We start from the raw sequence: 144,179 nt of genomic DNA, 5'->3' as shown, positions 1-144,179 counted from the left end.
GTATTAGTTTTTGAAATATTTAGAAAAACCTCTTTAAGTTGTATGGCAGAGTTGGCTCAATTACAATGTCCAAATCAACCTTATTATAATAGCAGCCGTCGTTGGCAGAAAAGAAACAACTTGTGAAAGTTTGGTGTCGATGGCATTATTCGTTTTTGAGTTATCGTGCGATCGGGCGGGCGGACGGACATGGCTAACTCAACGCGGAGTTTTTCGCTGAGCAAGAATATATATACCACACCGGAGACGACTCCTTCAAGCGGTTACGAACTCCATACCAAAGTGAATATACCCTTCACGAAGGTTAAATTAATAAGCAATTTTTTATACTTCATGTTTACAGAACTTCAACAATCTTGAAGATAGAAAGCTGATATTTCATGTGTACATAGATCTTTACTAGAAATTTATTTCCGTAGAAGAAAATCGATCTCTTCCCTTCTAAAGTTATAGCCCGCAAAATCCAAAAAAATGTTATTTTTAAATACTTATTCCAGCGAAACCATTAGCATTTTCCAAATTTTGCAAAAGCAGAACAACAGTGCCGGGTTTTTTACGGCGGTATACCGTATTTAAATACAGGAAGTATCACGTTATAGTTAGGGGTACCACCGTACCAGTTTACGTTTGAAACCATCACATTTGGTACAATAGTATCAAATTTTCCATCACTGATGTAAAGGAAATAGATTATTAATATAAAGGAAAGGTGAGAGTGAACAGAAATATTTCTGTTACTTTTTTTATGGTAGGTTTTTTTCGTAAACTTAAGTAGCCGAAAGGGTTCTACGTTAATTATGTGCATTTATATCATGTAAGAATAGAAAAAAAATGTGGTGAGCACATAACCGACCGCAATGTATATTGTCTAGTGAAGTAAAAGTGTTACAAAATATTACAAAAATGCCTGTTATATACTTCTTTCCAAGTTTTAGAGTATTAATGAGCCTATAGTTAACGTAGTTAGAAAAATGTAAATTTTGCTCTTAATGGAATTTCGATTTGTGCTACCCGAATTCCCTAAAATGCGCGCCAGCTAGTTTTAGTAACAACCGGAACTCAAATATCAAATTTCAAGAAATTCATTCAATTCGTTCCATAAATATGGAAAAAAATTTAAAATCGGCCTTCAGATCAGTTTTCGAGCCTATGTAATATATATGTAATTTCAAGTAAATCGGCTGAATATTTTCTGTAAAATGATCAAAAATGTAAAACAGTCCCGTTAAAAAGTCTAGTTCCCGAGGGTTGATATGTCCCAAAAGTTGATTAATCTGTGCCATAGTCGAAATAAACTTACATATAAAATTTCATCAAATCCGCGGACACACAGAGACCGACAGACCGGCAGGTTGCCAAAAATAGTTTATTTACACTTCCCTACTAAGGAGAAGTGCGTTCCCACCGAAAACTCGATATGTAAAATTTATTGCCATCACATCACCTACCTGTACACAATGCGGTCGGTAAAAAATTGGGAGAGCATTTTAGAAAAGTGTAAATTTTGATAGTTCGTATTAATTTCGCTTTGTGCCACCCGAATTCAAGAAATTCCATCAATTATTTCCGTAGAAATGGTATAAGATTTAAAATCGTTCATTGTAAGTTTCAGGGAAAATGGTTAATTATTTCTCTTTATATACGCAAAAATGTAAAATTGGCCCGCAAAAAGATCCAGTTCCCGAAGTCTGATATATCCCAAAAGTTGATCAATCCGTGCCACAGCCAAATAAAATTTCATCAAAATCGGTTCAGTCGAACTTGAAATACACACGTACTTGAGACACAGACCAATATCTCTCTTTAAGTAGTTTATTTACGCTTCCCTACTATGGAAAAGTGCGTCACCACCGAAAAGTTGACGTCCAAAATTAGGTGCCATCACATAATCTGCCTTATTCTATACAATGCCGTCTGTAGAATCAGTAGAATTAAAAATCTTAATCAATTTTATTCGCACAAACAATTTTCGACACCCCTTTCATATAAAGTCCATTTAAATTTGGAATTTATTTTTGAATTACTCTCTCAGCTTGTTGGTCTTATATATATATATGGCATTAATGTTATTATTGTACGTTTTCTGAATCATAATAACGCCTCTGAAACAGCGATGGAAATACAATAAGTATTGGAGTACAAAATTCAGTTTCCTAATCGTACCAAAGCAGAGCTAAGAGTGCCAGTTCATTTTATAACGACTATCATACGTATCCAAACATTTATATTTCAGTCATAAAAACGGTAATATTAACAAGTAGAAACGTTTCAGTCGGTATAAACCGACCAAATTATAATCAGCACCTAGACAATCTGAGTTTAAAAATTTGTTATTCTATTACTAGCTTTCATTGTTGTATACCATTTACCCGAAGCTGTGAAACCATCCTATAAAAACTTCACGGATATGTCTGACATAGAATTGAACACACAACTGCCAAGTTTCATGATTCTAACTTAATTATTTTTTTGAATATTTTAAAATAGCTTTAAATACGAACCTGTCCCACATCCCACCAAAACTTCAAGGATATATCTGACCTGAAATAGGACAAATATTTAAAATTAGCTTTTGTAGTTGTATGGCAGCTACCCGAATGAGTACAACCATTCCATTAAAATTTTTAGAACATATGTTAAGTGTAATTGGAAACATCTTTGCAAATTTTGGTACTAATATTTGTATTAGTTTTTGAAATATTTAAAAAAACCTCTTTAAGTTGTATGGCAGAGTTGGCTCAATTACAATGTCCAAATCAACCTTATTATAATAGCAGCCGTCGTTGGCAGAAAAGAAACAACTTGTGAAAGTTTGGTGTCGATTGCATTATTCGTTTTTGAGTTATCGTGCGATCGGACGGACGGACGGACATGTCTAAATCAACGCAGAATTTTACGCTGAGCAAGAATATATATATATGTCCATACCGCATATGTCCTTCAAGTAGTTACAAACTCCATACCAAAGTTAATATACCCTTCACGAAGTGCAGGGTATAATAAAAAAAATCTGATGTGGTCAGCACATAACCGACCGCATTGTGTATTGTGTAGTTAAATGAAAGCTAACATTAGTAAGCTTATAGTTAACATACCTAGAAAATTTGGCTCTTAGTAGAGTTTCGCTTTGTGCTACTCGAATTCCCTGAAATGCTCGCCAGTTAGTTTCGGTAACAACCAGAACTCAAATATAAAATTTCAAGAAATTTCATCAATTGGTTCCGTAGATATGGTGAAAAATGTAAAATCGGCCCGCAGATCAGTTTTCAAGCCCTGATCTTTCCAAAAACTTTACATGTTCATTGTTTTAATACGAGGAATTTAAATATTAAATTTCAATGAAATCGGTTGATTATTTCTCTTTATATACAAAAAAATGTATATTTACGTTCCGTAGTAAACGTCTAGTTGCCGATGCCTGATTTCTTCCAAAACATAGGAATTTTCGAGGACGTTCGAGTTGAGCTAATATATAAAATTTCAAGTAAATCGGTTGAATATTTTCTTCAAAATGTTCAAAAATGTAAACAGGCCCGCTAAAAAGTGCAGTTCCCGAGGCCTGATATATACCAAAAGTTGATCAATCCGTGCCATGGTGGATATAAACTTACATATAAAATTTCATCAAAATCGGTTCAGCCGAACTTGAGATACACGCGTGCACACACAGACCGACAGACCGACAAGTTGCTAAAAATAGTTTATTTACACTTCCCTACTATGGAGAAGTACGTTCCCACCGAAAACTCGATATGCAAAATTTGTTGCCATCACATAACCTACCTATTGTTTACACAATACGGTCGGTAAAAAGTCAAAAAATAAACTACATCTGTTTTATTTATTCAAAAATTATAAGTTGATGGAAAACCAAGCCATTTTACAAATACTTTACCACCTTTATCTTTTTCAATTTTTTCAACTAAGTAAATATCATTATGTTTTGATTTCAGCAACTCATGTTTATAGAAACCACCTTCAATGGGTTGTGCTTCATAATCTTCTAATAAGTATGTGATGGGGTTTGTTATCTGAACGTTATCTTAAATATCTCTGTAATCCAATTTGTTTTGTAACCTTTCTCGAAAACATGTTTGTACTTGCTGTTTATGCGATGGTTGTAAAATTTTAATATGATTATATGCTCTTGACAACAGCTCTTTAGCTTTATTTTTGTTTACATCCAGGTTTTCTTTGAATGGTTCGATGTTTTGTATTATTGTATTGGTTGACTAATTTCCTAATTATATCTATCCATTTGTAATTTCCATTGAAGCTGCACTTTTTGAACACTTTTTCTTTTAAAGTTCGATTAAAACGTTCCCCGATTGAGGCTTTCAATGAGCTAAATGATGAGTAATGATTTCTTTCATATTTCATCATTAAATTTTTAAAAATCTTGTTGAAGAACTCCTTTCCATCATTTGTTTGAAGGTTTTTTCTTTGACGCTTGGAATGTTTAAAAATTGAATGTATTGCTTGCATGACACTATTTGAAATTTTATTATTTATTGGGATAGCCCATGCATATTTTGAGAAGGTATCAATCACATTTCATAGAAATTTGTATAAATAATTTTCTCTAGCATAATCCCCCATTTGAATTAAATCACCTTGCCACGGATCATCAATACCTTTATTGATTACTTTTCGTGTTGGAAAATTTCTTCTCGCAGGATTATGCAATTCCTCAACAGCCTTTCTCTTACTCATTTTTTCGATAAACAAGATATTGAAAGATAATTTGTTATACCCTGCACTTCGTGAAGGGTATATTAACTTTGGTATGAAGTTTGTAACTACTTGAAGGAGTCATCTGCGGTATGGACATATATATATATTCTTGCTCAGCGTAAAATTCTGCGTCGATTTAGACATGTCCGTCTGTCCGTCCGTCCGTCCGTCCGTCCGATCGCACGATAACTTAAAAACGAATATTGCAATCGACACCAAACTTTCACAAGTTTTTTCTTTTGTGCTAAGGACGAGCCCTATTGTTATTGGACTAATTCGGACAACGGGTTCGGGTAATTGCCATACAACTCAAAGAGTTTATTTAAAATATTTCAAAAACTAATAAAGCTATAAATATAAAATTTTGTATACATGTGTCCAATTATATTCTACACATGCTCTTAAAATTATAATGGGATAGCTGCACCGGTTCGGGTGGCTGCCATACAACTCCAACAGCAAATTTTTTATATTCGGAAAAATAATAAAGTCAGATTCATGAAACTTGGCAGTCATGTGTCCAATTATAGGTCAAATATATTTCTGAAGTTTTAGAGGAATTGCTTGACAGGTTCTTGTACCTGCAATACAACTCCAGAAGCTAATTTTAAATATTTGGAAAAATAATAAAGTCAGATTCATGAGCTTTGGCAGTTGTGTGTCCAATTATAGGTCAGACATATTTCTGAACTTTCGATGGAATTGCTTGACAGGTTCGGGTACTTGCCATACAACTCCAAAAGCCTATTTTAAATATTTGGAAAAATGATAGAGTCAGATTCATGAAACTTGGCAGTTGTGTGTTGAGTTATAGGTCAGATATATTGCTGAAGTTTTGGTTGAATTGCTATACAGCTACGAGTAGCTCCCATACAAGTCCAAGAGTTTAAATATTTGGAAAAATAAGGTCAGATTCATGAAACTTGACAGTTGTGTGTCCAGTTATAAATCAGCCATATCCGTGAAATTTCTATAGAATGGTTTCACAGGTTTGAGTAATTGCTATACAACAACGAAAGGTGCAGGGTATAATTCAATCGGTTTATACCGACTGAAACGTTTTTACTTGTTAAATTTTACAATCATTATAAAAAATGCGTCGTTTCCAGTTGTCCCCTTTATAGAAGCAAACATAGTAAAAATATTACAAAAAAACTTGTATAAGTTTTAAAGTTTCTGATGTGGTAGTTAAGGTAAATCAGTGAGTTAGCGTCACTAAAAATGTGAAAATAATTCCTAATTAAACTATAATCACACACATAGCATATAAGTTTAATTAATATAGTATACATATGAAAAATATATAGTCATATATGTGATTATATAATAAGTATGTATTGTGGGAGACATATCATACATAATCAGACATTTTCATAATATTCTGTAGCACTTTCACTTAACTAACTTCACTTAACTTTCCGTCTGTCCGTCCGTCCGTCCGTCCGATCGCACGATAACTCAAAAACGAATAATGCAATCGACACCAAACTTTCACAAGTTGTTTCTTTTGTGCCAAGGACGAAACCTATTGTAATTGGACTAATTCGAACAACAGGTTCGGGTAGCTGCCATACAACTCAAAGAGAATAGTTTGAATATTTCAAAAACTAATAAAGGTATAAATATGAAATTTTGTATACATGTGTCCAATTACATCCTACTTATTCTCTAAAAATTTTAATGGGATGCTTGCACCAGTTTGGGTGGCAGCCATACAACTCCAAAAGCAAATTTTTTTATTCAGAAGAATAATAAAGTCAGATTCATGAAACTTTGCAGTTGTGCGTCTAATTATAGCACAAATATATTTCCAAAGTTTTGATGGAATTGTCCGACAGGTTTGAGTAGCTCCTATACAAGTCCAAAAGTTACTTTTAAATATTTGGAAAAATAATAAAGTCAGATTCATGAAACTTGGCAGTTTTGTGTCCAATTATAGGTGAGAAATATTTCTAAAGTTTTGGTGGAATTGCTTGACAGGTTCGAGTAGCTCCTACACAAGTCCAAAAGCTAATTTTAAACATTTGGAAAAATAATAAAGTCAGATTCATGAAACTTGGCAGTTGTGTGTCCAATTATTGGTCAGATATATTTCCAAACTTTTTAAATATTTGGAAAAATAATAAAGTCAGATTCATGAAACTTGGCAGTTGTGTGTTTACGTATAGGTGAGATATATTTCCAGAGTTTTGCTAGAATTGCTTGACAGGTTCGAGTAGCTTCTATACAAGTTCAAAAGCTAATTTTAAATATTTGGAAAAGTAATAAGGTCAGATTCATGAAACTTGGCGGTCGTATGTCCAATTATACGTCAGACATATCCGTGAAGTTTCTACAGCATGGTTTCATTGGTTCGCGTAATTGCTTTACAACATTGAAAGGTGGAGGGTATAATTCAATCGGTTTATACCGACTGAAACGGTTATATTTGTTTAATTTTTCAAAATAGCTAAATTTAAATTAGCAATACTTATATTTATTATTGGTGTTATTAACTAAAATGAAGATTTATAATTTATATTAACTAAATTTTTTCTTTTGTTTTTAAAAGAAGGTTTTAAAAGGTTATTTTAAAAGAAAAATTCAAAAGTTATTTAAAAAGAAAAATTGCTTAATAAATTGTTAAGATTTGGTGTACTTTTGCAAAGTTTTTATTGTACGCATATTTTAATAAAATATATTAATATATTTGATTACGTTTATGGAAATAGAAATGCCCCGAAGATGTAGCGTCGAAGGTTGAATTTTCACAAAAAGCCGTTGTTTACTAGAAAAGGAGAACATAAATGTTATATTTACGTTTATTTTTCCAGAGAAAGAGCTAAAAATAAAACATTATATCTTGTATTGGTTCTTTGTACAAAGTACAAAGAACCAATACAAGAATTTGGTGGCAGTTTTATTGTATCAAGAATTTGGTAGCTGATCCAAATTTCCCTCATCATCTGGTGGGTGAACGAATATATCAATGTCATGTAGGACTGCCTCATGAAGATTCCAAAATTTCGAAATCTGTTAAATATCGTCTGTACCGACATGTCTTATGTCGGTATTATGGAAGAGTCACGAAACTCCTTTTTTTTATGTTTCGAGAAAAACACATCTGAAAATGTACACAATAATGTCAATTTTTATAAAAATAGTTTAGAAAATTCTGAATTTTTCTGTATGACACTATTTTTGCTCAATGGGTCGTTAGTGACCCTTTCAATATTTCTTTAAAAAAAAAAAAACAAAAATAGACATTTTTTTCAGAATTAGTTTTATAAGTATACTTAAACAGATCTGACATTAAAGTAGCACAAAATCATAAACATTTAAAAAAGAATAACGGTAATACTTACGAAAATGTAAATGTGTCTGTAAATGTTATTTTAATCTGTGGATCGTGAACAACACAATAGGCAAATAAAGGTCAAACCGCTGCATTGTATGTAAGCTTTCCCTTCATTTTGGAATAATATCAATATGACGTAAAAAAAAACTTGGCACGTGCATATGACATCTTGTCGTTTGTTGTTTAAATTTGCTTCTAATAAAATTTTGTTCGAAAAAAATGTTTATTTTGTATTTAAAATTTTTGAAATAAAAAAAATACTAAAAAAATATCTAAAGACTTAATAATTTATTTTTAATAAATTGTTGTTCTCGTCTTAGTTTTTCCTCGAATTTCTGTGTAGTCTCAATAATTTAAAAATTTATTTAATACTTTTCTGAAATAATATCCTAATGTGTTATAAACAACGAAATCGGTCTCAATTTCAATAGTTTGGAAAACAAATTATAAGATTATTAATAATAAAAAATATATTAAAAACGAGAAAAAAAAGAGTTGACCGTGTTAACTCTATAATACCCGAACGAATTTGTTATCCTATGTGCAAATAAATATGCCATGGCTGACTATGGGGCAGACTGTGACAATAAGTTGTCGTATTACCATATTAATTTATGCAAAATTTCAGTATTGTGTGTTTTCAATGTGTTCTAAAATATAGCTAAACTGCGATTGAATTTGTATGGTAGCTACCAGAAAGAGCCATGCAATTTCAACGAATTTTATCAAAGTTCTAATTGGCCCTTCTAATATATTCGCTTGTGTGAAATTTCAGTATCACAACTTTCATAGTTCTTGAGATAATGCCAAATATCTTTAGGAATTGTATGGCAACTACCAGAAGGAGCCAAGCAATTTTAATAACTTTTATTTAACATATTGGCCATACTGACATATTCGTTTGTATGAAATTTCAACATTACAGTTTTTATAGTTTCTGAGATATACTCAAATAAATTTTGAAGTTGTATGGCAGCTACCCGAACCGCTACCCCGGTCATGTCCAATTTAAATAGGGTTCTGGCACTTACTACAATAAATCATTTGTGAAAATTTGGTGAACTTAGCTCAATTAGTTTTTGAGTTATCGTTGGGACGGACGGACGGTCAGACGGACAGAAAAAGCTAAATCGACACAGAATTTGACGCTGATCAAAAACATACACTTGACGCTATACCTAAGACCTTTATTTCTTAACATTACAAACGGTATGGCAAATTTATTATACCCTTCGAACATACGTTCGTACGCGTACAATTAAGAATAAAAAAATCTGATGTGGTCAGCACATAACCGACCGCATTGTGTATTGTCTAGTTAAATGAAAGTGTTACAAAATATTATAAAAATGTCTGTTAAATACTTCTTTCCAATTTTTAGGACATAAGTAAGCTTATAGTTAACATACTTAGAAAAATGTAAATGTGGCTCTTAGTAGAGTTTCGCTTTGTGCTACCCGAATTCCCTGAAATGCTCGCCAGTTAGTTTCGGTAACAACCAGAACTCAAATATCAAATTTCAAGAAATTCCATCAATTTGTTCTGTGGATATGGTGAAAAATGTAAAATCGGCCCGCAAATCAGTTCTCGAGCCCTGATCTTTCAAAAAAAGTTATATGTCCATTACTTTAATATGAGGAATTCACATATTAAATTTCAATGAAATCGGTTGATTATTTCTCTTTATATACACAAAAGTGTATGTTTGGCCCGTAGTAAACGTCTAGTTGCCGATGCCTGATCTTTTCAAAAAATTTACATGTTCATTGTTTTAATACGGGGAATTCATATATTAAATTTCCATGAAATCGGTTGATTATTTCTCTGTATATACACAAAAATGTATATTTAGCCCTGTCCCACATCCCACCAAAACTTCAAGGATATATCTGACCTGAAATAGGACAAATATTTAAAATTAGCTTTTGTAGTTGTATGGCAGCTACCCGAATGAGTACAACCATTCCATTAAAATTTTTAGAACATATGTTAAGTGTAATTGGAAACATCTTTGCAAATTTTGGTACTAATATTTGTATTAGTTTTTGAAATATTTAAAAAAACCTCTTTAAGTTGTATGGCAGAGTTGGCTCAATTACAATGTCCAAATCAACCTTATTATAATAGCAGCCGTCGTTGGCAGAAAAGAAACAACTTGTGAAAGTTTGGTGTCGATTGCATTATTCGTTTTTGAGTTATCGTGCGATCGGGCGGGCGGACGGACATGGCTAACTCAACGCGGAGTTTTTCGCTGAGCAAGAATATATATACCACACCGGAGACGACTCCTTCAAGTGGTTACGAACTCCATACCAAAGTGAATATACCCTTCACGAAGGTTAAATTAATAAGCAATTTTTTATACTTCATGTTTACAGAACTTCAACAATCTTGAAGATAGAAAGCTGATATTTCATGTGTACATAGATCTTTACTAGAAATTTATTTCCGTAGAAGAAAATCGATCTCTTCCCTTCTAAAGTTATAGCCCGCAAAATCCAAAAAAATGTTATTTTTAAATACTTATTCCAGCGAAACCATTAGCATTTTCCAAATTTTGCAAAAGCAGAACAACAGTGCCGGGTTTTTTACGGCGGTATACCGTATTTAAATACAGGAAGTATCACGTTATAGTTAGGGGTACCACCGTACCAGTTTATGTTTGAAACCATCACATTTGGTACAATAGTATCAAATTTTCCATCACTGATGTAAAGGAAATAGATTATTAATATAAAGGAAAGGTGAGAGTGAACAGAAATATTTCTGTTACTTTTTTTATGGTAGGTTTTTTTCGTAAACTTAAGTAGCCGAAAGGGTTCTACGTTAATTATGTGCATTTATATCATGTAAGAATAGAAAAAAAATGTGGTGAGCACATAACCGACCGCAATGTATATTGTCTAGTGAAGTAAAAGTGTTACAAAATATTACAAAAATGCCTGTTATATACTTCTTTCCAAGTTTTAGAGTATTAATGAGCCTATAGTTAACGTAGTTAGAAAAATGTAAATTTTGCTCTTAATGGAATTTCGATTTGTGCTACCCGAATTCCCTAAAATGCGCGCCAGTTAGTTTTAGTAACAACCGGAACTCAAATATCAAATTTCAAGAAATTCATTCAATTCGTTCCATAAATATGGAAAAAAATTTAAAATCGGCCTTCAGATCAGTTTTCGAGCCTATGTAATATATATGTAATTTCAAGTAAATCGGCTGAATATTTTCTGTAAAATGATCAAAAATGTAAAACAGTCCCGTTAAAAAGTCTAGTTCCCGAGGGCTGATATGTCCCAAAAGTTGATTAATTTGTGCCATAGTCGAAATAAACTTACATATAAAATTTCATCAAATCCGCGGACACACAGAGACCGACAGACCGGCAGGTTGCCAAAAATAGTTTATTTACACTTCCCTACTAAGGAGAAGTGCGTTCCCACCGAAAGCTCGATATGTAAAATTTATTGCCATCACATCACCTACCTGTACACAATGCGGTCGGTAAAAAATTGGGAGAGCATTTTAGTTTTTTTAGTAAAAGTAGTTATATTTATTTTTATTCTATAAATTTCTTACAAGAAATATTAAATTTGAACTCAAATGGTTTAAATTTTTTTTTCTTCAAATTTTAGAAATTACTTATAATTTAAGAGTTATTTAAGTAAAAGATTTAAATTTTTCTCTACGGTTTAAACTTTTTTGTTTAAATAAGAGGGGATATTTTGTGGTTCAAAACTTATTACATATTCTTTTCTTTAAAATTTACCATAAATACGAAAAAACCGTATAACCAAAAAACATGCAATTATATATATAGAAGAGAAGTGAACGAAATGAACGAGACTTTATAACCGGTCAATGAAAAAAAGTAGTTCGTTCAGAACGAATCACTGAAATGAACGATATTGGCCATGCCTAAAAGCAAACGACATGTTGAAGAATAGATGAAGGACACGGAAAGTTTATAATCTTCTAGAGCTACGCTTGCAGAACAATTGCATATGTAGAGCAGTACCTAAATGAATTGTTAGGCAATGTGTTCATGAAAACGGGAGGATCTGCGATGGTATCAAATTTCGCATATAAAGTTTTCGGCGGATGCACTTCTCTGTAGGAGAGAGTTCCCATTTTATATTTTTGGTCATTTTTAAGAAAATATAGCACAGATTTTCGTGAAATTTAAAATATAAGTTTTATCTGATAGTACGAGAAAACAACCTTAGTTTCAGAAGAAATCAGGTTCATGGTTTTAATTAATTTAATTAAAACCATGAACGTTATTTAATTAAAATAATGAACGTTCGTCTATTTAATTGAAACCATTAAATTAATTTAAACCAAGAACGTGTAAACTTTTTAACAATGTCAGAGTTTAGAAACCGAACTAGGGTTGACTATAATGAGTGCTGCAGTATAAAGAATGTTTTTTTTATATTTTGTGAGTCAACGGCTTATACCTCATATAATTTTCAAATTTTCATCCAACTTTAAATGAATTAATAATGCGTATACACCTATATTTTAACACATTGATAGACTTGTATTTTATATAAAGTGTAGCTCTTTTGCTCTTTGTTAGCGTGATGTGATATAGGAATTTAGAGTAAGTTTAATTTTTGTTCATCGATGAGCACGAACTCTACGATAAGCATGCTAGATTTGCTGGTTACATAATGGAACTCGATGTAAGTTGTTTTTATATTCATAGAGATCAACTTGCTAGTTTTGTTTTCGAACATATTTTAAATTAGCGCGATTCATATATTAAATTAGTGCACTAGGGATTTCAGGGTTTTTTTATTCCTCAAATATTATACAGTGGAATTGGTTCGAGTTAGAGAGAATTCGATAAAATGATTTATTCTAATAAATTCATATTTTTTACAAAAAAAGAAATAAATAAAGCAAAATTCAACATAAATATTACTCAATATTAAATTAAACATTTTGTTTAAATATGCATAGGTCAAGGCTACTTTTTAAAATATTCATTTCATACTATATTTTTTTGGAAATTTTTTGTTTTTCGTTTTTTGGAGTAAAAAAGCTTGCTTTAATTTTACCGATATACTAGAAAAAATTAGTGGGTGTGTTATTTTCAGTATATAATGAGTTTTCAGTAAATAACAATTAACGTCTTCGTGCTCGAACTTTTGTCTGACTCAAATGTTTATGACATTTTGAGTAATAAAGTTTCTGTAACTCGAACTTTTTATGAAATTCAACTAAACAAACATTTTTTTTTCATTTTTCTTTGTTTCTTTTTCGCAGTTTTTTGTTATGCTTGTAGATAGATAGGTAAACTTGTATTTGACACTTGCATTTAACGTACATTCTTCTTCTTCTTCTCAGCATTACAGTCTTGGGCAGACCATTGCTTCTGCTACCAGCCTCTTCCAATCCACTCTCTCTCGGGCTAGCGTTCTCCAATTTCGACAATTTAGGATTTCTAAATCCTCCTCAACAGCATCTAGCCATCTCTTTCTAGGCCGACCACGCCTTCTATACCCAATCGGGTTGTTTTTGAATATTTTACTGGCTGCTCTTTCATCAGGCATTCTTATTACGTGCCCCAGCCACTGAATTCTTTGCGCCTTTATAAAACGAGTTACAGTTTGATTTTGAGCAAGTTGTTCGAGTTCTGCGTTATATCGTATACGAAAATTACCATCTTCCATCTGTACTGGACCATAAATTTTTCGCAGTATTTTTCGTTCGAATGAAGCAATTAAATTCAAATCCGAAACTTTCAAAGTCCAAACCTCGCATCCATATGTAAGAACCGGTCTTATCAATGTTCTGTACATTCGCAATTTTTGGCTTCGCGAAAGTAACCTGGAACAAAAAAGCTTAATGTGCGCGTAGTAAGTTTTATTAGCAGCCTGTATACGTTCCTTAATTGCTACAGATGTATCTTTATTACTACAAAACGTCATTCCTAAATATTTGAACTCCTTCACAGCCTCGAAAACGTAATTGTCGATGGTAATATTTTGAATTTGTCGTGAGGATCGTGTACGCAACATATACTTTGTTTTCTCCGCATTTATTTTCAAACCATTTATTTTTGCTAAATTTTCTAGTTTTCTAAATGCTTCTCTCATGTAGTTTTCATTTTTCGCCATAATTACAATATCATCAGCATAGGCACAAATTTGAATAGATTTGTTAAATATTGTGCCACCAACATCTATTTGCTCAATTGTTGAATGCAATATTAGATTGAAAATAAGCGATGATAGAGCGTCTCCCTGCCTTACACCTGATTTTACTGCGAAAGGCTCACATAGCTCACCTTGTATTAAAACTTTAGCAAATGTATTGTTTAGTGTCATTTTTACCAGATTTACTAATTTCTTTGGAATTCCCATTTTTAGTAGCATACAATCGATCCTTGATCTGTCAACACTATCAAATGCCTGTTGAAAATCTATGAATAAAAAGTGAAGATCGATCGAATATTCATAACATTTTTCAAAAATTTGCCCCAAAATGAAACATTGATCCGTCGTAGATCTATTTTTTCGGAACCCGCATTGGTAATCACCTATTATTTCTTCAGCATAAATATTAATTCTATCAAACAATATGTTGGTTAGCACTTTGTACCCAGAATTAAGTAGTGATATACCACGATAATTACTGCAGACTGTCTTATCCCCCTTTTTGTGAATTGGTATGATAATGCTGGCCAGCCAGTCCATTGGTAATACCTCAGTCTGCCATATTTTTAATACTATTTTATGCAATTCATTTTCAAGCCTATTTCCTCCATATTTAAGAAGCTCCGCTGTAATTGAGTCTTCACCACTTGCTTTATTGTTTTTTAACCTATGAATTGCCTTTACAACTTCATCTAAACTGGGGGGCTCCACAAAATTTTCGGCGGTATGAAATTGCATCCGTATTTCATCGATTTGATTTCCATCTTCGCTCTCTCTATTAAGAAGATTCATAAAGAAATCTCGCCATCGCTCCATAATTTTTTCTTTTTCATTAATAATTGCACCCGTCATAACGTACATTACAGTCATAAAAATTTATTTGAACTTTTGGAAATCAAATACAAATTATGCGCACATATTTGTTCGTGTATCGTATTTTTTATTTTTGTGTAAATTGTGGAAAATTAAAAAATTAAAATAACCAATAGAAAATTAAAATATTTGTCTTTACGAGATAAAAATAAATTGATTAAGATGTCAAGAGTGGAATTGCAAGAAAAGATTTATGTATAAAATACGAGGTTCCCAAAAATATTATATCTAGAATAATAGCGACAAAAACGAAATAAAAAGTTATGCTAAAGTACACGAATTATATGCTGATAAGATGAAAAAAAACTGCAAAATTACGCTTTGGGGTAATGAACAAAGCTATGGCAATGTGGTTTACAATTGCAAGGGCGAGTAATATACAATTTCAGGAAATATTCTAAAAGAAAAGACGTTAGCGTTTGTAAACTGTCTAGGTATATCTAATTTCAAAGCTGGTACAGGACGGTTAGATAAATTTAAGAAAAGGTAGGTATTCACATATGCCGTACAATAAACAGTATCTAAACTTTTGGTAATTTGTAGGCATGGTATTATACAAAAAACAAAGGTTTGTGGCGAAAGTGCTGACATAAATAAAAACAGTTGTGTAAATTGCATGGAAAACTTTTTACCTGATATTCTTAAAGACAAACGATATCTTTAATGCCGATGAGACTACCTTTTTTATAAATGTCTTCAAGATAAAACTTTGGATAACGGAAACTTGGAGATAATGGAAACGAGAAATGCTACGGTGGAAAACATAGGAAGAAAAGAATTACATGCTTGATAGCTGCCAACATGAGTGCGACTGAAGATATAAAACTATTATTTTTTTTTTTATTTTTATTTATTTACACTAAACAAGGTGCTTACAAGATTTATATTAATTTACAAAAAATTCTATTACATATAAAATACAAAAAAAATTGCTTATACTTAATACAGGAAACAAGAAAAAAAAGTATTACTAATATTTAACCTACAAACAATAAATACATAACGGCGGGTGCAGCAAAATTAGAAATTTAAGTATAACGAAACAAAAGTGCATTGAAAGAAAAAACATAAATTATACGATTGAAAACAGTACAACACCTATTAATGGGCTCATTTTTACCAATTTTTACAAAAAAATTGATAAATTTTTCTTTTTGTAGATAATTGTACTGCACATACGAACATCAATTTACAAGATAAATTAAAATCTATGTAAGAAACTTGTGTTTTTTCCATCGGGTATGACTTCTATAGTTTAGCCTATGGATCAAGGAGTTATAGAAAATTTAAAATTTTCATATCGCAAAAGAATTTTGTTTAATTACACAATTTAGATGGAAATCAGCCAGTTCGACATATTACCATACTTAATAGCATCAATTTAATTTCTGCGGTCTGAAATCTTGATGTTAAATCGACAACAATTACAAATTACTTTAAGAACGGATTTAAGATAAGTGAAGGAAATGACTTAGAAAGTGAAATTTTTCTCGCTCAACTAAGAAATATGATAAGTCACCCACAATTTCATGCACCATCGTCTACTTTTCAGGAAGAGGCAGAAAATTTTAAAAACTATATTCAGAATGCAAATGTTAATTTTAGACACTATTTAAAGATTTTATTACCAATGATTTATTAATTGATACAGATATTATAGAATCAGTTATTAAAACTACGCCAATTCAGGAATTAAGTAGTAATGAAGATTTTTCACTAATTTCTTCTAAAAATTAAAAGAAGAATTAAGTAGTAATGAAGATTTTTCACTAATTTTTTCTAAAAATTTAGCAAACGGAGATTCAATTAGAGAAAAACCTGATTTACCCGCAATGAAAGATGCTTTGAAGGCGCTAAAAAGTTTATTATTTACTGAAAACAATACACCTTATCATTTTTCAAGTATATGGATAAAATTGAAGCTTTTTTAACTCCAAGAAGTAAAATACAAAAAAAAATATTTCTGATTATTTTTAAAAGTAATACGTTATATTTTATTTCTAAATATCATTATACTCTACGTATTATTATTATAGTCTTGAACTATGCATATTTAAAAAAAAAATGTTGAATTTAATATTTTGTAATATTTATATTGAATTTTATTTCTTTTTTTGTAAAAAAAATGTGAATTTACTAAAATAAATCATTTACACATGTGTATTTTATATATATATTTGAGGTTTCTATTAATCGAATTCTCTCTAACTCGAACCAATTCCTGAACATTTAGAGAGTTCGAGTAATAGAAGGTCCACTATATAAATAAATAAAGCAAAATGCTTAATACACAAAAATGGTTCGAGTTTAAGAGAAGCTCGAGTAATAGACGGTTCGAGTTATAGAAGTTTTTTTTATTGTTTAATAATTATTTTGTTTCCCAAAAGAAAAATATTTCTTATTTAAGTTTCAGTTTCTCAAAAAATAGATTCCGGTGTACGTAGCGACATCTATTAAAAAATATTTCAATTCAGTATCTCTCACTTATTTCTGATAATACGTAATATCAGAAACGATTATAAAGAAAAATATACTGAAAACTACAAAATGTGTATAAGAAGATATTCATAATATAATTTCTGACTTTTAAATATAATATGTCTTTATAATGAAATATACTTTTCCAATATCCTTATTAAAAAATTGAAAAATATAAATTTGCCTTACAAAAATTTTAAAAGCGTTTTTATATATTTGTAAAAAATACAAAAATACAAATACAATTATTTTTGTTAGAAATAGATATCACGAAATACTTATAATAAATATATAATTCAAAAATTTTTCAAAAATTATTGAAATCATATAATAAATCATATAAACTAATAAGTTTACATAATTTGATTTTCAAGATGTTTCTTTTTTTTAAAGTTGTAGGAACGATTAATGCTTTTACATTATGTAAGGTAAAAAATGGTGTTACATACAAGTGACATGCAAAATTGCAGAAAATTATATAGATAAAAGACCAAACAAAGGCATAAAATATATACGAATTGACAATAATTCAATGCAAAAACCTAAAGAAATGGAAATGACGCAAGACGTGCTACAAATAATTGACGAGATCTCAATGAGACTAAGTACTATGGAGAATAGATACTAACGTATATCTAGCAATCCCGTAGTGATTTCCAAAAAATAAAGACAGAAATGTCAGTAAATAAAATACAAATTGTTACGTGAAACGCTAATTCCCATCTAAGCAAATGAGCTTTTGCTAAGAACTAAAAATATCGATGTATGTCTGTTGTGAGAAACACACTTGGGGAAGAATTTCGATATACTTGGTTAAGGATGTATGTCTGTTAATTAGAAAAACCAACGATAAAGCATAATGGGGAATCCAAAATTGAAACGAAGAAGGTTCAGCTTGTTATTGTTAAAATTGAGTCTACCAAGCAGAATTTCAATGTTTGTTCGATATATTATCCACCAAAATGTAACATAAAAAATATCATTTTTTATCTAACATCTTAAGGATATAACTGATTTAGTAGTATAAAAAGAAGGACCAGACGTAAACAATTTTAAATCACTGTCATACGAGAATTATAGGGGGGGCTTATGGACAACTGAAGAAATGAATTATTTGTTGTGGAAAGCAAAGAAGAGTACTTAGAAACTGAAAAAAGCAAATGGATCATGTGCAAAAAGCAGCAGAGATAAAGTTGAACTATTTGCTGATTACTTGGAATGAATTTTTGAAACAGATTGTATTGTTTTTTAGTAGAAGATTTTGATATGGATGAAAGCACTGTGGCTTTATTTAATGAAAAAGAAATTTGCCAAACGACAAGGTCGCTTAAACCGAATAAGGCCCAAGGATTTGATCTTATTACTGCTGGGATATTAAGGAATTACCGAGATAGGCTATGATTTTTTTTTTAAATTGATAAATGCGGAAAGTAGCGGAAGTTATTATGATAGGGAAACCGGGAAACTCTTGAATGAGGCAAAGTCATATAGACCGATTTCTCTAATACCAATAATGTCGAAACTTTTTGAAAAATTCTTGTCAACAAAGCTGATGTCCATAATAGAAAAAAAGAAATTAATTCAAAACCAAATTGCCAGAAGAAACAGCAATATTGGCAGTGGGATCAAATGTTGAAGAATCGGCAAAAAAATTACTGCAAGCAAGTAACAATATACATATGTAAGAGGACAAATTCATGGAAAATAAGGCTAAATGAAAGTAATATGTACATGTGAATTTCACAAACAAAAATTTAGTAAACTCGCTACAACTGAAAAAGAATAATTTTGATATTGTGAGTATTTAAAAAAAAATTAAAACCTATAAAAACTCCATAAACAGATTTTTTACATTATTAGCATCACATATTGACTAAATATCACACAATAACGCTCTTTTCGTAGGATATTTTAACTTTAATATTCTTGACAACACTGATATAAACACGAAAGATTATAAAAACATAATGGAATCTAATGGCTTCTACTTTTATAACACCCATATCATCAGAACTGTTTCAGGAAGCTGCATCAACCATGTTATTTGTAATGATTTAAAAAGAAAATACACACTTGGAAACTGACTTTACAGACCATAACCTTTTGTTCCTGGAAGTAAATAAACAAATAAAACAAACAACAATTAATAATAAAATTGCAATTAAAAAAAAAACAAACCTCAATCAACTAAAATGTCAAATAAAAAATTGTATCAGCGATGCGACAAGAAAAAGTAATGCCCGTAGTATATGTCAAAGTATAATAAAAAATCTTCAAAAGTGTATCGACATATCAACCACTGAAGAAATAATCAAGAAACAAACGAAATATAGTAAACCATGGATTGATACAGACTGTCAGAATTTAATAAAAACAAAAAATTATTGGCATAAAAAGCATATACAGGACTACAATAATATTTATTTCAAAGAAAACAAGTTGAAAACATTAAAAGTAAAACAGATAGAATAGATTTTGGAGTTATTCAGCGAAGCTCTTTAGGCCCGCTATTATTTTCATGTTACATTAGTAGTCTTACAAACCTCTCGCTGCATAGAACGATGTATTTATTTGCAGACGACCTGGTAATAATCTATGCCGGAAATAACCATACTGACATAGAAAGTTATATGAATCAAGACATGCCACTAATAGTTGATTGGATGTCAAAACACAAGCTCGCTGTTAACGTGGATAAAACAAAATTTATTAATAAAAGCCAAAAATATAAAATTTGATTTAAAATACAACAACAAAGCATTTGAAAAAGCATCTACATATAAATACCTAGGAGTAGTTTTGGACGAAAATCTAAGTTGGACTTCACAAGTCAATGGAATACTACCTAAAATTCGAAGAATAGCACGGCTACTCAAAAAATTAGGAGCAAGACTTCCAACCAACATCAAAAAGTCAGTTTATTACAGTTTGTTTCACAGCGTAATTTCGTACGGTATTGGAGTTTGGGGTAATACCTTCAACAAAAATATTAGGATTCTTCAAAGACTAAAATACAAAGCTATTTAGAATTTATTTGAATTACCCATGAGAACCCCAACTTAATTCACAAAAAACATGAAATTCTCAAAATAAAAGACTTGATTCGATATTCTCAAATTCAACATATTCACAAAATAAGAACAAACGGGATAAAAACAGACATAGACAAAACTACCAGTAGAGATATACATCATTACGAAACCCAAGGCGCACAGCAAATGAGATATCCAACGAATCACAATTTGCAAGGCCGGGAACCAATATTTTGCAGTGGTATAAAAGCGTACAATGCGTTGTCACTTGGTATAAAAAACTTAAGTGAGTACAAATTCAAAAAAACAACCAAAGAGCTTGATCTTAACTAATTACTAAATGTATTTAATATTTTTTATTTGACTTTTGTTATCATTATTTATATATTCTATTATTTCTATTGTCATCTACTGTATATAGCAATTCTTTTATTGAATTATTTATTGTTTGCCATTGTTATATTTTAGTTATATGTAAGTAAAAATAAGAATATACGCACTCTGTACGAACTAGTCTTCGTATTTTTAATGTCTTTGGTTGAACATTGTGAAATCTATTTCTTTTTTGTATAAAATTTATTTTTGTTCTTAATTTTGGCCAATATAACTTGAAAGAAAAAATTTCATTATATTTTACAAAAATATAATGTTTAAAGTTATTTTATATTTTTATTGTAACAAAGTGCAGTTCTAAAAATTACAATTATAAAATAACTTTAAAGGACATATATTTTTCTAAAAAATAATGTAATTCTTTCTTTCAAGTTATAGTAGCCAAAATTAAATTGCTGTTTCTATATTCATCCATAAACTATGATAACCTCAAACTTTTTTCTCTTTCCAAAGCAGGTTTTTGAATAAATATACATATGTATTCTCTTTCCAAAGCAGATTTTTAATAAATATATGTATGTATTCTCCTTCCAAAGCAGGTACATACATTTATTAACAGAAAACAAGACCGAAAAATAATTATCCGTCTGTCCTTGTGTCTGCTTTTAAAATTTCTACACCCTTCTAGATACAAAGCTGAAATTCATATACAAACAGATTTTTAGTGAAATGTATTTTTGTGGAACAAAATTTTTACGTGGTAAGTTCTACAAAATATTTGTAGCTTTCAAAGAAAATTAATGAATTTTAAAATTCAATATTCTATAATAAAAACTGCAATATTTTTGAAGAATAATTTGTCACTTTATGTGCCGCCTCTATTGGAACAAGGCTGTATTATTCATATTCCATTTAGGCAGTGCCATTTAATGGTTAGTGCTTTGTTGTTTTAAAAGAGTAATTGCTGTGACAAATTATTGAAATAAACCTTTGTCTGTTGCATCTTTACACATTTTTTATATGGAAAACGTTCATTTGATTTCAACTGAAACAAATGGGGCAAAAATTAAAAGTCTGGAGTCAGAGATTTTATATCTCCTTGGCGCTGGTATTGCAAAATTTACATTTCAAATATTAGAAACGATTTTCTAGAAATTAATATTTGTTTCTAATATATCGTGATACTTCGGTTTAATTTCATTTCAAATTGAATCTTTTCCGTCTTTTATATTTTCAACAGCTTTTCTGATTATTGATGTTTGATAAATCTTTGTCAGTAAAACGTCTGCTTTGGTTTTAATTGTAAAGTTGAATAAAAAACTTATGAAAAATTAGGAATAGAATGAAGAATTTCAGAAAAAAGCTAAAAAATGTTCAAAATATCTTAAAATGGTAAATTAGGTTCCCATAACTAAAAACATCTGATGTGATCAGCATATAACCGACCACAATGTGTATTTTGTAGATTAGTAGAAGTATTCCATAAGATTATGAAAATGCGTTTTCTTTACAATTTTAAGGACGCTAACAAGCTTTTAATTAACATAGCTGGAAAAATGTGAATTTGGCTCTTAGTAGAGTTTCATTTTGTGCCTTCCGAGTTATACGAAATGTTCGTCAGCAACTTCTGGTAACAACTAAAATTCAAATATTAAATTTCAAGAAATTGCATCAATTCGTTTAATAGATATGATAAAAAATGTGAAATCGACCCTCAGATCAGTTTCCGAGCCCTGACCTTTCCAAAAAAATTATAGATTCATTGTTTTGACACCTCAAATTAGCATATTAAATTACAATAAAATCGGCTGATTATTTCTCTTTATGCAGGCAAAAATGTATATTTGGCCCGTAGTAAACTTCCAGTTGCTGACGCCAGATTTCTTTCAAAAGTTGGGAGGTTTCGCGTACGGTTGAATGAAGCTTATATATGAAATTTCAAGTAAATCGGTTGACTGTTTTCTTCAAAATGATCCAAAATGTAAAACAGGCCCGCTAAAAAGCGCAGTTCCCAAGGTCTGATATATCCCAAAAGTTGATCAATCCGTGCCGTGGTCGAAATAAACTTACATATAAAATTTTATTAAAATTGGTTCAACCGAACTTGAGATACATGTTATTTTTCAAAATTTCGAAAGTATTTTTTTCTAGTGAAAAAGTAATGAATATTTGATTTTGTTAGAAGAAAATATTTTTCCGTTTACTCTTCTTCACAAGTTTATCGTCACTCGAGTTTAGTAAAATTTGAATTTTTAGCACCATATATTTACAAAACGGCATCTTATTCTTCCAAAAATTTGTAAAAGCCAAAAGGTAGCGGTAAATGCCATTTAACTTTTGAATTTGGACGGCAACTTTCCCAAAGACTTTTTTCTTATAAAGACCTTAATAAAGTTTATTCTAAATTTCAGTACAAAAAATTTGATAGTTTCTGAAATTTGCTCACATCATTTTTTAAGTTGTATAGCAAGTATCTAAACCACTGCCTCGATCAGATCTAATTTAAATAGGGGTTTGGAATTTTCTATGATACACTATTTGTGAAAAATTTATTGCCTTAAAGCAATTAGTTTTTGGATTGATGCTGGGATGGGTTGAAGGAAAGACGGATGGACCCTCCGTCCCTACGACGGATAGACATAGCTAATTCGAACCAAAAGAATATATAGTTGCCTTTACATTTCAGACCCTTATTTCTTAATATAACTATTTAAAATGTATTATAAATTTGCCATATATTTACAAACGTAGTGGCAAATTTATAATACCCTTCGAATATAACTTGCCCGATTTTTTAAAATTTAAAATGTTGCATGTTTCATAAACATGCATACATATATTATAAGTGTTCATACATTTTAAAATTTCGGATGACTTACTTTTAATTATAAATTTCCAATTTTTTATAATTGCAGTCACTTATATAGATCATCGAGTTTTAACTCGTCTGGCAGAAGTTCAAATTGTGATACAACTGAAGATATGTACAGCGATGTCAGTATAGAAGATGTTCAAGACTTGAATCATAAGGTAAGAGCAATCATATTTTATAACTAAAAAGAACATTACCTTGCACTTCTGAAACTATATAATTTGTTGTATAATCGAATACTTTTTTTGTTTGTTAGAAAAACATATTATGTTTTATTATTGAACTATAATTCTACATTTTTGTAATGCAGTAAGCATATTCTTAATAACTTCAAGCTGAAACTGATTTAAACTCATAATTTTGCTGTAGCACCTGTGTAATGTTCATGAATAGTACATCGAATTTCTGTTGTGTAGTTGGAATTACATCCACAGCATACATAGTTTTCTAAATTTAATTATTTGCTAAACATATCAAAAGTAAAGAAAGTATATTTTTTTCTTTTTTTATCTACTTAACTAAGACAATCTGATGTGGTCAGCACATAACCGACCGCAATGTGTATTGTCTAGTTAATTAAAAGTGTTTCAGAAGATTATGAAAAATGCCTTTTAAATACTTCCTTTCAACATTAAAACAAGTTAGCAAGCTTTTAGTTAACATAAGTGTAAATTTGGTCCTTAGTAGTATTTGCTTTGTGGCATCGGAATTCCCTGAAAAGTTCGCCAGTTAGTTTCTGTAACAACCAGAGCTCAAATATAAAATTTGAAGAAATTTCATTAATCCTTTCCGTAGATGTAAAAAAAATGTAAAATCGGCCCCCAGCTTGGTTTCCGAGGCCTGGAAAATTATATGTCTGAGGTCAGGCTTTATGTTCATTGTTTTAACACTCCAAATTTAAATCTTAAATTTCAAGGAAATTAATTTATTAATTTAAAAGGGGCCAGGAAATTTCCCAAATCTAAATCTACTTCCAGAGGCCTGATGTATCCGAAAAGGTGATCACTCCGCGACAAAGCGAAATCACATATTAAATTTCATGTAAATCGGTTGAGCCGAACTTGAACCTTCTGGTTATCAGACTAAGACCAGGCTACGCAGTACCTTGAATTTTCTTTTATAATTTTTTATTTTTTCTTATTTCATATAACTCTTCAAAAACCATCCTATTTTACATTATTATATGTATATAGCTACTTCTCAGGTGTTAAAAAGTACGGATAGACACATGGCACAAAAGGTATTCGATAGGGTTTTGTCTCTAGGGTCCCACAAACATCTGGCATTGGAACATTTTAGCCCCAAAATAGCTTTATTTTAAGATTTTCTGAAAAAATTTTTGTATTACAAAAGTACGTTTTTCTTTTATGCTTTATATTATTAGAAGCACAAGCCAAGAAATAAATGATACTTTATATTATTAGAAACACAAAGAGAAAACGAAAAATAAATAATATTTAAAAATACATATAACGTAATGATTTCACATACTTTTAGTTCGAAAAATCGAAACAAACTTAAACAGGTGTCAGCTTTTATCAAAGACATCACATGTCTTATAGCAACAGAATATTAATGCTTCATTTGTTATTGTTTTGAACATTAGCAAGCTTTAAAAGAATTTAGATATACAATTTATGAACGTGTGTACGAGTACTTAAAATTTCATTTTTATTGTTGGAGCGAAAAACTCTAAAATGCTGAATTCTAATACATTCATATACACATACATATACTTGAATAAAATTATTATTTTGTTTTTATCTAAATCTTTTCTTTATTTGGAAAATTTAATTCTGTATGGTCACCCACAGTTTTAAAAAAAATTGGTATACATTCATAATTATGTATGTTTGTACTTAAAATTTTATTTCTAATTGTTCGAGGAAAAAATTTTAAAATGTTCAATTCTAATACATTCATATGTGCACACAGGTATATTTGAATAAAAGTATTAATTTGTTAATGTTTAAAACTTTTTTTATTTGAAAAATTTATTTCTAAATGTTTACCACAATGATTAAATAATTATGTGTTTAAAATTTATTTCTAAATGTTCACCACAATGATTAAATAATTATGTGTTTAAAATTTATTTATTTTATTATGTGTTTAAAATTTATATTTTATTCATATTTCGAATAATTTTTCAAAAGCCATCCTATTTTACATTATATACATATAAAGCTACTTCTCATAGGTGTCAAAAAGTACAAGTACTTCTAGAAGGGCTTAAGACATGGCATTAAATAGGGTTTTGCCTCTAGGGTCCCGGAAAAAGCATTAATTCCACACCCTCCCCCTTCACCCCCTCCCAAGATTTTTTGAGACTGGTTTTTACAAAATGGCACTACATCCTGTAGGGGTAGTTTTTATTTACTTCTGCTAGTAAAAGTATAATTTACTTTTGGTAGTATAAAAATTCTATATAATTTGTGTTTTGGAAGTGTAGGTTATAACAAGAACTGAACACTTGCTCAAGAAAATTGTTAAAGTTAATACAGTCTACATTGTTTTATAATGAGTATGTAGGTACGCATTTAGTTATGTATTCTTTTCGTGATCTGCTGCAAAATGTATTAGTGAGCAAACATAAGTGTACATTAAATTTCTTGACAATATATTTTTAGGACAAAGTTTTTTAAGGGTAATTTCGAAAAAAATATTTAGGAGCGGAAACTTGCTAATAATGATAGGGTAATAATGAAAGAGTAAGGGTAAAGTTTTTTAATTTCATTTGAAATAAGAACAAATAAAATAAAATTATCAATAAAAAAAAAATCATCTGACATATCGCATTTTACAGGGTTCGAAATGACGGATGAGCCTTTTTGCATAGAAGTCGTATGCCATACGCATTACCCTATGTAAGTTATTATTAGTGTTAACTGATTACACAATCACGCGTTTTATTCGTCTGTATTATAAAATCCAAATACATATGTGCACGGATATTAGTAGCGAATTATTTTATGCGTAAGCAGTAATTTATCAACTGTTATTATAACTCAAAGCGAGGTTCTAAAATAAATTACTCAAAAGATATTAGATTTCAAAGGAACTAATTATTTGTTTAATTATGTACTTTTTTGTAATTATTTTTAAGAGCATTTCTTATTTTAAGTTCTATCTCATAAAATATTAGGAAAAAACATTTCTATATGTATATCACGGGTGTGTTTTTGAAAAAAAAAAGTAAACTGAAAATATCTCACACACAGAATGGTACGCAATTTCAAAACTACAGACAAAATACGTGCAAGACTTGCAACGCAAGTACACACTATTAGATAAAAAATATAATTATTTTCCTTAACTCGCGCAACTAACTCTTAATCGAAAATTATGTTCACCTCTTTAAATTTATTTTTACTTTTTTAGACTACATAAATTGTTCATCTTAAATGTATGCAATCCTTGAAGTAGTTTTGTATATGAATGAAAGTAATTTGTAGTGCAGTAATAATTTTTTTTTAAAAACCGTGACAACAAGTGCACATCAAATACTTGTTTAGTTTTCTTTTATACAAAAGTTTATGCTTAAATATTAGGATCTACGGTTCTTAACAACATAAAATGTAAAAATGTAATTGTTATTAATTTGAACGGTTGTAAATGATGAATATATTCCCTGCACTTTCCTGAAGGGGATATTCACTTTGGGATGGGGTTTGTAACCACTTAAAGCAGTCGTCTTTTCGGTAGGAATATGTACATATATTCTTCCAGAGAATGTCCAGTTTACATAAACAAACTAAGTATACTAAGGAAAAAAATTTGTTACTAGCAACTACAGTTTAACGAAAATGATTTATCACAAAATAATATGCTCAAAACTTTTGAACCTACCTATGTTTGTGAATTTAAAACTCAAATATCGAATGACACGTTAACGAATGAAAACAACGAAGTGACGAAAGCGTTATCAAGTTCTCCCTCAAATAATGTGACATCTGCAAATTTATTTTCGCCTCGAAAATAAAGCGTAAATGTATGAATACAAAAAATAATAATAATAACAACAACAACAATGATAATAATAATGTTAACAATAATAAAAATATAAATAATAATAATAACAATAATAATACTGTTAAAAGTAATTATAATATTAATGTAAATAGTGATGGTGCTAATGATGTTAGTACTGGAAATTTCAACGTTTTAAATGCTGACTCGATGAATAATACTAAAAAATCAAAAAAGTATTCCAACTGGGTACTAGGCGAAACACTTAACCCATGCTGTGATACAAAAGGAACAAGCTTTTATTAGTCCAATGCTCACACCAATTGTTAAATTAACTCAAAAATCTCTGGAACAAGGTGACAGCATGTATGTTCTTTCACGTCTAAGAGATCATAGAATTTATAATAATGCAAGACTTTTCCTAGCATACCTTTTTGATAATAATGATGTATGTGTTGATGGAATAACTCAAGTTAATATTAAAGTTTTGATAAATCAAGAAGGTCTTCCAACTGACTTGGTAAAGTTACGAAATATCTATGATCAATAACATGAACAAATTGGTATCTCTTAAAAGGCAGTAGCTAATGATTTAAAGACCAACAGAAGCCACATGACTAGTAAGTACAGAGAACATCTACAAAGAACAAGACTGGCGTTGTACAATTATATGAAACCTCTAGGCAAATGATTTTTGAACAAAATAACTTAGATTTAGATTTTGATATTAGTTACAGTGACAATTCTGTCTTAAATTGTAGTAGACATGTTTTTTATTGTACATAAAAATATAAGAAGTTTAAGACAAAATTTCGATTTATTGCTAGTGCATTTAGAAACTTTTGTTAATAAGCCGGACTTAATTTTTGTTTCTGAAATTCGGATATTTGAAAATGAATTAGTTGAGTATAATATTCCTAATTATTCTTTTTTTGCAAATACTAATGAGTCGTATGCTGCTGGTGGGGTGGGTGTATTTGTAAAAAATACTTATTCGTATTCAAATATTACAAATTATAGTCTTGAATCTGCTGATATTTTAAAAATTGATTGTAAAATTAATGATGTTTATCTTTCTTTTATGTGTGTGTACAGGTTACACAGCTCTTCAGTTAATATATTTCTTAATGAATTCAATAATTTGATTTTAAATATAAATTCTTCTAATTTGATAATTGTTGGTGACTTTAATTTAGACTCTTTAAGCAATACGGAAAATGTTGATTATTATCTTTCAATTTTAGCCGATAACGGATTGTTTTCTTTTGTTAATGAATCTACTAGAATTAGTTCTAGATCTTGTTTAGATCATATTCATGCTCGTTTTGGTGTTATTCCTTTGGAGTCATGTGAAAAACGTGTGTTTAATTTTGAAATTACAGATCACTGCATGACTGGACAACTTGTTAAGTTTTTAAAGGTTGAAAAAGCAAATATTACTCCTATTACTGTTTCCATTACAAAAATAGATTATAATAGACTAAATAACATGCTTCTGTTTGAATTTTGGGATGCTGCTTACAATGAATCAAATGCTAGTTCGGCATACAATAAATTCATTGAAATTTTAAGCAGCTATATTTCCCAATGTACATTTAGCGTTAGACCAAGTGTGAAAAATAAAAAGTTAAAACTGTGGATGAATGATGTCTTGTTGAGAAAAGTGAAATTAAAAAACAAATTAAGAGTCAAATTAAATAAGCACCATTCTAATGTGAAATTGAAAAAGCGTTATAATAAGCTGTGCAAGGTAATAAAAAAAGATATTGCGGAATGCCGTGATAGATTTTATCATAATGAATTTATCAGATGTAATGGTGATATAAAGAACGAGTGGAGGGTAGTTAATAACTTGCTCAACAAGAACTCGAGTAATAATAAGAAATTGGAATTGATGAATAATGGACTATTGATAACAGATGAGTTTCGAATTGCTAATGAGTTCAATAATCATTTTTCTTCAGTTGCTGTAAAATTGTCTTCTGGTCTTGGTTCTAATTATGATTACAGCACAATGGAAGTAAATAGTGTGCGTAACAGCTTCGTTTTTGATAGCTTTTCCGTTCTTGAGTTTCTCCAAATTATTCGGTCTATAAGTAATTCAGCTCTGTAGCGATTTATAATATTTCCAATAAATTGTGGAAGGAAATTGCTTTTAATATTATAGATGTTCTGGCTTATATTTTCAATTTTAGTGTTCTTTCGGGTGTATTTCCTGACCAGTTAAAATCTGCGGTTGTAATTCCACTCTTCAAAAAAGGCGATAAACCTGTCACAAATAATTACAGGCCTATTTCCGTACTTCCTATAATTTCTAAAATTTTTGAAAAAGCCATAAAAGTTAGAACCTTAAAATATTTAAATGAATTGAACTTTTTTAGTTCGAAACAGTTTGGCTTTAAAAAAAGTGTATCAACTGAAGATGCGTTATTAAATTTTTGCTCGTTTATAAATGAAGGCCTAGATAATAAGCGAAATTGTGCAGGTCTGTTTGTTGATGTTACTAAGGCTTTTGACACGGTGAATCATAAAATTCTTTTAAATAAATTATTTGTGCTAGATTTTCGTGGTTTTATGTTTGATTGGTTTAAGTCTTACTTGGAATGTAGAACACAAAGAGTCAAAATTGTTAGCCAACTAAGTAGTATTCAGTATATTAGGTTGGGAGTTCTTTAAGGATCAGTTATGGGACCTATTCTATTTCTTATATATATAAATTCACTTTTTGATTTGTAACTTGAGGGTCATTTAACAGCTTTTGCTGATGATCTTGCCATTTCTTATTCTGTCAATAGTCCACTTAATTTCACGTGTGCGATCAACAAAGATCTTAGTTTATTAAGATATTGGTCCTTTCGACATAGAAAGTTCGGCCGATTGTAAGTGATGAAACTAAATTGATGTTTTTTAATCTTTTACAGAAGGAACTTGTTGATATCAATCTTGTTTTTCATTCATCTAATTGCAAAAATGTTTTTATGAATAGCTGTACTGTATTTTTATCATTATGATAGAAATACTCATTCTGCCTATTGTAACTCCGAGTGTTTCTCAGTAGAAGTAGTCAATCAGTTCAAATATTTAGGTGTATTTATTGATAACATGTTGAATTGGTCTGCGCACACAAACGCTCTAAAATCTTATTTGCGCTCTACTTTGCGTAATTTTTAGCGTTTGAATAAAATTTGTTCGCGAAAAATTCTACTGATGTTTTATAATGGCATTTTTCATTCTAAGTTACAATACGGCATAAGTTGTTGGGGTGGTACTTATAAAAATAAAATATATCCACTATTGATTTTGCAAAAATGTGTTATTAGAAAAATTTGCAACAGACAACGTTTATTTCACAGTATGGATTTATTCAGAAACCTAAAAATTCTTCCAGTTAGACAACTTTACTATTACAGGGTTTTGAAGGTTTTTTACTTAAGAGGCGGTTATTTAAACAGCAGAGCTTCAAATCGTTATAGTTTACGTATTAATCAGAGATTTCTAGTTAATGTTCCAGTTTTTAGAACTACAAATTACCGAAAATTTTTTGGCATAACTTCTGTTCGCTTGTTTAATAAACTTCCTGAACATATACGTGCTATTAGGAACTTAAACAATTTTGTTAAAAATGTAAAAAAATGGCTTTTAAATTTTGAGCATGGTGAGGTAGATATTTTGTAAATAGTCTAGCTTGATATTATAGGTATTGTAGATTCATTAATTCAAATATTTTTAGTAAATTATAAAATTAAGTATGTTATAATGTAAGTAAAATGTAAGATTTAAAAAATTCTTTAAGTTAATTATTTTTACCGACCGTATTGTGTAAACAATAGGTAGGTTATGTGATGGCAACAAATTTTGCATATCGAGTTTTCGGTGGGAATGCACTTCTCCATAGTAGGGAAGTGTAAATAAACTATTTTTAGCAACCTGTCGGTCTGTCGGTCTGTGTGTGCACGCGTGTATCTCAAGTTCTACTGAACCACCATGGTACGGATTGATCAATATATCAGGATATATCAGGCCTCGGGAACTGCACTTTTTATAAATTAATAAAGTTATATTAAAAGGAAAATAATAAAGTTAGATTCATGAAACTTGACAGTCGTGTATCCATTTGCAGGTTACGTATATCTCTGAAGTTTTGATGGAATTGTTTGACATGTTTGCGGGTAGCTTTCATAGAACTCTTAAAACGGATTTTAAAAATTCGGAAAAATAATAGAGTTCATGAAACTTGGCAGTCTTTTGTCTAATTACATGTCAGATATATCCCTGAAACTTTGATGGAATGGTTTGGCAGACTTGCCTAGCTTCCACACAATTCCAAAAGAAAATTATCGAAAAATTAATAAAATTAGGTTAATGAAACTGTGTATCCAATTATAGGTCAGGTATATTATAGTTTTTATAGAGTGGTTTGACAGGCTCGAGTACTTGGTATGCAACAATGAGAGGTAATTCTAGATATTTAAGAAAAAAAATTTTAAAATTAGATTGTCAAGGTGCAGGGTATAATTTGGTCGATTTATACCTATTGAAACTTTTTATTTGTTTTTGTTTAATTCTGCTTTATTTTCACATTTTATTATTATAATTCATCATAAGAAAATATACAATGTTCATAATAAGATTACATATTTTCCACTGACAGACAACATAAGCAAAAATCTGATGTGGTCAGCACATAACCGACCGCATTGTGTGTTGTCTAGTTAAGTGAAAGTGTTAGGGAATATTATAAAAATTTGTTTAAATACATCTTTCCAATTTTTAGGACATTAGTACACTTATAGTTAACATACATAGAAAAATGTAACTTTGGCTCTTAGTAGAGTTTCGCTTTGGCTACCCGAATTCTCTGAAATGCCCACCAGTTAGTTTCGGTAATAAAAGTTAGGAGTTTTCGCGGACGGTCGAGCAAAGCTTATATATGAAATTTCAAGTAAATCGGTTGAATATTTTCTTCAAAATGGTCAAAAATGTAAAACAGAACCGCTAAAAAGTGCAGTTCCCGAGGCCTGATATATACCAAAAGTTGATCGATCCGTGCCATAGTGGAAATAAACTTACATTTAAAATTTCATAAAAATCGGTTCAGTAGAACTTGAGATACACGCGTGCACACACAGAGCGACAGACCGACAGGTTGTCGACCGAAAACTGGATATGCAAAATTTGTAGCCATCACATAACCTACCTATTGTATAGACAATACGGTCGGTAAAAAGTAATACACAAACATCGACTTTCTTGGTCGTTAATTTATTTGCTCTTGCCAAGATTTAAGTGGGGAGTTAAAAATATATTAATAATAGTAAATAAATAAAGTATTTTTCTTAAAGAGAGGGTACTGAAATTACAGGGTACGTTTTTATTACACACATAAAAATGTAAACGCTTTCAAATAAAGTTTTTGTCAAATAAGTTAAGAACTTCGTCATATAGGAAAAATAAAATATTGAACAAGTAAAAACGTTTCAGTCGGTATAAACCGATTGAATTATACCCTGCACCTTTCGTTATTGTGTAGCAATTACTTGAACCTCTAAAATCATTCTATAGAAACTTCACGGACATGTCTGACCTATAATTGGACATCCGACTGCCAAGTTTCATGAATCTGACTTTATTATTTTTCCAAATATTTAAAATAAGCTTTTGGAGTTGTATGTCAAGTACCCGAACCTGTCAAGCAATTTCACTAAAACTTCACAAATATATCTGATCTACTATCGGACACACAACTGCCAAGTTTCATGAATCTGACTTTATTATTTTTCCAAATATATAAAATAAGCTTTTGGAGTTTTATGGCAAGTACCTGAACCTGTCAAGCAATTCCATCAAAACTTCACAAATATATCTGATCTATAATCGGACACACAACTGCCAAGTCTCATGAATTTGACTTTATTATTTTTCCAAATATTTAAAATAAGCTTTTAGACTTGTATGGGAGCTACTCGAACCTGTCGAGCAATTCCACCAAAACTTCAGAAATATATTGAGTCATAATTGGACACAGGATTGCCAAGTTTCATGAATCTGACTTTATTATTTTTCCAAATATTTAAAATTAGCTTCTGGAGTTGTATGGTAGGTACCCGAACCTGTCAAGCGATTCCTCTAAAACTTCAGAAATATATTTGACCTATAATTGGACACATGACTGCCAAGTTTCATGAATCTGACTTTATTATTTTGCCGAATATAAAAAATTTGCTGTTGAAGTTGTATGGCAGCCACCCGAACCATTGCAGCTATCCCATTATAATTTTTAGAGCATGTGTAGAATATAATTGGACACATGTGTACAAAATTTTATATTTATACCTTTATTAGTTTTTGAAATATTTAAAATAAACTCTTTGAGTTGTATGGCAGCTACCCGAACCCGTTGTCCGAATTAATCCAATAACAATAGGGCTCGTCCTTGGCACAAAAGAAAAAACTTGTGAAAGTTTGGTGTCGATTGCATTATTCGTTTTTGAGTTATCGTGCGATCGGACGGACGGACGGACGGACGGACGGACGGACGGACGGACGGACAGACGGACATGTCTAAATCGACTCAGAATTTTACGCTGAGCAAGAATATATGTATATGTTCATACCGCAGATGACTCCTTCAAGTAGTTACAAACTCCATACCAAAGTTAATATACCCTTCACGAAGTGCAGGGTATAAAAAGGTTAAACGTTAAATTATTTTATTTTTTATTTTTTTTTTTTAAATAAATATCAGAAGTTATCAACTGGCGCCCGAGCAGGGACCCAGTAAGCTTATCATAACTTAATAACATACTGCCGATATGCCATTTGGCCCCGCGAGTGTTTGTGTAAATATTGTGCTCAAAAAGAAAAACTTAGATTAATATAAAATAAACTACAAATTTTTTTTAATATTACTAATCAATTTACCGCATTAATTTAAATTAAACATTATACTGCATTAAATTAAAAATTAACTAAAAGACTATTAGAAAGTTTTATTAAAACAACAAAATCAAAAATTAAAATTAGAAAAACAATAATCAAACAATTATTAAACAATAACAATAAAAACAATAGCAGTAAAAAGCCGCACAACACTCACAAAGCGGGACTGTGGCATAGCGTGACCAAACTGCTTTAAGAGGAAGGACCAAGGAAACGAGGCCCCTTAGTAGTCTGGATGACAAAAAGGCGTTCCTGCACTCAAAAGTGTCGCTCTCGAACAGTCGCCTGGTCTGTCATTGTGGGAGAGTAAAAGGTAAAATGAGCACAATAAGGCAAATCATATTACTGTAAGTTTTCTTTTATCAATTACATTTAATTAATTGAAACTACGAGTATTCGAAGAATTTTTGAAACATAAAAATTGTTATGACCATAGGTTATGATATTTATTGGGTCTTAGTATTATTACACTAATAAATATTATTGATTAGAGAAATTGAAGTATTTTCAATTAAATAAAATATAAAATTTTTGTAGTACCACTGTTGGTTAAATGCGTCAATAAGTATTCCAATAAAGGGAGAAAAGCAGTATACCAACCATATTAAACCAAAAGGAATTCCAAAATAATAAAAATAATTTCAATTTTTGAGAAGAATAAAATTAAAAGTTATAAGAAAAAATTATTAAATAAAAATACAAAACCATTTGACCTCATACAAGATCTTTCATCTTTAAAGATAAACAATTTACTCTGCATAAATAAGAGTAAAAGTGGCCACGAAAAATATTTAAAAATATTATTTGAATTAAATTGTAGATTAATGAATTAATAACAAAATTTGTTATTAACTCATATCGTAGTTACACTAACTTTAATTACCAAATATTAATAGACTAACAAAACTACTAATAATTAAAAATTATCATAACTACCGTGATTCAAGCCTACTCTTCGATACCTAAGGTGAAGCTAACTCAGGCATTCTACTGTAATAAAATTAAAAAACACAATTTTCATTTTTTTTAGGAAATTTTAAACAGCAAAACCTCAGCAATTTTAAACAGCATTTTAAACAGCAATTATAAAATAAACATTTTAAAAGCTAAAAAGCAAAGAAATCATTTACTTTTTAAATAATTAAAATCAAAGAAATTGTTTTTAAAACAAATCAGTTTTAAATAAATTTGGAATATTTAATTTAAAATACATTTTTTTAATAATAATTACATTCAATAATAACTTTAATAGATTTTTTTACATAATTTTATAATTTTAAAAGAATTTTGATCGATTTTTCTAACCATAATTACATTTTGAGAATTTTAAATAAAATTTTTCTTGTTTAATAATAAAAAAACACAATAAAAAGAAAGGAAAAATACACTTGTAAAAGGTTAAAAGCAAACAAGCAGCTTAAAACTACTAATTTTTTTTTTCTTTTCTCTATTCTCGATTTTGCCCGTTTTACCAATTTTAAATTAACAATAATCGAAATTTTGTCTGCAACAACCACACTTTAATCAATTGTAATTAAGATCTTTAAATAAAATTGAAACTACTTTTCTTTTACTGTAACTCATATTTTTCTTAACAGAAATTAATTAGCAAACGTTCACTATAATTGCAGTTCACAATCTGCTATTTTTGTAGAGAACTTTAAGATATTCTACTTCCAAATTTAATTTATCTTCATTAATATCTCTCGACGCCTTAATAGGGCAACTTGTAAAAACTTTGAAAAATTCCCACGTGGTATCTCTACCCTTGAAATACCACCCTACTAAGTTGATGGTGAGGATGATGTTAGTTCAATTCGTGCATCTCCTTTACATGAACATGAAAGATCTCAGACCATCAGAGAAACCATTAGAGAGATGCTTCAGTACGAGACGAGGAAATATTTAAGAACGGATGCACATCGAATTTATTAGAAGAAGAATTCTTTGACGAGGACATAAATTTTGATAATGATCCAGATCTGGTAGGCATGGAGAAAATCCCTGACGTAGTTAAAGGACTACGGGTCTTCTCAGACGAAGCTGGCGAAAACGGCATTTGCGAGGGAAACCAAAATATTACGGCCTCATTAACGCCATTCGAAATAAGATCATGGGCAGTGCAGACGTAGCCCTCGAGTTATACAGTACTCCACTTAATTGGGGAAGCATAGTGAAATGTCTCGACTTGCACTATGCGGATAAAAGGGACATCGTCACGCTAGAGGAGCAGATGTCTACAAAATCACAAAGAGGCTCTTCGGTGGAGGATTTCTATTTAGGAAATCTAGGAATCTAGGAATTCTAGAAAATCTACCACCATTTATCTCTAACTTTGGAGAAACTTTCGGCCATGGATCTTACAGTAGATGCTCTGTCAACTATGACATTATGTTACAGGGAGAAAGCACTTAACGCTTTTATTAAGGGCTTAAATGGGGACCTTCCACGTTTCTTAGCCATGAGGGAACCAAAAGATCTACCTCAAGCTTTTCACTTATACCAAAAATTTGAGAGTGTGAGTCAAACAAGACTAGGGGGAAATACATGGTCTTCTCCTCATTTTTCACAAAAGAATAATCAGATTTATTATAGTTTACCGTCCGCAATCATATTCAAGACCTCACTTTAATGGAGGCAATTTCCAAAATAAAGAATGGCGGCCATACAATCAACTTTAAAAATAACACTTATAACAATCATTTTCGACGACCTCAATTAGCGATCACACACACGAACGGACGACTAGGAAGCTCGACCTTTTGAAACAATTACAATTAAAACAAGAAATAACCAATATAATTTATTTAATCCACTGGGCAAAAGCGAGAATGGCCAACTCTATGTTACTGTCTAAAGCAGAATTAAAAAATATTTTTGATTTATTAAATTATGAAACCTCCACTTATACTAATGCAGAGGAAGCCCTCAAGCTACTGTAAAAATAATATCCAATGAAACTTGTTTGTTTAAAATTGTAAGAAATTGTAAGAACTTAAGTCACATAACAATATGTAATAAAAATAACATTCAAAGTTTAGGAAATTCCACCTGCGTGTTGCCACTACAACGAGAAGAAACGGACAACGAAGAGAAATACATCAATGGTACTTACCTTTGCTGGTTGATAAAAGAATTATCAACCAGCAAAATATTACCGGCTATTCTTCAACCCCAAATGATCAGACAAGAAGTGCATGAACATTTATCTTTAGAATCACTAAGAGATGTTAACATCAACAACACCCAAGAAATTGAGTTCCTGAAAGGTGAATTACTTACCAGTCGAATTTTACATTTTATCAGTGTCGGACAAGTCACCATCGTCATACTAATATTCGTAGCGTCGATAATTATCACTATAAGATCGTCGACATACAACACAAGGTAGAAGTCAAATTGAAAAACGTTGCTTCAAAAGAGAACGCATCCGAAGCAAATGCAACCGCACCTAAAACGATACCAAAAGCAGTGCCGAGAAATGGTGCATCACAAATCAAAAATCTCTACTTTCCCAAAGAAATCCCTTCAGCACATCGTTCTCGTAACACCGATCGTGTGAGGACACTCAATTTTTACGGGTGGAAGGGTTAACACGCGCAAAAATAAAATATTGAAAAATGCTATTCTGCAGATTTCGCAACTTTTGGGGAACGAACTTTTGTTTACGCAAATTAACACGCGCAAAATTAAAATATTGAAAAATACTATTTTGCAGATTTCGCAACTTTTGAAAATGAATTTTTAAAAAAGAAATTTTAAAAAAAATTATTATTATTATTTTAACTATTGAAATTATTATTATTATTGGTTGAAACAGTACTATTTATTTGTTAATAAAATAAGAATAAAAGAAAATGTAAAAAGGTTAAACGTTAAATTATTTTATTTTTTATTTTTTTTTTTAAATAAATATCAGAAGTTATTAACTTATCTTCTAATTTAGTTAGTTATCCTTATGCGGGAGGAACAGGCTCTATTTGCATACTATATTTGATATGTCAAATATTGAACTTTTTTAGGATATTTTTTTTTCTTTTTGAAACATTTTCATTTCTTTTTCTCCAAATTTCATTGTTAAGCAGCTATTGTTCGAAAGGTGAATACATTACCGTTATATAGGTTAATTAAAAAAATGTGATGTGGTAAGCACATAAACGATCCCAACGATTTAGTTAACATACCTAGAAAAATGTGAATTTGGCTCTTAGTAGAGTTTCACTTGTGCCGTCTGAATTATATGAAAAGTTCGTCAGTAACTTCTGGTAGCAGCCAGAGTTTAAATATTCAAATTTCAAACCTGATCAGTTCTAGATCAGTTTCCAAACCCTGATTTTTCAAAAAAATTTATGGCATGGCATAAGCTAACCATAAGCTTGCTATATTTATAAAAATTTGGAAGAACTTAAATTTTCGAAAATGTATGATTCCGAAAAGTCATATTTTACAAATTTCAATAGGCGATAAGTTAAGAGAGGATGGAGGGGAAATTTTTTTTCTAACGAAATGAATTATTTATTGGTTTCTAAAAGATGCAGATTTCAGAGTTCTAAAATCTTAAAAGAAAAACGATATCAAAAGTTTGGAAAAAAAGGGATTTTAGAAAACGATAATTTTTTTTGTAAAAGAAGCCCAGGCTTTACTCTTCTGCGTTTGCAGAATTTAAAAAATGGTTTTGTTACAATAATTGCTTAAAAAATGGCAATTTTTAAGGTTTTGGGGGGCTTCTTTTCGGCATTTTCCCACATTAAATAGAAAATATGTAAAAATGAGAAAAAATAGAGTTGCCTGTCTCAACTCTGTGATTCTTGTAGGAATTTGTTATCTTATATGTGTGTAAATATGCCATTAATGATAGTTGAAAAATCATAAAATCTTAACAACTTTTAATGAATATAGCTGCCATTTTAACATATTTAATTTTCCAAAATTTCATTCAGTTTTTAATATTTAGCCAAATAACTTTTCAAGTTGTATGTCAATTACCAGAAGGAGCCAAGCATTCCAACGACTTTTATCAAACAAAATGGCCCTAATAATATATTCGCTTGTGCGAAAATTCAATACTATAGCTTCTATAATTCCTTAGATCCAAAAAAATTTTGAAGTTGTATGGCAGCTACCCGAACCAGGAACACGATCATGTCCAATTTAAATAGTGTTCTGGCATTTACTATAACAAATCATTTGTGAAAATGATTTAAACTTAGCTTGATAAATTTTTGGGTTATCGTTGGGTTGGGATGGACTGACGAACGGACGAATAAACAAAGATAAATCGACTCCGAATTCGACGCTGATCAGAAACATATAGTTGAGTCCATATCTCAGGCGATTATTTCTTAGTGTTACAAACGGTAAGAAAAACTTAGTGTACCCTTTGAATATACGTTAGTACAGGTATAAATATATGTATTTAAAATAGGTATTAAAGCTCAATACTTTCTGAGATTTAAGCGAACAGTTTTACGAACAATCCGTAAAATTTCCAAATCATATCTTTTTTAAAACTTTAAGTAACACCGTAAATCCGATTAAAAAAAATTTGGAGTTTGAAAACTTTTTTACTGGACTTTTCCAACAAAAAAATTGAAAACCTAAAAAAACGAAATCTTTTCAAATTTATGACGTTGGTCAATCTTAAAATGTGAAAGTAATGATTTTTAAAGAATTCAAGAAGGTCCACAAAATTGCGAACCACAAAAAAATGCGAACAAGTCACGTAGTTTTCGCAAAGTCTTAGTAAGTATTCATGAACTGTACGGCATGTGTTTTTAAATAAGTTTTCATTCAACCCCGAATTTCGAATTCGCTAAGATATTGTATATAAATTATATAAATTATTTCATATTGTGGTACAAATATAAGAAATATCTTCATCGTGTTTGTTGTTGTATTATTTTTATACTTAACTTTTCATCATTTCTTTTGAGAAAAAATATTTCTTGAGAAAAATGTCGTCCTCCGGAAATTTCCAATCTCCATGAAAAAATGCTACATTTAAATAAAAAGCAATTACAAAAGTGGAACTTTTAGAGTGCCATGACAAGTAAAAATTTTTTATGGTACAAGAGCTTGAAAAATGGTACAAGTATCACGAAAATGGCACGTTTGGCAACACTGTGCGGTGGCCTTATACTAACCAGAGCAGTGTGCTTGATGAAAGCAAAAAGTTTCCTGTAATGTATGTTACTTTAGCAGCATATGTCACCATAACAATTTTATAACAAAAATGTTTTTTGACCTTAATCCAAAACATATGTTGTTGAATTATTGCTATTAATTATTGTTGAATAAGGTAAAACTTATGATTTCGAACAAATAAGTGGTTAAATATTGACTTTTTTTTTATCAGAAAGCCTGCTCTTTACCACTTTTCCAAAAAAAATTTTGAAAAAAACTGCTTATTACCTTCACTCTGTCCCTCTATTTGTCCGTCCGTCCGTCCATCCGTCCGACCATTCCTTCATGGATATGTTTACAAAACTTCTACACCCTTCAAGATACAAAGTTGAAATTTTATATTTACGTAGATTCTTACTACAAACTTATTAACTGTAGAAGAAAATTTTACCTATCTCCGCCCCTCTAAAAGTTATATCCCCCAAATTCCTAAAAATGCCATTTTTCTACTATTTGTTACAGTGGGACGAAAAGCATTTTCCAAAATTTTGCAAACGCAGAAAAGTACCATACTTTTTAAACTTCAAAAAAAAATGGCCGTTAATTTAACGTCATCTAAAATCCACTAGTCTGTCCACTAGTTGTAAGTCTGAAATTTTAACAGGTTTTAGATACAAATAAATAGTTCATTTCGTCAGAAGAAAATTTTTTTCAAATTGTCGCTTCTCGAAGTTTGTAAAACTTAAATTTTTATTACATTATATTTTTAAAGCTACAATCTTCTTCAAATTTATATAAATGCAGAAAGCTAACTATAATTTCCATGCCACTAAAAAATATGATTATTTTTCTTGATTCACGCCACGAACCCTGAAATTCGAGTATTATGTTGACACCTCTTTATTTTTTTTTTATTTCAAAGACTGCATAAATTGTTCATTCTCAATGTATGGAATCCTTGAAATAGTTTCGTTTATGAATGAAAGTAATTTTAATAAAGTAGTATCATTAAAAGTAGTATTTTCAGTTGTTGAAGGGAAAAGTAAAATATTACAGACTATTGGTTTGATTCGACTTAATTTTTATATATCAAATTATTTTTAGCGGCCGTATTGTGTAAACAATAGGTAGGTTATGTGATGGCAACAAATTTTACATATCGAGTTTTCGGTGGTAACGTACTTCTCCATGGTAGGAAAGTGTACGTTACCACCGTAAAATAAACTATTTTTAGCAACCTGTCGGTTTGTCTGTTTGTGCACGCGTGTATCTCAAGTTCGGCTGAACCGATTATGATGAAATTTTATATGAAAGTTTATTTCTATTATAACACGCATTGATCAACTTTTGGGATATATTAGACTACGGGAACTGCACTTTTTAGCGGGTCTGTTTTACGTTTTGGATTATTATGAAGAAAATATTCAACAGATTTAATTGAAATTTCATATATAAGCCTTTCCTCGACCGTCCGTGAAACCTTCTATGTTTTGGAAGAAATCAGGCATCGGCAACTGAACGTTTACTACGGGGAAATATACATGTTTGCGTATATAAAGAGAAATAATCAACCGATATCCTTGAAATTTAATATTTAAACTCCTCGTACTAGAACAATGAATCTATAAGTTTTTTGGAAAGATCCGGGCTCGGGAAACTGATCTGAGGGCCGATTTTACATATTTTTACTTATATATAGAACGAATTGATGGAATTTATTGAACTTTGATATTTGAATTCTGGTCGTTACCGAAACTAACTGACGAGCATTTCAGGGAATTCGGGTAGCACAAAGCGAAAGTCTACTAAGAGCCAAATTTACATTTATGTTAACTACAAGCTTATTAATGTCCTATAAATTGGAAAGAAGTATTTAACAGACATTTTTATAATATTCTGTAACACTTTCACTTAAACAGACTATACACATTGCGGTCGGACATGTGCTGATCAGATTTTTTTTACCTATCATCAACAAAAATTTTGCTAACCTTTTATGCTTTTTGCAAACGAAATTTATGATGGTATTAAAACGTTATTTTAATTGTATTAAAATTTTTTTAGTTGCATTTGTGAAATGACCGCAATCTGCGTATGTTTAAAGAAACAATAAAATTTGATACGTCTATACGTATGCAAATATGTGGATAACTTGCAATATAACAACGATTTTCATTACAATATTTATTATTCGACTTCTGTGTGACAATCGTCATTTCTTAGATTATGATCTTGCAAATAATTCATAATCATTTTATGGGACTTTTCCGTAATTTTTTTTTTTGTTTATTAAAGGAATGCAAATATTATAAAGCTTATCTTAAATTACCAGTATGTTCTTAAAATGCAGTCCGTGAAGTTTTATCTAATATAATACAATTTTTTTAAAAGGAATTCTTGTGCTATAAAATAATATAACTACGTGGAATTTCTGTAATTTGAATTCTTAAAAATTACATTCAAGAAAAGAAAAAGGAAACAAGATTGATGGCGTGACTTTTGGTGGCATCGTCATTAGAGCAGAAAAATGAAAAAAATGAAAGTATTCAACCTAAAAAAAAACACATTAAAAAAGATTTCGGTGGCTTCATCTTTTAAACTTTATTTATGTTTATCTTCTATATTTTTATTTTTTGTGTGATTTTTTCCATAACTCTTTTCTTTCTACATGTTGTTCTTTGTTTCCAGCCGCATTGTGTATACAACAGGTAGGCTGTTTTTACCGACCGTAATGTGTATACAATAGATAGGTTATGTGATGGCAAAAAATTTTGCATATTGAGTTTTCGGTGGGAATGCACTTCTCCATAGTAGGGAAGTGTAAATAAACTATTTGTAGCAACCTGTCGGTCTGTGTGTGCACGCGTGTATCTCAAGTTCTGCTGAAGCGATTTTGATGAAATTTTATATATAAGTTTATTTCCACCATGGCACGGATTGATCAACTTTTGGGATATATCAGGCCTCGTGAACTGCACTTTTTAGCGGGCTTGTTTTACATTTTTGAACATTTTGAAGAAAATATTTAAACGATTTTCTTGAAATTTCATATATAAGCTTTACTCGACAGTACGCGAAAACTCCTTACTTTTGGAAGAAATCAGGCATCAGTAACTGGTTGTTTACTACGGGCCAAATATACATTCTTGTGTATATAAAAAGAAATAATCAACCGATGTCATTAAAATTTAGTATTTAAATTCTTCGTATTGAAACAATGAACATATAAATTTTTTTGGAAAGGTCAGGGCTTGAATACTTATCTGCTGGCCGATTTTAGATTTTTCACCATATCTACGGAACGAATTGATTGAATTTTTTTAACTTTGATATTTGAATTCTGGTCGTTACCGAAACTAACTGACGAGCATTTCAGGGAACTCGGGTAGCACAAATTACATTTTTCTACTAAGAGAGCCAAATTTACATTTTTCTATGTATGTTAACTACAAGCTTACTGATGTCCTAAAAATTGGAAAGAAGTATTTAACAGACATTTTTATAATATTCTGTAACACTTTCTCTTTACTAGACTATACACATTGCGGTCGGTTATGTGCTGATCACATCAGATTTTTTTAAGTTGTAAACAATTAATTGTTGAGTTTTTTTTTAAGATAGTTGTTAACAAAATCAGATGTATAAGTAATAAACTTTGGTTTCTCTTCATATAGATCGAAGACTTGTCAAGTCACTGATTTTATACAAATCGTATAAAAATTTTATCAATTCGTATGCTTTCTCTGATAATGATTGTAAATAGCTTATAACACGAATACCGTTACTTGGTGTTTTAATTTTTATACTTTTTTCGTATTAATTATGGTTTTTACACCACGTTTAGCTTCTAGTGTAATGCTCTCTTATTTATTTCTAGCTTTTCGATTATTTCTTTGAATACAAAGCAAACAATTACATTTGTTTTTGGAATCTGTCTCCATTCATGATTTGAGCTACGCTACAAAGCTATTAGATATAAAACCCAAAATTTTTGTTCTTATTTTCAAATAAAATAATTTTACATACATATTTCTATTTCACTGGTATTTGTTTTTAAATTAAATACTTTCGTACAAATGACGTTTGGTAAGAATGGACTAATCAACTTGAAGTAGGCGACAATAAGTTACGTATGACTTTGCAGTTACCAAAAGAAAACATAGATATGCATATTTAATTACGTATTTCAAATTTAGCGATGATTTCTTATTTTTTTTAATTTTGTTTTGTTTTTGTTTTAATGTTTATCTCTTTTTGCACTTCCCACACTTGCAACGCAACATGTTCATGTTGTACAAATGGCGTAGGATTTATTTTACTACTTGCAATACAAAGATAAATGTACATCATATATTATACATACACTAGTGGAAGGCTAAATAAGACACCGTAAATTTTACAAATCAAAACAGGAAATTTTAATGTTTACCACCGCGCTAAAGATTAGAGGTGGTTGCAAGACTCATTTTTTCAACAACAAACGTAGCATATACCGTCGCTGCAGACTCTACTAAACTTACTTTCATCAATCCACAATATATTTTTCCATTATAAAAGTGGTTTTTCTTTGCGCATTTTTGCAAATTTTAAGCAACGTTTTATATTTTTTAAAGACACAAGAGGTTTTTTTGGCAATGCACCCTCTGAGTCCTGCGTCTAATAAACGTCTTCTAGCAGTTCTCACAGACACTTCTAAATTTAAATCTTCTTTCAGTTGTTGCTGAATCTTGGTAAAAAAGTAGGAAAAGAATGTTTTTTACTTAACCGTTTTTTTTTAATTTAAGCTTTATAACTTTCTCAAAAAACCGTGTGTTGTGTAGAATGTATGCATACCGATATCTCATGCTTGATGGGACCGACTTTGATGATTGATTAACTTTGGCATATGTCTAGCTTGCGGTCTGGACCATTCACAGACTAATTTTACATTTTGGACCATTTGTAATAAAATATTTAACAGATTAAATTGGTTTATATAAGCTTTTTTGGCAGCGAAAATTGCATAACTTTTGGAAGAAATCAGGAGTCACAAACTGAAGTTATTACGGATCAAATTTATATTTTTGAGCATATAAAGCCATTTTTTTGAAATTTAATACTGAGGGCATTAAAATAAAAAAACGTCCAAATTTTTTTCTTCACTAAGGACCGATTTTATATTTTTTGTCATATCTATGTAGCTAATTGACAATACTTTAACTAAAATAGACAACGTTGGCGATCATATCAATTTTTACCGACCGTATTGCAAACAATAGGTAGGTATTGCAAACAATTTTTACCGACCGTATTGTAAACAATAGGTAGGTTATGTGATGGCAACAAATTTTGCATATCGAGTTTTCGGTGGGAACGTACTTCTCCATAGTAGGGAAGTGTAAATAAACTATTTTTAGCAACCTGTAGGTCTGTGTGTGCACGCGTGTATCTCAAGTCCGGCTGAACCGATTTAGATAAAATTTTATATGTAAGTTTATTTCCACCATGGCACGGATTGATCAACTTTTGGGATATATCACGCCTCCGGAACTGCACTTTTTAGCGGGCCTGTTTTACATTTTTGAACATTTTGAAGAAAATATTCAACCGATTTACTTGAAATTTTATATATAAGCTCAGCTCGACCGTCCGCGAAAATTGCTATGTTTTGGAAGAAATCAGGCATCGGCAACTAGACGTTTACTACGGGCCAAATATACATTTTTGTGTATATAAAGAGAAATAATCAACCGATTTCATTGAAATTTAATATATGAATTTCTCGTATTAAAGCAATAAACATATAAATTTTTTGGAAAGATCAGGGCTCGAAACCTGATTCGCGGGCCAATTTTACATTTTTCGGCATTTTGAAGAAAATATTCAACCGATTTACTTGAAATTTCATATATGAGCTTTGCTCGGCCGCCCGTGAAAATTCCTAGCTTTTGGAACAAATCAGGCATCAGCAACTAGACGTTTACTACGGGCCAAATATACATTTTTGTGTATATACAGAGAAATAATCAACCGATTTCATTGAAATTTAATATTTGAATTCCTCGTATTAAAACAATGAACATGTAAATTTTTTGGAAAGATCAGGCATCGGCAACTAGACGTTTACTACGGGCCAAACATACACTTTTGTGTATATAAAGAGAAAGAATCAACTGATTTCATTGAAATTTAATATATGAATTCCTCATATTAAAGCAATGAACATATAACTTTTTTCGAAAGATCAGGGCTCGAAAACTGATCTGTGGGCCAATTTTACATTTTTCACTATATCTACGGAACGAATTGATGGAATTTCTTGAAATTTGATATTTGAGTTCTGGTTGTTACCGAAACTAACTGGCAAGAATTTAAGGGAATTCGGGTAGCACAAAGCGAAACTCTACTAAGAGCCAAATTTACATTTTTCTAGATATGTTAACTATAAGCTTACTAATGTCCTAAAAATTGGAAAGAAGTATTTAACAGACATTTTTATGATATTCTGTAACACTTTCATTTAACTAGACAATACACAATGCGGTCGGTTATGTGCTGACCACATCAGATTTTTTTTAAATTAATTTAATTTTAAATTCATTGACTATAACTTATAAAATAAACTCGTACTCAGGGACTATGAAAATTAGTAGTGTCATGGGAACTTCTTTGAAGATTTATGCATTAAAAATCTAAAAATGAATATGAAAATCAATATTATTAAAAAAAAATTCCAATATTTGTATTCATTTGTAATTACCAACCGCAATGATTAAAATAAGGGACGCTTTATCCAATGAATTTTCAAGCAATTCGGATGGCATAAGGCGAACTCTACTAAGAGCCAAATTTAAATTTTTCTTGCGTTTTTAACTAAAAGTTTACTAAAGTGCAATAAGTGTTTAAGTACTCGTAAGTAACACTTTTGCTAAACTAGACATTGCAGTCGGTTATTTGCTGACCACATCAGATGTTTTTACCAACCGCATTGTGTATACAATAAGGTTATGTGATGGTAATAAAAACTACATATCGAGTTTTCGGTTAGAACGCACTTCTCCATGGTAGGGAAGTGTAAATAAACTATTTCTGGCAACTTGTCGGTCTGTGTCTGCATGCGTGTATCTCAAGTTTGGCTGAACCAATTTTGATGAAATCTTATATGTAAGCTTATTTTAACTATGACAAGGGTTGATCAGCTTTTACGGTATATCGGGCCTTGGGAACTGGATTTTATACGGGCCTGTTTTACATTTTTGATTAAATTGAAGAAATTACTCAGCTGATTTTCTTGAAATTTCATATATAAGTTTCACCGTATCCGAAACCTCCTACTTTTGGAAGAAATCAAGTGTCAGCAACTGGAAGTTTACTACGGGCCAAATGTACATTTGTGTGTATATAAAGAGAAATAATCAACCGATTTCATTGAAATTTAATACTTAAATTGAAGGTATTAAAACAATAGATCTGTAAATTTTTTAGAAAGATCAGTTCTTGGAAACTGATCTGCGGGCCATTTTTTCATTTTTTACCATATCTACGGAACGAATTGATGGCATTTCTTGAAATTTGGTATTGGAGTTCTGCTTATTACCGAAGCTAACTGGCGAACTTTTCGCATAATTCGGACTGCAAAGAATGAAAGTCTCCTAAGAGACAAATTCTGGGTATGTAGTTAACATACCCAGAAAAATGTGAGTTTGTCTCTTAGGAGACTTTCATTCTTTAGTTAGTTTCATTCTTTCAGCTAGAAAGCTTATTAGTGTCTTCTAATAAATGCGGTGGGTTATGTGTTGACCACATCAGATTTTTTTATATAAAGAGATAAAGCTTGGATGTAATGAAAGTTTTCACATTCGTTGAAAATATGCAAAGTTTCTCGTATCTAAGTACTTTATTATATACGATTGTATATGACTTCATGAGTAAGTAAAAATATTGTATGAAGGCGATGTTCACAGTTCAGCAGATTCCGAATTAGAAGGGCTTAAACTCAATCTCGACTGACTTTTTTACATTTTGAAATTTTAACTATAACTCCGTGTCTGTATCTGATAGGCGCATTATTAATAATGATTTTTTCATGAATATGCATCTATATTAGTTATAATCTGCTCAGATTTCGGAATTGACTTTAAAGTTCGAATATTCGACATTTCAATGTTTAAGATGACGCTACATTATAAACAAAGATTTTTAAAAGATCCATAAGTAAATCACATGGAAGACATCGATAAGCGAAATCCTTCTTCTCTTTAATTATGCATGATGCCGTTTGTACACTTTAATAGTAAATTTTAAAAGTAATGTATTGGAAGAGGGACAATTGCTGAACGATCGACTTTCATCGATCGAGCCCTGAGCTTTACCCGTGCGCAAGTTGAAGAAATTCACTTATCAGAAGATTATTGAAATCAAAACTGACTTACAGGGCTGTATCGATGAGAGACGCCATATGATATTTACCGACAACGTCAATGACAACGGTCGTCGAGCGTTCACACGAATTTCAAAATAATCCTCGAAAGGCCTCAAAAGAGGAAAGTTATTGAAGATCATGATAATCGCTATTTTAGCATTTCTCTAATTTTTTGCTATTTTCATAAGATGAAAATTTTCATGAGACATAAAAGGGATATGAAGAAAAAACCATTTTTATTAAAATAACTGTTTTTGATAATTCAGGTTATTTGAAGGAAATGTGCTGCCGAAAAACTTATTGGCTCAACTACAGTTTTTATGTAATTACATTATGGTTTACTTTAAATCTTAACTATATTAATACTCATTGGTGTTACATAGATAAGATTCGATAAGATTCAACTTAATTTTTTTTTATATTTGCGCATTGTCACCTGTGGTTTAAGTTGTTAGACAACATAATATTTTGTCGCAATTTCTATTGAGAACATATTCATTTATTTTACTTATTACGTATATATACATACAAAAACTTCGTACATATATGAGTATTATAGTAATAAAAGCCTCTAGAATTAATTAATTAGATAAACTTAACTAGATTCAAATAAATGAAGCTGTAAGAAAATATTAACTTCTTAGCGACCATATTAAAATTTTCCTCTCGTTTACTGCAAATTTTTATAAAAATTGAATTTCACTATAAGAATGTATAAAATTTATATACAGGTGAATATGTACATCACCTGTAAGCATGCAAAATAAACTGCTACACAATTTTTTAAAACCTTATACTATTGAAAAAAACAAAATAAATATGTAAATTAATTATGTAGATACAAATAAAAAATATGCTTTTTCTATTTCCAGATGTATTTGTAATTTGTAGCTTAAGACTTTTTTTATTAATCTTTTTTGTACAGTGTGCAGGTTGATATTTCCGCTACAAAACTGCAGTAAAACTTATGTAATTTATTTATATGCAAGAAATATCCGTTACCTTCTTTTTAACAGGCTGTAGTTCCAAAACGAGTAAATCTGCACCCCTCCCCCCATGCATTTTTTGCTGGAAATTAATCAACGAATCATCAATGAAATTATTTGCCACCTTATGCGAAACACCCTGTATACATATAATATACACATACAAAAATAAATTACTTTTTTCTACATATACATTATTATCGAAATGTGAAAGTTCATAAGAATTGCGCCTTGTGTGCTTTATAGGGGAGAAAACTCAATTAAATTGAAAATGTATAGCTTTTTTACAGTTTAAACAATAACTGAATATATAACTCTATATTCACATACATACGTACATTCATATGTTTATGTATGTTCATTTGAAAGAAATATTTTAAATTATGTATTATAATTGCAGTTATATTTTTATATATTTTCTAGTTACGTTTTATTTGTAAAATATCTTATTTGAATGTGTATTACAATATACACTATAAATAAAAACCGTATCGCTACATAAATGCAATGCACTCCATAAATATATACGAATTTCTTTATATGTATGAATGTAGTTAGTTCTCTTTTCATCTGTTCTGCAATCGTGTTGCTGAATACAGAGCGCGTTACAGAATAGAGCGCCATCGTCATTTAATAATTATAGTACTAAAATATACTAACGATATTTTGATGTTTGGGTTTTTGAGTATTTAGTTGCTTATGCATTAGTGCGAGAGCAACATAAAAAAGAAAAAACTTGTCGGTGCAGTAAAAATCTGCAACATTTTGTTTCATTTCTGATTACATTAACCGTTTAGTAGATATAAATTCAGTCTGATACCGACCCGTAAGAACGTAAGCTTCATATTATTATCGGATTATTAAAAGAAACAGAAATTCAAGATAATAAAAAATTCAAAATAAAATACAAAATGTTTAAGAGAAATTATTGATTTTAAAAGTTAAAAACCGTACAATGTGAAAACGTTATAGTAAAAATCATTTTTGGCGGTTTCAGGGATATTTTTTTCAAAAATTTAAATAAAATTTAAGTTTTTATCAAAAATGCGAGATAAAAAAAGAGTTAATAATAAAGTATTACAATAATTTAAAAAAGATATTATGTAGCATTCCAGTTGAATCAAAAGAAAAGATTAACTAATACATGGAAGAACAAAAGATTTTGTTTGATATTTTTGACTCAATTTAGAACTTTCCCAAAAAAATTTTGAAAAAAAAGTGCTTATTAGTTTCAATCTGCGCGTTCGTCCGTCCGTGAATATGTTTGCAAAACTTCTAAACCTTTGAAAATAGAAAGTTAATTTTAATATAATAAATTTTCGAAGGGCGGAGCCCCTCTGAAAGTTATAGACTTCAAAACCACAAAAATGATATTTTTTAACTACCTATTGTAGCGAAATCATAGGCATTTTCCGAATTTCGGAAACGCAGAAAAGTAGTGTTTGGTTTCTTCAACCACTAGCCATTTATTAGAAATTTTTTTTCACCTTCACCCCTTCTCAAGGTATGGTCCCTAAAAATTTGTAAAATTTGAATTTTTGGTAACTCACGTTTCCGAAACTGTAAGCTTTTTTAAATATCTATAATTGCACAAATCTAACAGTATATGCCTTGCCATCAAAAAATGTAATTATTTTCATTTGTTTTAAAATGTATAATTTATTTTAAAATGTAAACCCTTCAATTCGATTATTATGTTTCATTTTTTTTGCCTCATTCTAAATGTATGCAATCTTTGAAATATTTTTCTTTATGAATGAAAGTGATTTTAATAATGTAGTACATAGACGGTTTTTAAAAGCAATATTTTCACTTGTTGAAGGGAAATGTACTACATTGCAAACCATTGATATGATCCCACTTACTAAATTATAAATAAAATGGAAACATAAGATCGTTTTTCATATTCTTGAAACATGGTTGGTCTGAAAAATAGAGATTGATGTTCTCAAGATTAATTACTAATGCTTTATATTTTTTTATTTCTTTAAAATATTATTAAAATGCTTTTTCGTTCTCAGAATATTCCTAAATTCCACTGTAGTGTTTGCTCGTATGTTAGTTTGAAAAAAAAAAATAGTTTTGATCTTTTACTAAAAATATATTTTATTGCTATTAAAGTAATAAAGTTGGGTCAAACCAATGGTTTGTATTGTAGCACTTTTCCCTTCAACAACTGAAAATACTGCTTTTAAAAACAGTCTATGTATATCCACCACACTATTAAATTTATTTTCATTCATATACGAAACTCGTTCTACGTAGGATTGCATATGTTCAGGATGAACCATTTATGCAGTCTTTGAAATAAAGCAAAATTTAATATAAAAAGGGGTTAACATAATGCTCGATTTTAAGGGTTAATTGTGTGAGTTAAGAAAAATAATTATATTTTTTAATGTCATGGAATTTACCGTTAACTTTTTGCGTTTATAGAAATTTGAAAAAACTTGCGGTTTCATAAATATAAGGTGTCAAAAATGCAAATTTTACAAATTTCAAGAGGTCATAACTTGAGAGGGGGTGGAGATGGAAAAAAATTTTCTTCTAACGAAATGAACTACTTATTAATGTCTAAAAGCCCCTAAAATTTCAAGCTTCTACAGGCTGGGGTCTAGAAGAAAAACGACATCAAAAATTTGGAAAAAAAGGACTTTAGATAACGGTAAATTTGAACGGCCATTTTGTTTTTCTAAAGTTTAACTATAGTATACCGCGGTAGGGGAAGCAACCCACTGCCTTTCTGCGTTTGCAAAATTTCAAAAATGCTTATGGTTTCATTGCAACAAATAGTTAAAATAGGTCATTTTTAGTGCTTTGGGGGGGTATAACTTCTAGAGGGGGGGAGATAGGTAAAAATTTTGTTCTACAAAAATAAGTTTCTAGTAAAGATCTATGTACGTATTAAATTTCAGCTTTCTATCTTTAAGAATGTAGAAGTTTTGTAAACAGACACACGGACGGACGGACGGACGGACAGAGTGAAACTAATAAGCACTTTTTTTCAAAAAATTTTTGGAAAAGTGCTAAAAAAGCATTTAGAATTTATTTTGTAGTTTTGTAAATTACAAGAAAGAATGTAAACATTTTAATGGAAATTTAGTTAAGTTTACGTTTGAAACAACTTTTCTCGGACCACTTTACTTAATTTATTTTAAATAATGGATTGGACTAGGAGTAGGATTTCGTTGAAATTGTAATTACGTATTTTTAATGGTAATAATTCAATTTGTAATTGTCAAAATGATCCCATAGTTGTAATCAAGAAAGTTGTGTTATTTTTCATTGTTTATTCTTTTCATAATCAAAAGTTTGAATTTATAAATATTTAGAGAAGAGATCCAGGTCTATAAGTAATGTGTTTTAATTTTATTTTCATACCCGCACGAACGCATATTTGAAAGATGTACTAAATTTGCTCTACCATTTACAACACTAAGAAATAATGGTCTGAGGTATAAATGAAAGCATATGTTTTTGATCAGCGTCGAATTCTGAGTCCATAAATTTTCACAAATGATTTGTTATAGTAAATATCAGAATCTATTTAAATTGGTTCTGACCGAGGTATTGGTTCGGGTACTTGCCATACAACTTCCGAATTTATTTGGTTATATCTTAGAAACTATAAAAGCAGTGGTATTGAAATTTTGCGAAAGCAACTGTACTAGTAGGGCCAATATGTTTGATGAAAGTTGTTTGGCTATATCTCAGAAATTATAAAGGCTGTGGTATTGAAATTTCATACAAGCGAATATATTAGAAGTGCCAATGTGTTTGATAAAAGTGGTTGAAATTACTTGGCTCCTACTGGTAACTGACATACAACTCGAAAAGTTATTTGGTTATATATTAAAAACTGTTCAATTTACAGTACAGAAATTTTGAAAAATAAAATACAGTAAAATGGCAGCTATATTCATTTGCAGTTGTTGAGATCTCATCAGTACTTGTGGTAGCTGCCATACAACTTCAATAGTAGTTTGGCCATATTTTAGAAAATATTGATATCACACTACTGAAATTTTGCATAAATTTATATGGTAATACGATAGGTAACTTAGGTTATAGTATGCCCCCAAATCAGCTGTAACATATTTACTCGCACATGGGATAACAATTTTGTACGGATATCACCGAGTTGACACGGACAATTCTGTTTTTTTTCGTTTATATATATGTTATCATACATATGATATGATGTTATATTTTTAAAACATGGAATATTTTGAAATTCTGACTGCGAATTTTCGATTAAATAAAATTATTTTTCTAAATAAATACATACATAAGTACACATATGTTCTATATATATATATAATATATATATGCATATCTACATATATGTACTTATGCAATCAATATATGTATATATGTTTATTTATAAATAGCTAATAATAAAATCATCCATTCTTACAAAATATATCATAAAAAAATAAAATTTGTTTTTAAATTCTACTTCAAAAATTTTTTACTTTGCGTTTTCATTTGTACTACCGGATGCTACAGATTCAGCAATTCAAATTTCTTTCAAAAAATAAAAGTTTTTGATAAAAGTTTATGTTTTATGTTACAAATAAAATATAAATATGTATTACGTACTTATACTTAAAGATCGGCAATTTTTAGTGAAAATTAATTTAAAATAGTCTTATTGTGTTTGCAATTTGCTGTTAATTGTTTTAAAGAATACATATCCGCAAAAAAATATTCAATTGAGTTTATTGTGAGAATGTTAATTATTTTTTACTGAAAATGGAAATTATGCACAAATTTATGAAATATAATTTTATAAATGTGAATAAATATCTTACGTACTTTGATTTTAAAGTATCAATGAGAAGTTTAAAAATGAATCTAACTAACGTACATTGTAGTGGTTTTAAATTAAAATTAATATAAAACAATATAAAACAATATAATTACATAATCATTTATTGCAAACATTTACTAAGTACAGCGTTTCGTAGTAGATTTTCTTAGCTGTGAAAAAATCAATATTTTAATAATAAATAATTCTTATTTATAATAGTTATCTAATAAGAACTTTGCCAAAATGAGAATGAAAATTATAGGTGTGGAATTAGCCACAGGTCCATATATTTACCGACCGTGTTGTGTATACAATAGGTAGGTTATGTGATGGTAACAAATTTTGCATATCGAGTTTTCGGTGAGAATGCACGTCTCCATAGTAGGGAAGTGTAAATAAACTATTTTTAACAACCTGTCGGTCTGTCTGTTTGTGATTTTGATGAAATTTTATATGCAAGTTTGACCATGGCACGGATTGATCAACTTTTGGCATATATCAGGCCTCGGGAACTGCACTTCTTAGCGGGCCGTGTTACACATTTGACCATTTTGAAGAAAATATTCAACCGATTTACTTGAAATTTCATATATAAGCTTTGCTCGACCGTCCGCGAAAATTCCTTAGTTTTGGAAGAAATCAGGCATCAGCAACTGGAAGTTTTCTACAGGCCAAATATACATTTTTGCGTATATAAAGAGAAATAAACAACCGATTTCATTGAAATTTAATATTTAAATTCTTCGTATTAAAAGAATGAACATATAAATATTTTGGAAAGACCAGGGCTCGAAAACTGATCTGCGGGCCGATTTTACATTTTTCACCCTATCTACGGAACGAATCGATGGAATTTCTTGAAATTTGATATTTGAGTTCTGGTTGTTACCGAAACTAACTGGGGAGCAGCTAACTAATGACCTAAAAATTGGAAAGAAGTATATAACAGACATTTTTATAATATTCTGTAACACTTTCACTTAACTAGGCAATGCACATTGCGGTCGGTTATGTGTTGACCACATCAGATTTTTTTGAAATATGTTTCGATAATTTAAACTCTAATTGTCTGTGTGTCCATTATCTTACAAAATTGTTTTACCGTTTAAGAAAAGTTCTAAGTGGTTCAATATAAGTGACAATCTAACTGGTACAATATTTTTTAGAAACAAAAATTTTCAGATCTCGATCAAAGCCATTTTCGACAAACTATTGTGTCCACACCAAAATCAATTCAAAAATGTCGTGATCACAGAAACATGTACATTTACATTTCCTATTATAAAAAATTATGAATAAATGAAAGGCTTAATTGATTAATTTGACAATCCTTGAAACAGCTATATAAAGATAGTTTTTACTAATTTTTGAAGCAATTTTTGGTTAAAAGTAAAAAATCAGAATGTTCCCAAATTTTAGATATTTCTACATATGTACGTATTGATAAATGTTTCATTTTACTATACTAAAACAAATATTTTACCCTAAATCAATGCTTAAGACCTTAGAAACTTTATGGAATTTATATGCAAAAGAAAATTTACCAAATTCAGTCTCCTATTAACAAACTGGAAATTCAATGCTTACGCCAGTTATTTTAAAACTATATTTATTTTCAGTTCCCCTACATTCCTTGGAAAATGTTCCTATTAATTTCCTGGGAAATGATTTTTTATTTATTTTGTACTTAGCGTATTTAAAAGACTCTAGACTTGAATTATTAATATCCAAGCTATAGACTTGAATTATTAATATCCAACTTCGCAGAACTTGGATTTCGCTTTGAAAATTTTTGTTTCTTTTCCCTCCTTTTTTATAAAATAGAAAATTACATTAATAAAGTTAAACTAATCGTTTATAAAGTAGCAGTTTTACTTCAACAAGTGAAAATACAATCTAGCTATTAACATTCGAACTAAAACGAGAAAAAGTAAAGTTGACCGTGTCAACTTTGTGATGGCCGTACAAATTTGTTATCCTATGCGCGAATATATATGTCATAACTGACTTCAGCTATGACTTAATTTATGCAAAATTCCATTGTGTGCCTGTGTTTTCAATACTTCCTAAGATACGGTCAAACCACTACTGAAGTTATATGGCAGCCACCAGATAAAGCCAAGCTCATCTTTTATAGTTTCTGAGATATAGCCAAATAACTTTTGAAGTTGTATGGCAGCTACCAGGAGAAACCAAGCAATTTCGGCGACTTAGATCAAACACATTGGCCCTACTAATATATTTATTCGAACCATCATATCCAATTTAAATAGGGCTCTGACTATTACTATAATAAATCATTTGTGAAAATTTGGTAAACTTAGCTCAATTAGTTTTTGAGTTATCGTTGGAACGGACGGACAGACGGACGGGCAAATCAGCGTCGACTCAGAATTCGACGTTGATCAAAAACATTCACTTGAGTTTATATCTCAGACCACTATTTCTTAGCGTTACAAACGGTAAGGCAAATTTAGTATACCCTTCGAATACACGTTCGTACGGGTATAAAAAACCTAACTTTTGCTTTTTTAAGTTAATTTTATTCATATGCCCTTAACATAATATTCGATTTTAAGGGCTAGAGAGTGAGAGATAGCTAAAAATTTTCTTGTACGGAAATTAGTTTCTAGTAAAGATCTATGTACATATGTAATTTCAGCTTTCTATCTTCAAGGGTGTAAAACTTTTGAAAACATGTCCACGGACGGACGTACAGAGTAAAAATAATAAGCACTTTTTTTCAAAAAATTTTTTGTGCCTTAAATTTTTTTGTCTGCCATTTAAATTTTATACGACACTTTTCCATATCTTTATCACATTAGCTCCAATGTGCTTGCATATATTACTTTTTTGCTTTTTTTTTCTATTGATTGGAAATATTATGATCACGAGAAATATGAGCCAAATAAATTTGTCTTTAAAAAATGATCCAATAAATATGTTGCAATTGATATAATGGGAAAATTAAAATTCTTTAACTATGAGTAACAATATTTTTAGCTAAAGATCAATAATTTATTCGTTGGTTAACTATTTTCTCACTAAGGGTTAATATCAACGCAGTGATCAGAATTCGTATTAATGTCATCTTCCAAATTCAAAGAAATTGCCAGAATCCTTTTAAAGTTAATAAGATCCGGGACTTTGTTGGCATCAGTAGACCAAAAGTCAAACTGCTAGTAGAATGATAGGAACATCCCAACCCTCGAACAGTTTTCTCTAGTTGAGGTCAATCTAGAGATGGACAATATATCGAACCAACATTGAAGTTCTTCTTGATAGGCTTAATTTTAACCATAACAAACTGAACCCTTTCCGTCTCTATTGGATATTGCATTGTATTTTATCGTTTTCTTAATGAAAATGGCGCTTCCTCCTATTGCATGATTACCAAGGTGTGTTGCCCTATAGCCCCTATAATCCAGTACATCCAAATTCTTCCCCAAGTGTCTTTCAGACAACAGACATACATCGATATTTTTAGCTCCAAGAAAAACCTCCAATTCGTGCTTTTTACTTAGAACGCCATTTGCCTTCCAAGTACCAATTCGCATTTTATTTTCTGACATTTTTAGAAATCGCTTCAGGATTGCTAGATATACGCTAGTATTCTTTTTAGATTTTGTCCCTTCATTGTGACCATTGTCTCATTTGCATTATGCTACTGTCAATTTCTTTAGTTTTCGTATCTTGCTTAGGTCTTTAATCTATATCATCTTCTAAAATTTCTAAATCTATTTGTTAGTACATAACACAATTTTTTATCATTCTTCTTTTTTATAATTCCTTAGCCATTAAACAGCTTCGGTAACTGGCAGCTTGTGCTTTGTTGCACTTTTTACACTGAGTCTGAAAGTTTTTGTTTTTACAACATTCAGCTGTTATATGATTACCAGCACATTTAACATATTTATATATTTATATATTAACATATTTATATATTTTATATATGTCTTTATAATCGAAGGGAAATATGAAAAGGGGTAATTTTTTAATAGTCTTCGCGTCATTTTCTTTTAATTTTTAATTTTATTTATGACATCTATGATATTAAGTGTGAACTTATCCTCTTTGGAGGATAATTTTAAATATTTGGAAAGATATTAAAGTTAGATTCAAGAAACTTGGTAGTCGTTTGTCCAATTTCAGGTCAGATACATTTCCCAAGTTTTGGTGGAATAACTTGGCCAGTTCGAGTAGCTGCCATAAAACTTCCAAAGAAAATTTTAAATATTTGGAAAAATATTGAGGCTAGATTCATGAAACTCGCTTCAAAAACAACAAAATGTTTCAAAAACGAATTTTTAAACTCATATTGTCAAAGATATTATTCAGTCGCTTTACTGACTAAAACGTTTTTACTTCTTTTTAATTCGAAGGAAGCTATTTAATTTCTGTTTTAGCTGGGGTAAATTTTGTTAAAATTTATAGATAATAGATTGACAAATGTATGTATATACATATAGCAAATAATATACTTTGACAATTTCAAGCTTTGTAATAAGTAATTATACAAATATTTTATAGAAGATAAAATTGTATAGAACATAATAATTGTCTTTTTGTTTTATTATAAGAAATAAAAAAGTAAAGCTAATTTAATAATTTACCTCAAACTGTTGTAAAATTAATTTAGATTTTTTTCCGATAATATTTCCTAAAAGTAAATAAAATGCAACAGAATTATTTTTTAAATTTGATTTTATTATTTTTATTATTGTTACTAAATTCAAGTGAAATTTTAAATTTAAAAGTTAAATCCAGTAAATATACATATACTTATGTATATACATATGTTCATAATAAAATGATGTTTTTATCTCCATAGAACAAAAAATGAATTGTCACCTTTTTTTATAAATTTTTGAACGGAGCAAAGCTGTGAGTTAAAAAGTTTTCTACACATCAAAACCGGTTTACTGTTAGACATATATATATGTTAGACATATATATTGTATGTATATACAGGATAGTTAAATAATAAGTGGCTTAAGATGCACCGTCATTTAGCGCGAACAGACCGACACACCGACATCACGACGGACCGACAGGTTGCTAAAAATAGTTTACTTAAACTTCCCTACTATGGAAAAGTGTATTTCCATCGAAAACTCGATATGGAAAATTTGTCGCCATCACATCACCTACCTATTGTATACACAATACGATCGGTAAAAATGAAGTGATATATTACTTTTTAGTCTTTTCCAAGCCCTTTCAAAAATTATTTTTTGATGCATTTTTCTTTATTTGGAAGGGAAGTTATATACACATAAACTCTTGGGCAATTAGAAATTTCGTGAAAATTCGTTAAAATCCTTATATCTCTGAAACCGCCGCGATTTGACGTAATGTTCTGAACAAAAATTTTACTCAATTTTATAATATATTTGTACACGCATACATAACGTATGTATATTCTAATCAGTGTTCCCACTTGGTTAAAACAAAATGTATCCAATTTCGAGGAAAAAATGTATCCAAAATGTATCCAACCTCATAAAGCAGAATTTTTATACCAAGCCGTCCTATTGTTGGTTTTTTTATTTATAGTAAATTCTTTAAGAAATCACATACAACTTCTATTATATTTTAAATGTGTAAAAAGTTAAGGTCAGAAAAAACATATGCATATATGTTGTTGAACTATGTGCTAAAGACAATTTACCATTAAAACGGAAAAATGTTAAAAAATATGTACAGCCAATGCATTTTCTATTACAACTAGCTTACTCCAAAATATTTCTGGTACGTTCTTGTCTAAATGTTCTAGATTTGGATACAGGAAGAGACAGCACTCATTTAATAAAGCAGATTTCTTACTTTCTTCTAGTAAACTCGGAAATCTGCTTCGAAATGCCAGCAAATAACACTTTTGAAAGATAAAGCAATTACGCGTTTTAATATTAGCAGCATTTTAACAGTTTTGTAACATTTATTTAGTGTTTAGGGAATAAATGTATCCATATTTCAGCAAAATTTTGAAATGTAGCCAATTTCGGCATTTTAGCAGATTTGAGTATCTTTGTATCCAAGCTAAATTTAAAGCAAAAAATGTATCCAAATGGATACAATTGTATCCAAGTGGGAACGCTGATTCTAATGCACAAATAATTTTTTTATCGCAATATCTTTAATTGTGATTGTATTAGTCTCACTCTGTGAGTAATAGTTGTGATTGAATTATTAGTCTCACTCTGTCCGTCCGTCCGTCCGTCCGTTTGTCCGTGTGTCTGTTTACAAAACTTCTACACCCTTGAAGATAGAAAGTTGAAATTTTGTATGTACATAGATCTTTACTAGAAACTTATTTCCGTTGAACAAAATTTTTACCTATTTCCCCCCCCCCCCCCCCCCCTCTAGAAGTTATACCCCCCAAAAACCCTAAAAATTGCTTTTTTTAACTATTTGTTGCAATGAAACCATAAGCATTTTTGAAATTTTGCAAACGCAGAAAGGCAGCGACTTGCTTCTTCTAGCGCAGTATACTATAGTTAAACTTTAGAAAAACAAAATGGCCGTTCAAATTTACCGTTATCTAAAGTCTTTCTTTTCCAAATTTTTGATTTCGTTTTTCTTCTAGACCCCAGTTTGTAGAAGCTTGAAATTTTAGGAGCTTTTAGACAATAACATTTGACAATAACAATAGTTCATTTTGTTAGAAGAAAATTTTTTTCCATCTCCACCCCCACTCAAGTAATCGCCTCTTGAAATTTGTAAAATTTGAATTTTTGACACCTTATATTTCCGAAACCGCAAGCTTTTTCAAATTTCTAAAAACGCAAAAAGCTAACGTTAAATTAAATGACATTAAAAAATATAATTATTTTTCTTAACTCACACAATTAACTCTTAAAATCAAGCATTATGTTAACCCCACTTTATATTAATTTTTGCTTTATTTCAAAGACTACATAAATCGTTCATTCTAAATATATGCAATCGTAGAAATAGTTTTGTAAATGAATGAAAATAGTTTTAATAGTGTGATAGGTATACATAGACTGTATTTAAAAGCAGTATTTTAACTTGTTGAAGGGAAAAGTGCTACTATACAAACCATTGGTTTAACCCAACTTTTTATTAAATCTCGTTTTCTTCGATGGCTTTCTCATTTCGTTTTAAAGAGAATTCAAATATGTTTCGTACGCTATGTACACATTAACAACGTACATGCACATGTATATAACATACATATGGTCATACATAAGTTGAAGTACTTAAAACAGCTAAAAAAAAATATTTCGTAACTTTATACACTTGAAGAGTAGTAAAAATAGTATTTTCTAACTTCCATTAATTTTGCCAAATTTTATTTAACTTATTCAATTTTAATAAAGTAAACAAACTTAAATGTATTTTGTGTTTAATAAAGTAAATTCGTAATTTAAATTCATTGAACTAAGTATATCAAGAGAAAACATTCAAAATTATGAAATAACAAGAAAAAGTTGAGATGTACATATGTGCAATTTATTATTACAACAGTGAAAAGAGAAAAATGAAGAATGATTTAACTTTAATATATAATGTTATATATTGTTTTTTTTACACATCACATTTGATATTTAAAAGTCTGACGTGGTAAGCACATAACTGACCGTAATATATATGAAATTTCAAGAAAATCGGTTGAATATTTTCTTCAAAATGATCAAAAACGTGAAACAGGCCCGCTAAAAAGTGCAGTTTCCGAGGCCTGATATATCCCAAAAGTTGATCAATCCGTGCCATGGTCGAAATAAACTTACATATAAAATTTCATCAAAATTGGTTCAGCCGAACTTGAGATACACGCGTGCACACACAGACCGACAGACGGACGGACCGACAGGTTGCCAAAAGTAAGTCTGAGTCAGGTGCTGTTTTGTTTATGATGTGAGTAGGTTCTATTACTGTACCACGAGCTCTTTAAATATTGGAGTTGCTCGTATGATTTCTCGGCGAAGTTAAGTGAACTTCAATACCAGTTTTACAAAAGTCCTTTAGATTAAGATTTATTTGGTTTCTATTGGTATTTAAGAATTTATTTGGTTTCCCCAATAAAAAATTTCGCGACCTTAAAGCTTGAACGATTGTTTTGCTATTTCGGCCGGAAAGTTTTGCTACGGAAAAATGTTTTGTAAATTTGTCTATTGTTGTTAAAAATATGTCTTTTCTGAAATAAAAAGTGTCAGCATGGATGATTTGATTTGGTTCAGATGAACTTCCAAAAATTTAGAGTCTATATTGCGTATATTGTTAATGTATTTGTTAACGAAGTCTTTTAATTTGGATATGTAATACTATTCCTTTATTTCATTGAAATTTTCTAAAATTCCGCTATAGTTAGTACTTTAATTTTTAATTTAATCGATTTAATTTTTAATTTATTTCTTGAGCATTTGACTTATTTTATTTTCTTAAAAATGCTAAAGAGTTCTTAATGTTTTTTTGTAATATATTATATTTATTATCCTCAACTTTTGAATGTATAGCTGAAGTGTTAGTTTTAATAAATCTTTTTAATAGATTAATTAAATGGTTTTCGTTTAAGAGATTTTTTCACATATATTTTCTTATGTCTTTTACATTTATTTTCAATTTCTTTTGTTTTATTTTTTATTAAATATATTTGAGTTAAATATTTATTAATTTTATTGTCTACAATTAGAATGGGGTCATCTAGGTTTTCAATGCCGCTATTAATTGTTGCCCTTTCATTTTCTCTATCAAAATTTTTATTATTATTGATTTCCTTAGTATTTATATAATATTTATCGGTATTTAAGCTACTTAAAAGGTCTGCTACTTTGTTATTCTTTCTTTTGACATATTCTACATCGAAATCGATTTCACAAAGTCTAATTTTCCAACGTTGAAGTTTGGAATCAGACTCCCTCAAAGGTTGCAACCAAAACAAAGGTTTGTGGTATGTTCGTACAGAAATTTTGAAACCATAAATAGGCACATATATGGATGAAAATATTTTGTTGACCAGATTATCGCCAACAACTATTTTTGAATTGTACTATATTTATTAATTACTGCAATTGTACCATATATTATCTCATTTTCAAGATTCTATTGATATCTGAGGGAACTTTAATAGACGACAAAAAGATGAATACTTTAACCACCGCGATTGCGTAATGTATATATATGAATATTTCTTTATTAAATTATAGCTTTTGTTGCTCCTCAAAATTTTTCTTTGCCACTAGACGTATGGTTGTAGTGCCTCCGCAGATTTTTTTTATCCAAAAGGAAACTATACTTCTCTTAATTTCATCTCATATTCGTTGTCATTATGAATTATTAGTTTTTATGTCATTATACATTACTTTGAATAGTGGTTACTTTGAATATTTGCTGGGCACTATTTAAAGAATTTGAATGTCGTTATTTCTTTTGACCAAAACTTGTGTCTGATATTTCCCTAATAATGAACTGTTTTTGGTTGAACTTGTAAATATATATATATATACATATATATATATATAATTTTTTTAATTTGAATAATAAATAAAAACTTCTAAGTGTATTCAATTTGATTTTCAAAATTTTTAAAAATTAGTTTTGATAAAATCTAGTTATTTCAAAAAAAAAAAACTTTTTTTATCAGAAGAGATTTATAAGAAAATTGTTGGTGTAAAATTAAACACAAAACATTAAAAATTGTTTTATATCCCAGAAAAAGATAACATTAAATATGTATGAACATACATTAATACACAGGTATTTAATGTCAATTTAGAATTAAGATTTTACTTTTAATATTACAAAAATTTAAGATTTAATTTATATTATATTACCAAAACTAATTATCATTATTCGACTATACACATCGCACATTAAAATGCGTGAGGTGGTGGATTTCCTATTCATAATGTCATTATGCTGACATTTTAATGGACGCATATTTGAAAATTGTCACATTTTTATACTCTTGAAGTTTATAACCACTTAAAAGAGTCATTTCTGTTATGGACGTGAATATATATCCTTGCTCAGTCTAGAATTCTGCGTTGATTCTTTATTCATTACTCAAAAACGAATAATGCAATCGACACCAAACTTTCACAAGTTGTTTTTGTTTTTCTGTCAAGGACGGTTGCTATTGTAATTTGACCAATTGGGACCGCTAAGTGGGGAAATAATTTTATTTATTATTTAAAATTTAATTTCAATTTAAATTTAGTGAATAATTATATTCATTATTTGTATTATTAACTAAAATGAAGATTTATAATTCATATTTATTAAATTTTTCCTCTTGTTCGTAATATTTAGTATAAAATAAAGGCGCTTTTGAAAGAATAATATTAAAGCTTATTTTAAAAAAAATTGCTCAACGAATTTTTAAGATTTGGTAATTTTTTAAAATTCTTATTGCATGCATACGTATTTAAATAAAATATCATATTACTTATATTTGATTACATTTATATAAACAGAAATACCCCGAAGATGTAGCGTCGAAGGTCACATTTCTATAAGAAGCAGTAGTTTACGAGAAAAGGAAAACGTAAATGCTATATCTACGTTTATTTTTCTAAAGAACGGATACAAGCATTAGGAAAAATGAATTGTATACTAATCAATAAAAAAGATTAATTAATTACCTGCTACGTTGAGATTTGAATAATAATTTAAATAAACTCCAAAGTCTTTAATAAAAGAAAATTTAAAAATTTTGTGTAATTTAGATGAATACATATGTAATGAAATATGTTTTGCTATCAAATATTACTAGCTTTAAGAAAAATGGATTCAAAATTTTATTTCGTTTTTATATATGTTATTTAATAATAAAAAAATCTGATGTGGTCAGCACATAACCGACCGCATTGTGTATTGTCTAGTTAAGTGAAAGTGTTACGGAATGTTATAAAAATGTCTGTTAAATACTTCATTCCAATTTTTAAGACATTTGTAAGCTTATAGTTAATATACCTAGAAAAATGTAGATTTGGCTCTTAGTAGAGTTTCGCTTTGTGCTACCCGAATTTCCTGAAATTCTCGAAAGTTATTTTTGGTAACAACCAGAACTCAAATATCAAATTTCAAGAAATTCCATGAATTTGTTTCGTAAATATGGTGAAAAATGTAAAATCGGTCCGCAAATCAGTTTTCGAGCTCTGATCTTTCTAAAAAATTTATACGTTCATTGTTTTAATACGAGGAATTCAAATATTGAATTTCAATGAAATCGGTTGATTATATCTCTTTATATACACAAAAATGCATATTTGGCCTGTAGTAAATGCCCAGTTGCTGATGCCTGATTTCTTCCAAAAGTTAGAAATTTTCGCGTACGGTTGAGCAAAGCTTATATATGAAATTTCAAGTAAATCGGTTGAATATTTTCTTCAAAATGTTCAAAAAAGTAAAGCAGGCCCGCTAAAAAGTGCAGTTCCCGAGGCCTGATATATCCCAAAAGAGCTAAAAAAAAATCTATTCTGAACCTCATGCAATTTGCAGTCCATCGCTACTGAGACTAATTGCTCAAATGAAAAATCTTGCACTAATTGCATCAAACTTTCTATGCAATCAGCTGCCGGATCTTCCCTTGACTCTTCGCCTCGATGTTCGAACCTACTTTTTTCAAAACTCCCAGTGACCACCACAGTGAGTAGCCTTAAGTTGTTATAAAATAGTAAATTCAAGTGCTGTAATGTAACCTTACCTAATATCACTCCAAATAACTTAAAATACAAGCCAAAATATAAGTCTTTTAAAGTCTTTTAAATATTTATACTCTGTGATATTATTGACTGTAATTTTACGGAAACTTAGTAGTCCCCCTCCATTAATAATCCTGAATTATTTAACTTTTAATTTCCTGTTTCTAGAAAGGAGCGACATGAGCTTCTCTTGCAGAGATACCCACCAAAAGGAGATGGATTATTAATCGTTGTTATCAGCTAATAGTATTGACATTCAAGACTCCGAAGATCTTGAAATCATTGCAGTTAAAATTAAGCTGAATTGTAACACGCTTTTCTCAGTCAATTGCTATTTACCGTCTAACTCAAGTAATGAACTACATATATGCAAAATTAAGTATGCAATTTACTTCACCCGGAGGATGTGGTTTTTGTATTCGGAGATTTTAATCTCCTCATAATTAGGTGAATGACTCATGATGAGGAACTGTTTTTTCATGATGAGCGGGAATACAAAAAATAGTTTCTAAACTATTTTCAAATTTTTTTCGTAACTTTTTTGCCGAATCTTACCCTTTTTCATCTTTTCAAATAGATGTTGACAACTTTCGGCACATTGATAACTATCCCTTTGCAAACTACCTTTGCAAATTTTTGTAACTAACTCTTCTGCGGTTGAAAAATATCTTTCCAATTTGGGATCTAGCCTAGCTCCAGGCCTATCTTAACCGAAATTTTTAATAATTCTCTTAAACTTAAAAGTAAATCTTATTCTTCGGGTATTTTTCCTTCCGTGTGGAACGAAACTTTCGTTAGGCCAAACCATAAGAAAAACAATAAAAATGACGTGACAAACTACCGTCCTATTGCTAAACTGTCGCCGATTTCTAAGGTTTTTGAGTTGATGGCATATGACAATATTTATTAACGTTGTATGCTATTCATTAGTAGGCGTCATGGCTTCTTCAAGACTTGGTAGAAGCCACGACAGTTTTCTCAAATAATATGGAAAATGTGTATCAGACGGACGTAATTTAAACATACTTCAGGAAAGCCTTTGACATTCTACCACATGACGTTATTATTTAATAATTGAATTTCTTAGAATACTTTAACAACTTCTTAGTTTGGATAAAGTCATATCTCTCTGGTAGGACTTACAGAGTCCTCTTTCGTTCAGCAATTTCTTCACTTCCTGCGTCTAATTCTGGTGTACCCCAGGGTAGTCACTTAGGTCCACTGCTGTTCATAATTTCAATTAATGATGTTGTTTGATGTGGATAAAGTCATATCTCTCTGGTAGGACTTACAGAGTCCTCTTTCGTTCAGCAATTTCTTCACTTCCTGCGTCTAATTCTGGTGTCCCCTAGGGTAGTCACTTAGGTCCACTGCTGTTCATAATTCCAATTAATGATGTTGTTTCCGTCCAAGTAATGATGTTGAATACTAACGCAAAGTGAGGTACTAATATATGTTAACGACATGAGAGTTTTCAAAAAAATAGACTCTACTAATGATACGATATATCTTCAGGATGTTCTTTACCACTTTTATTGATAGTGTTCAAGTAGTAACCTGAAAATTATGGTAAGTAAATGTGATCAAATGTGCTACTCTAGGCAAAGAAAGTCATTTTTAACAAGGTATACTTTGAATGGCCAAGCTCTTAGGCGAGTTGATTCAATAATGAACCTGCGTGTTTGCCTTGATAGCAAGTTATCATTCAAAAGCCACTACAATCATAGCATATGTAAATCCAGCTCGATGTTGGGTTTCATTAAACACTGGTCAAACGAGTTTAATGTTGCTTATGTCTAAAAATCGCTCTACACGTTCCTTGTCCGTTCTCATCTTGAATATGCGTCGCAAGTATGGTCACCCCATTACTGTATAAATATTAACCGGATTGAGTCTATTCAAAAAAAATTTTTGTAGTTCGCACTAACCATTATTTCTATCATCAGTGCGAACCCATAATTTTTCTATGGACACAGACTCAAATGAATTGACTTACTCACACTATGTAAAAGACGTGTTGTTGCGGATTTGTTATTCATTTTTCAGCTTATGAAAACTGACTTTATCTCTCCCGACATTTTAAATAAAGTTGTGACTAGTAAGGATCAGTTATGGGAAACATGAACCTGTAGTAGAATGCTGCGTTTATGCGACAAACACAAACACAGACTTGACTTTTCACTGAATATGCACGCTGAAAAAGTTTCTACTTACTTATAGTTAAGTATAACCTTTTTTAACAAATTCTTGTTTTAGTTTTTCATTGTTTATACACATATTTAATGAGGTATTAGCACTAATAAGTTTTATTTTGTATAATTTTTAAATTTAATTTTTAAATCAAAAATTTGTCTAAAAAAAATGTCTGTTTTTTTCACTGTCTAAAAAAAAGGTATACACTTAGTAGAAAAGTCTACGTACCCATAAATTTTGCACCAAAAAAAGATCAATTATATTGTTTAAAAATTTCCATTTTTTTAATGATTTTTATAGAATTCAATATTTCAAAATATAACATTTCATTTTACAAAAAAAAACAACAGAAAAACAAAAAAAAACAAAATTCCATATGGAAAACGAGCAGAAAAAGTCTGCGTACAATATCTGATTAACTCTTCTGTACCAAAAGTAATAAATAATTTTAAAGAAACAGGTTCTCTTGTCTCTAAGTCACGTTTTGGTTGCCCATCTAAATTGACGCCTAATAAGAAATGCGACGTAGTCAAAAGTGTAAGAATAAAGCCAAGATTGGCATGTGAAATTGCAAAAAATAATAAATTTATATTTAAAAAAAACATTTGCGCTAATACTGTGTGCAAAACTCTCAGATAGGCTACTTATAAAAACCGAGTGGTACGTAGAAAGCCCCTAACATATAGAGTAAATCGTTTAAAACGTAAAGAATTAAAGAATTAAAACATATTAATAAGCCCCTTAGCTTTTAGGAGGATTATTTAGATATTTTAAAAGAGAATTTAAGAGATAGTGTTGAGATTGTATAATGTCAGAAAGCAGTTGCATTAATCCTCCAATCTCCCGATTTCAATACCAAAGGAACCATAAGTTCTAAAAAAATGTTGAAAGATGTCATAACAAAAGAATGGTCAAAAATCATAATTGAAGAAACTTCAAAACTGGTTCATTTCATGCCAAAAAGGTGACGAGAAGTTTTTGCAAGAAAAGGCTACCCAACTTCATACTAATATTGTGAATTTAGTCACATTGATTTCAAATCTTAAATGCTTCTTCTGGTAGTTTTTCGTATGAAATTTTGTTTTTGTTTGTTTTTTTGTTATTCTTTTTTTTTTGTAAAATGAAATGTTATATTTTGAAATGTCAATTCAAAAAGTCGTAAAAAGATCTCTATATTAGTTTTTTAAGTATTTAAAATAATCTGTTGTATGTTGTATGGTAGCTACCCGAACCCGTTCTGGGAATTGTTTCGATTGCAATGGTAGCCGTTCTTGACAGAAAAGAAACAACTTGTGTTTGGTGGTGTTTGTTTTATGTCCATATATACGTCCATAATGAAGACTCATCCAAGTAGTTAAAACTGCATACCAAAGTTTATATACCCTTAACGAAGGTGCAGGGTATCTAAAAATCAGCAATTTAAAACTTTTTTTTTTTAATTTTTGATAGCACTTTTCTTCTAGACGCTGTTGATTAGAAGGCTTCCCAAGGTATCTCCTCTTGAAATTCAAACCATTCGAGTTTTCGGTATCTTATTTTTCCACAACTGCAAGCTTTTCTAAATTTGTATATGCCGTGCCATCAAAACAAATAAGTAATTATTTTAACTCGTTACTGAATCATCCAAAATAACCAACGCTTTTTTCAATTTTTTATTGTTTTTGCTAATCCTAAATGTAAAAATTTTTTTTTAAATTTCTGACACTGTTAATTGATACTCGTGGGTTTAACTGATACTCATGGCTCTTTTTTTTTCAAAAAAATATGTAAAAATTTGAATTACAGCTTAAACACATTACATTAACAAATTAAATCGTTCAAATGGTTAAGTAATTATAAATAATATTCTGTAAACTTAACTAGTGGCCATATCTTTTTATAAATAAAAAAAAAATTAAATAAAAATTCTATAAAATATATTTTTCGAATAAATACTTATTTGTTTAGTACTAAAAAAGTTTAACGAAACAAAATAAAAATTACTTTGAAAAATATAAAGTAACTAAATCATGACTACTACAGTGTCATCATCCGAACCATCAAGTCAGCCAAATAGCCTCGATTTGGACTATGATATGTGGCAGGGACAATTTGAATTTGTTGGGAATAATAACAAAAATTCATCGCCTAGTGATAACCGATCTAGTCAAGTAAAAAGTAACAGTGTTAAAGATTTAAATTTTAATTTAAATGATTTAAATTTCTCTAATAAGCACCCGATATTGATTGATGAAGAAACATTTTTAAGTTTACATCCAAATGATTTTGATGATTGGAATAATTTATGTTTAAGTGATAACAGTTCATCTGGGCCAAATTCAACAATATATTTTGAAAATAAAGAAACAACCGATAAATCTTCAATTTTGCTCGATCTGGAAAATAAAAATTTAATGTATAGCAATTTATGTAAAATTGAAAATGCACCAAATAAAAATATACTAAATCAAAATAAAAATTCCAACAATTGCTTCAAAATTGAAGATATAAAAAATTTTAAAAATAAATTAATTTGTGATGAATTAACAGAAAAAATCATTTTAAGCAAAAATAATAACAACAAGGGCAATGTAAATTGCATCAGTAGTGTCGGACTTAATAAAAATAAAAAAATTAATAATGGAGAAGATTCTTACTTAGCGGACACAATGCAACATTCAAATGGAAAATTAAATTGCTTCACTGCCGAGATTTGTGACACTCTTAATGAACAAGTAAGATATTAAACAGAAATAAACTGAATAGTTAATACATTATGTTATATTTACATTCGAATTTTTCAATTTGCAATTTTTAAAATAAAATTAATGTCGAAATTTGAGAATACCATATTGAAATCACTAAATATTGGTGTAAATGTAGGTTTAAGATGATTTACATATACGTTACAATTCGAAAAATTATTTGCGCATACACAGATTTTTCTGTATTGAATCAAATTCGAAGAATATGAAAAGATCACTGTATGGTTAAACATATATTTTTATCCAAATATATCTACAATAAAAAGAACTTTAGATCTTTATAAAAGTGGATAATGTTAAAAAGTAATGGTGTAAATATCTTATTAAACGAAGTGGTGACGTTTATATGCACAAACGTTAAAAAGATATAGTTAAAAAGACTTCACTAATTTATGTTTCATTTTGCCCAAGGAAGGGTTCATTTTTTAGCACTTTTCCAAAATTTTTTGTAAAGTAGTACTTATTAGTTTCATCCGTCAAACCGTGGACATGTCTACAAAACTTCTACATTATTGAAGATAGAAAGCTGAAACTTCATATATACGTAGATCTTTATTAGAAACTTAAATCTCCCCTTCTCTAAAAGTTATAGTCGATCAAAGCCTCAAAAATGCTATCTTTTTACTATTTTTTTTGGAGCGAAACTATAAGCATTTTTCAAATTCTGTAAACGCATCATCATCCGAACCATCAAGTCAGCCAAATAGCCTCGATTTGGACTATGATATTTGGCAAGGACAATTTGAGTTTGTTGGCAATAATAACAAAAATTCATCGTCTAGTGATAACCGATCTAGTCAAGAAAGAAGTAACAGTATTGAAGACTTAAATTGCAAATGAACAAAAAAAGTGGCTGGCTTCTTTTACAGCGGTATATGGTGTACTTTAACTAATTTTAACTTTAAAAACAACTAAATGGCTAAAATTTATGTTTATCTAAGATCCGTGTTTTCCAAATTTTCGATATTCTTTGACTTCTAGACCCCAAGTTGTGAAAGAAGAACTTTTAGCAGCTTTTGGACGACAATAAACAGTTCATTTTGTTAGAATTTTTTCTAGTTGCATCCCCTCCCGGAATTTGTACAATTTGAATTTTTGGCAGGTTATATTTCCGAAACCGCAAGATTTTGCAAATTTCTACAAATGCAGAAAACTAACGGTAAAGTCCATGCCATTAAAAAATATAATTATTTTTCTTAACTCGGGCAATTAACCCTTAAAATCGAGGTTTATGTTAACACCTCTTTAAATTTATTGTTGCGTTATTTCAAAGACTGCCTAAATCGTTTATCTTAAATGTATGAAATACTTGGAATAGTTTCGCGAATGAATGAAAGAAATTTTAAAAGTGTGCTAGGTATACATAGATTGTTTTAAAAAGTGTTGATAAGTGTAACATAATTTTTTAAAAGATTGTTTCTAACTTGTTGAAGGGAAAAGTGCTACATTACAAACTACCTTAAGAAAGAGTGAGTTCACAGCTGACGAATTTACACTTATTCTTACGAGATCCATAACGACCACTTTTTAACATCATAAATCTCCCACAAGATAAACTGTTTTCAAATTTTTAATTAGAAAAACTTATTTTGCGTTATGAAAACATTAAAAAATTGATTTGAAAAAAACCTTTCAGTTTCAGTTCGTTTTTTAAAGATTTCAATAAAAGCTACCCTACAAGAAAAAATATCTGATATGTTCAGCACATAACCGACCGCAATGTGTATTGTTTAGTTAAGTGAAAGTGTTACAAAAAATTATAAAAATGTTTGTTAAATACTTCTTTCCAATTTTTGGGACATTAGTAAGCTTATAGTTAATATACCTAGAAAAATGTAAATAATTGGCTCTTAGTAGAGTTTCGCTTTGCGCTACCGAATTTCCTGAAATGCTCGCCAGTTAATTTCGGTAACAACCAGAACTCAAATATCAAATTTCAAGAAATTCCATCAATTCGTTTCGTAGATATGGTGATAAATGTAAAATCGCCCTGGTCTCTAGATATGGTCTTTCCAAAAAATTTATATGTTCATTCTTTTAATACGAAGGATTTAAATATTAAATTTTAATGAAATCGGTTGATAATTTCTCTTTGTATACGCAAAAATGTATATTTAGCACGTAGTGAACGTCCAGTTGCTGACACCTGATTTCTTTCAAAAGTTAAGGGGTTTCGTGGACGGCCGAGTGAAGCTTATATGTGAAATTTCAAGTAAATCGATTGAATATTTTCTTCAAAATGGTCAAAAATGTAAAACAGGCTCGCTAAAAAGTGCAGTTCTCGAGGCCTAATATATCGCAAAAGTTGATCAATCCGTGCCATGGTCGAAATAAACTTACATATAAAATTTCATTAAAATCGCGTGCACACACAGACCGACAGACCAACAGGTTGCCGATATGGGAAATTTGAAATATTTCTAATTACTTTAATCATTTTGTGTATGAATTATTCGAAATTTTGAGTACGAACGTTTGTTCGGAGGGTATACAAAATTTACTTTACCTTTTGTAACTCTAAGAAATAATAGTTTATATGTTTTTGATCAGCATTGAATTCTGGGTCGATTTGACCATGTCTGTCCATCTGTCTGTCCGTCCCAGTGATAACTCAAAAACTAATATATATTTTTTTTCATATTAAAAGAATCAATTCAAAATGATTTAAAATAACATAAATTTTCATTAATATATTATATTATGTATGTACATAACATGGTATAATTTCTTTGCTAATTACCTACATAAGGTACTATAAGGTTATATTTATGTTTTTTTTGCTTTTTGTTTTTTAAAACTCTATTATACATGGAAATTTTACTTTAAAAAATAGGTATTTCTTCTGAATATTTTACCATTATCTAAAATTTGAACCCAATTTAGGGTTTTATCTTTATTTACAATAATAGTTTGCAACATACGCTACGATGTCTGAGTAAATTTTTTTCACTAATAACAAATTCTACTTCGTTTTTTTCGATTGTAATATTAGATTCTTTACTTTTAAATTCAAAATTATTTTTAAGACTAATTGGAACAGATTTAATATGGCTTATTATTTCAGGTAAAAGTGATCTTGTTTTCATGCCTAACAACAGCTGACAAATTTAACTTTTTAATGTTGTATTACGATACTCAAGCAATAATAACCAATAATCCCCACTATTTGTCTTATTTATCATATTCTTAGCTATTTGCACTGCTTTTTCAGATAATCCACTTTTCGAATTTTCAGCATTTTCCAAAAAAATTAGAGAAAAAGTACTTATCATTCTGTTCGTCAGTCCGTATGTCTGTTTACAAAATTTCTACACCCTTGAAGAAACCTGTTTTATATGTACTTAGATCTTTACTAGAAACTAATTTCCGTAGAACAAGATTATTACATTTTAAATATGCAATTCTAGAAATAGTTTCATAATTATGAAAGAAAATGGTTTTAATAGTGTGGTAGGTATACATAAATTGTTTTTTAAAGTAGTATTTTCACTTGTTGAGGGAAAAGTGTTACAATACAAACCATTGGTTTGACCCAACTTTATTTAAATTGAAAACTTCTTAATGGAACATTGTCCGCAACAATTTACATTAGCAAACCAAACGTTGCAAAATTTGATTTAATTGCCCAAATAACACTACCTGCCGCTTTTTTTAAATTTAATTTACAAATTTCAATATATTTGGAGTAGTAATCAATTATTACTAAAAAATTTTTAACTTCAAACTAGAAAATGTTCATACATATTTTAAAAAATAGACCCTGCAGAATTTTATGGGATAATAATAACAAAATATAATTAATATAATTTTTGGCATATACCATATTTCTCAACTAACTTTTCAATATCGTAAGATAACTAAACGTAGTCTCCGCAATTTCAAAATGCAGTTTAAGCATTTTTCAAATTTTTTTCTCATAGAAGGAGGCACTAAAATTCTTTAATTAAAAAATATTATCTTATTATCTATGGATAAACTGTCCTTGAATTTCGAATAATATTTTATATTTTCTGGAACCTACTTTTTATTTTTAGATCAACCTGACATTAGCACATTTTTAAATTTGATGAATCTTTATTGGTCTCATCCTAAAATTTTTAGATCTTTTCTTCTGCCACATTATAAGAATGCACTTACCCATCTAAATCCTTTGCTGTTGCCTCGTTGGTTCCATTTTTAAAATATCTAGATAATAGATCCGGTATTAACATAAATTTCTTTACCTGACCAATAGTTATTGCACTGGTCCTTTAACTGAAGGATGATCCTGGTCAGGTCACTATAAAAATAATATTCAATATCATATAGCTATATACACATTATATATAAAAAAAATTAATATCAACCAATTGCCATATTTCTGCAGTAAAACTCAATGACGTAAGAGACAGGTTCATGGTAATCTACGATATTACGCACCAGTCCTGTGCCCTGAAGGACTGAAGTAAGATAAAAAGAAAAACATAAATTTTCAAATATCCCAACTTTATTTTATATTCCTGCAATTCGTTGTAATTTACCACAAGCTAGTAATCAGTCTAAACAATAAAATTCCTACAATATTATATTTTTTTTATTTTATTTTTTTTTATTCCCGGTCCAACCAAAGTAGCTCAGAAGAGAACTTCCATGAGCAAGATGGACGAAACAATTTCGCAAGATGATATCCCTCTATAGTCTCCGAATGAAGATTTATTTCAGCGTCAGCGATCTTGATGCCCTTCTGCCCGGCATCCAAATGAGTGTTGTTCTGTTTGCTAATGCCAATTCCACCAGCGCGAGGACGCAGCTCTAAACCAGCTTTAATGTGACCTGAGCCAGTTGAAAATGCTAACAATACCGCTCTGTTGTCAGATAGCACACAGATGGTGCGATTTCTATATCCCCTTTCTAAGTTTGCTCTCAGACACATAGTTCTATTGCATGTAATTCATCTTGAAATACTGAGCAATACGGATCCGGTCCAACAAATGCAGTCCAACGAATGCGTGGCGGCAGTCCAACGAATGCATACAAAGCAGCCGTCAAACCGTCCGCATTGACCCAGCAACTCATAGACAAATAATAAAAAATTCCTACCGTAAATCCAGTTATTCCTACCTTTTATTCGGAATAAAATACTTTATTTTATTTTTGCTATCTTCTCTATCAGAAGAAAATCAGCTTTGATGAAGTGCGTATATAGCGCACGAAATATATTAGCAAAAATAAAAAAAGTATTTTTTTTTATTCTGAATAAAAGGAAGTTTTCTTTTCATATCAATAAAAAAAAAAAAAAAAAAAGAATTATATTTCGAAAAAATGATCAACCATTGAAGAATTTTTTGAATCAGTTTGACTTTGGAGCCTTTTGATTGAGCAACGTTTTTTTAAATAATTCGAATGGGTGTAGAAACCTCAGGTTAATTTGATATAGCCCTCTGTAAATAAGCAATCACTTCCAGCAATTTTTGTACATTCTTTTTGTTTGCTGGTGTACAAATATTTTCAATTGCCTGTATTCTATCCCGATCAAATGAAATACTCTGTTCCCAAATGTTATTTTTGTTTTGCTCGTAACTAAAATTTTTTCATGTCCTTCAATAGTGTCAGAAAATATCAATATTAATTAATATACCATCATCTACGTAAATTAATATACTATCAATACCTTCAAATATTTTGCCGTTATATTTTTGAAATACTTCAGGAGCAACCTTAACTCTAAAAAGGCAATTTACAAAATTTGTAACACCCAAATGGGAAATTAAACTTACGAAATTTACTTGGGTTTTCATCTAATTAATCTGAAAAACACCTTCTTTATTATCTAAAACGTTGAAATATATTTTTTGTAGAAATTTTTCCAATTATGTCGTCAAATTTAGGGATTAAAAAACATTCATCTTTAATATTTTTATTCAAATTTTGTGGGTCCAAACATTTAGTCTTTTCAACAATTACAGAATTTGAGAATCATTCTGAAGCCTTATCGGTTTTCACTATAAGTTTTAGATTCACTAATCTATCAAATTCCTTTTTTAATGGTTTTATTAAACTAATTGGTACTCATTTTGGTGAATTAAATATTGCTATATACCCTTCTTTAAAATCAATTTTAAAATTTTGCATAAAACAACCATGACTTTCAAAATTTACTCTATTCTATTTAAGATTTAAACAACCTGATAAACCTAATATCGGCCCTGGGAATTTTTCATACAAGCAAAACTCACAAATACTTTTAGCACTTTTCCAAAAAAATTTTGAAAAAAAGTGCTTATTAGTTTCACTCTGACCGTCCGTTTGTCCGTCTGTCAGTGTGTCTGTTTACAAACCCTTGAAGCTGAAATTTTATAATATGTACATAGATCTTTAGTAGAAATTAATTTTCGTAGAACAAAATTTTTACCTATCTCCCTCTCTTTAAAAGTTATACCCCCTAAAAATACAATTTTTTAACAATTTTTGTAGTATAAACTTAAGTATTTTCCTCATTTTGCAAACGCAGAAATATAACAGCTACCTTCTTCTACCACGGCATACCATACTGAACTTTAAAAAAACAAAATGGCTGTTAAAATTTACCGTTATCTAAAATTCATTTTCTCCAAATTTTTGATACCGTTTTTCTTCTACACCGTACTTTAAAGGAGTTTGAAATTATAATAGCTCCGGAAATTTGTAAACTTTAAATATTTGGTGCCTTATATTTCCGAAACCGCAATTTTTTTCTAATTTATATAAACGCAGAAAGGTAACGGTAAATTCCATGGGATTAAAAGATATAATTATTTTTATTAGCTCATCTAATTAGTAAGTAATTAATCAAGTAATTAATTCTTAAATTTGAGCATTATGTTAACCCCTTTCTAAAGTCATTTTTGCTTCAAATACTAAATATACTAAATATATGCAATCCTAGAATAGTTTTGTATATAAATGAAAGCAATTTAAATATAGTAGTAGAAAATCGCTAGATTTTTTTTAAAAACTGTATTTTCACTTGTTGAAACCATTGGTTTGACCCAACTTTATTACCAACTGTATTGTGTATACAATAGGTAGGTTATGTGATGGCAACAAATTTTGCATAACGAGTTTTCGGTGGGAATGCACTTCTCCAAAGTAGGGAAGTGTAAATACACTATATTTAGCAACCTGTCGGTCTGTCGGTCTGCGTGTAGATTCGTAGATTCTAAGGGAAACGAGTGGAACAGGAGTAACCCCCCAAACCACCGCAGCCATTTTTGACTTATTGTAGCCCTCCCACTCTCCCGTCTATAATATCCCCGTTCCAATCACAAAGCCGGAGATATCCCTAAGGGAGTTGGACAACAGTTCCCGAACACTTAGGGACCCATGTCGAAGACAATTGCGGCACCGAACAGCTAGTGCCGGACAGTCGCAGAGAATGTGCACGGCGGTCTCATCGCCACCCCGTCAAAAACTGCACAGGGGGCAGCCCGACTTCCCCAGCCTATACAGGTGGTACTTCACTGGGCAGTGCCCCGTGAAAAAATTCGCAATAGTGCGAACCCGGCTCCTGTTCATCCCCAGCAACTCTGCGGTGAATCCGCTGGAGCACACCGAAAGAAACACTTTCGCATGACGGCACCCTTTCGTGTCCCGCCAGTGATGGCCGCATTCTGCCGCGAGGAGGCAGGCAAGCCTGGCCTCCACGGCGGAAGAAGGCAGACCACAGTAAGGCAGCTCCAGACCAGCTTGGATGTAACCTGAGCTGAACGAAGCGCCAGCAGTGCAGCCCTGCTGTCTGAGAATACATAGATGGTGCGGTTTCTATACCCCCTTTCCAAATTGATTCTCAGACAGATCTCTATTGCATGTATTTCGGCCTGGAACACTGTGCAATACTGGTCAAGGGTTGCATATACAGGCGTATCCGGGCGGACACCGTATACGCCCGAACCCACACCCGACTCCGTTTTGGAGCCGCCCGCATATCACACGCTCGAACCCGACCCAAGTACCGGACAACCCCGATTCCACGTCCATCGATCGGGAAACAGAACCCTGTACCTGTGGTCGAAGTTGAACCGCGGCAGACAGGTATCCGACATGGTTATTCTTAGAATCGGATCGCTCTCGATGAAGTCTCTGTGCAACTTTATCCCTGCCCCGTCCTCGCCAGAGAGAAGTCGGTAAGTCACTAGCCGAGCGTTCTTCAATATATGGAGGTGAAGTGGCGGCAATCCGATCATCACCTCCAATGCAGCGGTGGGAGCCGTCCGCATTGTCCCGGTCGCTCCCATGCAGGCCAGCCTTTGTAGTTTTTCCAGCTTGGCCCGCGCACCCGGCTGCTGAGCCTTACGGCACCATACAATCGACGCATAGGTGACGATGGGCCTAGCAAGGGCCGTATATAACCACAGTGCTATTCTGGGACTAGTTCCCCAGGTCCCCCCGATGAAGCTCCTACACGTCCACAAGGCCGCCGTAGCTCTCCCGATAACTCTATCGATATGGGTATTCCAAGAGAGACGATCATCCAGGGTTACCCCTAGATACTTCACCTCCCTAGAGTTACTAATACGTTCATCAAACAGAATTGGGCTTGTTAATCTATCCCTGCTTCTGCGTGTGGTGAAGGCGACTAAAGTGCTTTTGCTTGGATTTATATTTAACTCAACGCCTTTGTACCACCTTTCCACAACACGTAAATTTTGCTGTAGAAGATCAGAAATAGTGCTCTCAAATTTTCCCCGTCTGGGGAAACGCCGACGATGTGGGCCCTGGAGCCCCTGAGAGCAACGATTAGATCATCTACTACAATGGAGCACAGGAGGGGCGAAAGAACCCCGCTCTGCGGACATCCTTTTGCAGCGAAGATGAAGAGTACATCGTCAGATGACATGATATGGGGTGTTGTCAAAAGCTCCCTCTATATCAAGGAAGCAGCCAACTGCCACCTCCCGCACCTCCAGTGAATTTTCGAGGAGCCCCATCAGACTCTGCAGAGCGAGTACAGTAGACCTTCCCGACTGATAGGCGTACTGAGATTCATGCAAGGGATTGCTTCCCAGTGCATCGTCCCGTATAAATCTATCAATCACTTTTTCCATTGCTTTCAATAAAAAAGAAGTAAGGCTGATTGGACGGAAAGACCTTGGGTGGTTGCTTGGTCGCTTACCCACCTTTGGAGTATACGTCACTTTAGCCACCCTCCATGCCTGAAGGATGTAACCCTACGCATAGCTGAGCCGAAAAATTTCCAACAGTGCTCTGGCGATATGTTGGAAACCCCTCTGCAAAAATTCAGGATATATCCCGTCATCACCTGGAGATTTGAAGGGCCTGATTTGAAGGGATCGTTGCCAGTCATCCCTCCTGGGCCAGGATGCCCTCGGTTCAATGACCGCATTTGAGCGATTCCGAAGAATCTCCGAGTCAGGAAAGTTCCTTGACACCATAAGCTCCAACGTCTGCTTTCCGTTCTCAGTCATGGAGCCATCAGGACGTTCCATTAGGCCCAACCCGCTAGCGTACTTTTTGGAAAGCACCCTGTGAAGACGCGCGATGCTGGAGAGTTCATCAATGCCCTTGCAGAACGCCCTCCACGAGATTCTCTTCGCTCTTCTAATTTCTTTATTGTATTTTGTGAGTGAGCCTTTATACTCTTCCCACGAACTCGACGCCTTGACCTTATTGAATAGCTTTCTATTCTTTAGTCTAAGCCTTGAAAGCTCTTCATTCCACCACGGGCACTTCCTATTGCTCCGCCTCGGCTTAGCGCGGCAGCTCCCGTGGTAGGCATTAGTAATAGCCGCCGTCCGGCCCTCGCTGGTCAGTTCGATATCCATCACCGTTCTGACAGAAGCAGGAACGGATCCAATCCCATCCTTGAGGAGCGTTTCGAATTGACTCCAAACTGTGGATTTTGGTACCCGATATATTTCTTCTGCCAGGCCCCCGGAGACCATGATATCAAACCTAATCTGCCTATGATCGGACATGGATGTCTCATTTGAGACATGCCATCCACCAACCCTACTGCCGATAAATTCAGTGTAAAGGGTGATGTCAAGGACCTCTTCCCTAATTGCATTTATGAATGTCGGCCTATTGCCATCATTCATAACCATTAATTTATTGCTATATATAAATTCAAGTAGGTAGTCACTCAGCTCTTTTGTTTATATAGCTGCTTCCCCTGACGGTGTGGTTGGCATTGGTATCACTTCCTATTATAAGTTGGAAGTTCCTCCTTCCACAAAAGTCCACTAGATCCTTTAGTTGCTCGTCCGGGTGGGCACAGTCCCCCGGGAGGTAGGATGAGCACACAATGAACTCTGTCCAGCCCCCGGAGGACTTCACCTTCACCAACGTAGCTACTTGATCCTTAGAACAGTAATGTGGAATGGGAAAATACTTTAGCCTTTTACTAAACAAAATGCAAGTCCTAGGCCTGCCCTCAATTGTATTATCATACAATAGCTCACCTGTTAGGCCCTTAACCTGATCCTTCACTATGTTAGGCTCTTCGATAAGGGCAATATCGAGATGATCCTTCATAAATCTATGAGCTAGAACATCAGTAGATGCCCTAGCATGCTGTAGATTTATTTGGATGCACCTAACAGCCATATCATTTCCTTCGGCTCTTGTCTATGGGCTTTGGCCCTTTAGACAAAGGCTTTACATGAGCCTTACCTCCCATTGCCGCCTTTTTACACATCTTGGTGGGCGCCTGCCCTGTCACAACCTCTTTTGGCGTCTCAGGTGCCACGCTAGCCCCTCCAACAGCAAACACCGAAGCAGTTCCGGGCTTCCCAATGGGCTTTAGCCCTTTTGGTTCACCCGAGACGCTAGTATTTGGCGTGCTGGTCGATGGTACTTCCGTTTCCCTTGCCGCTATTTTCGGAGCGACTTCAGACTTTCCAATGAGTTTTGGCTCTTTTGGTTGGCCTGAAGTGCTCGTCGTTATTGCGGTGGGCATTGGTTTTTTATTTTGTTCTGCCCTGCCGCCAGCACCTAGAGAGGGTTTTCTTCCTTTAATCCGAACGGTAACACGGAAGAAATTCAGGAAAAGTCGGAACTCCGCTTTCCGTAGATCTTCCAATCCGGAATCATCCACGGAAAAGGTGATAGAGCAGCCCCCGTCCTGTTCCTTATCCATCCTCAGCACCCTCCAGGAACTTATCTTGAGGCCGGGATTTTGCTTCCCTGTTATCCACTCCCTGGTGTTTTGATTGTTGCATGTTACGGATATCCATCCGTCCCTTTGCAACGCTGCAGTGAAGTGTGGATGAGAGTCCACAACTTTATCCATTTCATCCATGATGGCTACTTTGATTTTCCCCATCTGAACTTCGGATAGCCTTTCCTCTGGATGCAGTCTATGAGTGATGGCCACCTTGACCTGTGCTACTGCACCCCGATAAGAAGTCATTTTCGGGTTTTGTTGAGGAATGTTCCCAGGGACCTTTTCCTCAACATTGCCCTTCATCGACCTATTTTTTGAGGACCCTGCATCACGGGTGTTGCTTTCCGACCTTTCCCTCTTCTGGGGATGGTCGACCACAACACCCGATCCGCAGGCCTTCATCTTTTTCAGCCTTTCCTTCTCACATCTGCGACCTTCCTCTGGGGACATGTCATCCCTGATATAAGCCGCGATACGCCGCTTGGATGCACCAGAGAAATATTGTTTTTTTCCCCTAATGTCCAACCTCTTCAGGTCCTCTTCAGTTTGTTGGATAGTAGGTCCAAGAGGATCCTGATTATCCGTCTCCATCGGAGGCGCCGCCTTTTCCTCTACTGGCGTGAGAAGGAGTTCCTCCTCTGCGTCAGCCGAGAGAAGCTCTGGTCCCGAAGACCCTTGAGCACTAACTGGGTTTATGTTGTCCTTAGTATTGTTGTTGTTGTTGTTGCAGTTGTTGTTCTTGTTGTTGCTGTTTTTTCTGTTATTGTTAATGTCTTCCATTTTTGGTCCCACAAATAGCGCGGGAAAGTAAAGTCACCCATGGCAGAGCCCGGCATACCATGGGAAGGCTCGTTTAAACTGGAGGGCGCCTGGTATCCAGAGTCCGCATACTAACGACTGAGCTCCCCCTTAGCCACGCAGTCATCGGCATATGCTGTTTCACCTTGACTTGGAACGCCTGTCGTCAGCTGACCTATAGATATAGGGCTGAAACTCACAAAGTAAGAGGCTCGCCGCGAGACATGACCACGACACGAACGTAACTTTGATCGTTTCAATCACCTCTTTATCCTCCGAAATTACCGGGACCCACCACTAGGAGGTGACAGTGCGATTTTGGGACCCCGGTCTGCGTGTGCACGCGTGTATATCAAGTTCGGCTGAACCAGTTTTGATAAAATTTATATGTAATTTTATTTCGACCATGGCACGGATTGATCAACTTTTGGAATATATCACTCCCCGGGAACTGCACTTTTTAGCGGGGCTGTTTTACATTTTTGACCATTTTGAAGAAAATATTCAACCGATTTACTTGAAATTTTGTATACAAGCTTTGTTCAACCGCCCGCGAAACCCCCTAGCTTTGGGAAATATACTACGGGCCAAATATACATTATATAAAGGGAAATAATGAACCGATTTCATTGAAATTTAATATTAAATTAAATTCTTAAGATTTAAATTCTTAAGATAATATTAAAAAATTAATATTAATTAAATTCTTAAGAACTTATGGAATTTCTTGAAATTCGATATTTGAGTTCTGGTTGTTACCAAAACTAACTGGCGAGCATTTCAGGGAAATCGAATAGTACAAAGCGAAACTCTACTAAGAATAAAATTTACATTTTTCTAGGTATGTTAACTATAAGCTTACTAATGTCCTAAAAATTGGAAAGAAGTATTTAACAGACATTTTTATAATATACTTTCACTTAACTGGACAATACACATTGACAAATACAGTCTATGTATACCTACCACATTATTAAAATTATTTTCATTCAAAAATTAAACTATTTCTAGAATTGCATGTATTTAGGATGAATGATTTATGCAGTCTTTGAAATAAAGCAAAAATTAATACGAGTATAAAGAGGACTTAACATAATGCTCAACTGTAAGGGTTAATTGCGTGAGTTAACAAAAATAATGATATCTTTTAATGTCATGGAATTTACCGTTAGCTTTTTGCGTTTACAGAAATTTAAAAAAGCTTGTGGTTTGAAAATATAAGGCGTCAAAAATTAAAATTTTACAAATTTCGGGAGCTGATAACTTGAGGGAGGTTGGAGATGGAAAAATTTCTTCTTGCGTAATAAAGTATTTATTAATGTCTCAAAGGTGCTAAAATTTCAGACTTCTACGACCTGGGGTCTAGAAGAAAAAGGACATCAAAAATTAGGAAAAAAAGGAATTTTGATAAAGGTAAATTTAACGGATAACGGAACGGCCATTTGGTTTTTTTAATGTTTAGCTATGATATACTATGATAGAACAAGCAAACCACAACCTTTCTACGTTTGCAAAATTTGAAAAATGCTTATGGTTTCACTGCAATAAATAGTTAAAAAATTGCAATTTTTGAGGATTTAGTCGGTATAACTTTTAGAGGCGATGAGATAGATGAAAATTTTGTTCTACGGAAATAAATTTCTAGTAAAGATCTATGTATATATAAAACTTTAGCTTTCTATCTTGGACGAAAGGATGGATAGAGTGAAACTAATAAGCACTTTTTTTCAAAAATTTTTTGGAAAAGAGCTAAAAATACCACTGAGGATTTTAGTTTTACAAAGTTTAACTTAACTTTTTCTTTTTCGCCAAAAATATATAATACATATTAAATTCCATACAGAATATTCTACTTGTTTTATAGTATGTTATTTTGGTAATACGTAAAAGCTTATGTTACGGCATATAAATTAGAAATAACTACTCAATCAGTAGAACATGTATAATTTATTTAAAATAATATCTTTGCTATTATACAATTACTCTGTACTGTTTTGCATACTACAACTGTAATCATAAAGTGTGACTAAAAAGTTAGCGTGAAAATGTTTGCAAATAAAAAAAAGTCCTATAATCAAAAATTTAAAATAACTAAAAACGAAGCAAATATGAACTATGAACTACTTTGAACCACTTTGAACTATAACGTATTACAATATAAAAGTGCCAATATTAAATAGTTTCAAGAAATTCCATCAATTCGTTCCGTAGATATGGTAAAAAATGTAGAATCGGCCCTCAAATCAGTTCCGAGCCCTGATCTTTCCAAAAATTTTATTTTTATGTCCATTGCTTTAATATGAAAAATTTAAATATTAAATTTCAATGAAAACGGTTGATTATTTCTCTTTATATACGCAAAATTGTATATTTGGCCTGTAGTAAACGTCCAGTTGCTGACGCCTGATATGCTCTAAAAGTTAGGTGATTTCGCGAGCGCTCGAGCGAATCTTATATGTGAAATTTCAAGTAAACCTGTTGAATATTTTCTTCATAATGATCGAAACTGTAAAACAGGCCCACGAAATAGTGCGGTTCCCGCGGCCTGATATATCCCAAAAGTTGATCAATCCGTGCCATAGTCGAAATAAACCGAAATATAAAATTTTATTAAAATCGGTTCAGCCGAACTTGAGATACACGCGTGCACACATGGACAGATAGACCGACAGATTGCTAAAAATAGCTTCTTTACACTTCCCTGCCATGGAGAAGTGCGTTCCCACCGAAAACTCTATATGAAAAATTTGTTGCAATCACATAACACAATGCGGTCGGTAAAGAGAGAAGAAAAAATTCCATAGTTACTCTATACATGGTATGTATATCTGTATACCGTAATACCTTATTAAAAACTTTACCGCTTGTTTTGTTAGAAAAACGCAATATTTCTCGCGTTCTTTTAAATAGTTCAAGAAGTTTTCACTTCACCTGAATGTCCGTCTTCATTTCTTAGCACATTTCTAAAACTTTTACAAAAATGAAACTATTAATTGTTATAGAGATTTTATAATTTTGTACCGATTTTACTTTTTCAAAAAATTCAAATTACCTACAAATAATGTATTTTGTTGAACGAGTTATGAATTTTAAACGCACTTGTACTGTTACTACTTTATGCTGAAAGCACTTTAGGTATAATGTAGTAAGAAATAAAAAGTAACACAATAATATTTCGAAAATTATAAATAAAACTACTTCAGTTTTTTTAATTGACGACTTTTGGATTTTTTTGTTGTCAGAATAATTTTTTAGTATTTTGAGAATTTGATTATAACAATATGTACTTATTTAAGAACAATTATTTAACCATAAGTATTTTTTTTTTATTTAATGAATACTTTTTGTTTGTTTTCGTTGTAATTTTAGAGCTTCATTTCCAAAACTGTTTCTTTTTTATATTTCTCTTTTTAGCATTTTTCCAATAAATTTTTTAAAAGAGGCGCTTATTATTGTCACTCTGTCCGTCCGTCCGTCCCTCTGTGGACATGTTTACAAAACTTCTATGTCCTTGAAGATAGAAATCTGAAATTTCATATGTACATACGCCAGATCTTTACTGAAAATTAATTTCTGTAGAAGAACCTACTCTTCCCTCTAAAAGTTAATTCAAACCTCTTTCCCACAAAAATCTAAAAATGCCATTTTTTAAATATTTGTTGTAATGAAGCCATAAATATTTTTCAATTTTTGCAAACGTAGAAAAGCAGTGACCTGGTCTACCATATTTGAACTTCAACGAAGTTTATCAACATATTGACCCTACTAATATATTTGCTTATGCGAAATTTCAATACCACAGGTTTTATATTTTCTGAGATATAATTTATTTTGGAAGCTCTATGTCAGGTACCCGAACCAGTACTGCGATCATAGCCAATTAAAATAGGGTTCTGCCATTTATTATAATGAATCATTTGTGAAGAATGGACGAACAATCAGTTTTTGAGTTATCGTTAGGACGGACGGACAGACGGACATATGAACAGACAAAGTTAAATCGACTCAAAATTGAACGCTGATCAAAAACATACTCTATATCTTAGACCATTACTTTTTAACGTTGCAAACGGTAGGACATATTCTGTGTACCCTCCGAGTGTACGTTCGTATGGGTATAAAAATGGCCGTTAAAATATAACGTTATCTAAAATCCGTTTTCTCAAACCTTTTGATATCGTTTTTCTTCTGGATCCCACATGGTAAAAGTCTGAAATTTTAACGGGTTTTACTTCCATCTCCTTTCAAGTTATCCCCCCTCGAAATTTGAAAAATTTTAATTTTCGGCACCTTATATTTCTAATACTGTATAACGTTTTTCAAATTTCTATAAACGCAGAAAGCTAACGGTAAATCCCATTTCAGTCAAAAATATAATTTTTTTTTTCATAACTCACACAAAACTTTAAATCAAGCATTATGTTAACACCTCTTTAAATATTTTTTGTTTTATTTTAATCCTTGAAATAGTTTCGTATGTGAATGAAAGTAATTTTAATAGTTTAGTAAGTACAGATAAATTGTTTTTAAAAGCAGTATTTTCACTTCTTGAAGGGAAAAGTGCTACATTACAAACCACTGGTTTGAACCAACTTCATTATATTATGTTTCTTTATTTATATGATATTGTATTTATTAACTATCAGTAACAATAGAGACTTTGTATGAATGTAACGTGTTGTATTTGATTGTTTATAAAGTTACTGAATACAAAATTTTATATTATAATAATGCATAGCATAATATTCAAATAAAATATTTTAAATGAATCCATAATAAGAAGAATTAATTTAATTTACAATAAGTTATTCAATGTATTCAAAGTTATCTTGTATTCAAATGTATCTAGAAAATTTTGAAGACTATATCTCAATGGACATTGATGGGTTACTGTGTGATATTCACGATCTTAAAACTTCATGTGTTAGTATTTTTGCTTTCTTTCGTTAATGATTCATTTTTTGCGAAACATTAAAGATCTTAAAAATTTACAAAAAATATGATGTGGTTAGCACACAACCGACCGTAAGGTATATTGTCTAGTTAAGTGAATGTGTTACTGTATTATTGAATGAAATATTATAAAAATTTCTGTTGAATACCTCTTTCCAATTCTTAGAACATGAGCAAGAGTAAAGACACCTAGAAAAATGTAAATTTGGCTCTTGTTAGAATTTCGCTTTCTGCTATCCGAATTCCCTGAAAAACTTGCCATGTTACCTTGAAATTTGGGTAACAACCAGAACTTAAATATAACATTTCAAGAAATTCCATCAATTCGTTCCGTAGATATAGTAAAAAATGTAAAATCGGCGCGTAGATCAGTTTTCAAGCCCTGATCTTTCCAAAAAATTTGTGTTTTCACTGTTTTAATACGAAGAATTAATATATTAAGTTTCAATAAAATCGGTGTCGTAAAAATGTATATGAATATTTTCTTCAATATGTTCAAAAGTGTAAAACAGCCCGCTAAAAAGTATAGTTCCCAGGTCCTGATATATCCCAAAAGATACATATATCCAAGCCCTGATATATCCTGATATATTGATCAATCCGTACCATGGTCGAAATAAACTTACATATAAAATTTCATCAAAATCGTTTCAGCCGAATTTGAGATACACGCGTGCATACATAGACCGACAGACCGACAGGTTGGTAAAAATAGTTTATTTACACTTCCCTACCATGGAGAAGTGTATTCCCACCGAAAACTGGATATGCAAAATTTGTTACAATCACATAACCTACCTATTGTATACACAATTAAAAAAAATCTGATGTGGTCAGCACATAACCGACCGCATTGTATATTGTCTAGTTAAGTGAAAGGGTTACAGAATATTATGAAAATGTCTTTTAAATACGTCTTTCCAATTTTTGGGACATTAGTAAGCTTATAGTTAACATACCTAAAAAAATGCAAATTTGGCTCTTAGTACAGTTTCGTTTTGTGCTACCCGAATTCCCTAAAATGCTTGCCATTAAGTTTCGGTAACGACCAGAATTCAAATATCAAATTTCAAGAAATTCCATCAATTCGTTCCGTAGATATGGTGAAAAATGTAAAATCGGCCCGCAAATCAGTTCAATAATACAAATATCTATAGAATTTCTCACAATAACTCACAAAAAGTTTTAAAATTTTAATATTTATTGTAAAGTCAGCTTTAATATAATTTAAAGTAAAAAAACAAAAATATAAAACTGAAAGAATGCTTGAAATTTTCTTATTTCTTGTGTAAAATGTTATGAAGTCATAGGAAATCATAATACAATAAAAATTTCTTAAAACGGAGTTACTGCTAATATAAGTTTGCATTTTTCCGTGTGTGTATACGAAAGAGGGAAAAAACATAACAAATTTAAAATAAATAATTAAAAAGTATATTTATATAAGCTTCTGATCTTATAACATGTGTCTTAATATGGAAAACAGGAAGTTATTTAATTTATTCGAATTTTCAAATATGCTTTGGTTAAAACCAGTTTATATATTCTTGTAGCTAATGAATATACGCACTTATATTTGATAATTGATATAAGAACATTATTTTACTTTTCTTTAGTTGGAGCTTCTTCAGAGGCAAGTTACCGATTTGGCGGATAGTCAGAGTACAGTTGACGATCGTACAACGAGAACTAAAACTGAATATGCGGTATTACAGGCTCGGTATCATATGCTAGAAGAACAATACAGAGAGGTAATTTTTTTTTTAATTTACATAGAGATAGAAAAACAAAATTTAAATATAGTAACCCAAATATTCAGTCATATTTAATTTCAAAAATGACAAAAAATTTAAAATTAATCTGGTTTCCAGTCGAAAAGCTAATCTGGAAACCATTCGAAAAGCTAATTTTGCTTTTTGACGAAAGAACCACATGTGCTAAATTTCTCATTTGTTAATTTTGCTTTTTGACGAAAGAACCACATGTGCTAAATTTCTCATTTGTTTTCAAATAAATACTTGAACAATAGACCAATAAGATTGGCTTCGAAGTCATTCTTAAAAGATTTTCTAAACGAAAATGGTGCGAAAAACTTTGTGTAGTCATTGTAACAAAAATATTGATTTTTTAAAAGAAAACTGAAAGGTTTTGTAATTATTTTCTTTTCTTTTGGTAGCACTTTTCCAAAAAAAATTTGAAAAAAAGTGCTTATGAGTTTCACTCGACCGGCCGTCCGTCCGTTTGTCCTTCTGTCCGTCTGTCTGTGTGTGTGTTTACAAAACTTCTACACCTTTGAGGATAGAAAGCCGAAGTTTTATATGTATATAGATCTTATGAAAATATAAGCATTTTTCAAATGTTACAAACAAACACAGAAAAAACACAGCACGCCATACTAGAAATTTAAGAAAACAAAATGGCCGTCAAAATTAGCTGTTATCAAAAATTCGTTATTCCAAATGACTCCAGGTTGTCCAAAAATTTGTTTTTCCAAAAAGTATGAAATCTTAACAGCTTTTAGAAACTAATAAAAAGTTAATTTCATTAGAAGAATATTTTTTTCACAATGCAGTGACCAAATATTTTTCCAGCTGTTGTATAGGTCGTATACGAGTAGCGTCACAAAACAACAATCGCGGACATGACTAATAAAGGAAATAATTTTCCTGACATCACATAACATACATAAGTGCAACTTAAAGAAAATAATAATATAGCTAAATGCGGTTTAATAATTAAATATTTATATACTACTTTAATTTTAAATACTTCTTATTTAAAAAAAATCTGAAAATAGTTTAATTAAAGTGTTACGGAAGATTTCGCAAATGCATTTTGAACACTTATTTAAATTTTACGGAATTAGCAAGATTTTAGCTATCATAAATAGAAAATTGTAAATTTGTCTCTTAGTAGAATTTCCCTTTGTCTTTTCTTTTTTGAAAGCAAACTTAATAATAATAATATATTGGACTCAAATTTATTTTATTAATATCAGTTACTTGGAAACATAAAGTTATTTAGTCACGAGTCATTATTTTAACTGTGTAAATTGAATTATATAATTTGATACTTAAAATTTTATGAAAAATAATTTTATGTGGAAATAATTACGGTTGATTTCTAACATTTTTGTTATTGTATAATTTTAGTATGAAAAAACAGAAAGAAAAAAAATAAGAATTTCGAAATTTATAGGAACCAATTTTATTAACGAAAAATTTTATTAAGCCTTATAAAGAAAACCGACAGAAATAAAGTATCGTCTTTCGATTTAACTTCATTTAAGTTCAATGATATAACTCTTCCAGGCAAATATTACAATGATAATTAAAATAGTAATTATAAAAATAGATGCCATAATTTCATATATGTAATAACATTTTCTTTTGTACTTAATTTCTATATTTTTATTAAAGTTGCAAATAATGTCGTCAAATTTTAATTCATTATTTATGTATGTAATGTTTGTAATGTCTTTACAGAGCAATTATTGAAATTAATTAAATAATTTCCCTTCAAGAGAAATAATCTTTTATCACAATTATTTGAAAGATTTAGATTATTTTGATTTTTTTGCAATTACTAAACCTTCTTGAATTTCTAATATTTCTGATACATTGTTAAATGATTTTTTGCAATTTCTTTTAACTAGGCAATGGCTTGATAGTTTTAAATTTTTCAAATTTGTATTTTTTATATAAGTAAAAGTTTTACTATTGAATTTTAAAATATTTTCTTGGGTAAATTTTAATTCTCTATTTGTAGTAGTAATAAAACTGTTAAATCTACAAATTCTTTTGGAATATTCATAGCGAAAATTAAATTATTTTTGTCACCTGTTAAAGTTCCTAATTTTATGTTTTGGAGCTTATCAAAGTCAATGTCGTTCAATAATTTCTTCATTTGTTGAATACTGCTGTATATTGTACCTGATCTGGTTGATGAGATATTTTTGCAGGTGTTCTATATAGTCTTGTAAAATTTTCAGTTTTAAGGCATAGTCAGTATAAATAGATTGTGTAAATAACTGTTTGTCATGTTCACTAATCATATTGAAATTATGTCTCTGTTCTTTTCAATAGCTTCCCTAAGTTTTACAGAGGATTCATTAAAATTTTGATTAATTTTTATTTGTTTATTAATGTTTGTTATTGCCATATGATTATTTTGTGTTATGACGTTTAGATGATTTTCGATTTCTAATTTGTCAGTGTGGTCCATTGTCCCATAAAGCCACTTATGAACTGTGCCAACAAAATTGCTTAAACCTCGTTTTTGTCTATGTGGAATTAATGTTTGTATTTTTGTACAGATTGTTACTATTTGAAATTGTAGAGTATTTTCTTTTCCTTTTAAAGTGTCTAGAATGTTCAAAATTTCTTTAATATTAATTATATGTAGTATGGTGCCGTTTTAACTAGTTTAATGTTATTTAACTTTATTTCTGAATAACCAAGGTCTGTATTAGTCTGTTCTACTGTAAGCTGTCCCTGTCAGTAAGTTAGTACTATCGTCAGCAGTAACATTTTGAATATCAGTTTTACCTGAAAATTTAGTTTTTCGTTTAATATTGGAGGAATGAATATTATCTAATTTATGTTTAATATATTTAGGTTTCTCTTTGTGTCTAACACTTTTATAATTTTTTATATAGCCTTCTACACTATTATCTTGGTAGTCTTCTCTTTTTATATTATTTTTATTTAAAGATCTAGTTTTTTCTTTAACAATGTTATTATGAATTACTTTTACATGGCATCTACCTTCCTGAATATTAATTGGTTTTTCTTTGGTCGTAGAATGATAACTATTATTATACCATTCTATAGCTTTAGAAATTTTTTCTTTAATACTAAGGTCTTCTCAATAAGAGTACTATGCAATCGTTCGATGTCAGAATACCGATATGTGAGTTTGGTTTGACTAAATGAAGATCAATATCTAAATTTCTTAAAAAGTCTTTTATATTCATACTACGGAATTTGTTGTCTGTTATTAATTTTTTAAAATGTTCTCTTTGCGATTTTTCTGAGTTTTTATAAATGCTCTCTGAGTTTTTCAATTATTATTTGATTATTCTTATCCTCAAGATAGTAAGTTGTTGCAAATTTGGAAAATTTATCTCTTGTTAAAGTTTGATTTGGAATTAGTGTATAAATCCTTATGTAAAATTTGTTTAATATTTTCTGGAGTTTCAGTGAAATTTTTGTTTTGTAGGATTCCTATCATATTGTACTCTATTACATATTTCGCAATTATTGATATACTTTTGAAGAAGGAGTTTAAAATTTGTTAAATATATATTACGATTCAAGCCCTCGTAAATTTCTAAAATTCCAGTATGTCCGGTTTCTAATCTATGATATTTATTTATTTGTTTATAAGCTTCTTACATTGTTTTCAGATCTTTTGCATGAAATGAACAATTGACAAATTTAATTCCTTTAATATCACTAAATAGTTCCTTTATTTTCTGTTGTAAAATGTTATATTGATTATCAGATAGATCACTATAAATTCGTATTTTACCTGGCTAAGATAATTTTCTAAGTCTTGAGAGTAATATTTTTCTATTGTTATGTATAGTTTCAGTTTCTTTATCAAAGTTTCTTTATCTTCATCAAAGTTGTTATGCAATGAATTTGAGTCTTCGTTACCCCCCGCCCCTCTTTTGCCTTGAGTTTTGGAGTGTAACCATTTTAATGGTTGATGGTCAGTTCGTAAGTCAAATTCAACACCATAAAGGTAAGGCTTAAAATAATTAGTCGACCAAACTATAGCTAATAGTCCCTATTCAGTGGCTTGCAAAGCATACTGGATGGTTATCTTGCTGTATAACTGCACCAATTGCATTTTGACTGGCATCAGTTACCAATTTAAATTTTTTACTTAAATCAGGATATTTATGTACTGGGGTTTCAGTTATTAATTTTTTCAATTTTTCAAACGAATTAATGTAATTAGAATCATTAGGGTTAACTTTTACATTTTGCTTTAGGCATTGTGTGTAAGCTGGGCTATTTTAGCATAATCTCGAATAAATTTTTTATAGTAGCCAGACATACCTAAAAATGATTTATTTTTTTTTTTTTGAGTTTCCGGTCATTTCAGTTTACGGATACCCTCATTTTCTTGGGATTAGGTCTAACTCCTTCGAGTGTTGGAATATGGCCCAAATATTCAGTTTGCTTCGAAAAAAAATTACATTTATGGAATTGAATCTTAAGATTGAATTCACGTAATTCGTTAAAAATTAATTTTATACTATTAATATGTTCAGCTATCGAGGTAAACAACATATATTTTGTTAATGGAATCTCTAAGAATAGAGCTCATTACGCGCTGAAAAGTGGCTTGTGCATTTTTCAGGCCAAAGGGTATTCTTATGTATTCATAATGCCCTTGAGAAGTAGAAAAGGCTGTTTTTTTTCTATCCTCCTCCTTTACTCAAATTTGGTGAAAACCCTTGGCGAGATCGAGGGTAGTAAAACACTGTGCTCTGCCAAGTTTGTCCAATATTGTTTCAATGTTTGGAATGGGAAACTTGTCGTCTACCGTAACTGTATTAAGCTTACAGTGGTCGATCACGGTTCTCCAATTTTTCTGTCCTGAATTGTCAGTCTTTTTAGGGACAATCCACAAAGGACTTATTCAAAGATCCAAAATTACTTTCCTTTATAATTCTCTGCTTGAGCATATCAGATATTTGTTTTGATATCTTTTGTTCGTGAATTTGTGGGTGCATATATATTTTAGAATATATTGGCCTACCAGTAGGGTTTATTATTTGATGTTGAATTTCGGTAGTATTGGTCAAATGTTCATATTCTTTAAAGAAGAGATCCCCATAACTATTAAGTAATTTATTTAAATGATTCTTTTCTTCGGAACTTAAAGATTTTGTTAAAGATTCAAAATCGTCAGTATTTATGTTACTATACTCTAATTGATGCATTTCATTTACATCATAGGGAAAACTATTTAAAAATTTTCAAATCATATCAGCGTCTTTATTAAATTCTACGTGTAAACTAGTATTTATTAACATAAATGTTTTGATTTATGTTGCTAAATTTTAGAGATTTTTTAATATTGTATGTTTTATAATTAGGTAATTTACTTAAATCTAGAAGAGTTGTAGAAGAAGCAGTATCTATTAGACATCTAAGTTTTTCATCTCCCACAGTTAATTCAACTATCGGTAAATTCGTTTTTGGTGAGCTGTAAGAAAATGTATTTCACCGTGAATATGATCTACTTCCATCGGTTCTTGGTAATTATTAGTTCTATAATTATTGTTATTGTTAAGTTTTGTCCGTCCAGAATTATTATTGTAATTGTTATTGTAATTGTTATTGTAATTGTTACGGTTACTAAAACTATCGTAATTTTGTCTAGATCGTCCAGAGTTATTTCAATAATTTGTTTTGGTGTCTAGTATTATTTTGAGAATTAAATTTACTGAATTTATGGAAGCGATTGCCAAAGTTATTGTTATTTTTTCACGACTTAGACTAATATCAATTAAGGTGTTGTAGGCTTCTCGTAAAGCGGTAATTTTTTTGTTTAAAATTACTATCAAAGATAAATTCAGTTCAATGTTTTTTAAAAAGGTTCTTAAAATTATAGATTCATTAACATTTGGACTAAATTATGAAGGTTGAGTACTATCAAATTCGAATTTTTCGTTTAATTTCCCTAATATAATTTTTAGCTTATTAAAATATTTACTTACCGAGCTAAATTTTATACACAATGCTTCCTGGTAAAGTTGGTGATAGGTTTCCTGAGACCCAAAATTGCTAATCAATACCTCCTTCATGTTTTCCCACGTCGCATTCGGTCCTAGTGTCCTTACTACCTGCTGGTCCTTGTATTTTGTTTATAATTGTTCTTTAAAAAACGTATTGTTTCAAACTAGGATTGTTGTCAAAGAGAGGTAGTATAGAATCTACTTCTCTGAAAACTGACGGTAGAGCATAGTTATCATTTTCTGTAAATTCGTGGATATGTTGAGCATCTCTAAGAAGGTCACCGCCAGAAATTTTAAATTCTGCGGTGTTGCTAATGATATTGTTTTTCAACGTTGTTTACAGCCATTTCTAGTTCTAACTTTTCCGGCACTACACCAAAAATCTGTCACTTTTGGATTTAATTTTTCTTTTGGGATTCAAGATATTGTACATATTATAACCAAAAAACCACTTTGGATTATATTTTTTCTTTAAACTTTATTAACCAGTTTTTGTTTTAAAATTTTATTTAAGTTAAAGTTAACTGTTTATTTTAAAAAATTTCCTTTTTTCTTTTGAATTGTTATTAGTAAATTGAAACTTTAGTTTGAATGTTTATTTTAAAAAAAAATTTTCTTATGAATTATTATTGGTAAATTTAAACTCCGGTTTAAATGTTTTTTTTTATAATCGATTTTAATGTTGCATATCACATAGCTGTCTATCTTTGGATAGCAGAATTACCGTTTTGCGCCAATTACGTTTATTTTCTTTTTCGTAATAAAAAAACAAAAACACCAAAATTTAAATGTTAGTTACTTATTTATTTAACTTTAATAATTACGATTAAGTTAGTTATTTAATTTATTTCTATTTACTTTAATCTTAAGACTAACACTTAAGACTCAGTAACACTGAGCTTCTCTTTTTAGAAAGCAAACTTAATAATAGTCATATATTGAACTTAAACTTATTTTATTTTATTTTATTTTATTTCAGTTACTTGGAAACATAAAGTTATTTAGTCAGCAGTAATTATTTTAAGTGTGTAAATTGAATTAAGTAAATTGACACTTTAAATTTTATGAAAAATAATTTAATGTGGAAATAATTACGGTTGATTTCTAGCATTTTTGTTATTGTATAATTTTAGTATGAAAAAACAGAAAGAAAAAAAATAAAAATTTCGAAATTTATGGAAAAAAAATTTATTAACAAAAAAATTTCTTAAGCTTTATAAAAGAAAAACGACGGAAATAAAGTATCGTCTTTCGATTTAACTTCATTTAAGTTCAACGATATATGTAACTTTTGTGCTTGCATGCAAGCATTGGAAGTATTACGTCTGTAGTTTTGAATTTACGTTCCACTCTGTGTGTGAGATATCTTTCTTCTTTCAAAACACACAATTACACAAATGAATTGTTCAATTTAAGATCCAATATTTTCTGAGTAATTTTTTTTGAAACCTCGCTTTGAGTTAGGCCGCTTAAAATGGTAAATTACCATTACAGAAATTATTGTGTACGCATAAAATATTTTACTATTAATTAGAATCTATGTACATATTATGTATTTGGATTCTATAATGCATACGACTAAAATGAGTGAATGTATAATAAGTTAATACAAATAATGTATAGCATACGAGTTTTATGCAAGCTTTAAAAAAATTGAATCCATTCACAATTATGTATGTGTATACTTAAAATTTTATTTCTTTTTGTTCGAACGAAAAATGTCAAAATATTTAATTGTGATATTTACATATTATATTTGAATAAAGTTAACAACGTACTTTGTTTATTCCTAAACCTTTTCTATATTTGAAAAATTTATATGTGGTTATATGTTTAACCACAGTTTTGAAAATCATTCAATTCATAAAGGAAGGTTTAAAAAAATTCGTTAGGCAGCATTACAAAAGGTACATATACATGCTTATGTATGTACATATGTACTGAAAATTTTTGCGAATTTTTCCAAGCTATTATAACAGTATTTTTTTGGAAATTTTTCTTAAACTTTTATAGTACCTCGAATTTACCTTTCTAAATTTTCGTTTTATTCACATCTCGTATTCATAACTCTTCAAAAAAATCCTATTTTACACAGCTACATCTGAGGTCTGAAAAAGTACGGGTACGGTTACTATTAGGGCTAAAGATATCGGGCAAAAGGCATTAGATAGAGTTTTCCAAGTAGGGGTCCCAGAAAAATTTGACAATGGAAATTTTTAGCCCCGAAATAGTATTATTTTAACATTTTCTGTAAAAATTTTTGTATAACAAAAGCACGTTTTATTTTTATATTTTATATTATTAGAAACAGAAACATAGAATTCGAAAATATATTGATCTATAAATATATTTTCGAACTAAAAATATATTGACCAATATATTAAAAATATATTGATCACATATTTTTAGTTCGAAAAACCGGAACAGGCTTAGATAAATGTCAGCTTTTATCAAAGCCATCAGATGTTTTATCTGAGTGTTAATTATTCAGTTACTATTGTTTTCAATATTATGCTTTATTTACGTACGTTCATATGTACTTCAAATTTCATTTCTTATGAATCTTGCTAAAGCTCTAAAATGTTAAATTTGAATACATACATATATTTGAATAAAATTATTATTTTGGTTTTGCGTAAATCTTTCCTTTATTTGAAAAATTAAATTCTATTTTATATGTCCACCCGCAGTTTTAAGTTTTTTATTTCGCTAATTCTAAATAAAATAGGTATACATTTACAATTTTACATATAGTAATTAATTATGAATGTATTTACTTGAAAATTTATTTCTAATTGTTCGACAGAAAAATTTTAAAATGCTCAGTTCTAATACATATGTACTCGTATGTACATACATTATTTGAAAAAAAATAACAAAATAACGGAAATTTGTCATAACTTGTGGACAAGAATAAAAGGTAGAATATCAAAAAAACAGAATTAGAACTAAAATATAAAGAAATGTATTGGCTTGTAGGTCGCAAGTCAAGGTTACTGATACAGAATAAGGTCCTGCTCTATAACCAAATTATTAAACCAGTTTGGTTGTATGGTATCCAGTTGTCCAACAGATACATGTCCAGTGAATACAAACGTTCCAGAATAGGGTGTTGCGGAATATGGTGGGTGCCCCTTGGAATGTGCGAAATGGAGATTTTCCTAAAAATTCCATATGTAGTTCACGAAATTAACCAAAGGGCGATGAGACATAGAGATCGTCCGGAGCAACATGTCAATGTACAGGCCTCTCGGCTCCTTGTCGATCCGCGATTCTCCCAACAGAGGACTTTGCCTTCTGATTTAGCGCAAAATGCTAAATAATCTGATCTATATTAAAGAAAAATTGATCGTTGGTCTAATTGGACTAGTATCAGAATATAAGGAGGAGGTTTTGGTGGTAAAACACATAACTAACTATGGGTTGCCAGGGTATGGCATGTTAGTAGCATTCACGCTTTCCTCCTTCCTTCGATGAAAAAAAAAAATTTAAATAAAAACAGAAAAAAAACAAAATTGTCAATAAAAAAGTTCATCTGACAATGCGCATTTTTCAGGGTTCGAACCTGAAACCATTTGCATAGAAATCGTATGCCATACGTATTATCCTATATATTGTTAGTATTAACTAATTATATACATTCACGCATTTTATTCGCATGCATTATAGAATCCGAATACATAAGTGCGGAACAGTAATTAATCGCTTAAAGTGCATATTATGAACAGTAATTTATGATTTTAAGCGACATAACTCAAATAGAATTTCTAAAATAAATTACTCACAAATATTAGATCTAAAAGGAGCTAATAATTTGTTTAATTATGTACTTTTTCATAAATATTTTTAGTAAAAAACATATCTATATGTATATTACGCGTGTGTTTTTGAAAAAAAAAGGTAAACTTGAAATATCTCACATACAGAATGGGACATAATTTCGAATACAGACATAATACTTGCAAGGCTTGACAGGTTCGAATATTTGCTGTACAACAATGAAAGCTAATTCTACATTACTTCAAAAACAAATTTTAAACTCAGATTGCCAAGGTGCAGGTCATTATAATTCGGGCGGTTTATACCGACTGAGACCTTTTTACTTATTTTATTTTATTTTGGTATATGTGTATTTTTTCTCGTTTTTAATAATTTTTCTTTTCGTTTCTTTGGATTTTTTCGTTTTATTTTGGTATTGTTTGGATTTAATTATTCACATATTTAGCACATTTAGAAGATACACATACATATGTACGAATTCATCTTTACATGATAGTCTTTACTAATACATACATACAGTCTTTACTAATTATACATACAATATAAGAAATATATTCTTATATTAGCTATTTTTGAATAAGTTAGAAATGTTCATAGTGATTTGGGGTGTTTGAAAAATAAAAAACGATTAAATACAAATATATATTCAACAAAATATATTCAAAATTATTTTATTTCGTTTAAATAACAACAAAATTAAATTTCATGTTCTTACAAAATAGAATAATAAATTACAGGAAACAAAACATTTTTTAGTTAAAACAAAATAGTAAATACATAAAAAAAATTTCAACTATATAACATATTTACATAAAAAAAAAATCTGATGTGGTCAGCACATAACCGATCGCATTGTGTATTGTCTAGTTAAATGAAAGTGTTACAGAATATTATAAAAATGCCTGTTAAATACTTCTTTTCAATTTTTAGGACATTAGTAAACTTATAGTTAACATACTTAGAAAAATGTAAATTTGGCTCTTAGTAGAGCTTCGTTTTGTGCTACCCGAATTCCTTGAAATGCTCGCCAGTTAGTTTCGGTAACAACCAGAACTGAAATATCAAATTTCAAGAAATTCCATCAATTTGTTCTGTGGATATGGTGAAAAATGTAAAATCGGCCCGCAAATCAGTATTCGAGCCCTGATCTTTCCAAAAAAATTATATGTTCACTGCTTTAATATGAGGAATTCATATATTAAATTTCAATGAAATCGGTTGATTATTTCTCTTTATATACACAAAAGTGTATGTTTGGCCCGTAGTAAACGTCTAGTTGCCGATGCCTGATCTTTCCAAAAAATTTACATGTTCATTGTTTTAATATGAGGAATTCATATATTAAATTTCAATGAAATCTATTGATTATTTCTTTATATACACAAAAATGTATATTTGGCCCGTAGTAAACGTCTAGTTGCCGATGCCTGATTTCTTCCAAAACATACGAATTTTTGCGGACGATCGAGCTGAGCTTATATATAAAATTTCAAGTAAATCGGTTGAATATTTTTTTCAAAATGTTCAAAAATGTAAAACAGGCCCGCTAAAAAGTGCAGTTCCCGAGGCCTGATATATACCAAAAGTTGATCGATCCGTGCCATGGTGGAAACAAACTTACATATAAAATTTCATCAAAATCGGTTCAGCCGAACTTGAGATACACGCATGCACACACAGACCGACAGACGGACAGACCGACAGACCGACAGAACGATAGACCGACAGGTTGCTAAAAATAGTTTACTTACACTTCCCTACTATGGAGAAGTACGTTCCCACCGAAAACTTGAAATGCAAAATTTGTTGCTATCACATAACCTACCTATTGTTTACACAATACGGTCGGTAATAAGGTTTTGAATCCATTTTTAATAAAGCTAGTAATATTTGATAACAAAACATTTCATCACATAATTTTCTTTTATTAAAGACCTTACAGTTTATTTATATTATGAAAATTTTAACATAACACCTAGTTGATTAATCCTTTTTAGCACTTTTCCAAAAAATTTTTTGAAAAAAGTGCTTATTAGTTTCACTCTGTTCGTCCGTCCGTCCGACACTTTTTTTGTTTACAAAACTTCTACACCCTTGAAGATAGAAAGCTAAAATTTCATACATACATAGATCTTCACTAGAAACTAGAATTCTTACCTATCTCCCCCCCTCTAGAAGTTATACTCCCGCAAAACCCTAAAAATGGCCTTTTTTAAATATTTGTTGCAATGAAACCATAAACATTTTTGAAATTTTTCAAACACAGAAAGGCAATGCCTGGCTTCCCCTAGCGTGGTATACTAAAATTAAACTTTAGAAAAACAAAATGGCCGTTCAAATTTACCGCTCTCTAAAGTCCTTTTTTTCCAAATTCTTGATCTCGTTTTTCTTCTACAACTCACACTTTAGATCTTTGAAATTTTAGGGGCTTTAGCAAATAGTTCATTTCGTGAGAAGAAAATTTTTTTCCATCTCCACCCCCTCTCAAGTTATCGCCTCTTGAAATTCGTAAAATTTGAATTTTTAACACCTTATATTTCCGACACCGCAAGCTTTTTCAAATTTTTATAAACGCAAAAAGCTAACGATAAATTCCATGAAATTAAAAACTATAATTACTTTTCTTAACTCACACAATTAACCCTTAAAATCGAGCATTATGTTAACCCCCATTTATGTTAATTTTTGCTTTGACTCTTATACAAATGTAATCTTCCACGCAACACAAATCAGTTTTTGTTTTTTTTTCTATTTGAGTTTTTTGATAAATATTTTAATAATAAATATTTGTAAATACAATAGTCTGAAAATTTCAAAAGAGGCGTATAGGCCAATGAAATTTCTGAAGTATTTCTTGAAAAATCGATTAAAAGCCGTAAAATTTTCAAAATTTTAAAAGCTTCCGTTTTTTACTTATTTCTATATGCACTATACGTTATATACATACATTTAAAGGTTATTACGCAAGCAAATATCAACTTGTACACCCGCTTTTTCTGGAATCATAGAGGCAAAACCCTATCTAATGACTTTTTTCCCATCCTTTCTAGAAGTACCCGTACTTTTTGACACCTGAGTAGTAGCTATATACAGGGTGTTTCAGAAAGGTATACAAAAACATATACCATTGGTTAGAGGGTCGAAAATGGGTAAAATTTTTGTTCAGGAGTGGGTACGAAATCTGAAGGGTTTTCGAGATACAGGGATTTTAACGAATTTTCACGAAATTTCTAATTATCTTAGCTTTTTTGATTATAACTTCCGTTCCGAAAAAGACAATGGCTTCGAACTAACAGTTTCTGAAAGGTCTAGTAAAGAGCTTAAAATAAACACCTTACCTGATTATGCATTTTGTGTACTTTCGGAATACCAATCATTTGAACTTTAGGAAAAATAAAATTTTTCCCTTTTTTTATTTTAATTTTTTAAAACCAGGTATTTTCGTTCGAAATTTTTTGAAACTTTGAAAATTTTTTTTACAGAATTTTGGCCACTTTATCAAACCTTAATTTAAGCCACTAATTGTTGAGAAATCTTTTATGGTACAGAAGATATAGCACGCAAACCATTTCTATGTCAAGATTTTAGGGGCCCTAGTAAAATGTAAAAAACCAAAAAATTTACATTATTTTTGATTTTTATTGATTTTAAAACCTATATTTCTCATTTACTATCAATTTCTTAATCTACTATCATTCTAAAAAAACATTAACACTTTTAATAACCGTTATTTTGATAAAAAATCTGAAATTTATATTTCTTAAAACTGCTGGTGAACATATATAAATTATCCAAATAAAGAAAAGATTTTGGTAAAAACAAAATAATAATTTTATTCAAGTATATGTATGTGTATATGAATGTATTAGAATTCAGCATTTTACAGTTTTTCGCTCGAATAATAAAAATAAAATTTTAGGTAGATACATACGTACATAAATTGTGTATGTATATTTTTTTAAAGCTTGCTGACGAAACATAATATTCAAAACAATAACAAATGAAGCATTAATATTCAGTTGCCACAAAACATCTGATGTCTTTTATAAAACCTGACACTTATTTAAGTTTATTCCGATTTTTCGAACTTAAAATATATGTGAGATCATTATATTTTCGAATATTATTTATTTCTCGTTCTCGGTTTGTGTTTCTAATAATAAAAAGTATTATTTTATTTGTTGGTTTGCGTTTCTAGTAATATAAAGTATAAAAGAAAAAGGTGCTTTTGTTATACAAAAATTTTTTCAGAAAATCTTAAAATAGAGCTATTTCGAGGCTAAAAAGTTCCAATGTCAGATTTTTCTGGGTCCCTGGAGGCAAAGTCTGGTGGGTAGCGTGGTAGTCTGATAACCGGAAGGTTATTAGATCGATACTTGCCTGGATATTGTCGTATTTTTCTTTGTATATTTATGTACACAAAATACAGAAAATATACATGTTATACTAAATTAACATATGCCTACACTATAGTTTATAACAATATTAATTTTCTATTTTTTATTCTACAATTTTTTTTTAATTCTTAGAAAAAGCAAAAAAAAGAAAAATAACTTTATGATTTTTTATTACACTCCACTCCATATTTTTTATTACACTACTTATAACTCACAGAGAGTAAATTAATTTTGTTTGTGTTTTTCCATGTAATAATTTTTGTACAGCCAATGATTGGTCCCCGATTACAGAAATCGAAAAAAGTTTTTTTTTCGTGTTGAACTATCTTGAATTTTAACGTTTTTGATGATAGGCAGCATCGAAGTTAAGAAACATATCTATAAATAGCCACAAAATCGACTATAGTAAATAAGTTTTCTAAGTTCCACAAAAAAAAAATTATTTTTATTATGGTATAAGTGTCAATGTGTATTATGTCATTAATATCATTCGCAGTTTCTGTCAGACCAAATGTTTGCTGTATTGATTTCCCCTCATATTTTACTCCCTGGTATGAATCACATTGGTACCTCTGAACTAATTCTAATAGATTTGGGTAATACACCTTATATTTTATGATATTGTATGTTTCTAGAATACCAAAATGTAAACTCTCTTTCACATGGTAAAGAGGTATTTACTGTTGTCGTAAGAGAATAACTGGATAAGTTTTTTTGCACTATATTAACTAAAAGTTCAGAAAAAATTCCTATTTTGCCTTTTTCAAGAAAACCCTTTTAGAATTCCTTCCAAGTTGTCGAAATCGTATTCGGAAACAGAATCCGTCTACCTAAAATAATCTCATGTTCCACACTTTTATTGTTTGTTATTATAATTTGATTTATTAACAATTTCGTCCTTTATGGGAATATAATGTAACAACACTTCAATTGCAGAATGTACAGTTGTTGCTATTGTTGCAATAAATTTCCTCTCGTTTTCAACATCCATTTCTTCAGCGCTTTCGTTATTAAAAATACAAGAGTCAGAGTTCTTTCAGTTTTTTTTTCAACTTTCCTTCTACCTTTTTATACCCTGCACTTCGTGAAGGGTATATTAACTTTGGTATGGAGTTTGTAACTACTTGAAGGAGTCATCTGCGGTATGGACATATATATATATTCTTGCTCAGCGTAAAATTCTGCGTCGATTTAGACATGTCCGTCCGTCCGTCCGTCCGTCCGTCCGTCCGTCCGTCCGATCGCACGATAACTCAAAAACCAATAATGCAATCGACACCAAACTTTCACAAGTTTTTTCTTTTGTGCCAAGGACGAACCCTATTGTTATTGGACTAAGTCGGACAACGGGTTCGGGTAGCTGCCATACAACTCCAAGAGTTTATTTTAAATATTTCAAAAACTAATAAAGCTATAAATATAAAATTTTGTATACATGTGTCCAATTATATTCTACACATGCTCTAAAAATTATAATGGGATAGCTGCACCGGTTCGGGTGGCTGCCATACAACTCCAACAGCAAATTTTTTATATTCGGCAAAATAATAAAGTCAGATTCATGAAACTTGGCAGTCATGTGTCCAATTATAGGTCAAATATATTTCCGAAGTTTAGGAGTAATTGCTTGACAGGTTCGGGTACCTGCCATACAACTCCATAAGCTAATTTTAAATATTTGGAAAAATAATAAAGTCAGATTCATGAAACTTGGCAGTTGTGTGTCCGATTATAGATCAGATATATTTGTGAAGTTTTAGTGGAATTGCTTGACAGGTTCGGGTACCTGCCATACAACTCCAGAAGCCAATTTTAAATATTTGGAAAAATAATAAAGTCAGATTGATGAAACTTGGCAGTTGTGTGTCCAATTATGGGTCAGACATATTTCTAAAGTTTTGGTGCGATTGCTTGACAGGTTCGAATAGCTTCCATACAAGTCTAAAAGCTTATTCTTAATATTTGGAAAAATAATAAAGTCAGATTCATGAAACTTGGCAGTCATGTGTCCAATTATGGGTCAGACATATTTCCGAAGTTTTGGAGGAATTGCTTGACAGGTTCGGGTATCTGCCATACAACTCCATAAGCTAATTTTAAATATTTGGAAAAAGAATAAAGTCAGATTCATGAAACTTGGCAGTTGTGTGTCCGATTATAGATCAGATATATTTGTGAAGTTTTGATGGAATTGCTTGACAGGTTTAGGTACTTACCATACAACTCCAAAAGCTAATTTTAAATATTTTGAAAAATTATAAGGTCAGATTGATGAAACTTGGCAGTCGGATGTCCAATTTTAGGTCAGACATGTCCGTGAAGTTTCTATAGAATGATCTCACAGGTTCGAGTAATTGCTACACAATAACGAAAGGTGCAGGGTATAATTCAATCGGTTTATACCGACTGAAACGTTTTTACTTGTTTTGCTCTTCAATTGTCTTACCATTTGGCGTATTATCGTTTACTATTCTACTCAGAAAATCGGCCATTTTTTTTTCCTTTCATATAATCAATCTCAAATTGATATTCATGCAGTTTCAGTAGCCATTTTTGTTGTCTTGGTGACAAGCTTTTACCATAATGATTTGCAAACAAACACCTAATCGGCTGATGGTCTGTAAAAATTCTGAATTTTTTTCCGCTAAAAGAAGGCCTAAATTAAGTAATGGCCCACTATTATGGGCAAAAATTCTTTATCAGTCGCCGAATAGTTCTCTTTATGATTATTTAATGTTCTCGATGCAAAGCAAATTGGGTGTCCCTTCTGTGTTAGTAGAGGATTAATTGAACGTGTCAGTAGTTAAACAAAAGGTTTTTAAAAATTTGGAAATCTTAAAACCAGTAAATTCAGATTCTCTATTACTTTAGTTACCTAACCACTGGCACAATATAACATAACTAAATATAACATAACTTAATATACAATACTAATAAATATTATACAAGTAATTTTCAAATATTCACAATATTCGATATTAATAACTAAGAAAAAATAAACAGTAAATATTAATGAACTTTACTAGTCACATTTATTAACGCTGGTCACATATCTAGTAAACTCTATGACGCTATTAAACTAGAGCATGATGTCATGCAGTAGCCCAATGCTGCTCTTTAAGAGTGAAGAAGAAAAAAAAATTATTTTAGTTAAAAAGTTGTGATATTGCTTATAAAATACCATTTATATATAATATAAATGGTATGTATGTGGTCTCTTAAAATTTCATTCCTCAATCTCTGAAAGTTGCAGGAGCATTCTTTAAGCATCAAGCATGCTATCATCTTGTTGATTTTTGCTTTACCGAACTTTTCCAATATTGAGTCAATATTTGGTAAAGAAAACTTATCGTCGACTGTCACTTCGTTCAGTTTCCTATATTTGAGAACAATTCTGTATATTTTATTTCTTTTTTACCTTGAGTAATATCTTTAGTTGTTGGACAACAATGCTTTGCTGTTGTTGCAAAGCTGAAGAAAATTGCTGAAGTTGTTGTTTTTTACCGATCGTATTGTGTAAACAATAGGTAGGATATGTGATGGCAACAAATTTTGCATATCGAGTTTTCGGTGGGAATGCACTATTCCCACCGAAAACTATGGAGAGTAGGAAAGTGTAAGTAAACTATTTTTAGCAACCTGTCGGTCCGTCGGTCTGTCGGTCTGTGTGTGCACGCGTGTATCTCAAGTTCGGCTGAACCGATTTTGATGAAATTTTGTATACAAGTTTATTTCCACCATTCGGGAACTGCACTTTTTAGCGGGCCAGTTTTACATTTTTGAACATTTTGAAGCAAATATTCAACCGATTTACTTGAAATTTTATATGTAAGCTCAGCTCGACCGTCCGCGCAACCTCTTAACTTTTGGAAAAAATCAGGCGTCAGAAACTGGAGGTTTACTACAGGCATTTCATTTAAATATACATTTTTGTGTATATAAAGAGAAATAATGAACCGATTTCATTGAAATTTAATATTTAAATTCTTAGTATTAAAACAATGAACATATAAATTTTTTGGGAAGATTAGGGCTCGAAAACTGATCTGCGGGCCGATTTTACTTTTTCACCATATCTACAGAACGAATTGATTGAATTTCTTGAAATTTTATATTCGAGTTCTGGTTGTTACCGAAACTAACTGGCGAGCATTTCAGGAAATTCGGGTAGCCCAAAGGGAAACTCTACTAAGAGCCAAATATACATTTTTCTAGTTATGTTGACTATAAGCTTACTAATGTACTAAATATTGGAAAGAAGTATTTAACAGACATTTTTATAATATTCTGTAACACTTTCACTTAACTAGACAATACACATTGCGGTCGGTTATGTGCTGACCACATCAGATTTTTTATATTAATTTGTGGTTCTGGATTTCCCACTTTATCTTGAACTTTTTGAGAGATGACGCAGACTTGGATTTTTTTTTTTGATAATAGTTTCAAAATTGTTTTTAAGTTTTTTCTAAATATTTTTCACTTATAGTTTAAATATGTTTTTATTATTTTCTTTTTAGCACTTTTCCGACCGCCCGTCCGTCCGTCTGTCCGTGTGTCTGTTTACATATATCTTCCATACATAGATCTTTACTGGAAACTAATTTCCGTAGAACATAATTTTTACATATCTCTTCCCCTCTAAAAGTTATACCCCCCCAAAACCCTAAAAATGCCTTTTTTCAACTACTTATTGTAGTAGAACCATATGCATTTTTCAAATTTTACAAACGCAGATAAGCAGTGGGTTACTTCTTCTATCACGGCATACTATACTTAAACTTAAAAAAAACAAAATGGCGGTTAAAATTTACCGTTACATAAAATCCCTTTTTTTTTCAAATTTTTGATGTTGGTTTTCTTCTAGACCCCATGTTGTGGGCGCCTGAAATTTTAACAGCTTTTAGGCACTAACAAATAGTTCATTTCGTTAGGAGAAAATTTTTTTCCATCTCCAGGCCCTCTCAAGTTATCGTCTCTTGAAATTTGTAAAATTTGAATTTTTGATGCCTCATATTTCCGAAACCGTAAGCTTTTTTAAATTTCTATAAACGCTTTTTAAATATAATTATTTTTCTTAACTCACGCAACTAACTCTTAAAATCGAGCATTATGTTGAGCCCCTTTCAAATTAATTTTTGCTTTACTTCAAAGACTGGGTAAATCGTTCATCCTAAATATATACAATCCTAGAAATAGTTTCATATATGAAAGAAAATAATTTTAATAGTGTGGTAGGTACATAGATTGTTTTTCAAAGCAGTATTTTCATAGGTTGAAGGAAAAAGTGTTACAATACAAACCATTCCTTTGACCCAACTTTATTTTTTATGCTTTTGTGTTTCAAATGTTTGAGTTTATTAATTGGTAGTTCAAACCAAAACTGCTTGTAAGCGAACATTAATTTTTTTCAAAGTTAATTTTAATTTGTAACAATAATTTTTTGTAACATTAGTAACAATAATTTGTACATTAATTTTATTAATAATATTTCCATTATTGCGTTTGGATTGTTTCATTTAAAAAATTTGTCGTGGTTTATTGAATTTGTTTATTTTCATTAAAATATAGCACAACATACTTATATTTTAAAATAAAAGAACAATAAAGACTTTTATTTTAAAATCTAAAAATCTTATACTAAATTTTCATGTCATCTGTTTCACTCTCAAAGTAAGACTAAAATAAAGTTGAGTCAAGCCAATGGTTTGTATTGTAGCACTTTTCCCTCCAACAAGTGAAAATACTACAATATTAAAATTATTTTCATTCATATTGCATATATTAAGGATGAACGATTTATGCAGTCTTTGAAATTAAGCAAAAATATATATTTTAAGAGGGGTTGATATAATACTCGATTTTAATGATTAATTGCGTGAATTAAGAAAAACTATTATATTATTTAATGGCATGTTGTACTATTTAATGACATGGCCATCTTCTATATTTCTGCGTTTGCAAAATTTGAAAAATGCTTATGGTTCTTAAAAATGCTTATGGTATAACTTAAAGAATTTCTTCTACGGAAATAAGTTTCTAGTAGAAATCTGTGTGCATAAAAAATTTAAGCTTTCTAGCTTCAAGGGTGTAAAAACACACACGGACAGAAAGACGAACGGACAGAGTGAAACTGACAATCCCTTTCTTTCAAAAATTTTTTGAAAAAATCTTAAAAAATTTTTTCTGTTTTTAAACTATTCTGATCTTTTCCTTTATGGAAAAGATCCCATTTCTTACAAAAATGTTTCCATATTCAACTTCATATGGTTTATAATATTATAAACCATTTTGCTATTGCATTTGTTGCTGTTATTAACATTGGTCAATAATTGTTAACAATTAACACTGTTATTAACCACTTATATTATAGATTGAATTTCTTTCATTTAAAAATTCGTAGGAAACGAGTTTTTTAAAAAGATATTCTTTAGAATTTTTAACCTTTAATTTTGAATGAGCAGTATACATAACTCGTGTGTCCAATTAAATTCTACATATTGTGCTCTAAAAATTTTAACGGAATGGCTGCGCTGGTTCAGGTAGCTGCCATATAATTCCAAAGCTAATTTTGTATATTCGGAAATATAATAAAGGTAAATTCATGAGACTTGGAAGTCATGTATCCTATTTTAGGACACACATATTTTCGAAGTTTGTTTTGGAATGTCTTGACAGATACGGAAAACTCTCAAACAACCGCAAAAGCTATTTAAATATTCGAAGAAAAAAATAAGATTAGACTCATAAGACTATTCCTATTATAGATCATACATATCCCTGAAGTTTTAGTTGTTCGGGAAATTGCCACACAACTTCAAAAGAAAATTTTTAAGATTTGGAAAAATATTAAAGCTAGATTCATGAACTACAAACATTTGAAAATAAACAACTTTGGAAATTAGATCTAAGAGTTTTTGAAATATTTAAAAAAACCTCTTTGAATTAACCCAGAGTTTTACATTTAACAAGAATATATACATGTCCATACCGGAGACGATTTCTTCAAGGGGCTATAAACTCCATACCAAAGTGAATGTAGCCTTCACGAAGGTGCAGGGCATAAAAACATAGGCATATAGAAATTTTTTTGCAGTTTTCCTTACAATCCTTATATCTCTTGATGAATTTTTAATATTTTTCTAAGACACTCATTGGTGTACTTTTATACTTAGCAAATTAAAAAATTTTTACTCTAATTATTTATTAAATGATTAAAATATTGAAATATTTTAGGCTGAATTGAGAGCTGAAGAACGTTTGTCTGAAGAGCAAAAACGTCATCGAGAGTTACTGGCTCGTGTTGAACGTGAAGCTTCTCTACAAAACGAAAATTACCAAATAAAAATTCGTACAATTGAAATTGAAGCGAATTCGTTAAGAGATGAAACACAACGCCTACGTGTATTATGTGATAAACAAGCAAATGATCTACATGCAACCCAAGAAAAAATGGAACTGGCGCGTGATAATATAGCATCATTAGAACAAGAAGTTGAAGAAGCCCAAATTCGCGAACGCAAACATGATTTAGAATTAAAGGAATCAAAAGATTTAATGATCCAATTAAGCAATGAATTAGAAAGAATAAGAGCAGAAAACGGTCCAGCGTTGCCAACAACATCTCCAGAAACAATAAGACTGGAAGAACTACATTTTGAAATTGAAGAATTACGTCAACAAAATAAAAGTAAAGACTAAATTAAATTATTTGTTTTTGAAAATATATATAATGTTTTAATTACCAAATCAATAATTTAGTTTTATTAGAACAAAATGAGGAACTCCAAGCGGCAGTATTCACTAGAGGTGTGGAAGAGGGGCGACATTTATTAAACGGGACGTTAAATAGTTTAGCACAAGAACTTGAAGAATTAACACAAGCTCAGGTAAGCACTAGAAAAAAATAATTAAATGTGCATGTTTAATTATAAATTATTTCGAATTTTAACCTTGATAGTGAAAAATATGTATAATTTTCAATAAATGTAGAACTACATATAAACATATTATTGTAGAGCAATATTTTATTTATTTTCATTTTTATTTTATATATTTTTGTAACGTTACACTAAAATATTTATTTAATTACTATTCTTTTTTCGTAAGTTTATCAACAATTCGAAATTTTTTTTAATGATATATTGTCGTTATTCATCCCTTCCTTAGAATTTGTCATACTATTGTATACATACATATGTATATACATTTGGTGGTTTATAAGAACATTATCAGTATAAGAATTTGAAAGTATTTTTATGGAGTTTGTAACTACTTGAAGGAGTCATCTGCGGTATGGACATATATATATATATTCTTGCTCAGCGTAAAATTCTGCGTCGATTTAGACATGTCCGTCTGTCCGATCGCACGATAACTCAAAAACGAATAATGCAATCGACACCAAACTTTCACAAGTTTTTTCTTTTGTGCCAAGGACGAGCCCTATTGTTATTGGACTAATTCGGACAACCGGTTCGGGTAGCTGACATACAACTCAAAGAGTTTATTTTAAATATTTCAAAAACTAATAAAGCTATAAATATTTGTATACATGTGTCCAATTATATTCTACACATGCTCTAAAAATTATAATGGGGTAGCTGCAAAGGTTCGGGTGGCTGCCATACAACCCAACAGCAAATTTTTTATATTCGGAAAAATAATAAAGTCAGATTCATGAAACTTGGCAGTCATGTGTCCAATTATTGGTCAGATATATTTCTGAAGTTTTAGAGGAATTGCTTGACAGGTTCGGGTACTTGCCATACAACTCCAGAAGCTAATTTTAAATATTTGGAAAAATAATAAAGTCAGATTCATGAAACTTGGCAGTTGTGTGTCGAGTTATAGGTCAGATATATTCTGAAGTTTTAGTGGAATTGCTTGGCAGGTTTGAGTAGCTCCCATACACTTATTGACTCTCTCTCAAGAACTTTTAACTAGATTGAGAGATTGTCAGAATAAAATAGAGCAATTTAATGTTTTAACAGAACTAACCTTGAAATATTTATTCAGTAATGTTAAATAATATTCAGAACTTAAAAATAGTTTGTTGGAATGCTAGAAGCATTGTCAACAAAAAAATTGAATTTTTAAATTTTTTAAGAAAATATGATGCTGATGTTGTAATTATAACAGAGACTTGGTTAAGAGAATCAATTGTTGTTGATTCTGTTTATGATATGTATTGTTGTAATAGAACTTCTGGAAGAGCGGGAGGGGTTGCCATAATGATAAGAAAATATATTAAACATGAAATTTTGCCACAGGTTAGAACAAAAATATTTGAAACAATATCTGTTAGGGTAAATACGGGTACAATGCATATTGACTTTATAGGTGCATATTTTCCAGGTGGTAATAGTAACAAAGAAAAACTAAACAACTTCAAAAAAGATTTGGAAGTTTTTAATAAATTAACTGGCAACTATATAATTGCGGGCGACTTTGATTGCAGGCATGTAACATGGTATTGTGTAAAGAATAATATTTCGGGTAAAATTTTAAATGAGAAATTATTTAATAGCAATTTTAGCTTGTTATTTCCTGCAACTCCAACTTATGTGCCCACGTCGGTAAGACAGAAACCATCAACTCTGGATCTTATTCTTTGTAACATCCCTAATTATATTACAGCTCCTTATACCGTCAATGAACTAAATTCAGACCATTTGCCTGTATTATTTACCGCTAACCGAGTAGCACAAATTATTGAAAAGCAATTGGAAACAATTTGGAAAGGTTTTTAATTGGGCTATATCTGGTACAAATTTTGAGACAAAACCAATTACCAAGGAACAAATTGAGGATTCAGTTGTTATATTTCATGAATGGTTGAGGGACACTATTGATAAAGTTGTTCCTCGGCAAACTAGATCGGATCATGATTATTTGATGAGACTGTCAGAGCGTACTAAGCTCATAATATCCCTAAGAAATGCAGAAAGACGACGCTGGCAAAGAACAAGGTGTTACAGTTATAAAATGCTATACAAATTTTATGATCGTATAGTTAAGATGGAAATTAAAGAATCCAGAAATCGGGCATGGAATCAATATTTGTCCTCACTGGACAGAGCTTCGAAACCTTTTTACAATTTGTGTAAAATACTCAAAAAAAGAAAGACTAGAATGCCAGCTATTTCCTATAACAATTCTACCTTAACTACCGATTTAGAAAAGGCTAATGCATTAGCAGATTTCTTTGCAAGTCAAAGTTCTCTGACTGATAATTATGGCGATGTTCTAACAATGAATGCAGTTCAACATTCAGTTGATAGATTACGATCACTGGCAATCACGGACTATTCTTTGATTTATATAAATAAAATTATAGATATAGTTACAAAATTATCAAAAAAGCACCGGGTAATGACGCTATACCAAACAGTATATTGAAGAACTTGCCAAGGACAAGTTATAAATTTTTGACAAAAATTTTTAATAGCTGTCTGGAATTAGGATATTTCCCTAAAATATGAAAAGATGCCATAGTAATCTGTGTCCCAAAGAAAGGTAAGAATCAAACCCAAGTAGAAGGATATCGCCCAATTAGTCTTTTGAATACTATAGGAAAAAGTTTTGAAAAAATCATTAAGCAGCGTCTTGAGCAAATTGTAATTCAATCGAATTTTCTGCCTAATGAACAATTCGGATTTAGAAAAAACCATTCAACGTCTCATCAAGTTTGCAGGATTAAGAACATTGTAAAATCTGAGCTTGAAATGAAAAATTCAATTGGAATGATCACACTTGACATCGAAAAGGCATTTGATTCTGTATGGCACGATTGTTTAATACATAAGCTCTTCGTAATGGGATTTCCATCATACATCGTCAAAATAATATTGAGTTTTTTATCTAATAGATCCTTTTCAGTCAGAATTGGAGCTACAAAGTCTGAGACAACAAATATCACCGCCGGAGTGCCCCAGGGTTCTGTGTTATCTCCATTACTTTACAACATTTTTGTAGCCGACATGCCGAAGCCACAAAACTGTAGACTAGGACTCTATGCGGATGATACGACTTTATTGACAGCCTCCAAGATCCCACTGAAATAATAAATAACCTTGAAACGAACCGTGTTCTCACCTTGGATGGAAACCAGATGGAATGGACAAGGGATCATATCACTTATCTGGGGATTCATCTCGATAAAAAATTACTTTTTAAATCACATATCGCAAGGACTGTCAACAAATTGGATCTGTTTATAAAAATACTTTACCCAGTTATTAATAGGAAATCTCTGCTGAGTATAGAAAATGAAATATTAATATTTAAAGGGGTTTTTCAGGGAATTGTTTTGTATGGTCTTCCAGAGTTCAGATACGAAGACGAATTTAATGTTGCTTCAAAGGAAGCAAAATAAAATTTTGAAATTAATTCTAAATAAATCTTTTTATTTTTCGACTCGAAGATTGCACGAAATGGCCAAAACACATTCTGTTTTCGAGCAAATTGATAAAATGATGTCTACCTTCCAGGAGTCGTGTTACAATTCTAGCTATTCTTTAATAAGAGAATTAGTAGAATAGTAATGTTAGACTAATATAGGGTTAATTAATAAATATAAGTACTTTAAAAATTTAGTTTAAAAATAATCTAGGTTTTATATATAGGAAAAATGTAGGGTATAAGTCTTTTTTTTTAAGTATTTTATCTTAAAATTTTCAAAAGGTTTTTTCTTGCCGTTTTCCTTTAAATTGAAATTAATAAAAAATCTTAGTCTTAAGAAACAAAAATTATACAAATCCTGGCATTATAAAAATTATGGGATTAAAAATTATACAAATTATCAAATACGTCCTGGCAATAAATTAATAAATAAATAAAAATAAAAAAAAATATATTTTAAATTACTTTAATTTCTAGACTAAAATATTTCAAACAAGTTGAATAAGCCAGCTACGCAGTTGGCATATCACAAAACATTATCGTATTGTGTATATTTCTCGGGAGCGGTAGTAATTTTCAGAGTAAGTAATAAATTCAGAAAAAAAGGTCAAATAAAAAGTAAATGAAATTCAAATTATAAAATACGTAAAATTCAAATTATAAAGAAAAATGTAAAAAGAACGTATGATACGTCATTGAAAATTTAATTTAATTTTTTTTTTTAACATAATTATGAACTTTGATTTTCAAATATATAGGGCCTGATCGTCTATCTCGCTATTTTACTCTGAAAGTGAGAAGAAAGTGAGTAACTATCATATAGTACTTGTATAATGTAATTTTCGAGTGAGGAAAATTATTCCGATTACTTATCGCGTTATACCCTGCACTTCGTGAAGGGTATATTAACTTTGGTATGGAGTTTGTAACTACATGAAGGAGTCATCTACGGTATGGACATATATCCGTCCGTACGTAGTCCGTCCGTCCGTCCGTCCGATCGCACGATAACTCAAAAACGAATAATGCAATCGACACCAAACTTTCACAACTTGTTTCTTTTGTGCCAAGGAAAAGCTCTATTGTAATTGGACTAATTTGGACAACGGGTTCGGGTAGCTGCCCTACAACTCAAAGAGTTTATTTTAAATATTTCAAAACTTAATAAAGGTATCAATATAAAATTTTGTATACATGTGTCCAATTATATTCTACATATGCTTTAAAAATTTTAATGGGATAGCTGCACCGGTTCGAGTGGCTGCCATACAACTTCAAAAGCAAATTTTTTATATTCGGCAAAATAATAAAGATATATATCAGATATATTTCTGAAGTTGTAGTGGAATTGCTTGACAGGTTTGGGTACCTGCCATACAATTCCAGAAGCTAATTTTAAATATTTGGAAAAATAATAAAGTCAGATTCATAAAACTTGGCAGTTGTGTATCCAATTATAGATCAGACATATCCGTGAAATTTCTATAGAATGGTTTCACAGGTTTGAGTAATTGCTATACAACAACGAAAGGTGCATGGTATAATTCAGTCGGTTTATACCGACTGAAACGTTTTTACTTGTTTTTTTTTTTAAATTGTATACAAACGTTTTTCACTTTGTTTTAGAAAGTGAAACATTCAGTCGATAATTTGAAAAAAAATGCAAAAATCCAATTAAAAAAATTAGTAATCTTATTGGAAAAGTAAAACATTCATTAGAAAATACTTATAATTCTGATTTGAAAGTAATTAAAAAGTGAGTAAAAAAGCGAGATACACGATCAGGCTGATTAAAAGCAAAAATTTTCCCGCTGACGGGGCTCATTGTCATTACATCTTTTACGAATCACTTCAGAAAGCTTAAATGGTAATGCTTTCTACGCAATACATGTAAAGTAAAAAATACATTAGAGTTCCGTAAGAGAAAAAGCCCTTCCTAAAGAAAGTGCTTCGGGTCTACTTTTTCCTGAAGGGATCTTTAAAATGAAGGAATGAAATAAATTGCAGTTTTAAAACTACTCGTGACTTTTTCTAATTATTTTGATTTCCTTTCGTTATGTACATTCATGTTTGCGCACGTACTTTTGTTTGAAATATGCATTTTTCGCATGTTTTTAAATACATTTAATACATTTTACTGGAAAAACTATGAGAGATAGAGGAAAATGTTATATGGCTTAATCTTTAGATCTTATCGTATCACATCGAAAAAAACGAAAAAAAAATAACAAAAAATTTTCGATAAATTTCGAGTTTTGTAAAAAAAATTAAAAAAACAAAAATTCAGACTTTGACGAGCTGTATCTCGAAAACTAAACTCAAATCAAATTAATTATAAGACCAGAACATTAAATTACCTGTAAGACAAGCCCCTAATGATAACTTCATGTTGCATGGTCCCGAAGTTCAAGTATTTATATATTATTTTAGGGAAATTTTCTGTTACGGAAATAAGTTTCTAGTTAAGATCCGTTTGTATGTAAAATTTCTGTTATCTATCTTAAAGGATATAGAAGTTTCTTAAACGGTTCCACGGACTGACGGACGGACAAGGTGAGTGAGAAAACCTATTCTATAAATCAGACTATTTAACATTTGAATTTAGTATAATGGTTAAAGACGTAGCAGTAATATTGAGTATTATTCCGACAAGAAAGTAATATGTAAATCCGATGAAGTCAATAATAATTGGCTTATTTTATAGAATATAATATAATAAGTCAAATTTTTTATTAAATTTTTGTTCGAAAGAACAACGCTTTAAATATTTGAGTATTCTATTTTTTGTATTTTAAACTTCAGAGTTATATATAAATAAATATACACGTTTTGCCTTAAATGAATTACAGTTCATTCAAAACACCAATTTTACTACAAAATAAATAATACAAAACAAAAAAGGTGAATTCAATTGATGTTTCTTCATACGAATTCGGAACGGAGAATACTTAATTTTCATAATTGAAAATTCAATTCATGTTTTTTACTCTCGAAAAGAAAATAAGTGAGTTAGATTTATTTTTTTTGTTTTTGACCGTTCTTTCTCAATTAACTTAATAAGTATGTTTTCAAATGCCATCTTTAAATATTCAAATACCTATTATAAATATTTTTTGTTTTATTTTATATGTTATGCTTTAAACATACCACTAAAATTTTTTAATGTGTTCACTTGATACATACTTTCTTTATTAAAATAAAGAAACACAAGTAAACAAAAGTGAACCAAAATTAATGATCTACTTCCTCAAACTAACTCGTAATTTGTTTTTCGTAATATGAAAACATGCAAATGATTGAAAGAACGCGAATGGAAAGCAGGTGAAGTAAAGCATTGAGTGGGTAATATTCTTATTTCTATATTATAAGCATTCCCAAGTAACAATTTTTATCTCATAAGACCCTTGTAGAGCTATATTAACAATTCTTTAAAAATATTACTTTTATAATTTCAGTCTTGTAGAACACTGAAAGACCCTAATGAGATCTTTATGACAACAAAAGAACGCAATTACTAGCGTTATTGATTCTTGTAATGAGAGTTAAGCTCCCATTAAAAGAGTTGTTAAAGCATATAACTCTCATACCAGTTTTGGTATACGAAAACCCTCACAAGCCATTTATAATAGTGTTACTAGAAACAGAAAGCAATACATTGTAGAATAAATATATCGGTCTTACATACATCGAACTTTATAAAAAATAGATCTATTTCGCTTTTAATAATTATTTTTTTTAACAAAAATGGAACAAAATATGTTTACGTGTATGATATGTAATCAATAAATATATGTACATATTCAAAAACTTAATATGTATCATAAAATTATAAACATGGGAAATTAAAATAATATTTTTCCCATAATTATAAATCAAAAAGTTGCTGGAATTAAAATTTTGTTGATAAAAGTTGATGTTGTACTTCGAAAAAAAAGCAATGCCAACTAAAAATAATTAAAATTTAAAAAAATTTTATGCATATTTTTTAACCCTATAATATCTTATTTCTTTTTTTTTACATAAATTTTAAAATTTAAGTGCTATTAAGTTCACAAAGTTAGTGTGTGCCTTACAACCCGACCTAAGGCTTAATACTCCAATGTTAGACAATTTTTCAATTTTGATATCTTGTTATCGCAGTTCATTTTCATATTTATGAGGATTTACCAAGAGTTTACATTCATGAAATTAAACCATAACTCACGCACAGATTTAAAAACTTTTATAACGCAATTTTCAGGCTTTTTTCACCTTCGAAAAGTCCTATAATACAGTTTTTTATATTGCCGCTAAACGGATTCAATTTTGTTTGCAAAGAAAATTTTTGTCTCGAATAGTCATGCATTGATTTGTAGTAATTTTCTAGATTTTACTTTGGTATCCACGTAATAACTACTGTTGTTAAGTAGCTCTACTCATACTGTAGTAATTTTCTATATTAAATTTTTCTAAAATTAAAGGAAGATCGATTTGCTCAAAAAATTTTTTTTTTCAATAGTCGATAATTTTTCCGAAATATAATTCTTTTTTTGGTATGAAAAGAAAACTTCCTTTTATTCGGAATAAAATACTTTTCTTTTTTTATTTTTCGCTAATATATTTCGTGCGCTACATACGCACTTTATCAAAGCTGATTTTCTTCTAATTAAGACAACAAACAATAAAAATTGAAATCTATTAAAATTAGGAATATTATACCTGACTTAATCTAGAATTTGATTATTTATTTATTTATTTTTTTTTGTTATTATTTACAAACTAAATTTATACATGTTTTAAACCTTAAAACTGGTCAAATAATTAATTCAAAGAGCCAAGTAGCCGCGTTAACTTCGTCCGTGTTCAGTAGGCAGTCCTTGTTTGATTTGTATATCTGCATACTTTCCTTTTACCTCTTTTAATACCTTTAAGTTATCTTCCGTGATTGTGTGATCCGTTTCATAAATGTGTTTTGCAACCATCTCCTTGCTCGTTTTATTTCACTTAAATGTTCCTTAAGTCTTGTTGTAACGGGTCTCTTCGTTATGTAAAATTTATCGCAATTATTACAATTGTAATAATTTTCTAATTTCAATTGTAAAAATTCCTAGGTAAAATTAATCGCAATTATTACAATTGATTTTGTACGCACCGCATCTTTCATGTATCTTCAATTTATCTTTAGCTGAATTTAACAAACTCCTAAGTTGATATTTACTATTGGTTTCCGATGTCCGAATATGGTGTTTCCTTAGTTGTTTATTTATCAAGTTTGTACAGCGATGATCATAACTTAAAGATGCCCATGTTGTTCTTTGTTCTTCCAATATCCTGTTCTGTTTAAACAATGTGCTCATATTCTCCTGCTCAATTTTTCGTGTTTGCTTCCTAATGAGTTTGTTAATACGTTTAGTAGAATAACCGTTCTTCACAGCCGTGTCCAAAATGAAGTTTACTTCTGATCTATAGTCGTGTCTGTCCATCGGTGTGGTTAGCATTCTATGGATCATAGAGTTGAACGCCGCCATTTTATGTTTCGTTGAATGGTACGAGTCCTTTGGAATGCAACTTTGTGTTGTTGTTTTCTTCGTATATATCTTGAATCCAATTTTTTCAGATTTTCTTTTCACCAGTATGTCCAAAAAAGGTAACACTCAATTTTCCTCAATTTCGAATGTAAATTCGATGTTTCTATGTAATTTGTTGATGCATCTGTTTATATTCTCCAGTTCTTCCTTGTCCACTATCGCAAAGACGTCATCAACATACCGCATCCATACTCTAGGCATCAGAGAATCCTTCTCCATTCTTTTTTCCATTTTGGACATAAATAATTATTTACTTTCGATAATATTATTTGGTATTTAATTGTTATTTTGGTATTTAATATATAATTTTAAAATGTTAATTAGTAAATTAAGATTTTAAAATCAGCACGTAATATTTAATAATGCAGAGTTTCAATAAATTATTGTGGACAAATTTTTTTTACGTCCAACCCCTATGATTGTGTTTACAAGAGACTTGAAGTCTAAAACATTGTAGGGGCTCCACATATTTGGGTCAAATTTTTATCCGTTTCGAATTTTTATCGCACTTTAACTTTCGGCGCTCTTCTGCATTAAGATGACTCTGACAAACCGTACCATAACAGTCCTGTAAACGTGTTTTTAATTCGGTAACATAATTGTAATTATAAATTGGTTCCGCTGCCCCAGCCAAGGAGGATGATATGTCAGCGGAAATCGAAACAATACCTCCTGCGAAGTGTATTTATAGGCTGCATGTGGAGTAGTATTATAATACAACGTATAATATTCCAACAAAGTGTACCAGCCCGGCACACCATCAATATATTTGGCATATAGCTTTTTAGGTAGTCTGTTAAACTTAGGTGACTTCGTTCTAAAATTCCGTTCGATTCTGAATGGTATGGACTAGTCTGTATTTATTTGATTTTTAATAATTTACAGGGGTTTTTAAAAAGTTAATCTAAGCATTTTTCAGACTGTAATTTCAAATTAAACTTTTTAATGCACTAAAAACTTCAAGTAGTTTACCATTATAGTCTTTTAGCTTCCATAATAGCTTCCATATAGCTTCCATAAATTATCATATCATCCAAATAAGCACGACAGCGTATACCTTGCAATCCTTTCAGGGCTTTGTTCATCAGCCTTTGCAACGCAGGAGGAGCATTACGGAGTCCAAAATGTCTTCAATTAAACTCATAATGTTAATATTTTGTATTAAAACCTGTCTTGGCCCTGTCGCGTTCTTTCATTTCAGTCTGGTGAGACCCGATTTGAATTATTCTGGTTAAACCCGAATAACTAGAGTTACCCAGCTGACCCAATATGTCCTCAATGTTTGGCAGAGACTAGGAATCCAATATTGTGACTTGATTTAACTTTCGAACGTCCACCGGTTTAACTTGATTTAACTTTCGAGTCGGTTTCTTTGGCAAGACTAGAAGGGTTGAACTCCAAAAACTTAATATGGCCGCACCAAGCCGTCACTAACCATTTAGTCAACTTGCTTCTTCATTTCAGTTTTCTGTATCTCGTCCAGACGATACGGTCTACTTTTTTTTTTTTTTCCTTTGTTCACTCCTAGAAGGAGCATAGGGCTAGTGCATGATTTCTCATGCACTAGTTTCATAGCGTCATAGGGTTTAATTAGGTAGGTGACTAGCCTGCCGTAGTTTTTATTTATATATTAATTATTTGAGGTTATTAATATTTACTTTTTATTTTTCTTTTTTTTTTTTGATATCGAATATTATGAATATTTGAAAATTACTTGTATAATATTTTTATTAGTATTGTATATTAAGTTAATAATATTGAATATAATTTTTATAGTGACCTGACCGGGGTTTGAACCCGAGACCCTTCGGCTGAAGGACCGGTGCCATAACTACTGCACCAATGGTCAGATCTACTACTGATAGATTTCTGATTAGGTTTCGTAAGAGTTGGTGAATTGCGTAATTAATTTAGTGAAAGAAAACTTGTCAGCCTCCAAATAGAACAAATTATTATAATGTCTACAAATCTTGAAAAATTCGAATTTTTCTTCGCTATTCGAGTGGGTAAGCGCCAGCTGCTTTTTAATAGTTTTAATCTATTCATTAATAATATTATACTTTTATTATAATTTTCGTTTAAATCAAACAAACGGTAATTGCCTAAAGCAAGAGAGTTCAACCTTTTTTATTTATAGAAATCCTTCGAGCCCATGTGTTTCGGGAAGGAACCTCATGTTTCCCCTACTGAACCGCAAAGAAAATAATTCGTCAGAGTTTTTTTACCCAAGTACAAACATTTCAATACAGTAAAGTATTGTAAGTAAGATATAGTAGTAAAGTATAGTAGAAATCTAGAGAATTAGGTTTTATTTATTTTTTAAATGCACATTTTATAAATAATTTTTGAAATGGATATTATTGTAAATTATTTATCAAATATGTAATTAATTTGTGTAATGCAAAATGAAACAAATTAGTAAAATTAATTTCTTTAATGACTTGGGAATGCTTGTTTTTCATCACAAAGCATTTTTACATCGGGACTAATTGTTGAAATTTGCAATCTAATTTCATCTTCAGTATCCAATCTCTTTCTGTATTTGGTGTTTTTGTATCAGTATACAAAGAGAGCGATTTTCCGAATATATAAGTAGATACAAAGGACATTAGATCCAGCTTTTTTAGCAAATTTCTGGATAAAAACTGCATGATATTAACTTGATTAAACTTTAATTTCACTTTAGAGTCAGCCGCTATATCAATTTGCCCCCTTTCTTTTATTGAGAGTTCGAATGTGTCGCATTCTTGAAAAACATTTTGAACGCAAGATACCTTTTCTTTTTGAGGAGGAAAATATGCTACAAATTTTCCTGTTATACATCGTTATTATGTTATATGCGTTTTGACTTAGATCAGTTGCGGAACCTCTGTCAATGTTTCAGGGAACACTACGGTTCCCCGGAACCCAGATTGAAGACTCCTGGTCTAAAGGATCGAAATTTATTTTAAAATTTTTACTAATATCAATTGTTTTTTCACTTGAATTCAATATTTCCAGATAGATAAAACCATGAGTCGGTTCCACTATGGCTTTGGACAGAAATAATTCACTTTCCTTGGATTTTTCGTCTCCAAAAGGTGCAATACTTTCTCCTCTTATGTTTACTAAAGAAAATATTATTTTTTCTTTAATTTTATATACTGCACTACTTTCCTCTCTTATGTTTACTGAATTAAATATTATTTTTTCAGCTTAAGTGCCAAGGGCTCTTGCAATATTTGTCACATGTGTCCTGTACAACCGAGATTTTTGGTCAACCAAATTATTGCCTGCAATTCCTAGTATGGTATGAATGTGTTTTTGTATGCAAAACCTTATGGGTTCGTGTTAACATCTAGCATACTTTTCCTTATAAAGTTTGACATCAACAGCCCCGTTTAAAGTTTAAGGGCGCGCTGGGCGTAACATGAATCTCTGTGTCACAAACCCGTTTACGAAGTTACTGAGAACGGAGGCCTCGTTCTTACCACGAATCACTTCCCCAGCGTCCTGGTCAACACCAGTAATGCTGGCTATATTCAACTCTTCTAATATCTTTCAGTACTTTTCGCTTCTTTTACTGTTAAATAACAAAAAATCTTATTAGTGAATAATGTGTTTATTATATATTTATTTTCTTTACTTATACCTTCAGTATCGTTTATCCAGACTCAGATATGGACGTTAGTAAAAAAAAATCTGATGTGGTCAGCACATAACCGACCGCATTGTGTATTGTCTAGTTAAATGAAAATGTTACAGAATATTATAAAAATATCTGTTAAATACTTCTTTCCAATTTTTAGGACATTAGTAAGCTTATAGTTAACATACTTAGAAAAATGTAAATTTGGCTCTTAGTAGAGTTTCGCTTTGTGCTACTCGAATTCCCTGAAATGCTCACCAGTTAGTTTCGATAACAACCAGAACTCAAATATCAAATTTTAAGAAATTCCATCAATTTGTTCTGTGGATATGGTGAAAAATGTAAAGTCGGCCCGCAAATCAGTTCTCGAGCCCTAATCTTTCCAAAAAAGTTATATGTTCATTGCTTTAATATGAGGAATTCATATATTAAATTTCAATGAAATCGGTTGATTATTTCTCTTTATATACACAAAAGTGCATGTTTGGCCCGTAGTAAACGTCTAGTTACCGATGCCTGATCTTTCCAAAAAAGTTATATGTTCATTGCTTTAATATGAGGAATTCATATATTAAATTTCAATGAAATCGGTTGATTATTTCTCTTTATATACACAAAAGTGTATGTTTGGCCCGTAGTAAACGTCTAGTTGCCGATGCCTGATTTCTTCCAAAACATACGAATTTTTGCGGACGATCGAGCTGAGCTTATATATAAAATTTCAAGTAAATCGGTTGAATGTTTTCTTCAAAATGTTCAAAAATGTAAAACAGGCCCGCTAAAAAGTGCAGTTCCCGAGGCCTGATATATACCAAAAGTTGATCGATCTGTGCCATGGTGGAAACAAACTTACATATAAAATTTCATCAAAATCGGTTCAGCCGAACTTGAGATACACGCGTGCACACACAGACCGACAGACCGACAGACGGACAGACCGACAGACCGACAGACCGACAGGTTGCTAAAAATAGTTTATTTACACTTCCCTACTATGGAGAAGTACGTTCCCACCGAAAACTCGATACGCAAAATTTGTTGCCATCACATAACCTACCTATTGTTTACACAATACGGTCGGTAAAAAGATATCTAATGTTATCAAATAAAATGTTTCGTGATTATTTAAAGAAACGTTTTCTTTTGGTAAAAAAATTTTTTTTTGTATTTTTTTTTTGTATTTTAAAGAAAAATATTTTCTTTTTTGTTTCTCATATATTTTCTAAACTACTATGTACTATTTCAATGAATGATATATTAAAATACCTTTCTTTTGCTGAATTAGGATGATACTGATTGCTGTTGTTTATAATTACTTTTGTTTTGTCTTATTTAATTTTTGCACTTTTTTTAAAACTTTTATGCACTTCTTCTTTTTCTTTTTAACTTTTGTACAGCCTTCCTTTTTTTGTATAGTTTTTCGTTATCTTGGTTACTTCCCGAATCTTATTACAAGAGGGATTCAATGTACGGCACGCTTATTTTTTTTATACTTTGTGGAACAATTGGTAGAAATTTTACCCACTTGATATTCCACCGCTGCCGCTCTTATTATTTTTGGACAACCGTCCAGTTTTACTAATTAATGCTGACTGACTCCTTTTCATTTTTCTAGTTGTGACCTCGGAATCTTTTCTTAATCATTCATTCATATTAACGAAGAAAAGATTGCATCAATCGTCCTAAATTTTAAAAGGACGCTTGGGTCAAATCATAAAATTTCATATATGTGTTCACTTGATACTTTCTTTATTAAAATAAAGAAACACAAGTAAACAAGTGTAAACCAAAATTAATGTTCTTCTTTCCCGAATTAGCTCATTCATATAATTTGCTGTTCGTAATATGAAAACATACAAATGATTGAAAGATAGCAAATGAAAAGCAGGTGAAGTAAAATATTGAATGAGTAATATTCTTATTTCTATATTATAAGCATTATAAAAATTACTCATTAAAGAAAAAGAATAATGATTATTGAAGTTCGCTATAACACAGTGAATATAAAATAAATAGCCAATATAATTTTGAACCTAAATTTGATAAGTCAAACGAAACTAACCTTTTTAAAATTTTGTAAAAAAAAGAACAAGAAACAGAGCTTGATGTTCGCCCTTTTGTAATTTTTTTTTTAATATAATATGGGTTATTTACTTTTTGATTTAAAAAGTACACAATATTTGACTATACCAGTATCAGAATAACTTACTATTATTATTTGTAGTGCATGCACTAATACTAACAAAAATTACTAATTTGCAAATTTTAATTACTAATTTGCAAATTAGTTATTTATTTTATTATTAAAATTGCAAATCTATAACTTAACTCAATCTATACGCAATCTCTCTTATTTACAGTTATAAAACACAACTAACGTAAATAATTCCTCATTTGATTTGCTTATTGTAGGTAAAATTATATGCTTTGTTATAACAGTTACAACAAATTATTTTTTATTCTAATTTCAAAGTGTTTAATATAAAATATTCTATACTATTTCCATGAAATATAATTTTTGTCGATATATTTTTTTTACAGGATTCTGTTGATTCAGCTACTTTAGCATCTTTAAGTCAGGTAAATACGAATATTTTTTTAAGAAGCTTACCTCTTATATTTGCTTGTTTTACAATGGCAACGTACCATTTTTTTCACTACATTCTTTATTATTTTACTGTTAAATTATGCCTGCACATATTAGTAAATATTAAGCTTTAATTAATTAAAATATATTTAGTGTAGACTTTAAAAATTTTGACATTTTAGCTATTAGATAAATTCAGGAGACACTGAATTAAAATAGCTACGTACTTACACACATCGACATTCGCGTGTGTAAGTACGTAGCTATTTCATACCTATCGAGCTTATCAATCAGTGGTTCGTCATAATATGGATACGTTTCATTAATAATTACAAATATCACGTTGTCCAAATGGAAAACAACTACTTAAAGAACTAGACTTAAATTTGACACGAAAGATTTTTGTTCTGTATTTTTGTATTAATTTATATTTCTAATGAGTATAATAAGTTGCCTGGAACTTGCACCTCCTACACTCTGCAGGGACTTTATAGGGACACTGAAACTTTAATGAATAACTCATATGTTGTATTCTCGAAAAGGTCTTCTAAATTTCTACAACTACTGTTTAACGACTGAAATGGATTTTACCAGTTTTGAGTTACTGAGACAGGTTTCAAAAAAAATAATGTAATATGGTCTAAGGTTAAATTAATGTAATATGTTCTAGTAAATTTTTGTTTTGGAGAATTTTTAACACTTTTGACAAAAATTAAATATCATATGTTTTTAAGGCGTAATATTATTATTGCAAAGTTTGCGCCAAGTTCTTCAGCTTTTGTTCAGTGACGTTTACAAAAATTTATTCTACGACTTCCGTTTAACTTTTACACATTTTATTTTCAAGAAGTTGTTCCTACGTAAAAGTTTTTCAATTTCGATAAACACCAATATTTTCTTTTTGTTAAAAAGAAAATAACTTTTTTTTTCACGCTTTTTCATTTTACTTTTATTTAGCTTTTTGCAGTTAGTTATTAGATTAAATTAGGTTAGATAAAAAAAATGCAAAAGCGCTAATTTGAGAAGTGTCCTTCTACTAAATTCGACTATTTTGTGCTACCTAAAGGCCCGAGAAAATCGACATCTACCCATCGATGTTGATTTTCTCGGGGCGAGCACAGTGATAACGTTTGATTTGGAGATGCGGTCCATCTTCGCACTAAATCTCTAAGTCTCCTCGTCTACGCAATAATCAATGATCATTCACTGTTCGAAGTGAATTCTGGAAAACTAGATGATATTGTTTCAGCCTTTGGCAAACATTTTGTTTCCGGTACAGGATGTGTGGTGCTCGGTCAAGACTCAATCCTCTGAGCAGTTTTTTTTTCTCCCTCTAGTTTCTCTCAGAAATTTCAAGCACTCTAGTCTTTTTTTTTCCGTGTAAGCTACTTCTCGCGCACCTCTCTTCTCTCTACTTTACCAGCTTCGTGTCTTTATCGGGTGTTCCCCAGGTTCCTGAATACACCTTATGCTGTGATAAGATAGAGCTAAGGTCGAGCCTTTTTGGGTCATTCAAAGTAGCATTTAAAAAGTGATACTGTTTCCTACTTACCTTCTTATCTTGACGGAGTATTTTTCGGAGTATTTTGCAGTTCTGAACATGGGAGGTGTGCTTCCTGCGAGAAGTACAGGAAATAGCCTTTATATCCACATCTGCCACAACGTCACGTATAGTGGTCTGTTCACATTCTTTTCACAGAATTTAGTCCTGTGTTACGTTAGTGTTTTCTCATTCCTCTGTTGGTGTTGTCTTTTTTTTTGTCTTTATTTTCGTTTTTTGTTCTTCATGTCTGGTTCCACAAGTAACTACACAAAGGTATTCCACTACACTAGCACCCTTTGAGGCATAGTAATGTAAAAATAAATTTTATATTTAAATTATAACTATATTAAAAATTTAGAAAAGTAATGAAAAAACCAAAATTTTGTAAACAAAATTTCCCCGCCAACAACATATGTACGACCAGAACAAGAAAGTTAAAAATGTCGTCGTCTCGGCAGGAAGGCGACATCCCTAAGCAGCTTCCAAGCAGAATGCTAAATCAGCTCCTAATGAAAGATATTGACAGTCCACAGTAGGCCGATTGCAACGAACCTCAGATACCGTTCATTTGAACTCTTATAGCTTCAAGACAGTTACAACGGGAAAAGCAATTTCGTTGCCTTTCCTTCTGTTACTGTGTATCCAAATGAACATTACAATGTTCATTGATTTTTGTATCCCCTTTTTAAGTTCGCTCTCAGCATATCTCAATTACATGTATTTATGTTGAAACATTGCGCAATACGTATCTAGAATTGCACTTAAACGTATGTTCATCAGTGAACTTATCTGTGCACCTTACAATAGAACCAATCTTTTTAGCACTTTTCCAAAAATTTTTTGAAAAAAGTGCTTATTAGTTTCACTTCGTCCGTTCGTCCGTCCGTCCTTCCGTTTGTCCGTTCGTCCGTGGACATGTTTACAAAACTTCTGTACCCTTGAAGACCGAAAGCTGGAATTTTATATGTGCATAGATCTTTACTAGAAATTTTTTTCCGTAGAACAAAATTATTACCTATCTCACCCCCTCAAAAAGTTATACCCCCCAAAACCCTAAATATGGCCCTTTTTAACTATTTGTTGCAATGAAACCATAAGCATTTCCAAATTTTGCAAACGCAGAAATTACTTTAATTACGCAGAACAATGGCTTACTTCTACTATAGTTAAACTTTAAAAAAAGCAGAATGGCCGTTCAAATTTACCGTTATCTAAAATCCGCTTTTCCCAAATTTTTGATGTCGTTTTTCTTCTAGACCGTAGCTTGTGGGAGCCTGAAATTTTAGCAGCTTTTAGATATTAATAAATAGTTTTTTTCGTTAGAAGAAAGTCTTTTCCCATCTCCACCCCCCCTCACGTTATCGCCTTCGGAAATTTGTAAACTTTGAATATTTAGTGCCTTATATTTCCGAAACCGCAGCTTTTTCAAATTTCTATAAACGCAAGAAGCTAATGGTAAATTCCGTGACATTAAAAAATATAATTATTTTTCTTAACTTACGCAATTAGCCCCCTTTTCTCGCAATAGTTCCGGCATAACGTCCGCTTGGCCCTTTTTATTACCGACCGTATTGTGTATACAATAGGCAGGTTATGTGATGGCAACAAATTTTGCATATCGAGTTTTCGGTGGGAACGTACTTCTCCATAGTAGGGAAGTGTAAATAAAGTATTTTTAGCAACCTGTCGGTCTGTCGGTCTGTCCGTCTGTCGGTCTGTCGGTCTGTCGGTCTGTGTGTGCACGCGTGTATCTCAAGATCGTCTGAACCGATTTTGATGAAATTTTATATGTAAGTTTATTTTCACCATGGCACGGATCGATCAACTTTTGGTATATATCAGGCCTCGGGAACTGCACTTTTTAGCGGGCCTGTTTTACATTTTTGAACATTTTAAAGAAACTATTCAACCGATTTACTTGAAATTTTATATATAAGCTCAGCTTGACCGTCCGCGAAAATTTCTATGTTTTGGATGAAATCAGGCATCGGCAACTAGACGTTTACTACGGGCCAAATATACATTTTTGTGTATATAAAGAGAAATAATCAACCGATTTCATTGAAATTTAATATATGAATTCCTCGTATTAAAACAATGAACATATAAAGTTTTTCGAAAGATCAGGGCTCGCAAACTGATGTGCGGGGCAATTTTACATTTTTCACCATATCTACGGAACGAATTGATGGACTTTCTTGAAATTTGATATTTGAGTTCTGGTTGTTACCGAAACTTACTGGCGAGCATTTCAGGGAATTCGGGTAGCACAAAGCGAAATTTTACTAAGAGCCAAATTTACATTTTTCTAGGTATATTAACTATAAGCTTACTAAAGTACTAAAAATTGAAAAGAAGTTTCAATTTTTATCAATTATCAAGAAAAGAATTCTCTAGGAGAAAATGTTTACATTACTCTAAGTGTTATAGCCTCTCCAAACCCAAAAATTTCGTTTTTTAACCATTTGCCGCAGAAAAACATAAGCTTTTTAGAATTTTGCAAAGACAGGAGTAATGGCTGGCTACTTCCACCGCGGCATACTATATTTTAACTTTACAAAGCAAACTGGCTGTTAAAATTTACCGTTATCTAAAATCCTTTTTCCAACTATTTCATATCGATTTTCTTCCATACTTCATATTTTGGGAGTCTGAAATTAGCACCTTTAAAAAGTTAATAAATTAGAAGTTCATGCCACCTCCACCACCTCTCAAGTTATCACTTCTCGAAACTTATAAAATTTGAATTTTCGGCATCTTATTGTTTTGAAATTGCAAGGTTTTCCAAATTTCTATTAATGCGGCAAACTAATAGTAAATGCCAAGGCATTAAAAAATGTTATTGTTTTTCTTAATTCTGGCAACTAACCCCTAAATTTGAACATTATTGCAATACCTTTCCAAATTTTTTTTTGTTTTATTTCGAAGATTGCATAATTTATTCGTCCTATACCATTCTATATTTCCAACCTGTATGCTGGAAATATATTAATATACGAATGAAAGTAATTTTCATATTTTAACATAGTTATTTTATTAATAAACATAATTGTTTTTAAAAGTAGCATTTTCACTTGCTGAAGGGAAAAGTGCTACATTACAATAAAAACCAAAATATAGAACACAGTTTTTACTGCCAGAGATAAAAAAAATAGTAATGTTTTGTTTGACAAATCGTCTTAATTTAAAATGAGAATTTTGCAACATTTAACACTAAGGGAATATGAAATCTTTGAAGTCCAGACTTTTAAATTTGCCATATTAGTTTCAATTCAATTTAAACCAATGTTTTCCATTTTTAAGATACATCAGGCGAAGCTTAATTTCCAATAATTAGCAACAGCCTTTTCTCATTTATTGCAACTGCGCAATAAATTGCACTGTCTAAATAGAGTATGAATTAATTAGGCATATTACGAAGCGTAGCACATAAAATGACAACTTATTGTTAAAAAATCTGCCGTTTTCATTGTAGAATTTTAAAAACATAAAATTTTATTTTTCTTTCAAAGCAACAAAATTTTTGAAGACTAACTTGTCACTTTATGTACACATCTAGTAGAGTAAGCCTGAGAGATTATTTTGTTATTTTTTTGTTTTGGTTTTATTAGATAATAAAAAAAACTCATTTATTTAATATTTTTAGATATCAGACGGTTGTTTAGTATAAGCATCTAGTATAGCAAAATAAACTTCACTTAGCCAACAAACGTGGCTATAAGTAAGTCTAACTAAAATCGTCATCATTTATAGATGGAAAGGGAAGGGAAAGAGAAAAATGGACAAAAAGTAACAATTTAAAATAAATTGATAAATAAAGAAATAAACAACCAAACACAAAGGTACACAACTACTGCACGGTGACCCAATAGGAAACGTCACACAAAATGAGAATAAAGTAAATAAAACCAATGCTACCGAAAAGCCTGGCCTTCGTACAAAAAAACGACGATTACAAGTTAACTTCTCGCAACATATGCGTCATCGGTTTATGCATTCCATAGTCCATACTATGGACTATGACGCGGCACATTGCTTGTATGTACTATGTATTATACAGGGTGTCCAAGGCCCAATAGTATTCCTCGAAACAAGATGATAGAATACATGAAGACGAACAAAAAACACCTAGTGACATTTTTCTTTTTGGCTTTTGCTCTCAAGTTATAGGGTCTCAAAGTTGGAACATGCAAAAACCGTCTGATTTTCACATTTCTATTTATAACTCGGGAAATATATAATTAAATCTAACTTTGTATGCTCATTTTAAAGCTAATAAAATTTTCCTTCTAACGATATACCAGTGGTTACAAAGACTTTTTTAGTTTCAGAGAGATTCAAGTTCAAAGTCAAAATTAAAAAAAAACCTTTTCTAAGTTTTCGTTTAACCGACATTTACTCATAATTCCACGTTATTAACCTATCGTTTTTTGTCTGACCAAGAAACTGGAAAGATGAAGGATAACCATACCACTTTTACTGTTAACAAACTCGCAAAATTTTCTAGAATCAACAAAATTTTCGCTCCGAATCCGATCAAGATGGCATTCATAAAATAATTCAGAAAAAGCCCTAAATTAAGTCCTAATCGGAAGAGACCTTCTAGGTCTTCCATGCCGAATTCCTGGCATTCATAAGGGCACGCAACTCCGAATGATACCACGGAAGCTCTTTTTATTCTTAGGCGCCAAGTTTTTCTTTGTTGGGTTGTTTCTTTTTGTAGATTGTTTCTTTTCATATCATTCTCAATAGTTTTCTTCCATGTTTTCGGGGGTTCTCCTCTTTTCCTAGGTGGTTCTTTGATATTCATTGCTTTCCTTATAATGTGGTCATCATTGCTTCTACTTATGTTTTCATACCAGCGCAGCCTGTTTTCTTCAATTTTTTTGTCTATAGGTGTTATTTTCAGACTGTCTCTTAAATAAATATTTTTAGTTTTGTCCTGTTTGGGAACATTTGACGTCCATTTTAGCATTCGCATTTCTGCTACAAGTAATTTTTGTATGTATTGTTTCTGAGCTGCCCTTCATTCAGTGCCATACATTAATACCGGCCTGACAGCTGTTTTATACAGTTTTCTTTTTAGTTTAGGTGGCATTCTTTTGTCACACAAGACTCCGGCAAGTGTTCGCCATTTCATCCAACTAGCATTAACTCTATATTTGACATCCTGATCTATTTTTCCATCTACTGTTATAACTGATTCAAGATATTTAAATTTAGATACCATTGTCAGAGCTTGCCGTTCTACATACACCGTATTATGAAGTTCATAAACATCATTATCATAAAAAGGTAGGTACATATATTCCGTTTTTGAGAGATTTATACGTAGACCGTTACTTTTCAATCTTCTATTCCACTGATTTGAGCTTCTTTCTAACTCATCCTTTGATTCTTCTATCAATACAATGTCATGAGCATGCAGTATATACCAAGGGGTTGGCTTCTGAATGTCCGCAATTAAGTAATTAATAGTAATGCCAAACAGAAGTGGACTCAATGCTGATCCCTGATGCACGCCTACTTTAATAGGAAATTTGTCTGTTATCCCCACTGCACATTTTATGTGCGTTGTGCATGAATGATACATATCTTCTATAATATTGACATAATATTCTGGCACTTTGTGAGCTTTTAATGCGCTAAATAGAATTTGCCGTGGGACTCCGTCGACTGCTTTTTCAGATCTGTTAAAGCTATATGTAGATCCTGATTTTTGACTTTATATTTTTCTGATAGAATTCTCACAGTTTGGATTGCGTCCATAGTGGAGCCACCCTGTATGAATCCGCATTGGTTTGGTACTATATTAGGTGTTTTGGTTAAACCGGCTGCAATTATTCTTCCCCAAATTTTCATTGCATGCGGCATTAGTTTTATACCTCTATAATTTTCACAGGCTTGTATATCGCCTTTATCTATAAAAACCGGAACAAGGTTATTGTTCCTTCAGTCCTGAGGCATGCGTCCCTCTTACAGGATTTTGTTAAGGAGGTTTGTGAGCCATTTTATGCTCGCTTCACCTGTGTATTTCGAGTTTTCTGAAAGTATTAGATCCGGTCCGGTTGACTTATTGTTTTTCATTCTTAATACTGCCGCTTCCACTTTAGATGAACTGATTGGTGATATGGGTCTGTAAACTGAAGGTTCCTCCCGTTCACTTTCATGAGGAAATTCTTCATTCAGGAGTTGGTTGTAGTATTCTACCCATTTCATTTTAATTTGGTCGTCTCTTGTGAGCATGATGTTATTTTTACCTTTGATGTATATAACTTGTTTCCTTTCTTTTGTTGTTATGTTGTTTCGCCACTTTATAGATGCATTTTTCTCCTTTTGGCGTGTTCAATGTATTGTAGAACTCTTCCTGCGCTTGGAATTTTGCTTTAGCAACTTCTTGTTTCAATTTTCTTTTTGCCCCTATATATATTTGTTTGTCATTTTCCTGCTTGTTTTTTTGCCATATTATGCTAAAAAATTTCTTTTTGTTTTGGATATTTTCTTGCACATTTGGATTACACCACCACGTTTCTTTTCCTAAATGCAGCGGACCTTTCGAAACCCGTAATAATATTTCAGCTTTACGGATGCAAGTTTCTCTGAATTTTTGCCGCATCTGTCCAGTATTATGCATGTTATAGTTATTTTCATTTTGAAAATATTACACCAATTAATTTGCAAACTCTTAGTTTTGTAGCACTTAATTTTTGCCATCCTTTGCGTTTTGTGTTTTACTTCTTGTGCTGCTAGCTTGAAATCGGCAATTAGAACTCGATGTTGGTTGGTAAGAGGATCTTCTGGTCTTTACAATCTTTGCACCATTTAAGCTTCTTCCGATCGTGTAGGATATAATCAACTTGGGAAGCGGTGTCTCCACTCTTATAGGTAATAAAATGTTCTTCTTTCTTTACAAAGAACGTGTTTAAAATTGCAAGATTACATGCAGAGGCTAGTTCTAAGATATCTAGACCTTGTGTGTTGCAAACGCCATTCCCATGCCCACCATGCCATGTTTCGTATTGCACATTTAGTTTTCTAACATGCCCGTTTAGATCACCACATACAATCTTAATTTCATCATCTGGTCCCATTTGTAAAGTACAGTGCAAATTGCTCCAGAAATCTTCTTTTGTTTGGGCATCACATCCAACCTGAGGAGCATATACACTGTATACGTTGATTTTGGTGTTATTTTCTACCACTAATTTAATGGACATATTTCGGCCTGTGTGCCTCTTCACATTTACCACTTTTTCGCGCATTTCATTATTTACTACAATCGTCACCCCACGGTTTTTGTTCTTTTCATCGTGATAGTATAATTTCTATCCATTTCTAATATTTTTTGATTTAGATCCAACCCATTTGGTTTCCTGTATGCATGCAATGGGCACACGTCGTCTGCTTAAAACTTCTGCTAATTTTTCTGCGCTCAGTTAGTGTTCCGATATTCCAAGTTGCGAGTCGTACATGTTTATATTTAATTTTTGTGCTTTTACTGTTTTCCATATTTACTTTTTCGCCGTTTAAGGGGGACGCCCTAGCATTTCGTTTCTCCTTCATATTCTTTGCTTTCATGATTAAGGAGTTATAGGTTTTGTTTTGACCTTTGAGTTTTACTGCCGGTGGCCACCAGACGCAAAGACAGTAACTTTCCTGGAAAGCCTGTACGCTACCTTTGGCTCGTGAGGAATCCATACGCTATTTGTTTCACTACGTGATGCTGCCCATCACGTAGGTCTATAGCAACCTAGTCTTTGAATAAATCAAAGTAACCTGCTATAGTCTCCTCTCTCGTCAGCCTCTGACCCAGTTCACTAAAGAAGTTGGTTACCACACTCTCGAACTGAGTTGCTCAGAGCCCGGAATTCACCACGTGGAGGTGAGAGTAGGAAATAGGTTAGAAGAGGGTATATGATCCTGACCGCTTACGGGATCGATATGTTGCGCATTCCAACCCTTGGAATCCCAATTATATAACGGAGGCGACGATAATAAATTTAAAAATGTTCTTTACTACCACAATCTTTACTTTACAGTAAACTTACAGCCTTATTTATTACACTTTACAGGACGACTGACAGGACAATTGGTACTGAAAGAGCCATGCATAGACGCACTTATACAACCGCATTGTCAATTGACTTACACGTTTTTGTTTACTCCTCCCGCGGGCTACTGTGTGAGCAGATGAAAGCTGTGCCATCGCTTTCTTGGCAGGACATTGTCGTCAGATCTGCTCCTCTTCTTATTGAAGTCGCTCCTTGCCTTACAAGTCCGGAACGCCCTGGGTTTCTATCTTCCGAAATCACGGACTTAGTTCTCTTATTTCCTTCGAGTCCAGAACCACAACATTGTTTTCCTCATCTGCATTTCCTTTCAAGGATTGAGCTCCCCCGGGTAGGTCTTGCAATTTCCTTCTGGAATCTGTACGGATTAATTTTGCTGAAACCAATTTCACAGTTTGTTTAAATGCTTGCACTAACCTCCTCAAATGGCCGGAGTTCGTCTTACTTATAATGGTTTTTTCACTACCATTCCCCGTCCCAGAGCTCGAATAAGACCCACTCCTGTTGACTTCGTGTGAGATGAAATCTGAGCTAATCTCACAATCCAATTCCGATAGGATCCTCGTAGAAAATGAAGGCCGCTACAAAGGCAGCATTTTTTCGACGGTATTCCATTCAGCGGCATTACGTTCCTCAAAGCCTGTTTTCACTTTGACGCTTAGTAAAAGTTTTAAAATTTTTTTGCCGTGACTAACTTAACCTGAAATATAGGAGTGCTCAAAGAGAAAAATTAGTCCTTTTACTTTTTACTTTTAATATTGCTTGAATGATCTTAGTGGTACAATTTTTTATATACATTTTGTAAGCTATTATTTTTTTTCTAAACAGGTACTAAAAATCATCTAGACACAGAAATAAGTGGGCTGGATTTATTGTCAGACCTATCAATAGTGGGAGATCTTAACTCAACATAAAATGCTCTTGAGTTGTCATAACTTTCTAAAACTAGTCAATATGACTAATCATTTTTTATACTCTATCTTGTTTTTATGTATATATTCCTTGAAATAAGGTACAGAAATGCTGTTCCCATCACCTTAGGATTAATCACGAGGTTTCAGTCTTTTTGTCCTAAGGGAGCACGAATCATATTACGAAGCACCTTGTTCTGGAAAGTGTGTATTTGCTTGATATTAGTTTGCTCTATGAAACTTCATATAAAATTATTCGAATTTAATCGCGGTGGGTTTACTTAATTTTTGTTTGTGAAATACACAGATTTACTTTTATTCAACTTGATCTTCTATTTATATATCCCCATGTTTCTTTACTTATATCATTACCTGCTTCTTGTACATTTTTTCTTTAGTATTCTTCAGTATTGGGTTCTACTACCAATATTGTTGCATCGTCGACAAATGCAGGTTACGTTCCCCAACTCTGACTAGTCACTCGTATAACGTACGTATAATATAAGACTAGGGTCCTATATCAATACACTTGCATAAAGTACGTATATACCGTATAATAAAAGTATTTACATACCGTTTTGAAGCGCGATTACTATAATTTCTCTAAGCGGAGTACTCCTTTTCAAGCTTAATTCTAAAAAACCTTTCAATTAAATATGATTCAAAAAACTCCACAAATTGTAAAGGTATCAGACCTTTGTGTAAAACTTTATCAAAGCCCGTCCAGAAATATTGTTGATTATATTTTGCCTTTTTTCTAACGCTTCTTTTTTTAATATTTTTGTGTATTTATTCCTGTATATTTCTATAAGCAAAATTTTAAGACTATTTGATTTCAATTAGAATAGATATTAGATTAAAATTTTATATGAAATTCTTTAATTTCTTTTTAGTTACAACAAGCTTTCAAGGACAAAGAAGAAGAAAATCAAAGGCTCAAAAATTACATTGATACAATATTACTAAATATTGTTGAAAATTATCCTCAGCTTTTGGAAGTGAAAGCATCGATGCCAAAACAACAAACGCCAAATGGCAAATAAATGTGTTAAATCGTTTTGTGTAACAAATTTGTTTACAATAATAAAGAACGACGTAATAAAAATTATTGTAAATTATTTTTATTTTGTACATCTAATTTTATAAACCCTGTGAAATATCGAGCACTCACTACTAATTTACAAAAGTACAATATTAAATGCAAATCATTTGATTTGAAAGCGGAAAATGATAAATAATGTAAAGGCTTTTGTATTTTTGGTAAATAATTTTTGTATTTTTGTTAAACACTTTGAATGAGTAATTTACAAAAGTTTTAAACAAATAACAAACATAAGGAATTAAGAATAATTAAGATTTGCTGGCCTTAACATTACTTTTTTTACTTAAGTCATTAATCTTAATATATTGTATTAGTTACAATTCATGTATTAGTACGTATTGTACACACTTACATACACATTATATAAATCATTTTAAAAGTTTTGTAAAAATACACAAATAAATTCAAGCAAAGCTAGAAAAAAAGTAATATTATTTAGAATTTATTCAACAATTTTGTAAGGGGCAACAAATAAAACAAATAAAATTAATAAAAGCTCTTAATTTCAAATCGCAATACAAAATCAATTTTTATGTTTTGAACGTTACTCCGTTTGGCGTAAGTTTGCAAAAATGAAAAACTTTAAAGATCATATTAAAAAAAATATTTCATGAGAAGACTTTTGAAAACTTGTGGGGAAACGCATTTTTATAAAAGGTCAAAAGTATGTTTTGTTATGTTTTGTTTAAAGTTTAACGTAAATAATATGTAAATTCGGTAATTTAATAGTATAGTATTTTTAAATAGATATGTAACAATTTTTCATTACACAATTAAAAAAGTATGAAAAAATACAAAAGTATAAGATTTTTTATGAAAAGTAAAATTCCAAAATTTTTTAAATTTCTCAATCTTTGAAGAAAACTTTTTGAAATAGCATATATGAATTTAGACTTGAACTACTTCTTTTATTGTTGTATTTACATTTCCTCCTTTAAACAAAAAAGTGTAAAGAACGTTAAATTTTTTTTTAAATTATTGAAATAATAAATAATTATTTTCAATTCCAACATGTTTATAGAATTAGTTAAGGTAGCAATAAGGCAATGAAAAATTATATACCCTAAAATTAAAAAATTATGTTTTTTTTTTTACAATTTTCTCATAATTTTGTTTAATTTTAGGAAAATTCTTACTAAATTATCTTCCAATTATGATTTATTATTGTTAAAATTTTATCAGATTAAGAAATTTAAAAACAGCAATAGGCTTGAAGGAATTTAAATATTTTCTATATTTGCTAATATAATTTTTAGTAATTTAATATTTTTTTATTGTTGGTAAATATTTTTACTTATTAATTGAAATTTTTCTTTTTATACTAATAAAATTATACAAATAATGTGAAAAACTTAAAATTTTGCTGTTAAAAATATATATATATATTTTCTTAACCCTATTATTATAACTGATTATTTTATGTTTCACTATTATATTAGTCGTTAATATACTAGTAAACAATGTTTAATAGTTTAGTAATTAATTAAAACAAAAATAAATTTAGAATAATATAACTAAATTAAATAAAAATAACGACAAAAGAATTTATTATGTTATTGTTCATTTACCTTATGTTTATTTTGTACATAATATGTACCAAATAGACAATTTTTTATGCAATACAAAAAAAAATTAATAAAAAAATAAAGCAAATAAAAAAATAGAAAAAGCAAATTTAAGATGTTGTTATTACATTATCTATAACAAACTTGGAACCTTTACACAAATGGAGATATGCCGTCAATTTGGAAACAATTATCTGTATACAACATAATTGTTTTTAGCCCCAGTGCACTAGATTTGTAGATTTGTACAGCGGGGGTACAACATTGCACCGCGACCACGTATAAGCATCCAATGTGGGACCTCTTTGATTTTTTCCTTAATTCCCAAAGAATTGTACGTTGTCCGATTCCGCAGAAGGGCTCCGGTCCGGAACTATATCATCACCATAAGCACCAATTCCTTGACGAAGCAGCTCATCAAGGAGTCCATCCACCACATGACGATTCCACATAACGGCGGAGATAGAACTCCACGCTTTACACATCCCCTAATCACGCATCCACATCTCTTCTCCCCATGAAAAGTGTTGTCGAAAGCACACTCGATATCCAAGAACGCACATAGTGCCACACCCTTTTGTTCTATTGTGGTTTCCAGGGTGCTAGTAAGGCGGGACAGACCGGTCTCTGTCGGCCCCCACGCCCAATACGCATGGTGATAATCGCTCAGCGGCTTCCTAGTCAGTATGCCAGTCTGGACATTGTCTACTATTTACTCCATCGTCTTCAATAAAAATGATGCTAATCGGTCTGAATTGCTTGAGCACGAAGTGTCTCCTTCCCAATTTGGGGGTAAAGACCACCCTAGCCACTCGCCAGGACTCGTGAATGTATTAGAGCGCCAATGCACTAACTTGGCAGTCACATTGCCTAAAAATAACAGTGACCTTTCTAAAGCTTTTGACGGAAAATAATTAAAAGGGTAAATAAATTTACCTACGAAAACTGATATTTTTTACATTTGAAATTATCTCTGCAATTACGTTTTTCTTTTATACTGTATATAATTAGAAATTTAGAAATACAAACCAAGAAATAAACGATACGTTTTACGTTATTATTAGGAACACAAACCGAGAAATAAATTATATTTCAAAATACAACGATCTCACATATTTACGGTTCGAAAAATCGAAATAAGCTTAACGAAAATAAATGTCAGCTTTTATCAAAAACATTAGATGTTTTGTGGTATCTGAATATTAGTGCTTCATTTGTTATTAAATAAAGGCATGTGTTTGCCTTCATTATGCTGATAAACGAGATATCAGGACACTGGTAGACCAACTAGCTAATCTATCTAGAAGAACCTCACAATTGACGAATTCTATGCCAACGTTAATCATCAGCTGTCCCTGATAATCAACAAAATAATAAGCGAGAATTACGGTATCGAAACATTACAAGCACTAAGCGAAACATATTGGAACACTGCCCTAGATGTGTTCATAAAAAGACTAAATGGAAATTTATCAAGAATGCTCAACATTCAGTGCCCCAATTCTTACCAGAAACGTATTCTTCGTGCCTCGAAATCCAGAATTTCAGTGTACGTAGTATACCGATACACAGTAAGAGCTCAAGCAATAGAGTGATAGATCCAATTAATGCACTTTCGAAGAAAAAACCGTCATTCAACCAATTACAGCCAATAAGCTCTTATTTTCAACAGCCATACAATTACAATAGATATGCATTCAGCGGAATGAACGAAAAACGGCTGTCCCGATGGAAGCTGATCACTCAATTCAAACAAAACAGTTGGACTATTCAAACCGGCCTAGCCAAAATTTCAAACAAAAATTTTGTAAAATCAGAACAACCAAAGAAACCAAGGCCCACAGTATGCCCATTTACCATACGATCAGCTGGAGGTGATATTACTATCGCGCAAAAAGTCAGCGCAAGACTCTTCAAACCATACGGCAGCAACACGAAATTAGACTTCTTCCTGCTACCAGGACTGAAATCATTCGGCGATGATGCCCTGAAACAACTGGAGGCAATCATTGATCGCAAAGAAAACACTTTAAAAATATCGTAGAATATCACGATACCGTTAAGAGGCAAGAAATCGATTCAAGTCAATAACATCGAAACAAGAATAGACCATCTAATCAAGGAATCCAGAAACAAAGTCATCAGGCTCCTAAGCAGCTACCAGAAACTCTTCGGCCCCCTTGACGATCAAAAAACTTTCTAAACTCAAGTTCGAGCAAAAATCAAAACCCCGAATAGCTAACCAATCTATTCGAAAATTTACCCATATCCAGTAAATATGAGGAATAAGGTGAACAACCAAATTTAGAATTTGTTAGAGAATGGAATCATCAGCCCTTAAAAAAGTGAATACAGTCGAGAAGATTAGAAGAGTCGAGAAGAAAAGAGAAAAGCAAGAAAGTGCAGAATGGTAATAAATGCCAATCAATCAAGGAAAATAGCAATCACATTCAATGAAGAGGAATTAAGAGCATTCAAAGAGCTGTAACAGACCTTATCATCAACAGAATTATTAGTATTCCCCCATTTTGAATAACCTTTTATTTTTACCACCGATGCTTCGAACAGAGCACTCGGTGCAGTGTTGTCGCAAGGCGACATAACCAAAGATCGCCAACACGACCAATGTCATATGTGTCACGAGCACTCAACAAAACAGAAGAAGTATGCGCAACCCACGAGCGAGAATTATTAGCAATAGTCTGGGCTCTGGACAAGTTCAGGTGTTATCTCTATGGAGCAAAAAAAGTGAAGATTTTAACCTCTAACCTTTAGTCTAGGCAACAGATATAACAGTGCCAAGCTTAAGACATGGAAATCACGAACAGAGGAATATAACTACGACTTAGTATACAAACCAGGGGTTGCACTTTCAAGACTTATGCAAGAACTCAACAATTCAGAAACTACAGTAACAGTGTACAGCGCAGAAGAGGACAGCAGTGACTTGATACCACATTACGAATCTCCGCTCAACGTGTTCAAAAATCAGATCATCGTGTGACAAGGACCAATACCTTCTGACTACGAAAATCCTCATCCAAATTACCACCGCCATTATATTGATCTTCAGGATATCATTAATTTAATACAAATCTATTAGAAGCATTAAGGAGAGCACTATCACCATCAATTCTCAATGGTATTAAAATACCCGAGAATCAAATTCAGCTGCTGCAGGACTTATATTAAAATCATATCCAAGGATACAAAATTCGCATAAAACAATGAATCGTGCGAGATGTCAACAATAAAGAAAATAAGTACCAAATTATCAGGCTTGAACATAAACGAGCGCACAGGAACTGGAAGAAAAT

The 144,179-nt window shown here is 30.9% G+C and overlaps 1 protein-coding gene across 12 annotated transcripts; it reads left to right on the top strand.

Moving 5' to 3' along the window:
• The first annotated feature begins 23,866 nt into the window (after positions 1 to 23,866).
• On the top strand, positions 23,867 to 140,754 carry LOC129614940 (rab11 family-interacting protein 4B). Of its 12 annotated transcripts, none has more exons than XR_008697420.1 (8): positions 55,078 to 55,114; positions 70,939 to 71,630; positions 90,171 to 90,305; positions 111,724 to 112,177; positions 112,249 to 112,376; positions 127,446 to 127,497; positions 127,627 to 127,665; positions 139,089 to 139,146. XR_008697420.1 is itself a non-coding variant. In XM_055529916.1 (8 exons), the coding sequence occupies exons 1-8, from the start codon at positions 55,078 to 55,080 to the stop codon at positions 139,236 to 139,238; spliced, it is 1,572 nt and encodes a 523-aa protein (XP_055385891.1). In that variant the 3' UTR covers positions 139,239 to 140,746. The 12 variants fall into 12 exon arrangements, 11 of the variants coding, with proteins under 11 accessions (XP_055385898.1, XP_055385895.1, XP_055385893.1 ...); XM_055529916.1 differs by lacking the exon at positions 127,446 to 127,497 and having other exon boundaries at positions 70,939 to 71,066; positions 71,130 to 71,630; positions 139,089 to 140,746; XM_055529923.1 differs by lacking the exons at positions 55,078 to 55,114; positions 127,446 to 127,497 and adding an exon at positions 23,867 to 23,981 and having other exon boundaries at positions 139,089 to 140,745.
• The last annotated feature ends 3,425 nt before the right edge of the window (positions 140,755 to 144,179 follow it).

Source organism: Condylostylus longicornis, unplaced genomic scaffold (assembly GCF_029603195.1).
Source record: "Condylostylus longicornis isolate FDR11 unplaced genomic scaffold, ASM2960319v2 ptg000130l, whole genome shotgun sequence".
NCBI lineage: Eukaryota > Metazoa > Arthropoda > Insecta > Diptera > Dolichopodidae > Condylostylus > Condylostylus longicornis.
This window is presented reverse-complemented; position numbering and strand designations above follow the sequence as displayed.

Coding starts and splice junctions, on each gene's coding strand:
- LOC129614940 (XM_055529914.1), top strand. CDS start 55,078: ATGAGAAGTTTAAAAATGAATCTAACTAACGTACATT. Junction 90,306..111,723: donor TAGAAGAACAATACAGAGAG/GTAATTTTTTTT, acceptor GAAATATTTTAG/GCTGAATTGAGAGCTGAAGA. Junction 112,377..127,626: donor AAGAATTAACACAAGCTCAG/GTAAGCACTAGA, acceptor TTTTTTTTACAG/GATTCTGTTGATTCAGCTAC.